General features: G+C 30.7%; 2 protein-coding genes and 1 long non-coding RNA gene across 3 annotated transcripts; 2 read left to right on the forward strand and 1 right to left on the reverse strand.

Moving 5' to 3' along the window:
• Positions 1-1025: 1025 nt before the first annotated feature.
• Positions 1026-87307, forward strand: LOC123657622 (cuticlin-1). The gene is made up of 12 exons (XM_045593143.1): positions 1026-1030; positions 2251-2415; positions 22387-22462; positions 55466-55613; positions 58738-58836; positions 74135-74311; positions 74871-74993; positions 84196-84304; positions 84581-84805; positions 85294-85483; positions 85961-86254; positions 87074-87307. The coding sequence occupies exons 1-12, from the start codon at positions 1026-1028 to the stop codon at positions 87305-87307; spliced, it is 1845 nt and encodes a 614-aa protein (XP_045449099.1).
• Positions 87308-96037: 8730 nt separating this feature from the next.
• On the reverse strand, positions 96038-104862 carry LOC123657824. The gene is made up of 3 exons (XM_045593334.1): positions 104812-104862; positions 98256-98478; positions 96038-98140 (listed from the first exon to the last, which is right to left on the reverse strand). The coding sequence occupies exons 1-3, from the start codon at positions 104860-104862 to the stop codon at positions 96708-96710; spliced, it is 1707 nt and encodes a 568-aa protein (XP_045449290.1). The 3' UTR covers positions 96038-96707.
• Positions 104863-122015: 17153 nt separating this feature from the next.
• LOC123657552 lies at positions 122016-129256 on the forward strand. Its single transcript, XR_006743725.1, has 2 exons — positions 122016-122080; positions 128876-129256. It is a non-coding gene; the product is annotated as an uncharacterized LOC123657552 (long non-coding RNA).
• Positions 129257-144179: the final 14923 nt, after the last annotated feature.

A 144179-nucleotide genomic window follows, 5' to 3' on the forward strand; every position in this document is an offset into this window, starting at 1 on the left:
TTCGAGACATACTATAAACAATAATGAAAAATGCGTTATGCCTACCTCAAGCTGATTAAAGATTTAGAATTATTACTTAGTCATAATTATTTCGTTTAAATTGTTGTCTGTATACTTGAATGCAATAAAATTATAAATGTGAATAACCCTAGTATTGTTTTGATGATACAAAAACGTAGTAGGTACCTAAACGGTTTATAAAGCTATTTATTCAAATTAGTTAGTTAAAAGTTAAGAAAATTACAACATTTTGCAAGTAAAGTTCAGATAAAATGTTTTTATTATTATTCTTTTTACACAAAATAGAATACTATTTTATATATTTATGCTTATTAAAATTCTGTAACGTTCTGTCAGACTTATATATCGTAGCATATAACCATCGATTATTAATATGTTTACGATCAATAACATCTTTAATGATATAACAGTAAAAGTTGCGGTAAAGATTCATTGCATTATGGTGGAAATGGAAACCTTATCATTCCAATAAATATACTATTTTCTTCGAGAGTATAATATAGTATAAGATTGCAACGTAATCGATTTTGTTATTGGGCTATTTACTTATTCTAAATTCTCATTACTACTTCATAGAGCTGTTATTTTGTCTGGCAATTACAAATTCTATATTTTATGTGAAATATAAAATAATTGGTTTTAATTGCTTGTCTGTCTTAATGTTTATAGGTGGCCTAAGCTCGTTTTTCAGTTTCACCACGACATCGTTATAACTGTGTTAAGCCGACTTCTGATTTGCCATTTATTAGCTGCTCTATAAATTACTTGCTAAATTGTTTTGATGAATTAATATCAAAACTATTTATTTTCGAATATATTCTGCGTTTTTTGTTCGTCGAAGTTTGGGAACACAATGTTCTAATTGATTAAAAACAAATTGACTTTTTAACCAATGTACATAATTATATTTATTGTAATTTCTTTAACTTAACACTAAATAATATAGTTTTTACTGATACAGCTTGAATGAAGTTAGTGTCAACGAACAATTTTTTGGTTTAAATATGAAGTAAGTAGGTACGTACACAGTAATATAAGATAATTAAATTTGTTGGACTTTATTTCATAAATTATTGTATTTTTGCCATTTATCCTACGGCAATATTTTTTATAAGTTTCGTAAAATTGTAAATTATTAAGTAAAGGTTAAATTACTTACCAATTATATTAACTGGACTATATATATATTGTATCAGAATAAGAATGTCTAAGTATAGGACAAACACCTATTCTAGTTATTTATTATGAAAAAAGTTTTGAGTTTAATATGCCACTCTAATTCACTAAAGATTAATGGATACACTGTTTTTAGGTATTTTTCTAAGGTATACAGGTATTAAGTATAAATTTTTAAGTCTCCACTTGAGTATGAGACAAGTTTTTAAACAAAAACAAATGAAAATTAGGTGATGCTGTCTCGAATTTCAATCCGTGTACTTTCGTTTTTTTTTTTTTTTTTTTTTTTATTTCAACCACTGAGACATCTAAAGTACAAATACACAAATGTATATGTGTGTTGTACGTATTGAAAACCTAACAGTAATTTGACCACCTTAACTTCACATCATATATTTTCGTGGTTTAAGTATTACAAGCCGCTCTAAATTTCACACTTAACAGGGATTCAATTACGTATCTTTATAGTATGTGACATAAATTTTCTTTTTGTGGGCAACTTAGTAAAATACTTACGAAAGCTTTGAGTTTATTTTTATATAAAACTTATTTAAAAATATGTTCTATAATTTTTGAAATATAGAGCTGTATATTATTTTGTCAGATTAGTTAGTAAAGTCTCTTTAAAAATAATAAAGAATCTTGAAAAAATGTTTCTAGGTTAACGATAACGAAAATGACAAGATGCTACGACTGATCATATTCTTAAGTAGCTAGACAATTTTTTTACGTTCCGTTAACACTATATAGGTAGCGAAACAAGAAATGGCGTAATGGTAGGAAATTCTTAATACAGTTTCCTTGGCCAATAAAGATATCGATTGTTAAAGAATAATTTACAACAAACTTTTTTAATAAGGAACTACAAAGAAAGGAATCCGTTTATTAATATATAGTTGAAAAGTTTTACCAAATAGGAAATTCTCTCTCTAGCAATGGTAAAGATTAAAATCAGTTGAACTCAATTGATTCTGAAATTAGAAGAATTGGCTTTAGAATTCATGTAAAAATTTAGATTTTGCGTTAAAATTGAATATGAATTTTTTATACAAGAGGCGAGCTAAGTCGACACTCTAGTAGTAAAGAAGAGCTGGCCAACGGACCGCTACTTTTAAAATTAAAATATAACGGCTGCGCTTCTAAGCTATTGTTCCGATTTTCATCTGAATTAATACAACAGCGTTCTCATTATCAAGTGGATGAGTGCTTCGAGTGCTCGTAAGTGCGTTTACACTTGCGTGGTTTCAATACAACGATCACTACGATGATGATCATATTTATGACTTTATGAAATAGTCCGACAACCCGCATTGGACCAGCGTGGATCCTTCTCGTATATGGGGAGACGCCTATGCCAGCAGTGAGATGTTAGAGGCTGAAGCGCGCTAATCGCGAAATAGTAAAATAAACGAACATAACTTTTTAGATCCAAAAGTAGTATGAGAAGGAGTTCTTTTTTACTTATGCTATTTTTCTTTTTTAATTGTATACGTTTTGTATACAATATATATTTTGTGTACAATAAATAATATTTTCGTTATAATGAACATATCACTACTGTTTCATTTATTTTGTAAATTTAAATAAAAATTAATTTTAATAATGTAGCACTTTCTCCAAATACATCGTCAAATCAAACTAAAGAGAAATAATTTTCTTAATTGTTAATTTATCATCGCTATGCAATAAATTATATAATTCAGGTCGTATATTAATTCATAATGTTTAGTTCAAACGTGAGCCGTATCTCAGAACTTGACGCTACGTTAAAATATATTGACGTTTTGAAATATATGATGATCTTGATAATTACAGAAATCGATACCGCTAAGAATACGATTAAAGATAAAGTTTGTAAGATAAAATTAAAGCTAGTATTAATTTAATATTTTTAACCACAGTTTTGTCTTTGGTACGGTAAATGGACGTCGACGGAATGTCAGATACAATTCCAAGTAATGTTATTATTTTCCTTAGAATTGGTAAGTTCTATTTTTGAAATTTAATTTTTTTACTATATTTAAATTTTAAAGTTACTTGATACCGAAAAATATTAAAAAGTATGTATATTAAATAAGATAAAAAAAATCATCAGTACAATTCCTTTAATTTTAAAAACTATATGAAACAGCCTGTCATCCAAGAAATGTGATTGATTATGTGTGTAATAACGTCAGTAATACCAATATATTATGGACGTTATATTGTAATTAATACGGTTTATATTTCGTTAAAAATAATTAGTTTTACGGAACAGGAAAATTCCTTTGGAAAATCATCGGGTTGCATTTGATGTTTCAATTTTAGATTGTTGGAAGTGAAAACATTATGACATGATTCAAAAGAATCCAATAAACGTTTTTGACATATGTTGTGACATACATGTCAATACACGAGTAGATGAGCAATACGAGTAACTCGATGATAGTATGGTATATCTAGTCGGTCCTTAGATTGTAGTGTTAAGATTGCATTCTGTTTTAGTTTACTATTTGGGTATCTTCATACTCTACATGTACAGAATATGTCCTTCCTGTATTGTTACTCCCAATACTGGAATGACATATTATTCTATGTTACCAAACTCGATCAAATGTTTGGCTTCGCAATGAGTTGATAAATTCTTATTTTCTTAAGCGTTGGTCTTGCCGACAATTGAAAAAAATTAACTTTTATCCAGTTGGCGGTTGGAAAGAAATCTACAACACTATAAATTAACATTGTAATTAACCGGTGCGTAGAATTTTTAAAGCATTGCGTAGCGTATTACCTTGCCTAACATGTAGGTAACTACTTGGCGAATGTCAGTTGTGTGAAAAGTTAGAAATCTCTCGGATGTGAAGATACTATCAAATTTGCAGGTTCAACTCGACAGATACCGTGTCCAATTATACGTTAGAAATAGGCGAAAATAAGGAATTAATGTTGAAATTCCAACTAGATGAATGAAGATATTCTCAATCAATATAGATTTATGATACCGTACACTTGAAACGATTCGCTGATAGCTTCGAAAGTATCCTGGCTATTCAAAATTGTTTACACGTACAGATGCTTGGAAAACCAAATAAATCTCATACTAAATATTATAAATCCGAAAACAGCTTTTCTGCTTGGAAGTTTATTATTATTTCAAAATGAAACCGCTAATCATAAAGTTAGCGATCTAGGGAAGGACACCATACTGCCATATAAAAGCAATCTAAGTTATATGACTTTGTCTTTCTTGTTTAAATGATTGTTTTATTCTTGTATTTTGCATTATATAAGAATCACCTTTAATCATGATCAAAATTTGATATGTTAATGAGTTGACAAAGTTTTTTAAAATGTTGTCCAAATTCTTTCAAATATTTTGAATGTAATAATTTACCTATTGTGTATAAGATTTCCTCCGTAACCTTTCTCTCCATATTATAGTGTGGAAAACCAGACACAGTAAATCTATCAACATTGTGTCATTCTTTCTATTTTTTGCAGTACACAAAAGTTCTCGCAAATACGCCAAACAAGCGAGCTATACATCAATGTATTCGATTAATTTAAAAATTATGTATCACACGTTTTTGTTGCCTTTTTTATTCAGTACAAAAAGTATGTTATTTGATAGACACGAGAGTCTCGTCGACGGAAAGCATCGATTTAAAATAGCGCGTTGTTCAATGTTATATTTACGATTGTTATAGATTTTATACAATAGAAATTATGTTACAATAATTTATTATTTTATTTATGTCATTTCCGATTACTACTGCTTATAAAAATTGATTTGATAACATTTTACAACCAATAAATACTAATAGTATTTTGATTATATGATCATAATTTAAAGATATTATTGTACCATAATTTATTTATGTCATACAGATAAACTTTACATTTTTAATTTTTATTTACGTACGTGCTACGTACCTTTGTAATGTTGGTACGTAATATTTACACTTACATACGTATATACCAATGTTATTAATGTTATAGGATTGCCTATAAAATAAATAAATACATAAATAGTGAAGTCATTTCAAAATAGTTTATTTATATTAATTAGCTACTTAGTGCTTATATTTATGTTATGTATGTATGTGTATTTATGTTAATATTTTTCGCTAAGTAAAAATTTAAAATAAGCTTTCTAAAAACAACTAATTAATCTAATCATATATAAAAGATTTCGATCAAGATCATCGCGTAAGTTAATATGAAACGATTAAGAAATGCCATTTAAAATGTGCGATAAAGAAATCCGTGTTTTCTGTGTCGCATAGCGAGCAATGTCCACGTGTTTACCGTTAACGTTAGCGACACATCCTACAGTCGCCGGTCGCTGGGCGTTCGCTACGTAGAGTCTTATACACACGTTTATACAAATCGCCTACACGATTTATAAAGGGGGCCATTGACGGTCAGTTCAACTGATCAGTTTAACTGATAAGTTTTGCGCGCTCTCCGAAATTTGATCGTGAGTGTAGAACCATCGCTCCAGAGTTTTAACTGACGACGCGCCACGTAAATCCATCCCGGCGCGTCGCGCCGAACTAGGATTGTTGATAAAATATCGATATATCGAAATATCGATATTTATTACTAATATTAATTTGATATTGAAATTTTAATATCGACACTCGATATTTTGAAGTAAAACTTCTTTACGCACACTTGACTTGGGAAGTAAGCTGGTAAATACGTACTGAGATTGTTACGAAAAGTGTGATCAGGCGAGGCAAACGGAAGTTGAGAGGGACACATTAGTTAGTGAAAGTAGAAAGAGAGACAGACTTATGTTTCGTAACGCTTTGTTTTTTTTTAAGTAAATTTTTATTATTTTATTTTTTCTCGTCAATTATTTAAACTAGAACATCCCGAGTAGAAATTTTTTCGTCTTCCTTAGAAGGACCGGACCAGGCATGCCTGATCAGGACTAGATAAGGCATGTAACGCAGATGATTGGTCTGGACCTGATCAGGATGAGACGAGATTTCCTGATCTGGACCTGATCAGGAAATCTCATCTTATCCTGATCAGCGGGTTCGGTTCGGTCCTTTTAAAAAACACGAATGTATATTATTGAAAAAATTGTTTAACAAAAAAAAAAGCGAATTGATATAAATATGTATTAACATAATTATTATAATATTTATTTCCGTTTATTTTTTCCAATGTATTTTTTATTTATGTTTTTACTTTAAATCTTAATTATTTTTATTTATTTTTATGTTATTAATTAATTATTATTATTAATTAAATTTTATTTATTAACTTCTAATGATTAACTACTAACTACTATTTCCTATTACTTACGACTGCTCCACTGTGTAGAAATGGACTCCCTGCTAGATTGTCCTGATAACTGTATATATATAACTGTATATATAACTGTATATATATAAGTGCGCTTAAAAACATTAATAGCGCAATTCAGGCTCAGTTCGCGTCATTTCTTTCAGGCCATCCTGATCTGGACCGGACCAGGTCCTGATCCAGTATGCCTTACCATACTTGGTAAGATTTTACATCAGGCTAGCCTTGTCTGGACCGGACCTGGTCCTGATCCAGTATGCCTTACCATACTTGATTATATTTTACATCAGGCTATCCTTGTCTGGACCGGACCTGGTCCTGATCCACTATGCCTTACCATACTTGATTATATTTTATATCAGGCTATCCTTGTCTGGACCGGACCTGGTCCTGATAGAGCTTGCCGGATTAGGCATGCCTTATTCTATCCTGATCCGGTCCAGATACATGATCTGGTTGAGCCTGACCTTTTTTCTACTCGGGATAATGATAAGTTTATTATGTTCTAATTTAATCCACTAACTTCTTCTAATCTACTGAACTTTATTTACACTACATTATTTTTTTAACCGACTTCCAAAAAAGAGGACGTTTGCATTCGACTGTATTTTTTTAAATATGTATGTTACTTTAGAACTTTTGACTGGGTGGACCGATTTCGACAATTTTTTTTTTAATCGAAAGATGTTGCGTGTCATTTGGTCCCACTAAAATTTTTGAGATCTAACAACTGCTTTTGGAGTTATATCTAATAATGCGTTTTTACTTGACTACTTTTTCGTCGACCTACGTTGTATTATACCGCATAACTTTTACTGCGTGTACCAATTTTGATGATTTTTAATTTAATCGAAAGCTGGTGTTTATTATGCGGTTATATTTAAATTTCGTCGAGATCTGATTACAACTTTTGGAGTTATCTTTGATCACGCGTATTTACTTGACTATTTTTTTGTCTACCTACGTTGTATTACTTGTCGATGTAGTTGAAGTCGGTTTTTTTTTCGTTTGCGAGCAAATACTATTATTTTTTTTTAGTTTAGTTATTTATATACTAGCTTTTACCTGCGGTTTCGCTCGCTTTGAACCCATTAAATAAGTAGAGAGATCTTATTTTTCGTAAAATATATATATTTTTATAAAAAGTATTCTATGTTGCTCTGATACCTCCAAGAATATATATACAAAGTTTCATGATGATCAGTTAAGTAGTTTTTGCGTGAAAGAGTAACAAACAAACACATTCACATTTATAATATTAGAAGTAATTGTCCTTAAACGAAATGTAATTTTCGTAGGTGATTCTCCACGCAGAGAAAAAGAAACAACTTCATCCTCATGGGATAGACATGAAAATATGATATTACTCTTGAAAAATTTGTCCAATGACTTTTTGTCACAATTTTTGTTACCTACATACCTGCTGAATTAAAGCAGTATTTAGATCAACCAAATATTTCAAAGTCATTAAATGCACTAAAAATTTGGATTGATAGTAAATATTTTACTCTGGTGCTATCGGAAATAGCTGTTGAATACTATTTAATCAAAAAACAAAAAATAAAGCTGTTAAATATTCGATTTCTTTTGCTACATCTATAGCATTTGAACGAATTACTTCTTTAATCAATCTTTTAGTGCCTAATAATCGTAATAGTCAAACAACTGCGCATATAAAACAACGAGTATTTTTAAAAACTCTTGCTGAATATTAGTACACATTATTGTTTTATTAAAATTGAACAATAATTACTTAGAATCTTACATTTTAATACACTTATAATTTAATTTGTTTTACAAATATACTGAATTATAAACTGTGTAAATTATTTTTGAGCCGACTTATGTTTATTTATTTTTTTAAACAAAGGCGATTAAATCAAATCGAAAATATATCGATATATCGATATTTTAAAAAATATCAACAACCCGACGCCCAACTGCCGGTGTGTGTGTGTAATCGTCATTCCAACCAATCGCGTCATTTTGCTCGCAGCGTCCGCGGTGATTGAGAGTGTACTAGTGTAGTTTTTGTATTTAAAACGTCGGTGACAGTGTCCCCTAGACGAGTCATAACGACAGAATTTATTGAAAAATATGAAAATTCAGAATGTTTGTGAAAAACGGACGAAAATTATAACATTTAAAAAAAAAGTTTTATTTTACACCTACTATTTTTTTTAATACATATTTATAACATATACACACGGTCGTTTCTTCCTACAGTAATCAATGTAATGCTTGTGGTATAGGTAACTGCCGGCTGATGTAGATACTTTTTTTATAAATACATATAATTAACACTTAGAAATAAATAAATACATTTATAATTAATGGCATTGACGACACCGTGCATGATCGATTGCCCATTGACATACTTATTACAAATGAGGTACAACTAATAATAAAAACTTTTCATATAAAATTATAAATCATTGTAGACCAGTATATGGCAACAAACAGTAGCCGTTTAAGAATTAATGTTTCTTCTTCTTAATCAGAATCCATTTTTTTTTCTCGACAAAAATAGGTAATACCGACACGTCCTTTAAACAGCCCGGTCGGACGAAAACTGAAGGGCTGGAGTGACGCCAGTCAATGGGCAAATATTTCAACTGACGCGAAAAACTGATCAGTTGGACTGATCAGTCCAACTGATCAGTTCAACTGACCGTCAATGGCCCCCTTAAGTTTGGTTTTTTTTTTGAAATTTGTATATCGAACGTAAATAGAATAGTTTGTTTATGTGAGTAAAGAACATTGATTCTGTTTGTCGAATATGTGTATGACAATCTGATTTACAGAGTTAGGTAAGTAAGTGTCAGGTAACTTCGGTAAAGTGTAATAAAGACGTACCAACCTTGTTAAAGCAATTTTTATTAGGGAGTGTAGTTTTTAGTTAAATGCCAAGTATAGATTTTAAAGTAGTTATTCTAGCTAAAACAATTATTATATATTGTTCTGTTCTTGTCGTTGGTCAGCTGTAAGCATGGAGTTTTCAAAATTTCGGTACTGTTGCAAGCCTTACAAGTACACTGGAGTTGTTTGACAAATATATGTAGATAACCATAACATATTCAGTTTTAAGGCTCAATCATATTCTTTGCGTTTGTCCGCGAACTTATTTTATTGTGTTCGTGAAACTTTTACAAATGTGCGTAAGCTTACACAAACCTAGGTTCGGTCGTGCGTACCCGCTTTTAGATGCGTATGTTTCGTACGCTTCCAGTAATACAACGGAACGCGTACGGTAAACATTTTTTCGTTTTTATCTTAGTTACATAATTAAGTGTTATTAGTGTCGGTATAAATGAATCTACGTATGTTATAAAAGTTTTTCCTTTTTATAAAAAAAATATTAGAATTTTTTATAATAAAAAATTGGGATAAATATTGAAAAATTAAGAAGTATTTTAAGGCTTAATATTATGATTCGAAATTTTGTGTCTTTTAGCTCAATTATAAATAAAAGTTCTTAAAATGTCTATGTTTATATCTAAATATTTATAAATAATACAGTTGAACAATTGAAACATATAGTATATATTTACTAAAAATAAAAAAGTGTGAAAAGAAAATGAAACAATGCATGTAATACTTATATTTTAATTTGATAAAAAAAAAGAAATGAAGAATTCGGCAAAAAAAAGTCGTACAACAAACTTGTATACATAAAATGAAATCAAAACTAGACTCCGAAGTCGCTCAACTCTCTTAAAACAAGATATTTCATTATTAATAGAACATCTACCATAAAAATGATATAACTTATTATTAATAAGTAAAAACTCTTTGCAAGTAAGTGTAGACGTATAGTTTACGTTTTAAATTATTACCAATAAATAGACGCGAATATTCGCTTGCAAATGGCGTTTAGAATAATAATTAATTAGGAGTTTCTTAAGTCTTCTTCATCTTCACTTTCTATCGATAGTTATTTGGGTCGAGCGTGACTATTTGATTTCGCTTACACATTGATGACATTTACGTATTCCACGAGAAAGATGTTTATCGAGAATTTTATCAAGAAGCTATATCGGGTATGACGTTAAAATTAAATTCACTACAAACGGTGACGTAGGTTCTGATAAAGTGACGCCTTTCTAAGATTCTAAATCGGTTTGTAACAAGGCAAAATTTAGTGGTCAAATTAAAAAAAAATGGTACTAAATTTATTTCATATGTTATAAAGAAGATTGGTTATTTCATAACATAATACTTATGTAAATTGTTGGTCATTTTGAGTTATTGACATTTCGCATAAATCATACCTAATGCTAGTCAGTGACCGTGAAAGTTTAAAAAGTTATGTGACAATGTTATTATCAATTTATTTATTTATATATTAATACTTTATTGCACAATACAATATAGAATTGTACAAAAGACGCGCTTAATGCTAAAAGCATTCTCTACCAGCCAACCTTAGGACGTACAAGAGCAGACGTTTGTAGGTGTACAAAATCGATTACCAGTAAAATTCAGATAAAGAAGAAAAAAAGGGAGGAAATATAGAGTAACGTTAGTGGCTTAGTATATACATGAGCAAATAATTTTCAATCAATATAGCAATACAATGCTTATAACTAATAATTTTAGTTACAGAGTTAAAAATCAATTCATTCATTAATTCACGGACGAATAGGCGTGTAAATTAAAAAAGAAAAATTACTTTTCGCCATGATATAAACATTTCGTCATCGAAAATTATTATTTTGTAGGTTCTCATGTAATTTTTAACGTACCGCCACAAAAATTTTCGAATGGTTCATTGTTTAAAACATTAATATCTCGCAGTGGACTCGCAGCGTGTTTCTTCGAAATCTTGTAAACGAATTTAAGAATTATTTCTTCAATACAAAAGACAATTTTCGTATAATGGAGCCATATACTTCCCTTAACATGTTTATTTATGTTTAAAAAACATCGCCGTCGTTTCGGGTCCATTGTTTATTGAATGGGCGTCCAACTGATTCGATTTACAAATGCTTCTCGGGATTCGAGCAGTTAACATAATTATAAAAAATTAAAAATACGTTTTATACTTGATCATATAATCTAGCTGTTATGTTTTTGTCTTATTATTTGTAAAAATATTATCTCTTACAAATATTAATTTGATATGATATTTTGTTGAGAATATCTACTTTTATCGATTAATGACTTAAACAGCTTTTGCAATGAAATTGTTTCCTATTTTTGTAATTATTAATTGATTTTGAAAAATCGTTTTAAATTAAGTACGTACTAACTAGCGAGAACAATATAAGGAAGCAGAAATGTTGCTCAATAATTTGTAATTGTTTGATTTTCAACTTCATGATAGTAAAAATATAATTGTTTCCAGGTAATTCGAATAGTATCCGGACGTGTAGTGCGAGTGTGACATGTTCAGTGTCGACGTGACATCGCGCAGGTGACAATAGTGGTTACATGCCAGTAAGCGGATGATGCCCGCTTGGAAGAACACGAGCCGGCGGAAAATTGACTGGTTGGTTATTTACTTTCTATACAAGCACACTAATAATGAAAAATTAAGCCTTAATCTTGGGAATCACAGATTATAAAACTTGACACTCTATAGCTAGCTATTCTTTATCTAATGATAGCTTATTTATTATGAAACTTTAAGGCCTATAAAATGTTAAATTAAACAATATTTCAACATAACCATTAAATGTACCAATTAAACAATATTTTATAAGTATTAAAATAATACAGTGAAAATGTGTGTGAATTAAACGTGTAAGGTTTTCCATAATGCAAAATGGATTTTACTTGCATTTATACGCAAAAATTGCGTAATCATCCGGCGATCGAGTGCTCAGTATATTGATTGCCAGCTAATCGCTTGTTGTTTATAACATGCACATTTAAAATTAAAACTATTGGGAAAACTAATAACAATAAAGTAGACAAATGAGATTTAATTTCACAAATACGTGTTTTAAGTAGGGTTTTTACTAATTTTATGTGTGTAAGGTAGGTTTATTATGTTTAGTATGTATCCCATGTACATGTGCACAAAGAATGACGAAAAGTATCGATACATCTTACTCCCATGTACGGGACCAGTGTTTTATGAATATACACACTTTTATATAGCTTTTGTCGTATCTGTTACTTCGTATATAAATTCAAATAATAGGTACCAAAGACCAAAGGAATCCTTTCATGATCAGTATATATTAACTATTTGATTGTTTGTACGGAATTAATTATATTATATGAAATATTATAAATAGGTTCTAATAATTTTTAATAGGCGTGACGGGTAAAACGTCACGAAATAGCGTTTTTATTAAATGTCTCTATTGCACACACTCATGTGTGACTTATTAATAAAGTCTTAAAGGTCAGCAAAACCATATAACTTGTTGAACTACAATAGTTATTCTATGAGCGAGTGTTCGATCACAACACAATGCAATATAACTGCTTCTCACTATAATCTCGATGCTGTTTATAATAATTTCAAATGACAAAGCACATCTAGTGATGAAATTCGAATCGATTTTTATTCGATTCTGATGTATTCGATTATGTATTCAACACAATTTAAATGCAAATAATAAAATATTAAATTGATATTGAAGGAAGATAAATTCAAGTATATTTACTTATTTTACAGACACAACATTGGTAAATCGTAATAACATTACGGGTATAAGAAGTTACACAGCTGTACATATAATTCAGTATGATTTGTTCTTATATGTGTGTACAACATTTATTATAATATATAACTGAGGTAGGGCACAGCAGGAAATTTCCTGTCCAAAATATGAATATCACAGTAAAATAATACTGCTTTTAAGCAGTGTTGTGTTCCTGTGGTGAGTAAGTTGACCAGAGGTCATGAGGGACTGGGGGTAGAGTCAGCAACGCACTTGCGATGTTTCTAATATGTTGCAGGTGTCTGTCTATAAGCTACGTTAATCGCTTAACATCAGCGACCAGCTAACCGCTTGTTTGCCGACCTAGTTGTATAAAAAAAAAACTATACAATAGATTATGTGCAAATGCAAGTATAGGTGCAAATTATTTTAAAACGTGGTGAATAGCTGAGCGTTAATTAGAAACTAAAAATAAATTAATTAAACAGACAAAAGACACGATGTCAAAACAACAAGTTTGCAGTTTAAGTTTATTATGTATTGCTTATATATTAACTAGCAGACCTCGCAAACGTTGTTCTTCCATATGTTATTAGCCCTCTTAATCGCTCCCCTCTTATAACTAAGGAAAAATAGATGTCGGCCGATTCTCAGACGTAGTAGAGACTAGTATTGTAACTAATATTGTGACACGAGAATTTTATATATAATATATTATATATAGTTATTATTATAAGAATTATATGCCGATGTCAACAAATCAACTATAAGTGCGCTTAGTGTAATTAAATCTCAAACAATTCGAGTGAGTCCTAAAAATCGATTCGATGAACTCGTAACGAAATCGTATTCGATTTATCAGGCGCAGCTAGCGAGATCATTATGCGATGAACACCTGTTATTACGAGGGCATCATTTTAAATAATAACCACAGTATCACGCAGCACGTTACGGCGATTTTTGTACTAACCACCCCAGGTAACACTGTAATTGATTTAAAGTGATAGGTAAATAATATGTCGAAATATTAAGACTTTAAAATATTAGTAAATGTCTGTTTTTATGTACAGCTTTCAGTGAACTATAGGTAGGACTTTAATTTTGACACGTTACCAGCTTAAAAGCTTATTAAAAGCAGTTTCTTAACCGACTTCAAAAAAGGAGGAGGTTACTTAATTCGACCGTATTTATAATTATATATTTATTATGTGTGTTCGGGCTAATTTATGAATCGATTTTGATAATTCTTTTTTTGTTGGAAAGGAGATATAAGGAATCCAGGATCTGATAATGGACTCCCAGAGAATTTGAGGGAAACCTTCGAAAATCGTAGTGACGACTAGTGCGTTTGATTTTTCGTCTACTTACGTTGTATTTCTTGTCGATGTAATTAAAGTCAGTTATTTTCGTTTGCGAGCAAACACAACTATTTAGCCATATAGGTACTGCTTTTGTTCTTCGATGCTATGTGCGCTATTATCGCTTATTTATTAATTTTACCTAAAAAAATGTTTGAATCAAGTGGAAAGTAGACAGTATTATATAATTATACTTAATTTTTCAATTTTTTCGAAAAGAAATATATTTTTTCTTGTATTTCTAATAAATTATCAATATATCTAGAATTCATACGCATAACTAGAACAGGTAAAATGTTTTTAATATCTTTTATCTTATCCGAAATAATTTTATTGGAAGTCAGATAAGGATAAAAAATCACATAACATTAATCTTGAAAAGGTCAAATAAAAAAGGTACGTGTTAATATAAGCAATATAATGAACTGAAAAATCGAAATGCGTTTAAAAATTCGACGAGCAGGCCGCCATAAATTTGTGAATTCACCACAGATTATTAAATTCATTTTCGCATGCATTCAGCCTAAGGCTACTTTCACGTGGTGCTCATAATAGCCGGCGAATATTTGCAGTTCGCTGCGTTCCCAGACTATATATTTCCTAATTTAAAGATAACCTTTCATTGACCGCATGCCGCGGCTCTGTGCATAATCGCCTAACAGAAAGCCAGTTACCATGTAAATTTGATTGATGAAAACGACTTGCATTCTTGTCCGCTCTTTCATTACTGACGGTGTATGCAAAAACGAATGTGAAATTGTCTTTATGAATTAACTGCAATATTTTTTTGTAATTATTTTAATAACTATTGATGGTGTATTAATGTACTGTGGTTTTATGGTGAGACGAAATCGATACAATTATCAGTGTTTAATTATTATAGTGGGTTCGTAGCGGTCGTTGTTGGTCCACAGGAGACCGAAGATCTCAAATCTGCCCACGTTGCACATTTCTGAGAAGATGAACTCTTTTTCGCTTAACATACATTTAATTATACCATCACTAATTTATCTATATACTTTATTGCACTCAAAAAATAGATATAAAACATACAATAATAGAAAAGTTTATGGCAAAGGTGGACTTATCTCTTAAAGAGATTTCTTCCAGTCAACCCATGGTCATGAGTAAGTGTTTCATATAGCGAGGCAAACAGTGCGAGAAGTATTCATTCAGAAGAAAATAAAAAATAAATAATAAATATTAAAAAAAACAAAGAAAAAATAAATAAAATAAAAGAATTAAATTTATATATATATATACAAAAATGCAACATACTACATATTAACAAATACATATAAAGATACATACCAAAATACAAATATACTTATTTATATTAATTACGTAGCATTTTATATCTTGATTTTTCAAATTTAAAACGTAGACACGTTTTCAAATTTAAAAATAGCTCAATAATATTGCTTTCAAAGGTTATGTTTTATTCACTTTTGGCCCTAAATGGTTAAACTAGGAATACTTATTACAAACGTAATAACGCGATAAATAAATATATTAATGGATTGATGTCTCTTAGATGAAATATAAAAGAATATATAGAAGTGAAAACTAGCTTTTAGCATTACTCAATATTGTACTGCAAAATGATTCTATAATTAATAATCAAACAAAAACACTATTTCAACAATGCACAGTATATACAAATTGAAATTTATTTTCACTAAATCCATTAAATTTCAATAAGATATACACAGCACTAATGTTGCACAATACATTAGCTGTATAGCTACAGATATACTGCTATAAGCATGTCGTTGATGCGAACGCACAAAATTTCACCCATCCAAAAATCTTCTGACGCGCACAGCACACGGTCACTGCACGTGCGTCAGTCATGACCATGTGGGTGACTCGAATTCATAAAATTTTCTCCTACCAAAAAGTGCCCAACGAAAGAAGTTTTCACATCAAAAATACATTCTAATTGAGAACCTCCTCCTTTTCTGGAATTCGGTTAAAAAATGTTCTAAAACGAATTGTTCAATAATTAACCCAATACTAAGTGTCCAAAAAAAGCATAAGCCTAAAAATTTAAAATATTGATAACGGCTTATTTGTTGAAAAGTCCTTTTTTGAGTGTTCTGATAAAAATACAGTCAAGTACACATAAATACCCAGTTCTGTAGCAGTTTTTTTTCTACCTTCGGTTCAAATTAGATATTGGCATGACTAATCGGGAAGTTCCGGCGTCCGACGGCTGTCATCAAGCTTCGATAAATTTAAACGGGACCACCCTTGAGTTATAGCCTAATTAAGAGAAATCGTTAAAATTGTACGTATGCACGCAAAAAATCGACTGAATTAAATACCGTGCCCCTTTAAGAAGTCCATTAATAAAATGTATAGGGCTAAAATAGTGAATATTAAAAGATAAATTTTAATTGAATAATAATGTGTGTTTGTAATTTAAAGGTTTCCATTATTTTGATTATGTGAAACGAACAAGAGGTAAAAACAATAGTTGTACGTTTGGTATAATGTAATTTTTTATGAAATTATTAAATTTAAGCGGTTCTTAGTAGATTATAAAGGGAGCGACAGTTATAAAAAGGTCCTATTTAAGTCCATAATCAATAATAATTATTACTTTTTTTTTCTATTTATCTGAATGTTTCATTGCTAGTATCCCTGCTGTTTCCAACTAGTTTGTTTGTTTGATTCATGCCCCGTGTCTGGGTGTAATCTTTGTACGTCAACTATGTAAATATATTAACATTATCTACTTTAAAGAAAAAATAAAATAAAATCATGTTTTTGTATTGAGAAAAACTAACACTATGTGTAGGTTAAACATATTTATTTATTGTTAATTAATCTTACACAAATTATTTTAAAAAAATACGAATTTGAGTTTAAACAGCATTAAAAAACGCATTTAAGTATAAAGTGTGTTGTGTTGAATAATTTCTACATCAAAGGATCAGGCGAACTAATCAAGCGATTCTTTCCACGCATTCCTCTGAATAATAATGTAGTTTCGTTTCGAGCAAAAAGCGTTTGCGTTTTTATCGCACGATCGCATGTGGACTCTTTTGGTACGTTAGTGAAAAATATCGAAATTTACTTAAGATGGAAAATCGAATGACAATTATTTTTAAGTTTTATCAATAAATTAAAAAAGACATTGCATATATTAATAAATTACTTCTTACTATATTCTCATTACGTTTGATATTGTAGCCACATTGTCATTCCAATATAGGAAAATCTTGAAAATAAAGATATAATAATGAAATTATTATTTTAATAACAATTTAAATAACAGAAGTTTGTGTAGTTAGCATGAAATTCAGAGCTTCTGATACATTATTTGCACATGAGAATTATGGCATAAGTTATCAGATAACTTAATAAACAGATTCTGTTTATTTATTTTAACTATTATTTATTACAATATTAATTTTATTAGTTAAACAAATGATAAATCGGATAACTAGTCCAGTCAAAGTGGGCATTTCCAATAACAAAAACTCCGACAGAGCTGAGTTTTGAGATATCTTGGCAATATGGAGTAGAAAATGGAATAGGGAGTAGAAATAAAATGCAAAAAGTACTCATATCGATGCCATGCCATGTGTGCTTAAAAAAATATATAGGTCAAAGGTCAAAATTTTCGTTTTTTTTTTAGTTTTATCGAAAACTGTAATTTTTATTAAAAATATAGTCTCAACAAAAATTGTAGATCATAAAATTTGCTACAAAAATGGTCTTAGTACTTTTTTCCTAACAATCACCATTTTTTAGATAACGAAAGTTTAAAAATTTAAGGTATATGTGATTCGAACTCGAAAAGTACTTGTCAGATCTCAATTAAATTTAAATGTCACCACATGACACGCACCTTTCGATTAAAAATAAAAAACATCGAATTCGGTCCACCCAGTCAAAAGTTTCTTTTTCCATGTGTTTTCAAATATTAAATATATATACTTATTTAGAAGCTCCATATCCAGCAAGAATGCGAATTCCATATTAACCGACTACCAAAAAAGGAGGAGGTTCTCAATTCGATTTTATTTATTTTTTTCATTTTTATTATTTTTTATATGTACCTACTGTACCTTAGAACTTTTGACTGGGTGTACCGATTCTAATAATTTTTTTAATTGATTTGATCCCATTTAAATTTAATTGAGATCGAACAAGTACTTTTCGAGTTATATTTAACAATGCGTTTTTACTTGAATATTATTTCGTCGACCTACGTTGTATTGATGTAATTGAAGTCATTTTTTTTTCGTTTGCGAGCAAACACAATTATAAGAAATCGTAACATTTCTTTTAAAAAGCAAAAAAATTAATTCTACCGTTAAGATATCCATGTTTACCGAACCGAGTTAATACCGATAGTTACTCTACGCTGAGAAAGCAATACATTATATCAGAGGCCTCGTAGCACACTGACAGACACCGTGCAATTTAAACATCTATAACATTTTCCTCCTATGCTATGGTTAAGTGATTTACTCATCACGCATACCGTAACATATTGGATGATTGACGCATCGGTCTAAGTAGCTGTGTTATTATATACGAACTTAATATCACTGTTTAAAATATCTCTATGTTATATTAATATATAGTTTTAAATGTTATTGTTCTCTTTTTTATATAAATCTTACTACTATTAGAAATGTGAAAATTGGACTGGATCGCGATGAATTGTAACGCATAGATAAATGATACTTATGTATATATTATTATGTATATTTTCAACGTAACAACGTCTAATAAATCGATGAACACCGGCTGCATGCACGAAAAAGGATGACTCATTGTAGCATTACGCTCATTGTATCGTTGCGATCACTGTTCCCTTACACTCATTGAACGCTTGCGCCGTATCTATCTCTCTTGAACTCGATTGGTCCGTCCGCGGAGATGATTTGTTTTGACGTTGTCACGCTAAACTATCGTCCGTAAACCAACTTTACAGACAACCAATTTTTTAGTAAAAATTTATTTACTATAAGTCTTTTTACAACGATATTTATACTCTAACAAATTTAAGCGACTTATAAATAAAAAAGAAGTAAAAAGACAAGCTCATAGTTATTATTATGTGTGTTATATAGAGAATTAAAAGTATTACGTTTTAAATTAAAAGTATAACGTATAGTTTCAGATCTTTGTGTTTAACGAATAAAGTCGCTGGCTACAGATATTCAGGATTTTTTTTAATCGAAATTAGTAAAATAACTAGTACAATTACTTGAAGAAGTACTGAAGCACTTTATGCTTTAACAGAATACCAATAACGTATTCCCAATAAAGCATCTTGAAATCAATTCTAAACCGACAACTTGTCTTCGTGAGCCAATGTCAGTACAAAAGAAATAGTTAAAAATAGAACTTTTGATTTAAATCATATATAACCTAACAGCTATCACAAGTCGCCTTTTAATCGATTTTGAAAAAGGTGGAGGATCTTATTTCGACTGTATTTATAAAACAAACAGATACGTTGTACATCAAAATAATAAACCGTCAAATACTGCGTAAGTGCGAACAGTTTGAACATGCTTTAATTTATCCTTATTTTAATAAATTGAATCAAAACAATAAACACTAATTTATTTCAATTGATATTTACACTTGTTTGTATTTATCACAAGCTCGTTAGATATCTACTTGTAAATTATTATAATTGGCATTTTCCAGAAATATCACTTGAATTATATTTACGTTCCCTGATAGCTAATGAATTCTCGCTGGTTTTCCATTCGTTTGTAATTGGGTAAAGTTTATGATACATGTTGATAAAAAGTATATAGTTATTAATTTTATGAATACTTTTAACTTATAATTATTTTTCACCGACTTGAAAAAAATAATAAGGTTCTCCATTCGACGGTATTTTTTGTGTTACCTCATAACTTTTTTTTTCATTTAAATTTGAGATTTGGCGAGTGCTATTTGAGTTATGCTTAATAATGCGTATTCAATTGATGATTTTTTTGACTATGTAAGTTGCATTATTTGTCGATTTGTTAATGTATATTGAAGTCGGTTTCTTTTCGTTTGCGAGCACAAACACAATTACATCATAAGAATTTTAACAATTTTCTTTGTCTGTGAATCCAAAATAACTGGTTTTTTTTTTCAACTACATATAATTATTTACGCGTTACTAAAATACAAACCAAAGATTTTAAAATTTTTGTCTGTCTTTTCGTTTGTCCAGACTAATCTTTGGGGTGGTTAAACCGATTTTTATGCGACTATCACTAGAAAACTTTAACTGGGGTTGTGAAGCAACATATAGGTTGCTTTTCGCGAACTGCATTTACCGCGCCCGAGTTCCTACCGCCCAAATAACCAAACATTTTCTATTAAAAATGACAATTTTTACGAACAAAACTATACATCTATACTACCTACTCGTAATATTATAAATTTATAATCTACTAATATTATAAATTTATAATATTAGTATAGACGATAATCTCAGGAACTACTGGTTCGAATTGAAAAATTCTTTTTGTGTTGAATATCCCATTTACTGAGTTTTTGGTTATAGGCTATTTTTTCCTCAAATTAACGCGGGTGAAGCCACGAAGCACAACTAGTAGTGAAATAAAATAATACGATAAGATGAAATGAGTTGACATATATTTTATTTTTATTATCACGCAAGCTTAGTTTTTCTTGAGTTAGTAATATTGTTTGACCTTAAGTTTACACTAGAAAATACGAAACTAATCTAAGCATCAACATTGTAGGATGTGGCGTAAGTCGTAGTTATCATGTCCAATTAGGCTCTACTAACTGCAAATTATGTCTAATATGTGCGAGCTTTGTAGCATTTAGCGTGTCTATGTTTTTGTCTGACTTGTTATAAAAATTAAATTATATAAATTCATGAGTCAGACGTAACATAACGTTTTTTTATTTCATAAATATCAAAATTGATACTTAAATTGAGTAAAGAATGTAGTTAAAACATATTATAATTCACATAATTACATTAATGGGATAGCAACCCTGAATAAAAATTCAAGGGTACATTTGAATAGTAAATAAACGTAGATGATATATTGATCTCACACTGGATGTATCTTAAGGACTTTAGAAACTTTTAACACAATACAGTCGTTTAAGCATATTCATAAGCAAAAATAATCTAAATACAAATAAATTCTGGAAACAACTTGCATTTTTGGGAATGGAGGTAAAAATCAGTCGCGAAGCGATCACGAACGTGATCGTTTTCGCTGAGAAAGCCGTCGTAAAACTAGTTTAGCAGTTATACGGATATTTTCACTTATGTAAATACTGTCACGGCTCCAGCATACCTGTGAGCTATGTTTATAATTCTTTTCAAACTTTCATGGTCACTACCCCAACTGTCAAGATGTAACATAAGATGTTTATTTATTAATTAAATATTTTATTGTAAACTCTTAATAATATATTTTTTGTGAGTACGGTGACCAGAGCGCTCCTGGCAGGAATTAGGGATGGGATCGGCAACGCGCTTGCGATGCTTTTGGTGTTACAGTCTATAAGCTACGGTAATCGTTTACCATCAGGTGAGCCGTACGCTTGTTTGCCGATCAAGTACATATACTACGTACTTGAAAAGAGTATGAAATAAAATTACAATATAAACAACCTCAAGATCAGATGCAAAGCTGGTCATATAATTGATAACAATTTCTTACAGACAGCCCCTGTCCATGAAATATATTGGTAACAACATAACATGATAAGAACTTATTTTAATTAGGATATAGAGATCTTTACCAGAGAGATATTTCGCCAATATTGCAGGCGTTGGTGTCTGTGACCACGGGGTTTACATTTTAGCTATGTACCAATTTGTCTATATTCCATATTCAAATGTTTTACATAAGCAATTTGTATTTCTTTGTTTAAATATTTTATTTTGTTTTCAGGTCCAAAATGGCGACGAATGTCGCTTCACATATATCGCGGACGTCGTTCATCTGTTTATTTATGGCTTTAATAAGTGTGAGTTTTTTAGTATTTTTTATTAATTATAATTTAAAATTTCTTGTTTTATCACTTTCAAATTATTTATTATTGTTTTTTCTATATTTTTTTTGTATCAACGTATAAATATATAATGTATATTAGGGTCAACGCATCTATTAAATACCGTACGACAGTAACATATCAAAATTGAAATATGCAATAAATATCCATATTTATAATTCTTAAAAATGTCAATGGAGTGAGACATAATCTTGTGCTCATCGTCGGACAAAAACTAGTAAAACAGGCCTAAGATTATCAATGAGCAAAGTTTATAACTCAAGTGATAATAGAGACGAACGAAGAAATAGTCGCGGTATTGATAACAAAAGCCGACCGTAAGCGTACACTCACACGGAAAAGTTAATAGTATCATATTTACGAAGGCCGCGAGTGTAAAGTATTTGAGTGATTTCCTTTTGTAGTGTAAGTATATGTGTTATTTGTATATCATTACTATTATTTAGTAAGTCCCTACAATATTCTAAAAAATAAAAATGGCTTTATTATAGTATTGCGAACTATACTATAGCGTGTAAGATTTTTAGACGTTTATACTTAACTAGCTATACCTGTGCGAATAATTTGCACTTAATAAGTATAATAATTATCACTTTACAAAATTACAAAAAAATAGTATTTATACGTGAGTTGATTTGCAATTGAACAAAAAAAAATTACCGACCGTCAATAATGTTGACGTTGTTTAAAAATTAAAGCCGACATATATATAATTTTAATAATCAATTAATGTACAAAAATAAAAGCAATAATATTTTTTTGTCGTGGAGGCCGGTAGAGCATGCCATTATCTATAAAATGATATATAATTTATGTGGAGTAATTGTGAGGTTTCTTCTAAAAAGGGAGGCAAACATCGTACTTAACCTTAGCGTATTTTTGATATATTTGATTTTTACAATGTTAATATTTTTTTATATCTGTATTTTTTTTTAATTAAAAATTTATAAAAATTTTCAAATTATTAATTATTATTTAAGCGAAGATCATCACATCAGCCTATCGCAGTCCACTACTGGACATAGGCCTCCACAAGTTCGAGCCAAAAATGGCGTAAGCTCATGAGTTTTGCCCATAGCCACCGCGCTGGGCAGGCGGGCTGGTGACCCGCCTGCCTAGCGTGTGTGGTGGGTTAAGTGAAGATATATTTTATTTTGTGTCAAAGATTTCTGTGATATATTGTACATATCAATACATATAACAACGAAAATTAGCACCATATACATTTTTAATATTACGTTATAAAAATATTTTAACGCTTTTCTATACAAACATACGAATAAAAGTGGAAAAACCTGTGTTGAAACTTTATTTAAAACGTATTCAGGTGCTGCGTGTGGTTTTTATTATCTTCTCCGTTATTCTGTCTACGAGGCTAGATTCGAGAATTGAATTTAACTTGATTACAACTGACTGACAATTAATTATTTATTCCTTTATTAAAATCATAATTAGACAAAGATACATAATCGTAATTAATCGAAATTAATATTCTAAAAAATTCAAAACATTAAAATAATATTAATTTGAAAAGTATAAATTTTTTCATTAAATTTATCACAAATATATTTACGTTGAAATTTAATCTTATATTTCTGAGCTTCGTTTTTAGGACAATCTAAAGAGAGTAACAAGTTTTCATCAAGTAAAAATATTGGAAAATGATGGTTCAAAAATGCTCCTTATTAAAATGAAACAAAAATGAATTAAATACATATAAATTACGGAAACAATTAAAATTTTTAGGAACCGAGGTACGAATTACGTCCGAAACGATTATAAAACGTGGAAGTAACGTGGTGGTTTATTATTAAGGGGTATTTAAGTCAAGTAAAAAACTGAGTAAACTTTATTACTAGCTTACTAGCAACATAAGTGAAATGCCAGTTATCTCCGCTTCTTAAAAAAAGCGACCTAGAAGTGAGTTAGCAGAATTACGCCGTCCTTGAGGTCGGCTGAGTGCTAGTTGAGGCTGACCGATTAAACGTTTACGGCTAACGTATGCTGTAACGGAGTTTGACACAGTTCTTTTTAACACACGCAGAGCTTTCTAAGGTGTAAAGTATATTATGCTAAAGTAAATGCATTTGTTAAATAATAATAATAATAATCTTTATTGGACACAATAATAATTCATACAATAAATAGATTACCTTGACTCATGCACTAGTAGTACTGGTTAAAATATTATTGATAGCGGTAGCCTTTTCAGTAACAAAGAATAATAAATTATAACGCATCCATTCGCTTAGCTCGAAAATGTTATCAGGAATTTGTTATTAGGATATATACAACTTTCTTGTTTATCAGACATACAATTATACACATTTGTATATTATATTGTATATTTTATACACTTTCTTTCATCGTTTTCAAGTAAGTTTAGTAAGCAGAAACAATTGAAACGTTATAGGCCTATAAACGTGTCATAAACAGATATATGAAATTATATCGTTATTTGTAACTTTTCAAAACGCCAAAGCGAAATAAGTTGATTTCGTATGTATACGTCATATATGCGTCATATATAAATAAGATTATTAATAAAAAGTATACGCAAAGTTTTGTGATATAAGAAAATAAATAGTTAAAAAATATATAATATAGGTACGGGAAATACAAATACGAGTATTTGCACACTTGTTTAACACATATGTTTGCATTGTTTATGCATGTTAATGTTAATTTATTTTTCTTGTTTTTTGTGCTATATTTGAGTATATAACTTTGTCGTGCTGTATTTCAGTATACGCTCAACTTTATGATGCGACAGACTGACTTCGAAATTAATATTAAGAAAATATTGTAAGACTGTAATTATGACTTAAAAATATATTTTTTATATATCTAGAGGTATACATAAATCTATATGTATTGTTGTCCGGTTCATTAGTTTCGTGCTTTGATATATTATATTTCCATTGATAGCCATTATTTCTGTTTTTTTTTAGTCATAGTATGTCTTTATAATCCACAAACTTCAGGAACCAACAAGTGTTTTTTTAAGTCGAGCTGGTAGATATCTAAACGTAATTGCAGAGATATCTTAGCTTTATTATATTTATATTTTAAAAACTTAATTTATTATGTTTTTATATATATTTTTTGTATAAATAACGATTTAAAATTTATTTACATAAACATCTGTTGCATCTAATATTTAAAAATAGTACAAGGTATTTTCAGATTTTTATTTCTCGATTTTGGTTTATACTCTTATTTGAATTTTAATTAAAAGTAAAACACTTTCACACGATTTGTAATTTGATTATCGTGGAACTAGTTTTACTAGTAAATATTCGACTTTACAGTAATTCTTACTTTAAGTGACTTTCGTTTATTATTGTTTAAGTTTTGTGAAAAACTTAATATGTTGTATTATAAACTTGAAAAAAAAAACAGGGTATTTTGCAATATTCGATTTATATACTTACCTATTATTTGTTCATCAATTAGGTATATCAGTATTTTTTCGTAGTAGTAGATACCTTATTTTTTAGCACTATCTGGACGTTCCTGTTTGCATCATGAGCTTTTCTAAACTTTATTTTATTCATATATATATATATACATATATATATATATATATATATATATATATATATATATATTAGTGTTAGACATATGTATATCACTTACGCTTCAGCCTGTAATATCCTACTACTGGGAATAGGCCTCTTTCCCCATGTTGGGGAAGGATCAAAGCTTAATCCACGCTGCTCCAGTGCGGGTTGGCGGATATATTCCCTACTATGAGTAACGATCGCTGTCAGGCGTAGATGATAACAACCGGGACCGACGGCTTAACGTGCTCTCCGAGGCACGGTGGGGAGACCCACAAGGACTGCACAAACACCCAGACCACGGCAAACACCTGTATGGCCAATACAAATGTTTGTCATGTGCGGGGATCGAACCCGCAACCGCCAGCCCAACAGACACAATCCATGGCTGTGACCGTTACGCTAACGCGGCGTATATCACGTATATTTCTTCTTATATAGTTCCAAATGTCATACATCTAAGCTATTGCCAGTAAGACAAGTCAAAAGTATTACTTATCTCTTAAATACATAGTTGCGTCTAAGAAGAGCAACAATGTTGCACGTAACCCTACGTCCGCTCTATTTGATCGCGTCCGGCCCACATTGCGGACATATCGCACGCGAACTGGACCGCGCTGCAAAAACTTACGGATGGTAGCCATCGCAGAAACGGGTTGCTTCACAGCGATATACGGGATTTATTATTTATGTACAGTAATGAATTGATTTATATGTCATTATTATTATTTGAAACTATATTAATAAAAATAAATAACAGAAAATTGTGTACCCGCATAACTTCCGATAGACTTCACCATATTGGTTTCTTTTTTGTGTTCGCTATCATCAAGACAATGTTTGTATTGAGAAAATGAAATAATAAAAAAACAAAAACGATGCGGTCTTAAAAATGCCGGAACAGATTATTATTTAATGTTTATTAGTAAGCGATTCACACTCAATGACTTCCAGTAGGATTTTTTCTTGTGTCGGGTAACACACAATACACAATCATAAATACCCAGACCACGACAAACATCTATATGGCCAATACAAATGATTGTAAGAGCAACGTTACTATTGCTACACACTCCTAAAAACTGAACCAAATTTATTTATTTTATACGAAGTTCTCCACATCAACTAACTAGTACATGTACTTACAAACACCGGTCACACACGGTCACACAAGTTCGACACGTCCTGTGTAATGAGATGTGAAAGCCATGTGAACTCCCGTGGGAGCCATTGTTAATGTCACGACTGTCGTGTACGACCAATTATCTATAGCTAATTACTGTACGGAATTCGTGTTGTTTTTTTCCTATTCGCTTTCGTTCACAATTATACTAGGGTAAGGTACGAGTAGCTGTAATTGAACTTGAATTTATTTATATTGTAAACATTTTTATGATACGACTGAAAATTTTTTGGTTATTTGATTGTGTTTCTGTCGGTATTTAGTATCTAGACAAGTTTACGGGAGCGCGAAAGGGCTTTTTTAAAAAAATATTACATTAATTAAACTAAAACTATTTAATTAAAAATTAATTAAAATTACAATGGACACGTCCGAACAGAATTACATGCTCTGGATTAATCGTTGATTTAATTCTAATTAAACTTTCTCAAGACATATGATCCCAAAGCATGAGACAACGTGAGAAATCATTTGTTATTCCTATTCCGCTGATTAAGCATTTACTTGTATTGTTCTCATGCTTTGGTCCAACATAACTCTTCCCCCCTTAAGTTCGAAACCGTCGGAAGAATTTGACTTCTGAAGGTTTCGACCCTTGCTTAAAATTTTATTCTTAACACTTTTTATAACTAAAATTAAACCAATAGTAATTAATATAAGATATAAAATTAGAGTTCCTACACTGACACTGTTAACTTTTATTATTGATTTAATTTCACTTTCACTTTCACTTTCACTTGAACTTTTCATTTTTAAGGCCGCAGATAGATACTTTATGTCATCCAAATTAATTCCCTTAATATCAATCGGATCGACAGGAATAGGGATTTCCTTCTTTGGCTGAGGTAAATTAATAATAGGTGTCACCTTGTATTCAAATTTTTCCAATGTGTGTTAAAGATAATATAAATGAAGATCATTAAGTAGAATCTCGCAGCCAGGATCTATTTGAACGAGATAAGTTCCCATCATAAATGTTTTTGTTATATCGTTTCCACATTTGTAAGACATTACTTCCTTATTTCGTAAATATATTTTCCAACGGGCAGAAGAAAGACGTTGTGCTTTAACTTCTTCGATATGAACTACTCGTCTATGGCATTGAGTTAAGTCATTGTGAAACTGCATCAATTGTTCCATACACGTTATCGTTGAGTAAGGGATAAAATTATGTTCAGTGCATATGTACTGATTATCGCCGAACACATGTTGACACGGAGACGCGACCGGCAAGTACTTCGAACCTTTCACCATAAGGAAGGGATATTCGGGAATAATAATGAAAGTTTTGATCAAAAATAGGCAATGAATAAATTTTATAATAGTTATACGTATTATTATCTGTAAGGGGAACTTCTATTATAAATGTTATCTGGTTTCCTTTTACATACGCCTTAACAGACAATGTTCGCTCTATTTTAATTATATTACTTTCTGTTACAGGATACAATAAACTATGATATTTTTCTATAGAAGAAAATATGTAAAACAATTCAGTAGAATTAATTATTGATTGATGTAGCACAGAAATTTTACTAAAGGCTAAGGCTGTCTCAATTTCACTGAGTGTTATATATATTGAACGGAAATTATTAATAAACGTACTATATATACTCAAAACATAAGTGGAATATATTGAGTTTTCTTCTTTTGTCACTATGTCTTTCGACATACTTTCTACGCGTTTTAAACGTTCATTAATAATTAAAGAATTGTTATATAAAATTTCTGTACTATTAATAGAATAATCCAACATTTTGGAAACCAGGGTAATTTTATTATCGATTAAATTTTGTTTGTTATATAATTTGTTAATAAGATTATCATAGTAAAGCGCGTCTTCGTGATCTAAGTTACCAGTTATCGATTTTATAATAGAACCTACGGGATTAAGCAAACCTCTTCGAAATCTTTGTGTTGCTGCTATCTGTTTTGCCTTTTCTATAGTTATATCTTTTAAATATTCTACCTGCATTTTCATATTACTAAATTCATACATATAAGGTTTATCTGTATTAATTACTCTATTAAAACCACTATACTTATTTATTTTAAACTCTAAATCGACAAAAATAGAACTTAAATCTAATACTTTTATAATTAACCACTTATTTTCTTGTTTATAGGCCTGACCTTGTTTGACAGGTAACAGGCCTGGGTTACCTTCAATCTTTTGAAGTTGAAGGGATTGGGTCTCCTTCATCATCGCCAGGGCGATTAAACACAACCTGTGGAGGTCGTTTTATATTTTTTAATGGAACCTTAGTTCTCCGCTTTCTAATCTTTACAGGCACTAAATTACGATTAATTATACGTTTGATACATTCTTTTATATTAATAGTACCTTTCTTAAATAAGGAAATTATTATATTTGCAAAATCTTTCCTATGTTCCTGGTGTTCAAAATATATAAAATATTTAATTTTGGGCCGGATATACTCTTTAAGGAATTGTTTTATTAATTGTAAATTATTTAAGGGTAAGAAAACTTCAAGGATTTTCTGTTTTGACCTTATTAAATCTTTAACCTGAATTTCGTTTTTAAGCCACGAAAATACTAATATCTGATTAGACTTAGTATTGATAGCTTCATGTAAAATTGGAATACTAAAAGAATCACGTTCTACATTTGAGTGGACTGTCTCAATACTAGTGCTAGAATCAGAATGATCTGGAGGTTCGATTTCAGATAAATCTCTAGGACTTGCTGATATTGTCGCCTCCGAGTCAGTTCCAGTCAAAGTTCTAGAATCGTCTGTATTACATTTTGGGGATAATTCTAACATTGTGTCTGTCTCTGTCACGTCACGTAAGTGTTCTTGGAGTTGAGATTCTCTATCATCAACATTTACTGACAAAGAAGTATTATCATCTGACTCTATTGCATTTAAGTTTATACATATGGAAAAATTTTCTTCCTGTTCATCATTATCAAAGTCACTAGAATTTCCTTCGTCAGTCAGCTCGTCTATTTGTTCTATATTGTATGTTACGTCATACATGTTGTAGTTATAATCATGAATATATGTTTTATTAATCGGGAAACTCGGTTTATTATTAGTTACCGTTCTCCTTGAAACGTCATTTAGTCCTTGTCCGTCTGGTCTAAAATTATGCTTATAACCAAATTGTGTCGGGGGTTTATAATGATTATTATTAAATGAAGGACGATACCCTAATTGTTGTACAGGACGATGTCCGTACTGAGGATTAACTCTTGGTGTTGGTATTTGTGGTTCTTTCGGAATTTCATCTTTAAATTGATAAAAATTTGGACTAAAGCCTGTAAGCATTGGCATATGTGCCTTTTGATTTCCTTGAGGTATTCCAAATTTATATTGAGGTTGTTGATTGTATGAATTAAATGGCATAGGTATATTAGGTTTAGTAGCAAAATTTAATTTTGAATTTAATAAATTTGAAAATTCGTTACGTTGATTATACTGTTCGTAAAAGTTTAATTCTTCTAAAACAATACTTAACGCAGATTCTAACGATGTCGGTGATTTTAATCTAACTATTCTAACCATATTTTCGGGTAAATTATAAAGAAAAACGTTAAGGGATGTATTATTGTAAATGACTATTTTACTTTGCCTAATATCCTCGTTTAATATTTGATTAACCTTAGATAATAAAACAGAACGCACTGATTGAATTCTATTACAAAAATCAAGGTAACTTTCTCCTGATTTTATTTTTAAATTTTCTAATTCTATTGCGATACATTCTTCGCTTCGCGGATCTCCAAAATGTTGTATTAATAAATCTTTAAATTCACTCCATGAAACAATATCCTCACGCTCACTGATAAGCGCGGCAGCGTTATCGACTAAGCGACTCGTGATACTATGCATAATATAGACATTTTGCTCCTCACTGCCTTGAAATTTATTAATTACATATTCACATTTTCTTATAAATAAGTTTAATTGACGTTTATCGCCACCAAAAAGAGGAATTAATTTTAATATTTCGTTTGGAATCAGAGTTATTTGTTCCATTTTTTTTTATTGTTAATGAAAAGTTTTATAACTAATTATTAATTTTACACATAAATTATGTTAATAATATTTCAATGATTTTGAATTGAAATATTAAATTAATAATATATTAAATTATTTCTTCAAATTCTTTTTATCAAAAGTACAATTTTTAATATTTAAATTAATTATTAACAAAAATACATAAGAAACCAGAAAACGTTATAATAGGAGAAGTCTTATCCCAAAATAACAAGAGACAGAAGGAAGGTGAAAAGTTCTACTCACCAACCGGTCACCAGCATCGCCAGCTCCTGGACTCCTCGATCACTGTCTTATTTATTTGGTTCGGGATTGTTTCTTACAGACCTTCGAAAGCCCAATTATTCGCTGATTTTGAAGACGAATTCTTAAGAACGAAGGCTGTAATTATTTTGAAACAATCCTACCGGCTGCGCCAGACAAGTTTACGGGAGCGCGAAAGGGCTTTTTTAAAAAAATATTACATTAATTAAACTAAAACTATTTAATTAAAAATTAATTAAAATTACAATGGACACGTCCGAACAGAATTACATGCTCTGGATTAATCGTTGATTTAATTCTAATTAAACTTTCTCAAGACATATGATCCCAAAGCATGAGACAACGTGAGAAATCATTTGTTATTCCTATTCCGCTGATTAAGCATTTACTTGTATTGTTCTCATGCTTTGGTCCAACATAACTATCTAGTAATTTGGAAATTTATTTATTTAATAATATTTAATATTTACAAAACATGTTTCCAAACTTAACCTATTTTCAATGATATAAAATATAAATAAATTTAATACTAAACAAATTATATTATTTACTAGACAGACTTTGGAAATTCTTTTGGTATAGGATACAGTTTATTGAAGATGGTTATGAAACATCACGATACGACATCGAAGAAGTCGTTCCATATCTATCATAATATAATGTCTCTTTAACTACAAAGTTTAAAAGTTTTAAACTAATTTAAAAAGGCGGTTCGCAATTTGACTCTACCTACTATTTTATGTGTGATGATACCTCAGAACTTTTTTCGTGGTGTACTGATTTTGATGATTCTTTGATGACAAGTATTTGAGTTATCCCTAATAATGTGTATTTTATTTACTAATTTTTTAGAATACCTATTTTGATGACGTTCTCATTTTGTGACTTGTCGATGTAAATTCATGTAATTCGAAAAAAAAATATAGTTATACCAGTCGGCTGTTACCTATAACACAAGCATTATGTTGCTTACTTTAGGAACAGACGAGATAGGTATTTATTTTATTTATTTATAAATTAAAATCACAATTAGAGTACATACAATTATATAATTATCTCTTTAAAAGTGGATTTTAAACGCATCTGTAAAACATCTTGATATTTACAAATTGAATACTAGATTTATAAAGATAATCTCGATACAAAACTATTGTCTATTGTGTACTTAATGGGCTTCGTTCATTGTTAACTAAAAGATCGCCAAGTTTGTCTAATGGTGCCCAAGAAACGTCTTGTACTTATCGTTCTGTACCCTCTTTGTCAACTTAAAGACCCTGTATGTACAATTCCGGTCATCATTTGTAAGGCAAAGCAACTTCTAGTCGTGAACTGCATTTCAATACAAATAGGAATCGTCTGTTTCAATGTTTGTTAGACTATTTGTTTTAACTGTATATATTTACCTTAATAAATTCTGTCAGATTTTAGAAATTAAAATTCAATTTGTTATAAACATCTTAATATGAACTAATTTTTTAAAATATTAGCTCTATATTTTTCGCTGTGTGTTTACGGCATTAAGAATATAGTCTCCTCCTGTGGGTGTCGTAAGAGGCGACTAAGGGATAACACAGTTCCACTACCACCTTGCAACTTAAAAAACCAACCGATAGCGGAATAACCATCCAACTGCTGGCTTTGAAATAAACAGGTCGAAGACGGGCAGCAGCATCTTCGGTGCGATAAAACCAACCCGTCGACCCAGCGTGGTGATTATGAGCAAAACACATGAGCTCACTCCATTTTTGGCGCAAACTTGTGGAGGCCTATGTCCAGCAGTGGACTGTAATAGGCTGAAATGATGATGATGATGCAATTTTTTTTATATGCCTATTTGCATAAAAAGGGTTTTAATGTATTTATTTATTTGGAATGATGGTTTTCGATAGTGTGCTGACATAACATGGATGAATTCGCTAATAGCATGTAGAATAGAGAAGGTGCGGTCGAGATTAAAATTTCAACAGTATTTGAAGACCGTAAAAGTACTTGGTTAGTTTTATATTTTTTGGCAATACGCGAGTGCGTCGTTAATTTTCTTTAAATAAAATCGGAATTATAATAATAAAAAGTCGAAAACAAATAATTGTCGAAAATAAATAATAAATAATTAATAAATTACATAATAATTATACATAATACAATCTTATATGCATTGTAAGAATTTTAGCCGTAATCAGCAATTAAAACTATATGGACACCAAGATGGTCTCGTTGTTAGTTTAAGTGATAGAAATAAGTTATAACATGTTATTTAAAGTCTGTTTACTTCATGATAATGACACATTGTTATGGTCTATTTCGTCGTGTGGAATATAAGATATATTTAGTACGTAATTATTTTCTATATTATAGCTCTGTTAGGTGCTAAAAAGGTGTGAAATGCATTTAAAGTACCGATAAGTACTCATGAATTTTACTTTAAATTATAACTGCCTTTCATTCGACTTACTAATCAGCTAATGAGCCAGCTAAAATAACAAATGAAAAGCAAATAAAGTTGCAAAAGTTGTCCTTTATAAATCGAGGTCACCAGTTTATACGTTGTAATAGAGTACTAGACAAATAAGAACCATTACATGAATTAAACATACAGTAAACAATGTTCACGTGACGCGAATGAAGGAGCCGTAACGGTGAGATTCTATCCAGATTCTGATGAATATGCAGATCTCACGATGACGACCTGTCTCGGAATGCTAACGGTCGAGACACTTCAACAATGCCGCCTCAATATATCGCCTCGGTTTCAGTCAACGAAAGTTATGACGATCTGGTTTTTAGTTATTTTCATTTTGTTATTTAATTAAACGTAAATATAATAAAAGTTTGCGCGTGAAACGCTAAGTGATTCGTTTTAATAAAGTGTTATTTTTGCTGTAGTTTTTTTTATTATGTTGTTGTGGTTTGATTATTTTGAAAATATACGCCTTATTTTACGGAATGTGAAATTTAATCTGCCTATTATAATAACTTAATGTTAAGTAAATTGTCTCAAAATTTACAATACAATAATACTCTTTTTGACTACATTAGGTATATTGATGGTTTGTCATTTAAACCCCCTCCCCCCCGTAAGTCCATACATATTGTAGGCAAATGTTACCCATAGCTATTCCATTATATTGGCTAACCCTTTTATTGAGTAATGCCATTAAACGTCAAAGCAATCTTTCCCAGTAAAACAAATAAAAATAACTATCTAGACATGTCTATCTAGTTTTCTAGTTTTTCTAAATAGATTTTTTTTGACAAAGCAACGGAAGGCTTTTGGATAACTAAACATTAGAAACAGTCTTACATTAATTATGAACTGGTTTTATGTTAGCAAAATAATATTTAATCGTCTTACTTGACTATAATTTTTTTATTTAAAGAGAAGTTAGTGTTATTTTGTAAAATCGAGCGACCAATTTAATTTGTTTTCTTGCAAATTATTTATGGTAAATTCGCATCTATGCTAAAGTAAAAAGTGTACGAAATCAATATCTAGCGAAGCAGTGGTAATAAATTCAATGTTATACTTAAGTTTTTGTTAAATAGTAATGTTTATTACAACGATTTCAAAACACAGTAAATCTCATTATCTCGTATAAAATTTGTACGAGATACAATCTAGCAATCTCGTGTTATGTATGAGATATCGCGAGAACGAGATTTTGCATGATCGAGATTGCATTTTCTAATGTACATACGTATATTGTATATAAAAAACAAAAACTAAAAAATGCGAATATAGTTATGCCTTTTTTAAAAGAGTAAATTTTGAGTGTTGCTTATTCTTCTCTGCAGAATTTATATTTCGAATCCGGTAGCTTCATTTTTAACAATAATTAATTAATTAAAACAAATATAATTTTAATTTGTGAAATGACGATTCAAAAGTGCCCTTTGAAGCCTTTTTCTATAAAATAATTTTTGATTCGATTTGATGACATGTATTTTCAATAATTCCTTTGAAAGTACATATATATTAATTTGAAGTAATTCGTGTTATTTACACTCTAATAAATTTTCGTAACGTGATATTAAAAATGCCCATTCATAAAGAGAGAGTGGTCAAGAACACTAATAGTAAGCTTAATTGTTTATGTGACTTCACAAACTTTCCATTTTCAAGATCTTATCTCAAATTGACTAACTCTGGTCTTGTATACAGAAATACGTGTATACACTTGTTTAGAGATTTTTTAATGTTTTATGGAATCTTTGTATGGACATGTTTGTTAAAAATCTTTTTATTGCGCTTATGGTGTTTTTTATATGGAACGAACTTAACAGAGATAATTCAAGTTTCATATATGATATACACCAATATTTTAGTTTGAGACTCAGAATCTAACGAAACAAACCAATCTACAGTTTTATGCTGATGACGCGTTGGCGCATTGGTCGTGGATTTGATCCAATAAACGATTAAATATTTGTATAAGATATGTAAATATTTGTAGTGGTCTGGGCGTTTTTAACTGTACTGTCTACTCGTATTTCTGAACCCCGTACATTACACGATGTACATAAGTACTAGGGTTCATTAATATTATTTATTTATTATGTAAATTTATAAGTCTTTATAGACACCTTGAAAATAAATAATGTATATATAATATAATTATTTTCAATTTCTGTAAGCAATAAATTATGTAATTACTCAATTATAAAATTTCATTGTAATGGATCATGGCTCTAGAAACATCGAATTCCCACAAGTAAATAACTTCTAATATACATACATCATTGCTACGTTCAGAGCTCTATAGACAACTACTTAAGTGTAATAAAAACTTTAATTTTCCAATTCTTTGTCCCCTCGGAACTGAACTTACGCTGAAGTGGTATAAGCACAATGTACAATGTACGATTATATAGAGAATTCATATATTTATTGTTTAACGTTTTCAAGTCTGTTCGTATCTTGCTTAAATGTTACTATTATTTTTGCTTCAATCGTAATATATAATAATTATTCTTTATCGTACACCTAGCACAAATACTATGCCTTATCGCTAAAAAAAGAGATCTCTACCAGGCAACCGTATTGTGGAGGATATTATGACTAGTGACTACAGACAGGCATAGGTGTACTTGTAATAAATTGGATAGTATTATTGCATAATGATATCAATATATAAATAATAAAAATAGTCATAATTACATATTTCTTATAATACATATGAGTAAATAACAACTATTTATGTCGATACACAGATACACTTAAACTAAAGTAGGCTTTAATATGTGAGACAAAATGATGGGTTGTTAAATTGTGTATATATTAACTAGGATTAAGTAGACCAAGGGTAGATTAATTAGGAAAGGAGTGTGCTTTCACTAGCCTCTTAAATGTTTGTATTGACTGTATAAATTGACAACTTAATTTATACAGCAGTTTTTTTTGTATGTAGAAAATTTCAAAAAACATTTGATAGCTATAGTAAATCAACAAACATATTTTTCAGTAAATAAACTATTTTATATAAATTTCAATTTCAAACAGAACATGTCTACTACATACACAAATAAAATATAAAAATATTTAAGTTAATACCATATGAATCAGAATTGAGACTGTCATAAACTAACCGTTGTAACTATCGTAAAAACTAGTTGTTATTGGCAAAATTATTCATAATTTTAAGCTTTGTCACTAGTATCAACATAACTTTGACTTCGCGACCTAAATACCGGATTTGGAATGTGTTACAAACGCATGCCATTTCCATTAGTCTCAGTTCCGAGTCGCGCCCTAAACACGTAATATACTCAAGTAGTTTCGTGATTACCAATACTATTTCTATTTATAGTCACTTGTATTATACTGCTCGTTGTAAATTACATGTAGTTCGGACAGCAGTTGTCTTAGGGTCATTGTACATCGAGTCAAAAAAAATCTTATTTCAAGAAGCTTCAAAAGCACTTTTAAGTTATGATTTTACAAAATAATTATTAATTATTTAATGATAGGCACTGTGAAAATATTTCTAATTGAGCTGTATAGTGAAGATGAAGATTATAAGAAATGTCAGCAATTTAATTTTATTTCATTCACATCATTCATATTCCTAAAATCATAATTTGTGCGATTCCTCTGCCATCTGAGTCCTTTCCTAAATTTTTTAAATTATTTTATATGAGTATTTTTAACGTAGTTAACGTTGAAAGATTTGTCCATTCATTTCCATAACAATTGAAATAATGACTCTGTGAATTATCCCCATATTGTACTATTTCAAATGTCAGTTTATTTATTAGTAAACAAATAATTAAGTCAAAATATTCGGTGTAAACTAGCTCTTATCGATTTTGTAATCATGATCGAATCGTCGCTACAGCTTCGATACGAGGCTTTCAATACACGTAATGACAAACTATTATGCCGGTCGATACATTATCATTTGAATACATTATCACCTGAATTGGAATGTGAAAGAATGCTATCTGATTTTAAAGTGATACGAACTTAAGTACCTTAAGGAATGATGATATGTAGAATAACAGTTTGTGTTTCTTATTATCGATTGATTGTATGAAATTATTGATGCAGCAGTATTATTATATATATTATTAGCATGTGTATAATTTTTAATTCTCGTTTGGGGATTTGGCCCTGCAGGTATTGTATACTGATTTTTATTGAGCTTTGGACGTTAAAATGTAATTATTTTTGAATATCATATCAAAAATTGTACCATTCCAGCGGGGATCGAACCTGCGTCTCCGACTGATCGTGTCAGCATTCTAGCCAATTAAGTTATGGAACGATGTACCCCTTAGATCGAAATTTTTGATATGATGATTTTTATTTTGGTTTAAGCGAATCATGGCACCGTCTATAGTGAGTTCTTTACAGAAACCCGTAACTATTCAAAGTTTCCTATTATAATGAAAATCTTTGACAGGAGACGACACCATGCTATTATTTTTGATATGATTCAAATTTATTTAGTTTATAACTCGGCGAACTGAACAACAATTTTTTTGTTAAATTCCACGTGAAGGAAGTCGCGGGCACAGCTAGTGTTCAATAAATAATAAATCATCATTCATTCGACAAGTAATTTACGAGATACAGACAGACGTAACCAACGAACGACAGGAAGATCAAAGTATATCAATATTATATTCTCACTAATTAATATAAACTAAACCGACAACATTTTTGTACATAAAAAAGCGATTGCATTCCGTACATCATACGGAAATATTAGAAAATTACTTACGAATATAAACAGTAGTACATATATCAGAATTATATCTTAATATATATAAATCTCGTGTCACAATGTTTGTCCTCAATGGACTCCTAAACTAATTAACCGATTTTAATCAAATTTGCACACCGTATGCAGTTTGATCTAACTTGAAAGATAGGCTATATTTTATTTCGATATATACTCAAGTAAAAAAAAATAAGGCGGTACGAAGTTCGCCAGGTCGGCTTAGGTTTAAAGAATTTATTTCTCATAAAAACATAACGTTCACTTATAATGAGATACAATCAATATAAATAGTAGTATGTAACAATTTTTACCTCTGGAGCGCTTAATCGAAATATTTATAATTACAATGTATAAACGTGTTCTTTTAATTTTGATTTAAAAATATTTATGTTGTCCGAACCTTTAATATGATTTGGTAAATTATTATATAGCTGCACTCCCTCAAACAATATTGTTTTCTGACCATACTTTGTACGTACACTAGGCAGCATTAATTTATCCTTGTTTCTTAAGTTGTGTTTAGTTATTTTTTTATCAATTTTGATGTTTGAGTGTATTGAATTGTTGATAATATTCTTAATTAGTATGCAGGTGTAATAGGTGTATAATTGGTTGATATTTAACAATTTTGTTTCTTGATACAATTTGTTGGTTGATGTAAAATAGGGATAGCGAAATAGCACTTTGATAACTTTATTTTGAATTCTTTGTAATGGCATTAAATTTGTCTTAGCGGCACTTCCCCACACTTCTATTAAATATTCAATGTTAGATTTAACTAAGGTATTATAAATTATCATTCGTACTTTATTAGGAATGCAGTTTGATACATTTCTCAATGCGCCCAGTATAGGTAGCAGTTTGGCTCTAACGTGTTCTATGTGTCCTTTCCAAGTCAACTTATCATCTATCCATAATCCCAGATATTTTTCTTTTGCTGAGGATTGTATGATCTTATTGTTAATTGTAAGGGGTGTGAAATTAGGTATATGTTTATTTTTTGCACAGAAAATCATATAGGACGTTTTATTTATATTTATTGTAAGCAAATTGTACTGTAACCACTCACTTAGCCTGTCAAGATCATTTTGAGCTTTACTTATTAAGTCCTGAATAGAGTCTTGTCAATTATATCGTTGACCCGTGTTCTCTATTTGAATTTAAATTTAATTTACGTTAACATCTGTACAAGGACTAGATTTTATTGCCGTTGCTTCGATCGATATTAATTAGAAGTAAACGCGCCTCTCTAGTAAAGTAATTCATTTTGTAAATATTATTTTAATTGATGTTTTTAGTGGTAGGTGGAGAAAGCATAAAGTAATACTCAGAAAGCGAAACTTTAAATTTAAAATTATAAATATGTTACAAAAAATTCTTTATTTGAAGACACTTCCTGGAACTAGTGATATGTCAATTTATACATAACAGTGCTATGTAAATTTACTGGTTTGATGATAAGTGCACTCTAGAGATAAAACGCTAAGAAATTGAAATTGACTTTAAATTAATTTTAGTATACACCGTCATTGAAGACTATTATACAATCTTTACGATTTGGTTTATAACTGTATAAACGCTATCTTTATAACTTTAATAATTATAATAATAATCGATTATAATAATTGTTAATACCAATAAATTTACACATTCTTAGCTATCATATTTGCTTTCGTCTGTTTTGCTTTGCCATCAGAAGTTTAGGGATGATTTTGCTTATATAACTAACCTGACCAGTAATACAAATGTTTTTTACATATGATTTTTTTACATATGAAGCAGAGTTACTACTATAATTATATAATATATGAAAACAAAAAAACTAATAATAAAATTATTCGCGAGTAATGTCACAAGGCAAATTATACACCTATGGACATTAATGAGATACGCAAAACACATATTTAGTAAATAACTAAAATGTGAGATTAACTGGACACATGTAAACGTCACGCAATATTTGATGGTCAGATTTTTTACTGACACGTACTTATTACGGTTCTATTCAATTATCGCGGTGAGAAAATGACACAGCTATCGGTAGAGCCGGCATGTATCATTATTGAGGGAATAAGGCGACTAGATGTGTCGTGGGCGGAGTGCGTAATCGACCTTGTAATCGGATGAACGTACTACCATTAAATGGCTTTATAGTCCTTTTGTAGACGATTTACACGAAGATAAGTGAGATTACAATTCGAAATGTTGGAGTGAGCGATTGTACTAATTCTCGAATCAGTAAAACCGAATTAAATCTACGTTTATGACTTAATTTTGTATATTAATAATAAAGTAAATTAAGAAGTTCTATCTTTATAAAAAAAACGTTTTAGAAAGTAAAATCTACGACTATATTCCTAGTCAAAATTACATATTATATTTTTATTGTTATTAAAATTTTTATTTAAGTTTATCTATGCTATATCCATTTACTGTACTTCTTATACAAATAACATCTGGCTTAAGGCATTGAACTCGAGGCGTCTTTATGCATAGTACGGAGGACAAACTGCCAAAAAATGTTCGGTAAAAAGTTCTATGTGTTATTTATAGTTATTTTTAAAACAAATGAGTGGAAACATGTGACGAGTTCATTTTTGTACTAAGTAACTTACATATTTAGTTTGTTAGATAGCATATTGTTATATTTATGAACAGTACATTTAAGGGGAACTATTTAATTCCAAATACCCAAAGTTTTCAGAAAGTAAAAGAAATAATACAAAAAAAAAAAAAATTGAAATCCAAAATAACAATAGTATATATTATACCTTTATTAATCAACAAAGCTCAAAACCATACACGGAAATATAAGTGGAAAATTAAACCACCCAAACCAAATCATGTTAACAAAAAATACAATTACAGTAAGTGGCACCTAGTAATGGGCAGGCTTGAAAAAACTTGGCGGTTTTTTTCTGTTATATTATTATTTATAATTGACTAACATTTAAGGAATTTTATGAGTTCACCATTAACTATAATATTCAATCAAGTTTTAAGCACATTGTTCTAGTACTTGCAGATATTGGAATAATAGTTCCCCTTTATTATTTTTCATTTTTCATTCAGAAAGAATTCCTCATAATGCGATCATCTAATCGTCTTAATTTTCTTTTTCTCTCATTACTTTTGTTTTTAGGCTATATTTTTATACAATAGTGGTTTTCTTTGTTTATATTTTTATATTTTATCATTGGCGCCGTGATCCTTTTAAGCAGCTATTAGCAAACGCAATAAATATAAAAGACAATTTATATCTGAATAAAGTTGGTCAATTCGCAGCTTTGATATTAAGTAATTCCCACCAAAAACACCAATCGATTATAGTATTGTGGCATTTCGTGGCACTATCGAACTGTGAAAATTGGTAAATTTTTTGTATCGATACCGTTTTGATCTGTGGGAATGTTGTCAGTTGTTAATTTTTAATCATATTCTTAGGTGTAACATTTAAATTTAAACAAAAATAAAATAAAAAACCAAAAATTTTGTGCAATTTATGCTTTTTGATTTAGGTTGTACGCTATCTCGCACTCAGCTGTTAAAGTTTTTAGTAATATATTTCAATAACGGGTTTCGAATAGACGACTACAAGCTTATGTTATAATGGCTATAGTCTATTCTTAAACTATGTTAGGTATTTACCAATATATGCGTATAAGTAAAGAAGTCATATTGTACAGCTCATTAGTACATTTTATGTACAATGGTACAAAAAAGTAATGTAATGGCTCCTACAATGGTAGGAGCCATTTAATTTAAGGCATTATGAATGTATTTCAAATGAAAATTTTAATTCTTGACATATACTATTAAACGAGCAATTCTTGTATATATAAGAGAGATAAATAAATCTAGCTAGGATTCATTTTTAGAAAATTAACTGAGGTAGGGCAAAGCAGGAATTTCCTGCTCAAAATATGGAGCAGCCCGACTGGGGTAGTACCTCGACATTACAGAAGATCACAGCAAAATAATACTGTTTTCAAGCAGTATTGTGTTCCTGTTGGTGAGTAAGGTGACCAGAGCTCCTGTGGGGATTGGGGATTGGGTCAGCAACGCGCTTGCGATGCTTCTGGTGTCGCAGACGTCTATAAGCTACGGTAATCGCTTACCATCAGGTGAGCCGTACGCTTGTTTGCCGACCTAGTGACATAAAAAAAAAAAAAATGTCGTTTTATCTCAGCTTTTAGACAATGATAATTGTATTTGCTCGCAAATGAAAAAAAAAAAACGACTTCAATTACATCGACAAGTAATACAACGTATATAGACGAAAAAATAGTCAAGTAAATAATATAATAAAGCAATTTATAACATGAATTTAAATAGATGAAAATGATGTAAGTGATGATTAAAAATTAAAACTGAAGTCATTGTGTATTCACACAATTTTTATTAGCTTCACCTGTATGTTTGTCTGTTTGTAACTGACTTCTTTGGACTCATTTTGATCCACTTCAAACGTTCAGATTTCATTTAAACTTAGTAGACTTATCGAGGGCCGATGACAATACACTAGTTTGATAAGATTATTCCTTTTTCGTTTGAGTTATTTACAAAAGCGTTTTATTTAGTTTTTTTTTTTAACTATTATTTAAACATCGTGTTTTGCCATACTACCAACTATTTAGCACTTAGAATTTTGTTTCAGTCAATGAAAGGGTTTGCTGTTCAATTGAATCTGAGTTTAGCTTAAATAGTAAATAAATGCATCGCACTCAACAGCCTTCCAGCAGGATGTTAGTATGTGATGAGGCGTTAAGGACTAAGAGAGTGAAAAGATTATTTGTGTTAGTAAAAGATTTTTTTTAACTTACAAAAGGGTGTAAATGAGTTCCATTTTTAATTAACTTGTTTACCAAATAATGTAATGAATGTAGCCTTCATTTCTGTTATACGTACTCACGCAAAGTTATTTGAACCTCTTAAAGCGATAGTCATAGTGAAGCTCACATTTCTCAAAGTTATCATATAGTAACTTCATGTGCAAAAAGATAAGGCTAGAATTACAAATTTTAGGTATAAAAAATCGGTCTTTAAACTCATCATGTTTCACTTCCGCGCTTGTGTAAAAAATGATTATCGCTTATCTATTAAGCTCAATAAAAAAATTACTTGTCATACCGCGACCTAAAATTGTAATTACCAGCGAATTAGTATTAAATTAACGTTCAGTTTCAATATTCTATTTAGACATAGAATTGTGACCTAAATTTCATGCTAATTGTGTCAAAAATCTATCGTTCGTAGGCGAAATCATAGATAGATGAGATATTGAAAACGGTCCTAAATAATTGATACCTTTTTAACCGACTTCCAAAAAAGGAGGAGGTTCTCAATTCGACTGTATTTTTTTCTTTTTTTTTATGTATGTTACATCAGAACTTTTGACCGGGTGGAACGATTTCGACAAATTTTGTTTTAATCGAAAGGTGGTGTATGTCAATTAGTCCCATTTAAATTTTGTTTGAAATCTAACAACTACTTTTCGAGTTATATCTAATAATGCGTTTTTACTTGACGCTTTTTTCGTCGACCTACGTTGTATTATACCGCATAACTTTCTACTGGATGTACCGATTTTGATAATTCTTTTTTTGTTGGAAAGGAGATATCCCTAGTTTGGTACCATGATAAGGAAACCAGGATCTGATGATAGGATCCCAGAGAAATCGAGGGAAACTCTCGAAAATCCTCAATAACTTTTTACTGGGTGTACCGATTTTGATAATTTTTAATTTAATCGAAAGCTGATGTTTATCATTTGGTCACATATAAATTTTATCGAGATCTGATAACTACTTTTTGAGTAATCTTTGATAACGCGTAGTTACTTGACTATTTTTTCGTCGATCTACGTTGTATTACTCGTCGATGTAATTGAAGTCGGTTTTTTTTTCGTTAGCGAGCAAACACAATTATAATCCATATAATTGCTTTCATCAAATTGATTACCTACTTAATATAATATTAGAACATCAATAGTTGTAACTTCAAAATCGCTTCATTTCAGCTTACCGTAGTCACTAGACATACGCCCGCCAAGTTTGAGTCACATATCCCGGTTGCCCATTGTCCTTATTCAGTCACCCCCAATAGATGGGCTACCGAGCCAGAGGACGGCATATACTATGTTTGTTAAACGTAAAAATACTAGGTGAACATTCATTTTAAAGCGGCTTCAAAGCAATAAAAACAATCATCAAATAGGCTTTTTATCACAAAAAAAAAAACAAAATTTAAAACAAATTGGTTGCTTCTGAGATAAACGCGAAAGACATTCTTTAGGTATAGGCCTTTAGGGCTTGTTTTACCACAGCTAATAAACTACAGCTTTCAATATAACTAAGACATAAAATGTATACCGAAAAAGAAAAATATATTAGTAACTTTTTTTCACTTGTATAACCGATGAAATAGCCCTAATGTTGTATTACGTATTTTGTTTTCATCCGTCACTGTTTGGATGTCATCGAACATCATCACATCACACCTGGGCCTCAGGTGTACAATCCCACCATTAGTTTATTGAGAAAAAAAAATGTAATTATCGAGCACGCCGAGGTGCCCAGACGAACAGACGAGATCACGTGTAAACGTGTTTTATGACTCATCTAATCGACGAAAGTTTTATCGCAATTTCGATACTTTATAACATTTATCTAATTCAAGTAATGTCGTAAATGATGTTATGAAGTGAGATCAAATTTCACTAGACTATAACACAAATATTTAAACTTTTTTGTTTACTGACATTATGATTTATGTGGATGGGTATTTACCAGAAATTTTTCATGTTTGGTTTCGGTCGTTATGAGTTTCCAACATTTCAGAAGTTATCAGAAGTTACCAAAGTAAGTTACGAGTGCATTCCTAAATAGCTCATTTTTAACCGACTTCAAAAAGAAGGAGGTTATCAATTCGGTTTGTATATTTTATGTATGTACATCGATTGCGCGGAGATTTCTGATCAGATTTACATGATTCTTTTTTGTTCGATGCAGAATAGTTTCCATTTTAACTAATCAAAAAAAAAAAAAAAAAACTAAATCTTTTAATGTCCTATAAATTTTTGTTTTAGTTTGATCCAGCGCTTTTAATTTTATGAGCATTTTTGTTCTGTTGTTCGATGTAATTTTCACGATGCTTAGTGTATGGCTTTTTATTAGGAAAAAAACAAAGAAACCTACTACAGTCTACTCGATATTAAGCAAAATTCACTACACTTACAATTAGTATTCTTTGTAAGAACGCTTCATTGTTATAAAAATCGTTATTTCTTAAAACTTTAAAATTTGTGAAAATAAGAATAGCAAATTTTTTTTTTCAATGATAAAGTGCCTATGAAATAAAATTCAAAAGACTGAACGAAATCTTTATAGGAGTCTATAGTTCACGCAAAACGGCATCTATAATTTTTTAAATCTTTTTCACCATTAAAAAAACATTAATCCAAATAACCGTAGGCTATAAAAAGACGTGACTTATGTATGAAAGCAGTGGCTATAAATGTCAACCAATCTATTAAGTATACAATTTTAAGACGAGTAAAACTGTGATGCGAGTTAATTATATACCTTGGAAGGTGTACTTAGAATAACGATTATGATATTCGCAACATAATTATAATTACGATCAGAATCTGTTTATTAATGAATCACAACTTTTGAAGTTATACTTCGTTTGGCTCGTTAGGAAAAAATGATGAGAGTAAACTTGTACAATACGCAAAAAAACGACACGCTGACGCTAGCTAATCAACGAAGAAGTTAGCAAAGTGAAGTTAGCTAGCCAATTAACTATAACTTCTTATACGTGCGTACAATAAGTACACACACACTTTTTTGAGTTTCAAATCTTTTGTAATGAATACAATATATGTTCGTATCGATGTATATGATTGACACACTAAATAATGGTTTAATTGTAGGTGAATTAAAAATCGATGGTAGTCTGTTAATCAAAATATTTTAAGCAAAATAGATATCTATTTTGCTTCATTGTCCTGAGGTATCAAAATTCGTGAAAAACATTTGCATTTCTTGCAAAATACGACAAATTTTCAACAGTGACTCATCTCTTATAACACTTTTACTGGCTTTGTAACTTGTACAGCTATTCTAAAACGAATTTCTGACATGTGAACTCTTAAAGTGAAATGCTACAATCGACGAGTCCATATTCATGTTTTCAGTATTCAATTATCTAAAATATTATGTGCCAGTTCATCAATAATGTCAGATATCAAATGTGTATATATTTTTTTCATTTCTAGTAGTCGTCAATCTAAGTGATATTGGCGAAATCATGTGTACATTCTGATTTTCGAAGCCATTAAACCAAATGAATTAATGAATGGAAATATTTCTCGATTGAATGCATCTTTTCATAAATCATGCAAGCTCTCTTAGAAAAGACTCAGACACCTGACTCTTTTCTTGATCTTCAATATGTTGAAATGTATCGAAATATTTTTTACATAAAAACATAAAACCGAATTTAGAACCTCCTCCTTTTTTGCAAATCGGTTAAAGAGTCGATCTCTAATCAATTGGTTGTCATTGACGGTTCTGTGCGCAGGTTCCGATGTTTTAGAGTTATGTTAATACGAATAGAGTGGTGAAAGTGTGTGTGTTCTTCATTAGAGGTCGTTCACTGAATTTGTGTTTCGTACAAATTGACGATTCTTCGAGTGACACAATTGTTTTCTTACTGACTGCGTAAAGAAATGATACACTCAAAGATCGAAGCTAGACGAAACTTGCAATTTAATATTCACATTTCTATTTACTACGAAATTAAAGAATCATTCACTCATATTTACTTAAAGGGGATAGCGACATTTTGGATATACATTTCATACATGACTTTGGTGTTTATAAGTCCTCATAAATTATGTCTCAAGAGTAGCTGGGTAAGAAAGCTTAAACTAAACATGACAACCTCCACTCTTTTATATTATAGCAAATTAAAATATAGAGCTCCGTTACATATCTAGTGTAGATTCGCTGAACCTTAGTTGATGACGTGTAGTCGCTTATTTACTTATTAATCTCTTGTCTTTTTAAATGACTCAAAATGGAGGTTCTCAATCCAACTGCATGTTATTTTTGGAGTGAAGATTAATGCATGGTCATCAAATGATCGATTGTTCCCCTTTAGTTCCCCCAGCTTGAGACAATAGTATCCTCAATTTAGTACTTAATAATAAAAGAAATGATTCAAGTTATAATGCAAGGTATGTTAAGAATTTAAGTTAAATAAATACATATTTTATAACGTATACACACGGTCGTCTGTATCTATGGTAAGCAACTTAATGCTTGTGCTATAGGTAACAGCAGACTGTTTAAGCTAATTTTTTTTAATACACATATAAATTCTAAGTATATTTAAATAATAAATAAATACGAATATTACACCCAGACTGAGGCGGAAATCGAACCTGGAACCCGCGGAGCAGAAAGCACTGCAAAGTGTGCCAACGGGCTAGTCAAATATATTAATACCTATTTTTTGGATGTGAAAAGTGATTAGAACTATGTTTACAAATATTTTTATAAAAAAAAAGTAACGACCACATTTGTGTGACTAAGCAACCAAGTCAAATGTTATTAGACACAATTCCCGCGCAGGTGTGGCTTAACACTTAACGGTAGTTCTACGGTAAGTTCATTTACTCGCTACGCTTAGTCATACAGGTGTGGTCGATACCTAACTTTTGATTTCAAGTAGATACAATTTTTTTGCTTGTTAACTTAAGTACATTGTTTATTCGATCAAATATTTTAGGTCGATTGAGTATAAGATTATTATCATTGCGAATTAATTGATTGGAAAGTTTAGTTGTATTAAAATGTTTAGTATCGGTAAATCTTTATAGTGTTAGCCTCTTAGGTCTAGAGAAAAAGTTAACATCAGCGGCCTATTGGAATTTCATTTCTCTTATTGTATCCATATTACAACGTATTATACTTGTACATATAATATCATTTAAACCTTTATATAAATATAATTCAAATCAGAACAATCGTTTGGACGGAACACGTACACAGATAAAAAAAATATCTTATCAATTCGGTATAGATTAGTTTTAATATTAAAAATGTATTTTTTTTTCACTTGATATTAAACAATGATCGCTTAAAAGTAGTTAGAAATCTGTCAGATGTAAAATAATTAAACTTAAGATAGCTGCTAATAAGGGAATAAAAGAAGAAGAGTTAGAAAATAGCTACCTACACTTTGTACTACAGTTTGTAAAGTAAGATATTATGTTACTTTTACGAACCTCGTCAACTTCCTTTGTGCCGCTGTATTATAATTTCAACGAATTGGCGTAATTGTTACGCCACAAAAGCTCGATAAGTTCTTATAGAAAAGATAAAAAATAAAAATGCGATTAACTGTCCATGTCTCATTTCATAATAAGATTTCTTCGTAGTTCGCCAAACAAAGGGTCCATTTTTCTTTTTATCAACGTATTTTATAAATGGCTCTAAGACTACATTGAATCATAACTTCCTTTCAAAATAACATGTAACCCGTAATTCGAACGCAGACATAGAACGTAAAAGACATTTACATAGATGATAAACTTACTGTCAATTATCCTACAAATTTACATACGCTTTCATGAAATGCTTTATCGGCTTAGAAATAAAAGTCATCTTAAATTATCAAGTGTATGTTTAATTTTCTAGTATTACAAATTAATGATTTGCAATGCTAGGAACGTGTGATTTAACTAATATATTACACATTTTGATTCTCTGTTTAACTGTTAATAAACTTTAAAGATGTGTTGGATTAACTATGATTAGATTTATTTATTGCTGTGATAGGATTAAATCTCATAATAAATTAACGATTTAAATCTTCTTAAAATTATATATATTTGTGTCTTATGACCTCAAATAAAAAAATACTTGAAATTTAATATGTTTTCTTCTGATGAACAATGCTTTTGCTATGTAAACTAACTGAACTGATTCATTTGCATTTCTATGGATTACTAGCTGTAGCCCGTGGCTTTGTTCGCGATTACACATTACCCCTTTTCCCATTAAGATTATTAATTTCAGGTTCTAAGCAGCGTATTAAGATGAAACAAGCACCCGTTTTTTTAGTTAAACCTCCAGCAATATAAGTGCGAAAGCTGTATAAAATTTAATTCATAAACAGGTAGTTTAGCAAAAATTATAAAAATAATATTCTTGGCTTCTGTTGCCTTATGAAAACTATACTTTTTCCTCTATACAGACTCTCCTATATACAGACAAACCAGTTACAGTTTTGTTATACGTATTGAGATAAAATCGCAGGTAGAATAATAAGCGTAGATGAGAATTGTTCCTTGTAACGAAGTGTTAAGTATTTAATCCATCATCTACATGTTTGCAGCGACGCATAACTTTCTGCATGTGTGAAAACACGGACTTTCCATTCTTTACTGTAATTATTTTTTTATTACTGTATGTAAACTGAGAATCTCAAGTTACTTTTTTTAATACTAAGAAAATCGTCTATTATTATGGAATATTTTTTGCGAGTTGTTTGTTGTAGACGTATATAATTTAATTATTGAGATAAAAACTGCGTTGTCATGGTCGGCTGTTTTTATTAATTTTGTAGCAAAAGATTACAGTCTCGAAATTCAACTAGCTATTTTGTCATTTTATATATTTAGTAAATTAGAGCTGAGGATTAGAACTTTTCAACAATAAACATCAAATTGCGTGCAATTACTTGCGATTTTTACACAATTTTTAGACATAATCGACGCCATGTTGTGGCGATATTATTCAACAGCATCATTACAAACATACGTTACTCAGGATTAATGCAACTTATTTTCTACTTTCTATGCAAGTATTTCACTCTGCCTATTACTGGTCTTGGAACTGACCTCGACCGTAATGTGTATTTACGCTATATATAATAAAAATAATAGCGTCTGTACATACAATATTATTGATAGAAAGGAAGCCGTGGGAATACAGATATTGATACAAAAATATGAAGCTGAAGTTTCTATATAATGTCTATATATTTATCTAAGAAGCTAGTAAGGCTGGGTAATAATTAATATCAACCCGATTTTCCGTTTCCCAGTAAACAATTTAAAAACTGTTTTACTAAGCACTAAATAAATACAGATTGAAATCGTAGTATAACATCGATTAAAAATGTTTACATCAAATTAATAAAAAGTCCCCATCAAAAAATACTTTGCTTTTGTATATTTATCTCACGTAGGTGATGTTTTATTAAAAAAATTCTAACAAAATTCTAAGATTGTCCACAGAATCCGGGTGACATGTGAAAATAGTAGAAATCACATAATAAACTGTTCATCACCCAGTTTCGCGATCTCCAGTAATAACCGCTCATAATAGAAACAGTTGGTGATTACTGTATATTTTCTATAGCGAGTGCGTCATTACGGTAATAGTGTGCAGCACGCGCCGTGCGGAATCATTCGTTAGTGCTGCTAAAATAAATAACTGTGTTACGACTTACTGTTTTACTTTTGATACTTATTTATTATAGCAATTTGTACATTATTTCACCTGTAAATAAATTGGCACAAATCAAATCATCTGGATGTGTTTTGCAAGTGATACCAATAATTGAGCAGACCAGGCCAAACTTTGTTTATAGGACAAAATTATATTTAGTAACTTTTTTCCATTATTGCCATCCATTTTTTTACGCCTAGAAGATAAATAATAAAACCTGATCAAAATGAGTTGTACGTGTAAAGGTTTCTATGCAATCCGAGTGTCAAGTTATTTGGTTTTAATGCTCTGTGTTATTATGTCTAAATCAGTAATATCTAACTATCGAACCGAAGACCTGAAAATTATTTATTGCACAATTATTAAAATATCTCCATTATTTATTTCATTTATATGTATCATTTTAATTGAGGTAGGGCGCAGTAGGATATGTTCTTCTCAAAATCTGGAACAGACCGTCTGCGGAAGTCCCTCAACCTTACAGGAGATCACAGCTAAATAGCACTGCGATAAAGTAGTGTTATGTTCGTCTGGCGAGTAAGGTAGCCAGAGCTGGTAGAGAGGGTTGGGGGTAGAATCGGTAATGCGTTTGCGATGCTTCTGGTGTCGCAAGCGTTTATAGGCTACGGTAACCGCTTACCATCATTTTGCCGTATCCTTTTTTGTCGACCTAATGGTATAAAAACAAAAATTATTAAATTAGCATAGTTAATAAAACTGTTACACGATTTCATTAATTAATACGAATACATACAGATAGGTACATATTGACTATTGCTTCATATCTGAATAAAACTGCTACGTTTCGAAAATGAAACTACTTAGTTACCTTTGAGTACAGTATTGACTATAGAGTTCCCTACATTTTTATATTTTTATTTGGAGTATATAGGTTAAGATAGTGTAGATAGCCATTAATTAATAACACACACACAACTGTAATGGCTTTTCATACAGAAAATTTAGGGTAATCCATAAGTGCATAAATAGTTGTACATGAGCTAAGTATATTTGTATATTTTCTAACAATTGTCTACCTAATCATGTTTTCGTTTTTCCATATTTGTTTTCACTGTGTAAAATTCAAATATTAAAGATTTTTGATCGCGTAGTCCACTGTAATACACGGATAAATCTGTGGTATCATAAAACGTGCCACATACATATTTCTGTTCGTAATTTACATGAATTTGTAAGAGTCGACTGGAAACGAACGCGTTTAATGCTAGTCTAGTTCTTGAACTGAGCAGTAATTTCATATGATCAAGACGACAACTCGGCGTTTAGAAATTTGTTCCAAACTATTTTGTTTGTCGTATAATTGCGTATTTGTATAATTTTAAAATTGTATCGTATTGCTACTGTTAATACACGAATGGTTATTGTACAATCGTGTAACAACTATTGACAGTCGCTGGCATAATTATTTAGCTCCGGTTTGAACCACGGATAAAAATATTTTCACTGTTTCTTTGAACTTCTTTATTATTATTAGCCTCTTATGTAGTTACGATTAGTATAAACAGAATCCCTTAACCATCCCATTCAATATTGCTACAGATAAAATATTTTGATTGAATAATAATCAGGACAATTGTCTTATAAAATATGTTTTAAAATATTATAGCACAATAAAATACAGAATTAGTTATAATTTTAATGCAAACAATAATAAATATTACTATTTGTATAATTAGAAAAAAGTAATAATAATAACAAAAGCTGTTCTTATTATCGTTGCAATCCTGGACGGGTTTTATATTAACACAGCACAAAAGTGTTTTAATCTTCTCGAAACAACGCTCGCGTGCAAACAGAAAACATCGAATCTACGTTCAACATCATCGATTTCTATCAGAATCGATAAACTTTCAAACCGATTACATTGAGAAAATATTCATGATCGTTAAAATGGATTTGAATTTAAATTAGGATTTTTTTTGTTTGCTAATATCGTTTGTGTGTTTGTGTGTGTGTGTGTGTGTTTTTTGATAGAAAGTTGGGAAAAAATATTTTAAATTATGGTTTTTAAGGAAAATATTATATAATAAATATTTTACGTATGTGATATGTGTGTATTGTAGTATGTATTTATAATAGATGTAAAAATTCATTAAATAAATTAAGATTGATTACAAATAATGAGAAATAAAGTTTTAATTGATTGTAATTAAAATAATAAATAATAGAGTAATAGCAAAGTTATAATAGCTTAGATTAATCTACACATAGACGACAATTTTAGTAACAACTTTGCTTAAAATAGATACTTCATACACATTTTTTTAGCAATGAAGTAAGAGAATGAATTTTTTCAACTCTCCTACTCATCGCAAAATGATAAAATATAGTTTACTCTGTATTTATCAATATTTCATTGATTCCTCTTATTTATTACTGACTTTAGGATACAAGGAATTGTTAATAGCGATAATACTGGTGATTGTGTTTGTGTTACTTGTATTCTTAAAATCTTTATTAATTTTCGATGTACAGTCAACTATTTTCATTTAGTACTCCATTCCTTCATTCATACATTCATTCAAAAATATTATGAAATATGAATGATTTTGTGCAGTAATCGATACCCGAAACGCATGTGATACTTGTCAAATCCGGTTAAAAAAACAGCGTAGGCAATGAAAACAAATTCAAAACTCACACGGGTACAAGAATGTCCGCTGACAGCTAGTCCACTCTATCGAATCTCAATTTAGTCACACTCATAGTTTCATGTCACAGAGTAATATCGCTTCCACTTTCACTGCCACCGAGTACAACTATCGACCGTGTAAAATTCTAAAATCCTTATTCAATCAATATACGATATTGAAGTGTTATCGTTTAGTAAATTAAATAAAAATATACTTTATGTTTAAATGATATATGGGTCGAAGTATTGTTAAGATATATTTATATTTAGTGAGGTAGGGCAAAGCAGAAAATATTTCGCTCCAAATCTGGAGCAACCCGACAGGGGAAGTACCTAACTTTGCAGGTGATGAAAGCCAAAAAATACCGCTTAATAGTGTTGTGTTCTTATGAGGAATAAAGCAGCTAGAACTACTGCCTATCCGCATAATTATGCTGTGTTGACGGGTAGGGTAGGGTAGGGTAGGGTTGGCAACGTACTTGCGATGGTTCTGATGTTGCTGGCTACCATAGACGATTGTTTTTTTTTTAATTTAAGACTTGTTTTAAATTCATTTGAGCAGTAAATACTTAAATATAATTAAAATATATAATCACTTTGACTTTGATACTATTAAATAAACACAATTCACTATTAAAGTAGAGAATTCTGATCTTTTAAACAATTCAAAAATGAAGACCGCCTGCCCATTCTGCAAAATATAAATTGCAGCAACGGTGATATATCTTTCTCTGTTTCACTAATGCATTTTGTGTATCCCCATCCTGTTCGCTCAGTGACTGGTAGGCTGGGAACAAAATGCGTTTGAGTCTTTCCTGGAACGTGCGCTTGCGCTTAATCAAATCGCTTTCGTTCAGTCAAAGATCAAGAGATAAGAGATGGACTTCATTTAAATTAATCGAAAACCTTGTGTTAACATTTTCGCTTAATTAGACATAATTATATAATGTGCGATCATTACGATAGTGTTGAAAATTTTATCTTTTTGCTTTTTAGAAACACCAAAATTATCAGAACATCTGTCTCTGAGATAGCCTTTTAATCATTTTTTTTAAATTTTAAAATTAAATTAAAAAGATATTATATTTTTTACTGTGTGCGCTATAGTTAACGGTTTAGTTAATCAACCAAGGCGTTAACTATCTTTTAACAATCCCTAAACGTAGATAAGCGGGCTGGCTAAGCAAAAGCTTAACAAGACACCACGATAATACTTACAACGTGGAATCACAATTTTAAATTGTAAAGATTTTACTTTAATACACATTCATCAATGGGTGAAATGTCTGTACAAAATAATGACTAAACAAAATTTTGTAAATATAAAGTTTATTGTACAAAAACATGTAATAAGATAGTTAATTGTAAAATTTTTAAATCTTACGTCCATGTTTTAGACACATAAATATGTACATATTTTTTAAATGTAATAAATCTTTAAAACATTAGTTAAATTTATTTGCTATTTTAAATTTAAGTAGGTTTTATTCAAAGCTTCTTTTAATATAATATCTCGTTTCCAGACGAGGGTGAAAGCAGGCGAGCTATGGCCCATGGAACGACCAGAAGGAATGCCAGTCATACAGTCTCTAGAAGTCATGTGCGGGAAGGACCACATGGATGTTCATCTCACCTTCTCACACCCTTTCGAGGGCATTGTTTCTTCTAAAGGTATGTTATTAATATAGTAACTAAATATAACTGTCCATATTTATTTAAAATGATGTAGAGTAAAAAAAAAGTTTATGCAATATATTAATGTTAGTTCCTTAAGTTTATTCACCATAAAAAGTTAAAATTTTATGTAGGAAAACGAAGTCACCCAATATCTCTTTGTTTATGATTAAATTTTTTTATAAGAACTACACTGGATAATGTATATTATATTACTCATATTACAAAACATTGCACATCGAAAAATATAAAATTTCATCAGCCTTGTGTTGATCTTATTTGACTTCTAGGCGCTATAAAAATACTGATACTCAGCTGTATCTCTTATATCATTCATCATCATAATCATTACAGCCTAACACAGTCCACTGCTAGACATAGGCCTCCACGAGTTCACGTCAAAATGGCGTGAACTCATGTGTTTTACCCATAGTCACCACGCTGGGCAGGCGGGTTGGTGATCGCAGGGCTGACTTTGTCGCACCGAAGACGCTGCTGCTCGTCTTCGGCCTGTGTATTTCAAAGCCAGCGGTTAAATGGTTATCCCGCCATCATCTTTTGTATAGAAAGCCGTATTTTGACAGTTGTAATAGAAAGACAAATGAAATACAATCCAATATTAAATTGGTTTTTTTTTGTGCTATGTATTGTTGTTATTTATAAATATATATTATTTTAAGCAGTTTTTGTGCTTTGTCATGTCGACTAATGAGATTTACACGCCTACATTATGTTTTACTGTCGAATTTACATACTACATAAATTTTACAATATCGTTCATTAGAAAAATATGTAAATAATCATCTTCAATTAGGCGTAGGCGTTTCGCCTGTTATATTTATACAAATACATGACCAGCAGACTGTATATATGTATGTATATGTATTATATTGTTGTTTACTATAGTAAGGTGTTGTTGCTCCATATTGAAAAAAATTCTCAATTGCGATAAACTTCAAAATAACTTTTGAAACATCATTTTGTAAAGTATGTAAATTTTTTATTAATTATAGTTAATATGACCATTAGTTTATGAACCATTAGAATGTTAATGTAGAATAACAAATAATTAATATTTGGTGTTTCTGGATTAATTTGTCCGCGGCGGTGAAGATACTAAACGTGGTTCTGACGTACAACGTTAATGCTCTGACGTTAACCGTTATTTTTAATTAAAGAAATGTTTCATAATTATTTTTGTATTAAAAATCCAAATATGAAATTGTAATTACAAGTCGTATAAATCAACGAATTTACTAGTTATATCATTATTTCATTCCGTTAGGATAAATTTTCGGAAACATATCTCACGTATTTATTGTTATTTCAATCAAGATTTTTAGATTTAACAGACACAGATTTTCATTCTCCGTTCAATAATGACTTTTGTACCGTATTTACATCTACCCTCTATTGTATTACACACATTGTATTACACAATAGAGGGTAGATGTAAATGCCTTTTGATGTACTTTAAAATATTTTTTTTTTCTAAAAATTGTAGAAGTCGAAGTATTAACATTATATATTTAAATAAAAACAGTTAAACTAAGTCAATAAATCAGTCACTCAGAACATCTTATTTTATAAATTTTTCTAAAATTTGTTTTTATTTAATATTTAGTTCACTTAAATCTCACCTATAATTTTAAGTGTAAAGAAATTCAATACGCTCCACAATCACACCTAAGCCGTCACACAGGTAATCAGAGCGACTCTAATTGTTGCCTCTAATTGCAGTTTCGCTAACAATTATGACGGAAAACAGAATCATTAATATACTGCCCTAGTTGGTTCACTGAAATGGGACGCGTTTTGGTCACAATAACTGTTAAAATGTTTCTTTGAGATCGTGTTATCGCCTATTTAACGGGATAATTTATGTGAAACAACTTTTTTATTATTTTTATGGTGTTTTAAGTGTAAATGAAATAAAAAGATCTGTAATTTAAATGAAAAAATAAAATGTAATGAATTTGCTATACTTAAAATTTGTGTTGATTCTTACAACCGATTTATAAATACTTTTTCAAATGGTCGCTTTTTTCATTCCTTTTTTAAAAGTTGTTTTTTGTTAATTTAATTTGCACGCGACTATAGAGGTTTTATACGAGTGTCCCGAGATGAAATATTTCTTAATACATCTTGTGCGGTCAGTTTTATTGTATCGCAATTAGGTTATAATTAATGAGCAAATTTAACGACCGAAACAGGGCGTTAATAAGCAATTAAAATCATAAGGGACCGGTGAATTAAACTGTACTTTATTTCTAATTAATGAAACTTTTACTATACTTATCTGGTAGTATGATTTTTTTTAAATAATTTATATTTACATTTAAGTGTCAATGGCAATGTAGTTGATTCTAAAAATTTTAAACGTACGTTAGGTACCTACTTGCTATTAATTTGTACTAAAATAGGTATTTAATGTACAAAATGCTTGATGCTAAACATCTAACAGATCTTTTGGTTTTAATGTCACATTGCGTATTAAATATTTATTTTAAAATATTTAACACTAGCTGACCCGGCGAACTTCGTATCGCCTAACACAAACTTTATCGTATGGTATTAAAGTTCAAATTGACTTTTAAGTATTATCACAAATCTTTTGTATGGGAGTATAGAAAAGTGTTGTTTTTAGACTTTTTCAGGAAATTTAAATTTTTTTTTTGAATTTTTCTCTCCGTAAGAACCATCCTCGTACTTCAAGGAACATTTTAAAAAAAGAATTAGCGAAATCGGTCCAACCGTTCTCGAGTTTTGCGCTTAGCAACACATTTTGCGATTCATTTTTATATATAAGATGTAACCTGTTTTCTAATGTTTTCAGTTCTCTAAGTTTTCTGTTTGCTTGCCCATTTTTGTAAAGTAAATAATAATTTAAGACTGCAATTTTGTTTTGTTTAATTTCGTGTATTTCTTAAATTAAAAAAGTAGTACCTTGTAGATAGAATGTAGGCTGAAATCTAAGCAACTACTACGTGCATCGTGTGCATTAAGCTTTAACTGTTCTACTTAGGCGAATTATACTAATCAGTTTAATATTCTAGGCTATTATGAAACATAACAGAACCATGACAACGATTAGTATGATATTAATATATTTTATTTACAGGTCAGCACGGCGATCCCCGCTGCGTGTACGTGCCGCCATCTACCGGACAGACTTATTTTTCTTTTCGGATCGCATACGCTAAATGTGGTACGAAACCTGGTAAGTTGATTTCTTATTAAAATCCAAACAATTTTTATTTATTCGAAAGCTAGTGCTTGTTGTGTAGTTTTATTTAAGTTTAAACGAGATCTGATAAGTAATTTTTGAATTATCTCTAATAGTCCGTTTATTAATCGACTTCGACTTAGATGATTCCATTTTTAAACTTGTCGATGTTAATTAAAATTAGGTTTTTGTTTGTTTGAGAAAAAAATACAATTATTATTCAAACGGTTCGTGCTTTAGTCGACTTGTCAAACTCACAAAATAATCGACCGGTGACAATTATCTATCTCTAATTTTGCTCCAATTGAACTGTGTCAACTTGCATTGGAGCAGTGTGGTGAATTAAGCTCCGATTCTGCTCATACACTGAGAAAGAGGCTTATAACCAGCAGTGGGATGTTGCAATAGCTGAATCGTGATCGAATGGTTTCAAAGTATATCTCCAGTAAAACTCTGAAATAGTTTATCGGACGGTCCGTTTGACATTTCGATGGCTCCTAAGTATACTGAGTCAACTCTAATTTTAATAACTTTATTTTTTTGTTACATAGGTAGATAGGAAATGAAGTAAATATTATTAATATCTTAAAAAATGAAATTATCAAAAGTTGTTAGTTGACTCAGTATACTTAGGAGCCATCGATTTATGAGTTCGTTTGGTAGTAAGCGAAAGTGATTAAAAATTAGTCTCTGAAGTAAAAGTGAGTGAAAAATGAATCCAAAAGTCCAAATTCACATAATTCATTTCGCATTATGTGTTTCACAGTAAATATACTGTGTAAACAATGTAAATTTCAATAAATTAAATGTAATTGGATGAAAATGGAAAGCTTTATTTTTCATGTTTATAATCATTAATTTATTTATAGACGAACGAATTCCTCTATCTTCTAATTTTAACCATCAATCACTGGACTTGTTATAAAGGTTAAAAAGTCTAATTACTACATCAAACTTTTCGTAGCAATCAGGCTGTAGAATAAAATGTTTCGTCATTAATTATAATAGAATTGCAATTACAACAGCCATTATAGACATAAATAATCTTATACTATCTACAAATATATCTCATATGCTGCTCTACTTCACTTTTCCGTTACTCATATTAATTAATGTTTTGGTTAATTTAATAATAAATTTTTAACCGACTTCCAAAAAGGATGGGGTTATCAATTCGACAGTAATTTTTTTGTGTATTTATTTTACCTCAGAACTTTTGATTGGGTGGAACGATTATGATTATTTAATCGAGGTGGTGCTTTTCATGTGGGTCCATTTCAATTCGATTGTGATCTGATGACTGCTCTGAGTAATCTTTGATAATGCTTATTTGACTATTTTTTCGTCTACCTACGTTATATTGCTTGTCGATGTAATTAAGGTTGTTTTTTTTTTCATTTGCGAGCAAACAAAATTATCGTATCTACTAACAACGTATTAAGCTTGTCAGGATGAAAAGTATCAAACCTAAAATTTACAAATCTATAGAGAGCAGTGTCTAGTATTTATGTTGTTCGAATTTAATAATAATCACACATAGTAAATTTTAATGAAAAATGTACCCGTTGTTTTATTTGACTAGCCCGTTGGCGCAGTTTGTAGTGACCCTGCTTTCTGCTCCGAGGGTTGTGGGTTCGATTCCCACCATTCTGGGTCTAATATAAATATTTGTTTGTGTATTTATATAATTATGTATTATTTATAAGTAAGTTTATCCGAAAAAAAAATATATGTGGCTATAACCAGTCGGCTGTCACCACACATTAAGTTGCTTAATTTAGAAACAGACGACCGTGTGCGTATTGTGTAGATATTTATTATTATTATTTATTTATTATCATTTCTTTTTAATGTCTAGATCTTTTTAAAATTGATACGCATTCTGTCATTGTCATTCGCTATTAAAATAAATGAGGGGAAAACACACAGTTCTTTATTTATAATAAATTAATGTATGTATGCAATGGATTTATAATACTACTGTAAAGTTAATAACAAAATGTTAATAAATATATCAGCATAAACGTGAAAGTAATTTACTTTATGTAGTACCGTAATAAATACTACATTTAACCTTCACACAACTATTTCATAATAAACTGCAAAGTTAAAGATATATATAATACATTAACGACAACAATTGCTTACAGATTTTACGCTCATTGAATAGTAAAATAACTTGAGAGTTGAGAAGCTCCTTCTCTACGGTGTCGATAACAGTTTGTTTTCCATTACATAAATCAATATATTTAACCGCTACTTAGCTATGGGCTTAAGGAGCTTTGTAGAACTTGACGACTACTGTAAGTGTTAGTATGTCATATGACATCGTTCTCACTTGTTGTTCTTTGTTAATCGTACTTTTAATAGTTTACGTATGCATTAGAGTTTGCAACTGAGAAATATTGAATACACGTATCATACACACACTAAGAACTTTTTCTCTTTTATACAGTCATTTACACTATATATTTTAGAACAGACATATACACTATATAATATAGGGTACAAGAAAAATGTCTAACTGTTAAAATTTTATTTACAATATTATTGTATTTGTGTGAAGCATAAAACTTAATTAATCTTTTTAAGTTATTCCAATCTTAATATTTTCGCACTAAGATTAGTATTGAGTAAGTGAGTGAGTAGAGATTAGTATTGCAATTTTTATCAGCAGGTATCAAAGAAAGTAAATAAAAATGAAATTTATTTTTGCGACAACCCTACGGCCTTACAAAGCGGCATTGCACGAGACTTCAAAGGCAGTGGACCATTGTAAGTCTTTACTCTGTGAACAAGTGTTCACATACAAAACGCACATGCGGCGGAAGTAGAGGTTAAGTCCGCGGTTTACGCTCGCGGCGTGTTTGCGGAAATTACAAAGGCATGAAGTTGTTTGTGTCGTTTACGTCGAACCAGCATATGCGCGCGATTCAATGTATTCAGCTAGATTCAGATTTTTATATATTATTATAAGGTAAACAAACGTACGAGTAACCTGATGGTATGCTTACGGTAACCTTAGCTTATACCTGCAACACCAGAAGCACCGCAAACGCGTTGCCGACCCTATCTTCGACGTCAGAAGCTCTGGCTAGCTTCCCACCACAGGAACTTCTTACGACTTCACTACTTACGACAACGTATACTATGATTAATTTGTTAAGGAGGGTTATATTTCAAGCAAGCTGTGCTTGCGACTTCGTCCGCGTGGAATAGTGAATTTACATGTTCAACGTGATTCTTTAAAATAACAACTTTTTTAATTATCAACCGATTGACACGAAACAAACACTAAATGTTAAGTGAAGCTTACCACAATATCTTAGTGAAAATCACATCTAAATCGGATAAGCCGTTTCTGAGATTAGCGTGCACAAACGCACAGAAAAACAGACAAACAAACAAAAATTGTAACAACCATAGCTTTGCTGCTGTTTGTGTTGATAAAGGTCCTAATAATATTTTTTTTCGTATACCTTCCATGTACAGACAGCGATCCTTTACATTTGTATCATATCTATTGATTCGATGAGAATTTAGTGAGAAGAGTGGTTTACGTAGAGCGTCCTGAACCTCGATGTAACGTATGTATGAACGGGTAGCGATCAAACTGACGACATAACGCCATGCATTGCGTGAAATTACTTTATGGTTAATTCACATTGCATGAAGTAATTTCGTCGTAACATATCATATCAACTCGTGTCGTTTCGTCGCTTATCTAGGACAAAGGGTTATATGACTCGAGGATTCAATTTAAGTCATTAAAAACACTACCATTCTACTCTATCATATCATATTTGATTTAAAAAATTATACAATATATGATATATTTTTTACTACTACTGACGATATAATTTACTTCTTCTAAGAGAAGAAGGACTGGAGCTTAATCAGTGGATAAACGATTATAATAGTCGTTGAATTACATTAAATAACATCAAAATTTTTCTTGAATTACATTATAAAATGCCTAAAGATTCAGCTGTACCATATTGGATTGAAGAATGTGCTATAGATTTGAGTTATCCAACCACCTCTAAGCCTAATATTATAAACAATAATATTAAGAAATATAACATCTTGTCTCACGCCGAAACGACTTGTTTCTGTATAATGGAGGACGTACTTTAAAACCTCAATATAAATTTATGAGATTATTATAAAGTACATAAATATACCAATTTGTCAGCGCTCCACGGGTATCCGTTGGTTGTAAGGAGATAATTAAATGAATCATGGTGTTATCGCGGAATTTTTGTTTTCATATAAGCTGAAAAAGAAATAAGTGAGAACATTTGAGTTACATTAGATAACTTATTAAATACATAAAAATAAAATAATTATGTTTAACTTCTACACTATATTCTGAAATTCGAAATTAATTACTTAAGTAATTTTAGTAATTATTACATAATTGTGTTTGCTCGCAAACAAAAAAAAAACCGACTTCAATTATATCGAAGATTAATACAACGTAAGTAGCCAAAAAATTATCAAGTAAGTACGCATTATCAAAGATTACTCAAAAATTAGTGATCAGATCTCAAATTTAAATTGAAATACAAGAAGATTTCGACGATTCTTATTTTCGAATAAAATAAGAATCATCAAAATCGGTAAAGTCAGTGAAAAGTTATAAAAAGTTGTCAAGTCAAATTATTATATTATTGTCAAATTTAAATGGGACATGACACGAATCACCTTTCGATCAAAACAAAAATTATCGAAATCGGTTTACTCAGTCAAAAGTTCTGAAGTAAAATATATTTTAAAAAAATCGAATAGAGAACTTCCTCCTTTTTTGGAACTCGGTTAACAAGTAAATACAATCAACAACAATCAGCTATTTTGTATGGAAAATGTTTGTGTATTAAAACTATAACGCTATTGATAAAAGTTTTAACCAAAGGGCTACAAGCAATATTGAAAGCATACATTGTTTAGTCTCACTCGCTCTTATTGAAAAATTGTCAATATTCGAATGATTGAAACATAACACAGGAGAAACGACATCGATTATACTTCAATTGTGATTGTCAATGACGTAACGCAAGTTACAACTGCAATTGATTGTTTCGAACGATACTTAAGGCAATAAACTCAAATTGTCTGACTCCATTTTTAATAGTGATAAGTGCAATAAACGCAGTAAAAAGAAGAAATTTTCCATTAAATAGTAGCAAGAAACGCGAATAGCTACTATGTACTTAATCATATTTAGGGTTCGCTACTTAAAAAAACGTGCCCGCTGTCCTTCCGTTCGTCCATTCGTATCTAAATTATAGTGTATTATGTAACGAAAAATAATAAAAAAATCTTGTAATTCGAAGGAGGTTACTATAGAACAATTTAAATGCCGTGTCTAACAATTAAGTACTTATTTCTAAAATATATAGTTGTAAAAATATCAGAATACACATACTATAGTTGTGCGGAACTTTGGAAAATACGGCTCGCACTTTGCTAGTTTTTTACTATTGGCCCGTTATTCTTTTATGACGTCACACACCCATGATGCTGCCATTCAAGAAAAATTTACCGACGCATTTATGAACTTGTATTTCCCGTTGTAATGTTCGCAGCTTGATTTATATTATTTGTATTTTAACACGTGAGACCTTTTATGTGGATTAATGAGTTTTTCTCGACATTTATTTTAGTAATTAATTTTATACGTTGCCTAATTTTGTTGAAATTTATTAATGTTTTTCGTAAATTTTTAGCGTTTTAAGGTACTAATTTCTGTGAGTAATGTTTCAATTTCTTAAAAAAATAAGCGGTTTGGATTCTAATTTTTTTGATTTAATAATATATTATGACTAGGGCACTAGGCCATAACTTGTTCGCACCTTGCATTTATCTGCCGCCTTTAATCACGTAGTTTTCGTTTCTTACCCATAAATGATGTTTCCGTGCACTCATCACAATAGAAAGATAAAATCTCTGTCCATAAACTTTTAATGAAATATTAAGTCGGAACTACTTTTCGAAAAATTTTTCGTTGTCTCTCTTTCAAGATTTATTTCTGCAATAATTCGTACAAGATGAGTTAAATGAAAACAAAGGTCAACGACTTCATAGCTCTGAAAAAAATAAGCATTAATTTTAAATAAATTAAGTTAAATATTAATAACATTAAAATATAAAAAAAATCCTTACACGTCTTTTGGTGTTCCTCGAATTCTTTTGATTCTTCTGGACTTACAGTGGTTGTTATTTTGAAGCTCCCTATTTTATATAATTTACCGTTGTAGGCACCATGGTCGCGGGTAACTCAGTCTACTGAGTCCCGTAGAATCAAGAAGAGAAGAAAGTGACCGTGACAGCTTAAAACCTTATTTAAACCAAATTATAGTAAGTAAGATGTATAAATACGAAAAAAATATCGTTTTTAAGTTTATCGGTTCAAGAATATCGTATCGTTTACAGTGTGCGTCGAGCACAGCACTCTTCGCTTGTATAATTTATGAGACAAATGAATAGAAGTCGCAGGCACGACCACATTCCCTAACGCCATTTCCGCTGTAGGGTTCAATGTATGTATGATTGTGTTGATTTGAAACTAAGTACGCCGGGTTATTGGGATGATATTTAATTACCGACTTATATTTTATGATTTATTGTAATTGTTTGAATTAATTACTTTATATGAATTATAAAATGACGTAAGCTTTTGATAAATGCTGTAATTGATTTCTAGTTAAATTAAATAATTGAAATGTCAAATTAAGCGTTTTACATTATTTATTTCGACATAATTATGTGTGGTTAAAGCACATTTGGTGGTGTACATTTTTATATGTAGACATTTTTGATGAGATATAAAAAATATCACTACATAGTATAAAACAAATTCGCTTGCCGCTGTCTGTATGCTTAGATCTTTAAAACTACGCAACGGATTTTGATGCGGTTTTCTTCAGTAAATAGAGTGATTCCAGAGGAGGGTTTATACGTATAATACGAGTACATGCATAATATCGACGGGTGCAAAGTAAAAAGAGTTATATACAAAACAGCAACTTTTCAGGAGAGCGCAAAATAGGAAAAAGTGCTCCCATTTTATCAATTTCAAACCAAATTTGTTGAAATTTTCATCACTGCTATATTTTTTAGAAAGACAAACAATTGTATATTTCATTTCTTCTAATTATGTTTAATTTACGAGATATTGCAGTTGTCTGCCTCTACATTGTGCTTAAAAATATGACAACTGAGTTAACTACCACTTGGTCGTTTCTACATAGGAATTAATAAATCTGGCTTTAATAAAGATATTTCATATATTTATAAGTATGACTTTTCCAATTCCAAAAATTTCCAAAAACGTCTTTCCATGTCTATTGTGATGTATTCAAATGGTTTATTATTATGATAACACTTTCAACAAACCATAATATGTAAAAAGCCAAAACAAACTAACATTGTTGCCGGCCGGCGAAGCACATGACATCTGACTGATGACACAATAGGAATGAACGTGCATCCCACGCGCGGACTGCGTAAAAGCGGCCAGGCGGTAGTTGAACGCATGTACGTCGTGTAATTTTACAAAACAGCAGTAGTTGTCTTCTTTTACTTGACAAAAGTACAAGAAATGAGGTGATATTTGTATTTTTTATTTTACCATGTTGTAGAATATGAATTTTTTAGTTAGTTACTGCAATAAAAAAAAAATCTCAAAATTGTAGTTAACTTTTTTTACTTTGCACCCGTCGATATAGTAGATGAACACTCATAGTTTATGCAACCGTGCTAAGTCGGGGCGGGCGGGTCGCTAGTAGCGTATAAACAGACATCTAGTTTCAGTAAGTGCTCTTATTTTTGAATTGGAATCTTTTTTGTCTTAAATTAGATCTAAAATTATGACGGCTGCATAAGCCGTATTAATTTAATAATTATTTTATCATATACTATTATAATTATTAAGTTGTAAGTAAATCAATAATTATTTTATTATATGTTATTATAATTATTATAGTTCTAACTAGACGAACGTCGTTTTTCCGCGTTTATTGATTAGCTTAGCTTTCATATGTTTAAGCTCATAAACTTCTTCATTACTCTACTATCTATGTAAGTATGTAAGTCTATTTATTGAGTTGCTTCCTATTATTTTTTATAAAATTATACTCTACACCTACACCGTCAATGTATCATCTCCTTTGCCCTAAGGTTGCCTGGAAGAGATTGCTCTTAAGCAATAAGGCCGCCTTTGGTACATTTTTTTTTCTACAAATTATTGCTAATGTTGCTTGCTTATTTTATTTGTTTGGTGTACAATAAAGTGTAAAATAAATAAATAAACAAATACACTTTAAAAACTTTAATCTAGAAAAAACTTTCGAATCTTTACGAATCAAGTCTTAGGCTCTGATTCTAACTTAATTTTTTTTTTATTACTACTACCAATTTTTACTTATTACTACCACACTTATAAAATTAAATTACAAAAAAGTTTAAAGTGTATCAATCATAGGTGATTGCAGCATAATTATTTGAAGTATGCATGATTAAAATCTAAGTTAATATTTATTTGTGAGACTTAGTATGGATTCTAGTATTTATGTCTGGTATAATGGTATCATCTTGTATCAGAGTAGCGAACCAATAGATAATAAACATGCCGGCTATATGCCGGGTGTTTCCTATTCATCCGTGATGGATTACATGTTTATTTGAAACCTAACACGCTGTTACTAATAAATAATAAATATTCAATGAGTCCTGTTTTCTAACCGCTCTGGTATTGTGGTGCGAGTAGTGCAAGTAAGCGAGTAACCTAAAACACCGACGGTTTACGGGTTCGATTCCAGCTCGGGATGGATATTGGTATTTGTACTAATATTTCTTTCCGGTTTGGATGTCTGTCCTTCCCGGGTAGCTTCCTTAGAAGGACCGGACCGGGCACGCCCGATCTGGACCGGATAAGGTATGTTGCTACGTGTTAAAAAATTGTTTGTTGGGTTAGAGAGTCACCCACAACTCCTAACACGAGACACAAGAGAGAGAGTAAAAAAAATCCTACAGAATCTTAATCTTCTTTTTCAAAAACTCACAAAATCAACTTACACTAAAGCAAAGCTTATACCAAAAGAAACTACAATGACTCACCCACAACAAATCGCAGCTAGATCCCAAGACGGCGAGAGAATCCAATCCAAAAAAAGAGGCCCCGCAACACTCGCCCTGAGGCTTATATACCCTAGCAAACCCCCCGCGCGTCGCGACACAACTACCCCCTAAGGTGCACCGCGACGCAGTACAATACGAGGGTATTCCAAAATTAAATCAGTCGCCTAGAAAAAGTAAATAGCAACGCTAATGCATAACTGCTATTATACATCAGCAGGAACGAAATCAGGCGCTATTAAAAATATATGCTACAATACCCCCCCCGACAGAGAAGAATTTTGCATCTCTGGCAAAATTCTAAAAAAAAAAACTAATGTAAGGAGAGAATCTGGTAAGCTCATGAAGGGATTATAAAATTTAACTCCAAACTAAGAGAAAAAAAAATTTGATAGATTACTCATAAGAGATAATCGAATTACAAAAACACCACATATAATTTTGAATTCACTGCAACACTGTCTTACGACCCAATCATACGACACTAACATACAACATCCTGAAATTCAACTATCAATGTGCGTTAACCGACCTAGACAATTAACGCCCTGACACACAGAGTGACGGTCTATAAATGAGCACCACTCAGCAGCAACTTAAAATTTTTAATTTAACATTTTTTTTTTTAATCCATATTTAATACCGTATTCCTGATGTAGGCTTTAGAATGTGCATAACACAATTAGAATCGAATATATATTCGATAGAATAAAATAATATGTGGAATCGCCACCCGTTCCAGAGTTAAGTTGTAACACAACAACAACAACTTATGGCGTAGGCTTTAAACAAAAAAAAATTGAGTGAGTAGATACGTTAGAGATGCACCCAACACACACAAATTAAGTTATTGCTCAGTGGAATAACCCAACAAAAATAAACACCAAAAGTACATTAGAGATGTACCCAACACACAACTATCATAAGTCATGTACTTGTATAAGCACAAAATAAAAAAAATGAGATCATCACCAGTCTCAAAAATGGAATACGTAATATAGATTTAAAACAAAAAGAAAATACAATATCAATTACCCTTACTACCAGAACTTCCTGTTAACTTCAAATCTTTAATATGCCAAACCCCAAGATCTTTACCATTCATATCCTGTAATACGTATACAAGAGGAGATCTTTTACCAACAATTCGACATTTGATAAATTTAGGCGCTAATTTCTTAGAAAAGTATTTATCTTTATCACTCAAGAAGTAAGTTTTCTTATAAACAAGATCACCAACATTAAATTCCGCAGTCCTACGACGCAAATTATAACTTGAAGTATTTTTTAAATGAGCGGCATACAACCGAAATTGAACTTTATCGAAAATACTCGCCAACTGACCTAAGTTCTCCGCATAACAGTCACGAGGAGTAAAAATCATATTTTCTATACTATCAGAGTCCAAATAATGCGAACCACACGACACTAACCGAAAACTAAAATTTATTATAACTAAAATATATTAATAATTGATTTCACTTTTATCAAAGTGTCACTAATACCTGCCAAATCGGTTATAATATCCAACGGACTGACCAAAATCTCCTCTGACGGTAACAATTCCGACAATTGTAATATTTGTTTACGTAAAGCTAAAAACGTGGCAGCTGGCTCCTCATTCCGAACAACCACCTCATATTCTAACTCAGCCTTAGGCAGGGATACGAATTTTATTAAGTGAGTCATCGTAGCACAATAATAAAATTTAAACGAAACAAAAAGTACAAATAAAAGTTCGATTTAAATTAATGTTAAAAAGTAACAAAGAAAGTACAAAGTAAGCAAAAATATTCGTTAATAGAGGGTAGTCAAAAAAAATTTAGTTACGGCAAAAATTATTGAGCAAGAAATAATTAATACAAAAAGTAGGTAACTGAAAATTTTTAGCAAGGAACGATTAACAATGCAAAAACTGTGACTACGATCGTACAAATCTTTTAAATTCAAATAAAAACTTTTAAATATTAACTTTAAATTTTAAACATACTAATATAAATACACAACCTAAACGAAACAGTAATCAAATTTAATTAATAAAAATGAAAAGTAATAATTTAACACAATTCACAAAACACAAAACACACAAAGACACAAGGACAAGACCCTTTATATACCCAGAGAAAACCACTTGCCAGGAATAAGAAAAAAAAAAATTTGAGTGCCAATGCGATACCCTACAAAATAAAATAATTAAAATAATTCACCGACAAACAAATAATTTTAAATATTAGAGAATTTACGTTGGGCGCCAGTGCTACGTGTTAAAAAATTGTTTGCTGGGTTAGAGAGTCACCCACAACTCCTAACACGAGACACAAAAGAGAGAGTAAAAAAAAATCCTACAGAATCTTAATTTTTTTTTTTTTCAAAACACACAAAATCACCTTACACTAAAGCAAAGCTTAAACCTATAAGAACTACAATGACTCACCCACAATAAATTGCACTCAGCTCTTAAGACGGCGAGAGAATCTAACCCAAAAAAAGAAAAGAGCAAAAAGGGCCGCAAACACTCGCCCTGAGGCTTATATACCCTAGCAAACCCCGCGCGTCGCGACACAACTACCCCCCAAGGTGAACCGCGACGCAACACAATACGAGGGTATTCCAAAATTAAATCAGTCGCCTAGAAAAAGTAAATAGCAACGCCAATGCATAACTGTGCATCAGCAGGAACGAAATCAGGCGCTATTAAAAATATATGCTACAATGTAACGCAGAAGATTTGTCTGGACCTGATCAGGATGAGATGAGATTTCCTGACCGGGTTCAGATCAATCATCTGCGTTACATACCTTGCCTGGTCCGGGTCAGGTATGCTCGGTCCGGTCCTTTTAAAAAATACGAATGTATATTCTTGAAAAAATTGTTTAATTAAATAAAGTGAATTAATATTATAAATATGTTACTTAACATAATTATTATTATATTTATTTCCGTTTATGTTTTCCAATGTATTATTTATTTTTGTTTTTTATTTTAAATATCAATTATTATTATTTATTTATTTTTATTATTAATTAATTATTATTATTGATTAAATTTTATTTATTAACTTCTATTAATTAACTACTTCCTACTACTTACGATTACTCCACTATGTAGAAATGGACTACCTGCTAGACTGTCCTGATAACTGTAACTAAGTAACCAAGCTCTTAAAAACATCGATAGCGCGATTCAGGCTCAGTTCACGTAATTTCTTTCAGGCTATCCTGATCTGGAAAAATACCTGGTCCTGATGCAGTTATGCCTTACCATACTTGATTATATTTTACATCAGGCTATCCTTCTCAGGACCAGACCGGGTCCTGATCCAGTATGCTTTACTATACTTGATTATATTTTACATCAGGCTATCCTTGTCTGGATCAGACCTGGTCCTGATAGAGCTTGCCGGATCTACATGCCTCATTCTATCCTGGTCCGGTCCAGATACATGATCTGGTTGAGCCTGACTTTTTTTCTAGTCGGGAAATTTACGCCATTTTTCTTTAACTACGGATAATAGAGTAAAGCCCTTGTCAACGAAAAAAACATGCTTGTGCATATCGCTCTTGATTTAAAAAAAAATACTTTCTGGAGGTCTTTCGCGTTTAAAAAGCCACGACCACCTCTTTTTTGTAGGATGTATAATCTCAGCAGAGATGATTAAGGATGATGAATTCGATATACTATTAACAGTTTACGCACTTAGCGATCAAGGGAATCTAAGTCCATTTAGTCCATCTCAAAATGCCAAAGATATATAAGATGTATAGACGATTAAGGGCATAACCCAACTGCTAAAGACACGTACCTTGTAATCGCCCGATATAAGGCTGTTGAGAACTTTCTTCAGCCGGCCGAAGATTCGTTCCTTTACCAGTTGTTTCATGGCTCCGTCATCAGTGCCTAATGCTTCTGAAGTTTCAAGATATTTGTAGGTTTCACCTTCCTTTAGAGATTATTATCTATACAAATAAATAAAATTTTTGTCTGTTTGTAATATTAAAATAACCGCTTTTTACTGAATGCATATGTATACACGGTACATATACCAAAATGATATTTTTTACAATTTTGTCTGTCTGTCTGTCTGTTTGTTCCGGCTAATCTTTGAAACGGCTTGACCGATTTTGGCGCGACTTTCACTGACAGATAGCTGATATAGTAAGGAGTAAATTAGGCTACTTTTATTTTAGAAATTTATTTATTTTATAACTCGGCGACCTGACCAGTAACTTTTTTGTAAAATTCCACGCGGACGAAATCGCGAGCACAGTTAGCTATTATATATTATTACATGTTATTTATGTAATTGTTTTGTACATTAATAATCATTATCATACGTTTATTAACATTTAGCTGTCATTAAAATAAGCAAAGCAGTAAACTTAATGTGAATGTATTTTATACTAACCCAGCATTAAATAAATTATTATCAAACAAAATAGCGCTATAAACAACTTTAGCGAGCTTAAATGCTATGAATTCACCCATAATTACTCATTAATTATTATTTAATCGCTCAAAGTGACGGTAATTATCTTCGATTCGCAAACATTTCGCAATAAATCACCCGATCAAGTTCCAAGTTACGTCGGTCTCATTTTAACAAAGTAATGTAAAGTTTTTCTCGTTTCGATTCCTAGTCGCGTCCTCTATGGCCGGTGTGGACTAACGGACGACATAAGACCCGCTCCTTCTTCGAATGTCGTGTGAGCATTGTTTCTAAGAAACGCCACCCGCCACACCGCATAGCGTGGCATTCAGGGCCCATATTCCCGTAACAGCCCGGCATGGAGACGCCAATTCTGAATACACTAACTTCATGCGTATTTCCTTCCCGACACAACCAACTATTTACGACTCTAAGCACACTGGGCGAATCTTGACGAGTGACGACAATGTAAATTGAATTTTATAGCTTTAAGTATAGAGTTTTGATGCGACGTTAGCGACGCAAGCTGTGACATTTATCTCCTAATGAATCACAAGTCTATAAGTGAGATAGCTTGCAGCTCTTGAGGATCAGAGTCGCTTGCGCGTCGCCAGTGGTGGCATGCCTTCTGGCTCGATCCGCGTTCTTTGGACGACTTCAACTTTTTGCGCGAGTTCATCCGCGTATAGCGCTAGCAATAATAAGGATTTAAAAATTAAACCTTCGTGAAATCACTCACGTTGTGCACTTTATAATTAACTTAAATGACGATGGATAAGTTTTGTTCATTTATATATCCTAGTTCATTACGGTTCGTGAAAGCAGCAATGTTTTTATTTCCACGCCGACGCGTAAAATCAATTTAAAATTTTATGGACAATTAATGTTATGTATTTTGATTAAATTCTTGATAATCGTTTTATAGCTGTAACTATTTACAGAATGTTTCAAGAAATATTGAATTACATTGATATCAAAGCTACGATTTTGTAATTTAATTTCCTATTTATTTATCGCATAAGAAAAAATAAAAATAAAAGAAGTTGGCGCAACGGTCACAGCACTGTTTTGTGGCTGTTGCACTGGTGGTTGTGGGTTCGATCTCTGCACATGACAAACGGCAATATAAATATATTGGCCATAAAGATGTTTGCCGTGGTCTGGGTGTTTGTGCAGTCCTTGTGGGTCTCCCCACCGTGCCTCGGAGAGCACGTTAAGCCATCGGTCCCGGTTGTTATCATGTACACCTGATAGCGATCGTTACCCATAGTAGGGAATATATCCGCCAACCCGCATTGGAGCATCGTGGTGGATTAAGCTTTGATCCTTCCTCTACACGGGAAAAGAGGCCTATGTTCAGCAGTAAGATTATTACGGCCTAAAGCGTATAATAAAAAAATATAGATAAAAAATATTTTATTCGTTTTTCTACTAATTACTAACATCACCAAACTTTTTACCGTTACATGCACATTTTGTATACGTATCGCGAAATTTCACGGTTGTTTATACGTTACCGGTCGATGGGCTTACTTTGGTAATGATTACAATAACTACTAAATTTTGAGTCTATAGAACCGATAAAGGTTATATATAATGATACGCAAAATTGTTTATCCGTCTTAATAGACGTCTAGTACTATCCCGTCATTCCAGGATCAGAATTTTCTAAATAATTATTTTAAAAAAAATTCTAAATAATTTTCTTACCCATTAATTAATTTACAGATCTCCACGGACAGTTCTACGAGAACACGGTGGTAGTGCAGTACGACAAAGATCTACTCGAAGTATGGGATGAAGCGAAAAGGCTCAGATGCGAATGGTTCAACGATTACGAAAAAACAGCTTCCAAGCCACCCATGGTTATCGCAGATTTGGATGTCGTGCAATTAGACTTCAGAGGTAAGTAGATGTTAAGCTGCTTAAAAAATAAAATATGACGGATTTTAAAATTAACGAACACACCTGCGAGGTTGAGAAATCGCGTGTAATCGTTTTGACATTAGTAACATAAAAATGTTACATGTATACGTTTAAATAATAGTAACAAACAAAAATGTTTGAATTTTTTTGAACTTAAAGGTGTGATTTAGTTATTGAAGTCCAGCTCGTTATATGAATATGAAAACTATATTTGATATACTAATATATAAATACCTACGTACAATTAAAATGTCTTCTTACCAAAAATAAATGTTTCTCAATCATCATCATCATCATTTCAGCCTATTGCAGTCCACTGCTGGACATAGGCTTCAACAATTTCACGCCAAAAATGGCGTGAAATTGTGGTATTCCTCAATACTTATTAATTATTGTTAATTACTAAATGTTTTTGTACAATCAAATTACTGTACCTCTGTAATATTTTCTATTCTAGAAATAATTATTAATATTTCTTACATTATTGTAAGTACTAATATATTAGTAAGATGTAAATAAATAAATACTTGTGAAATAGGGGACAACGTTGATTGTTGGATGGAGATTCAAGCCGGCAAGGGTCCGTGGGCGCCGCCGGTGTCTGGCATCGTTCCTCTCGGCTCGACTCTCACGCTTGTGGTTGCTATCAACGACTATCGAGGTATGATCTGAATTATTGACCTTTATTTGTTGATTTGGGCCTTCATTGGCCTTAAGCCGTTTTTACATAGATTAAACAAAGTGTGATAAAAAAAATTGCATGAGGCGTACTTTGCTTTAAGCCTTTATCGGGGTCTTTGACGCCCAGCATCGGTAATCGGATTTGAAAAGTAGATTTTATTCAACACAACCATAAAATAAACTGGAAGGTTAGGATGGTTTGTATCATATTTTATCAAAATCAAAAATATCTTTATTCAAAAAGGGTTCAAAAGTATCTTCGAGTCGTCATTTTACAAATTAAACTTTTAATTATTTTTAAAAGTGAAGCTACCACCGGTTTGAAATGCAGATTTTGCAGAGAAAACCGGAAAGAAACTACGCAGTTAATCTTTAAATATATAAACTGTGTTTTTATACAAATTTGATAATATATTGCGTGAAATACAGCGTTACAAAATCTACACATCTTTATTATCTATGTAACCCTACATCGAATAATAAGCCTTAGCTATTAATTTCTTTTTAATACAAAGTTAAATTTATTCTTAGGCAATTTCAATATCGTTTATGGAATTTTATTATACACGCGAATACCATAACCCAAAAAGAGACGTTTACTTTGCACAGTCGGAAACGTGGAGTTACAATTTTGTTATTCCTTATCTTATTTATATCAAAACAATCGATATTCTTGTAAATATACATAATATTATTATAAATATATTGTGACGCAGTTGTTAATATGTCCATCGTTTAAAAAACATCCCGCACATATGTATTAAACTTAATCTTATAAGATCACCTCATCTCTATTAACAAAATATATTTTTTAATCAAAAATATATTTATAGAAATAAATAATAAAATTTGTTATAAATAAACGAAAAAGTTACTTATTCCACCAGATAATTCATAATATCGAAATGAACAATCCAATAATTTAAATATTTTATATATTTTTTGATTGGTGTGATTGATTTATAGGTAGGTATATGTTTAATGATACTAGAATACTAGATAATTAAATATAACGTCTTTTTTATTTTTTTTCATTTACATAACTAGCTTCGCCAGTGACACGTAAGTGCCTACCTTATATCTCTTTTTATAATATTTCGATTAAATTCTCTTTTATCTAAGTAAAAGGTCACATCAAAATATTTTTGCAAATATAGTAAATTTGCGACCCGCCCCGGCTTCGCAGGGGTGCAATGCTGATGCTAAATATCTATACATATAATAAAATGGTAGGAAAGTCAAAACTGTACATTGAATATTTTTTTAAAAGAATACTTGGGGTGTGATCTACAATCTATATCGAAGCCAAAAATATAGTGTTTTGAATTTTTGTCTGTTTGTCTCTATGTATGTGCGGGATAAACTCAAAAAGTACTGCATGGATTTACTTCAAATTTGGCACGAATATTATTAAGAAGTCGGGTCAACATACAGGCTACAACTAATGATGCTATCACCTACGGGGAACGAGCAGTGAACCTTTATTTCTTCAACGCATTCTGTAACAACGTGTAATCTAAAGACGCATATTTGAATGTTGTTATTATGTTAATAACCATTCTATAAGCTAGCTTCATACTAAAAATAAAGACATTCTGTAGTATATTTAGTATCAGCATTGCACCCGTGCGAAGCCGGAGCGGGTCGCTAGTAAAATATAAAATCAACATTTGTAATGTAAGCGCAAAACAATGTGTTTATTTACGACATCACATTAGTAACCTCTGAAACTATCAGTGTTCCTCTACTATATTATGCACGTATTATACATATAAACTCTATTTAGTTACTCTATTTACTAAAGAAAACCGCATCAAAATCCGTTCCGTAGTTTTAAAGATCTAAGCATACAGACAGCGGGAAGCGACTTTGTTTTATACTATATAATGATGATGAACTATTTTTATAATGATGAAAATTGTATAATTGAAAACAAAAAGAAGTAAAACAAAGTCAATTTCCGATGTTCGTAACATGTGTATTATTACTTATGTCTGTTATTAAAAATTATAGATTTAGTTTCGGTGTCGACTTAAAGACCGTTGCTAGTCGATATTTACAAAAAAATAGAAAAAAAAAACGTAATGTGTGTTCAAGACTAAACCCGTTACGATTTAATGATTTTTATTGAGTTTTAATATATTTACCTCATATCTTTTAAAAGTAAAACGCGTAAAGAAGCACGTCAAAGCAAGTCAAGTATCTAGGCATAAATAAAATTTGTCTAAAGACCTTTGTTGAATGTTTGTTCTAAAATAACATTGTAATTTGAAATTTCTTTTATCGAATTCGAAACATTACTAAATTTTCCAAAATAATAAAAATATATATCAGTTTTATAATATTAATTAAAGCAGTGACTTTTATGTTATATACACAACGATAGTACTAATATAATTATACTAAGAATTTATATGTTTCAATAGATTGGGACTTATTATCAACAAAAACTCTTTTTTCATTACTTAAATATCCTATTTATAAACGAAGGCTATACGCTGTTTAATATTATAATAATCGAATTAAGTTTTCAAACTCGACATAACTAATCTACAATCAATGATTCATAAATGACACCAATCGCTAATAAACGAATTCATAAATCTTTCGTATTAATCTTTATCACTATTTATTGTGTAACATGCATATGTTTATATTATATGCAATATATCACACGTTATACTTATTTTCTTTTTTTATTACGTACTCTCATATGTAACGATTATATAAGTCTGTGTGTGACTGGACGCTTACCTACATCTACAGGTTTAAGAAAGTTCTTTGTGTTAATAATAGATAGTATAGAAATCGAGAAGATACTTTAGCCCGTCTCTAACCTCTCTGATAACCCCAAGCGTTTTCAATACATAACGAAAGTGTACCCATTTAACAACCTAGTACTAAATAAATAATGCCCACAAACGGATATGAGTAATTACGTGCACAAAATATAATTATGCTTTTGTAAGATGGAATTGTTTTCAAATACAAAAAAATAAAATAATGATCTAATTGACTTCAATTATAGTTGAGTTTTGCAGTTTTTTCGTATCATGACTTTTAATACTGACGAATTTACGGTAATTTCTTACCTCGATGTCTATATGTTATGTTGAATCTATAGCTCTACATACGAAGTTAAGTTGTAAATATTTCAATCGAAAGAAGAAGTTTAATGTGAGAGAGTAATAAATATTACTCTTATTTGCTTCTATGCACGCTAGTTTTTTTTTTCTCTCATAAAAACCATAGTTTTCTAAACGGAACCGTAGTTTTCAATTCGGAACCTTAAATTGAAAAAGCGTTGAATTTTTTTTAGACATTTAAACGTATATTGATGAAAATTTATAGATATAAAGTATAATAATAAACTTAATGACGTTTAATTTTGTTGTTATTTTAGTTTATATATAATTTAATTTTGTTTCTTGGACAGTACAAAGTACCATTTTAGCATAATATTTTTAATTTTTATAAACCGATACTTCAATATGGATTTTTTTTCTTAATGGTTGTATTTTATATACAGGTTTAAAATAAAATAAAAAACCATAACTCTTTTAGACTTTTTATTATTCTTTAACGATTGTTTACTTTGACCACTGCGCTAATCCGTCTTCAGAATATAATTATTTAGATTTTTATGAAAAATTCAATTTATATTTGATTAATTTATGAACTTAACACATTCCTTTGGACATAATTTTATAGTCATAAAATTTCGATGAAATAATGAGCGTAAAATATTATAATAGTTGTAGAAAACAATAAATTTCCAAAAATTTAATATGTATCTTTGATACTGATTGTTGTTATTTTATCGTTCTTACAACAGTAGTCAGACACCGTTTTCTATTATTAAGACCCATATCACAATGGGAGATCAGTTTATCAAAAACTTTGTGATAATTGTTTTTGACAGGGTTTATAATGTACTACATTTTTCAATTTATACAACTAAATGCCGTTTCTCCGGTTAAAAACTGGCAAAAATAAAAAGTTTATGATACGCAAGCATAATAAATGTCATCGTTATTGATTTAACTTGAAATATGTAGTACTAGCGACCCGCCCTGGCTTTACACGGTTGTAAAAACTATTATTGTTTCTCTACTTCTGTATTTACATATAAACATGTATATATTAATGTATTAAACACGTAAACTTTCCTCTAAATCACTCTATTTACTAAAGAAAACCGCATCAAAATCCCTTGCTTAGTTTTAAAGTGCAGACAGCGGGAAGCGACTTTGTTTTATGTTCCTATCTCGTCTCGGGAAGGTACAATAAAGTCCTAACATTTTTATTTAACGGTGGCATAAATTTAATTTACTGTAGTTAAAGTTAACATTTTGCCTAGACTAACTAATTTACTCATATGCAAATATATTTGAACTGCAACGAAACATAAAATACGTTCAAAGTATTACGTTTTCTCGAATCCCGCAAAGGCAATTATGCGGAATTTAGCATTTATGACAAAGTCATAAATATTCGTATTTACACATACTTTAATGAGTGGTGATAAGTACAGTAATGTATATTAACGTGTTAATTATAGTTATTATTTATTTTAATTTTACTTCATGTTTATATAGTACGGATATTTCTGTATCTATGTATTAGAGGCTGTTTCACGCAGTGACCTTTGTACTCTGTTTGTATACTGTTTGTATTTTATTAAATTATGTCATAGTTATATTAATATACCATGAAGATTTTACTATAAAAAAAAATCTTCATCAAGTACTATGAATCATCATTTTACAAATAATAATTATATTAGTCCTTGCAAAATTTAAACATGATAAATATTATGCTATCACAGATTCGGAATGTAGATTTTGTAGAGAGAATTAGCAAGAATCTCCGTAGATACTCTTGTGAAAACATTTATTGAGTTACTTAATCATACCTATTTGGTTCGTCATATTTCAGAATCTTTTTATATTAAACAAATGAACAGCCCGGTTCCATATACGCTGATAACCACCTCTAGAAGATGTAGCATAATTTACCGTAACCATCAAAATAAATTGACTTACAAGTTACAAAGACGATATTAATACGTTCAAAGAAAGCAATAGAAACAACTGCCTTAAAATGTTGGTATAATGAAAATATGTGTAGCAATTTTGACGTGTTTGTATGTAAATGATTTACAACAATTACCAAATTTAAAATAAGAAAAAGAAGAGAAGATACTCATTATAAAATCGTACTTTTTATTTCAATAACTACTAACTTTTTATGTACTATAATTTGCTTAATATGATAATTATAATTGATAAACATTAAAAAATCACTACAAAAGTAAAACATAAAATAAACTAATTAACTTTTATTGCAAAAAAAAAGGTTTTCACAAAGATATTTAAATGTAAAAAAGACTTTAAAGTTATCACGAAACAATGACTGATGGATATAAAAAATATTTTAAAACTTAATTCCGTACATTTTATTATTTTATAAGATTTGTATTCAAATTCTGTTCTTACCACCAAGTACATAAAGTTTAGAGTATGGTTTAAGAATCAAAGTGTCTTAAGTTCGTGTATTAAATTTTGGTAAAAAATTTAGTTATAACTGTTAAATTATATTGTGGGTAGATATGATAAATTTCTGTGAATAATTTTTAAGCAAGTAGGTTTGCGTTATTTCTATGACAGCTGTTCGCAACTATGTAAAAATATATACAATTTATTTCTTCTACTTTTTCGTTTGAATTTGACGTTAAATATTATTTTAAAGATTTAATTTTGTATATAAGTAATTTATGAGTTTAAAACGGAAAATCTTTACATAGTTAACGTATATAGACTAAATGTACCTATTCTTCAGAGCATCATGATAATGCCGGGATGGTTCAGATTTGTAAAAAAATAGATTCATTATAATTTTTAAAACTTATAAAGTTGTAAGAAAATGAAACCCCTTTTTAACATACACGCGTGATTTTTTGATCGTATATATTATCTAATCCAGCTAATTCAATACCTAAAACGCTTGATCGTCCGTAGAATTATCAGTGACACCTCGTAAAACCGTCTCTAACAGGGTAATAATAGTTTGCAAACACACGTTAACGGTACAAATAATAGTAAAAAGTAAACTGGACAAATACGTACGAATGAGTTTGCTTAACGGGTCGAGACGGCTAGGGTTGACGGGTTCATGGAAAATAATTAAAGTTGCATTCGTTACCTTCAAGATGAAATGAAAAAAAAAAATATTAAAAATTAGTTTAAAAAAATATTAAAATTAGTGTCTGACAATGTGTATTCATAATTTTGAAGCAGGTGTAATTATATTAATTTTTCTTTTCGTGTTTTATTTCGTTGATTTAGATTTGTACATATATCTTTATAATTAAACGTTTTTATGAAATATTTCAGCAGTTTACAATTAGAAGTGGAAATGAATTCGTGAGAGATTAATATTTCAAGGTACTTGATATAACCTCTGTATTGTATTATAATAAAATACTTAGATAATGTTAATAGTATTATCAAAAGCGGCCATTATAATATAATACACGTCATTTTCGTATTAATTGATATTATTGATTATGCATTGACAGCCCTGTACACAGTACAGGGTTTGTGGAAGAACTGGAAACGGGGATCGCGTCTAGCTAGAACTGAGTTTTAATCCAATATTTACAAGAAAGAAGTTTTATGAAGAACTTGACATAATCAATTGGGCGTTGGCAATTGTTTTATTAACATTGTACAGACTCAATATGTAGAATTGTCTATGTTAATTGTTGACTAGGCAAATTAAATTCTTTTTTAAACCGAAATTATTTCTCTTTTCGAGTTATAGTAATATGTTTTACCGGCCATTAAGTTATAGCTTGACTTATTTAAATATATTTGTAACTAATTTACCTACGTGTGTTTTAAATTTGTGTCACATCTAAAATCAAGAAAGACCTAAAGAGCTATTTAAATACGGTTCGTGTCGTATCAGTATTTCCCAACGACCTCTCAGCTACTTTACGTTTTACGTGTCTGCTTAAAGTATATAGAAATTGTGTCAAACTAGTCTAAGTGTTTTGTAGAGGAACATCACATAAATCTTATATTTAAATTACATAAGTTTGACATAAAAGTCTATAAATGACATGATTAAAACTTAACGGATAATTTAGTAATGTGTTTAAATATTTACCCTTAGGTTCAAGTTTGATAAACACGGTCGTTACTCGTTTTTACCAAACTACAACGTTGCTGTAATAAACATATAATTTAGTTAAAAATTTAATGACCTTATTGGACCTTTTATAACCTTCCTTAGGTAGGAAACAATAATATAATAATAATTAGGTACCTTAATAGTAACTAAAATAAAAAAAAATTATAAATGTCGCTGTAACTGCTCTTTGTATTTCCTACTCTCCAACTAAATACACATTTATTAAACTAAACTGAAAATTAAGATGTAATATTTACACAAACGAAAATTAATAATACCGCTAATCACTTAGGCATCAATTAGTTTTATTAAAATAATTTTTCTATTCAATCAGACGTATGCTGACAGCGCTTAATGAACTCAATTTCGTTACAAAGATATCGGTATGGTACTGTGAAGATTTTATTTCCCACACTACAATTAAAATGATTAAACGATCATTTCGACTGAACGAAAGCAAATCGAACGTGAGAAATATGAAACAAGCAAATTACGATTAATTATTGTTGTCTAAATACATATATTTTTTTATAACTCTTTGATTAATATTGTTCTTAGTTTTCATGGTAATTTAAAAAAATAATAATACGATCTTTAAAATATATCTATGCCGTTAAAATCCATTCCTAAAAATAAAATGTAATACCATATTAAAATCTGCGCTATGTATCTACAGTATCGTCTAGTTTTACTAAGCTGTAATCTTATTACAGTAAATTTTATACGTTACAAAAGTAAAATATACAAACGTAGAAACACGAAGTATGAAGCCTTATTGCTACGGACAATCTCTTGCTGATAACCTTAGGTTATGCAATTTATTCAGTACAGGACAGTGCACGAATAAAACTAAAAAAGGAAACATGCATGTATTAAATACATAAATAAATTAATATAAATATTAGATACCGATATACGTCAATAATTAAAATACTTTATTTAATTTTTGTTTGACTTTGGAATTCAAACCCTGTTTCCTTCTGTGTCCACAACGACTTATAAAAATAATAATAATTTGTTAATTTTAGATTTAAATCCATACAAATGTTAGTAACATTTAATAACTTAATAACTAATGTTAGTACGATACAATTATTATACATTAAAAAGTGTATAAAATTGATTTTATTAAATAGGTAATTTACTACACATAGGTAGTCTATATATTTTAATGTAGAATCAACTGTAAAATTATTTTATGAATATAAAAGAAATATTAATTGAAATGTGCGATTATATTATTTTTAAACATTTTTGAATATCGAATTTTTTAATCGAATTTTTGAATAATGAACATGTATATTATTTTTGTTTAATACTACATACATTTTTTCCAAAATAACAATTCGAGTAGTACCTATACTTTAAGCCTTGTTATAAAATTCGATAAGATATATCCTTTTTGTCAATACAAAAATTGCAATTTTTTCATGAGTAAACGTACAAATAATTTCATCTTGCTTTTAATAGATTTTTATTTGTTTATGCATTTCCGTGTTCACGGTACGATGCGGTTTGCACATTTCATTTTAATTACTTTTCACTTAACGCTCAACTGGGTAGGCTGTGTTTTAGTTAGCGTCTTGGGTTGTTTCCATTAAGATGGCCACCGTTGTGGTTACTCGGTACGTGACTCAAATCTAAACAATGTTTTTACCGCAATTCGCAATTTTAAGAGAAATATGTTTGGCTATGTACTGGAATTTAAAGTTGTTTTATCTTTCACTTCTAAAAAGTTCTAGTTTGCATGTTTAAGAACATATATGTAGGAACTACTTGTAGGAACATTTATTCTTTTAATTATTTATTTCAAAGAATTAAGACTTTAATATCGTATTCATTACAGTTTTATTATTACTCAACGATTTAAGCCTAGAAGATAAGTTAGAAATGTCAAGGTGCAATAAATGTTAAACGAAATTATAGAAAAAAAAAAAAAATTTAGCTTAAATTAGTTTTCTCAAAGTAGCTTTTCTTTCTTTCAGGTGAATTTGACATGCGAGTGAAGTCATGCGCAGCATCCGATGGCTCCGGTCATATAATACAACTGTCAGATGAATATGGCTGCGTTTTACGACCTAAAATGATATCTAGGTATGACCGTCTTATCTAAATTACTGGACATATGAAATCTTTAAAATTATCTCATGAAAATTTAAAAAAGAAAGTAAAAACTCTCAACAAAATTAAAACTCAAAATTAAATCTTATTGACAACGATTTCCCCAGAAAAATCCAGTTCCATGCCTAAATACACTTTAAATATGTAAAGTATATAATATTTTATTTTTCATTCTTCAACAAAATCATAGACACAATGCGATGAAGTAACGTTGGTAGTTTATATTAACACATCACATTACAATTCCAGATTCCTCAAAGCGAAAGCGGCAGACGAGCGTGCAACGGTAATAACTTACGCGTTCTTCCACGCGTTCAAATTCCCTGACGCTCTGAGCGTGCACATCAGATGTAAAGTGGAAATTTGTAGACACGGATGTTTGGATCACTGCCAGTTGGCTGGCATCGCTCCTCAAGGACATGGTGCTTTAGACAGAAAGGATGATAGAACACATCAAGATCATAACGATATTGGGTAAAGATAATTTTAGTAATAATGTTTCATAATGTAACTCTAATAATTATATTTCCGTATTTTGGATTTAAGAATTTGGGTTTTAAAAATAACATACCAACAATATCTTTGTCATCTACGGAAAAACATGTTTCTAAGAATCTACGTATGTCCATCTCATATTCTAAAAATTATAAACTTTCAAAGTATTAACTTGCAGAATTTCTATTTTATTCAAAAGACGTAAAATGAAAAGCTAATAAAATAAAATTAATCGTAAAAAACTCACACAATCAGGCCGATATTTACAATCTTAAATTTTCAACCATTACTTGTAAGATATATTTCTACGTGATAGACATACACATGATTGTATATCTATACATTTATCTCCTGTATAATATACCTGCTTGATTATCCGCCAGAATCATTTGAAAAACAGAACCAGACATTGTCTTGCTTTGATTCACAACAAAAGCAATATATGTTAAGTATGACCTTATTCACAGTGATTCATCACTCGAGGAATCCGACCTAAGTCTAGCTGAGGATCACCACCTACCCCTGGAGGCGTTCGGAGACGAGGTGTCAGGTGACGCGGTACCAGCGCCAGCTCCTCATCCAACGCAACCGGCGCCGCACGCCGACCGCATGTCCGCTGTGGAGGAGCTCATGGAAGCACTGGCGAGACCGTTCACGGTAATGATCTTTAAGTCACTTTGTAGTATTTTTCCATTTTTTTAGTCTTAGTCCATTTGTTGCCTAAAATTTAAATTTAAATCCATTTTTTTTCTCAGGTCGTTGGAAAATTTGTGTAGTATGTTCTTAAAATTCCAACTATCTTTTATTTTGATATTATCCCATTGTTACTGAACAATTTGAATACGTCAAGTGGAGAATTCTTCTTTTTTTTTGTTTGTGTTGTTTAATTTTGTTGCATAAATTATATTATGAAGATTAGTTATAAGGTATTAGAAATCGTCTTTTTTAGCAGGAAGAGGACGATGAATTTTTCAAAACGTAATATTATTAGCCTTATTGGCGAAAAAATGTCGCATTATATGTGTGTGTTGTCTCATGTTCACTTGTGATAATTTTTATTGACTATATACAATATATTATAGTAACTACACTTAAGTGGATTCAATTTTATACAACGTTTTTATCCAATTTCAGGATCGACCATCTGACCTAAGCGACGAGCGTTTCCCTCACGGTCCACGCAACTTCGGTCCCAATAAACCAATTACTGCAGAAAATGAACCATCAGGGGACGGTGTAGTACCAGCTAAACCAATTGGACCAGCGGTTGCTGGACCCAGGTCCTTACGCAAACGCCGCACGGTTAGAGACGCCAGATCTGCAGATGTAGGCGTATCTGGCATTTACGATGTCATCTCAGAAGCCGACCTTGCATTTGGACCTACAAGGGAACCCGTTACCGTTTTTAGTGGAAGGATAAGAGAAGAGGTACGTATAATCTTTATATATTAGTACTTAATTAGTAGGTTTCAGCAGTTGCAAAGAAAGTTCATTTTACATATCTTATATATTTTACATATAACCTATGAATAGACCATTAGAGTCTGTTTCATCTTAACTACTAAATGATAATTTTTAGATTTATATGTTGCAAATAGGAATATTTTACAGACAAAATAGTTTTTGATGGTGAAGTACAAGCAAATATCGTAAACTTTTACCGATTAGATTCCGTTACATGCTAGATAGAAATATACTTTATCAGCAATCGACAAATCAGGCCCTATCTCATAAACGTACACGTAAAATCACTTTAATAAATTAGCCACTGTTTTAACTACCAGCAGTAATACTTACTTTGTTGTTAATGTTGCTTTTATAGTCATCCTCTTTTATTACTTGTGATATATGTTTATATCCTTGACAATTAGCTTTATAGCTGATATCCGCTCTTGTGTAGTAGTTATGAAAGACATCAAAGTTGACTGTCTATGGTTTAATGTCCTGTTGAAACAGATTTTGGTATTGTATGAATGTTTGTATTGTATGAATGTTTGTATCTCTTCTTTATTCTTCTCTCTACTGTTCTTCAATGAATAAATTTTCGTACAAAAAATAAACCACCAATTAATAAAGCCCATTTATTTGTAAAGATTAGGCCGTAAAAAGATACGTAATGAGGTATAAGGATAAACGGAAGTAAAAGCAATGTTATATAAGCATAATGTTATATATGTATACAAGCTGTATTTTATAATAATCTGTCTATAAAAACTACAATGTCTATGATAACCTGTCTGGTTCCAGGTTGTATATGGCATATGTATGGGAGCGGTAAGTTTCGGAGCGTTATTCGCATCGGCCGCGGGCGCGGCGGCTGGTGCTGCTTTAGCGGCCGCGGTATTGCTCCAGAAACTTCGGTCACGAATGACGTCACAACCGCCCGCTATGACTGCCGCTCCCGCTTCGCACTCACTCGCCGCCTGGATGGCGCTGAGACTTCTAGGTACCCCCCATCCACACCATTCTAGAGAAGGCTGACGCGGTGTGAGGACTTTTCTTTTGTATTAGTCGGCCGAACAGTCTAGTGAAAAAAAATAACTGATCAATAATTTCTTAAGAGGTTTTTTGTGTTTGGGTACATTTGTCGGCCAAAGTAATTAAAACAAATAGGGTTGCGAGGTCGTTAAATCTAGTAACAGACTAGCCAGTTCGACCGGACATTTGATAAAAAAGACCAGAGACCCTAAATTCATAAGGATTTTGTGTCTTATTGTTTAGTATTAATACGACATACGACAAGAAAAACTGCATTGTTAATACAAGCTTTTTTAAATATTTACTTTTTTCATTATTATTATAACAAATCTTAAAATTTAATTGCGAGTTGACTGATTAAAATTAAAAAGCCTGGCAAAAGCCAGACACCATTTAATTTGGCCAGACACGCATTCAAAAAGCCTAACTGCAAGCCAAGTTGCAAGGAATTTTCATTTGTGTTAGTTGGCCGAACCGTATTATCATTTCTAACTGATCAATAGTTTCTTAAAACTATTTTTGTTTTTGGGCACTCAGCCAAACAGTTAATTAAAAAATGGTTTTGTTTTTTTTTAAAAATTTTTTTCTCGATAGTTTCTTTTATTATTTTTATAAAATTGTATTGTCATTCAAAAGTTCATTTATTTTTAATTTGTCACTGAGTTAGTTGTTACTATCTAAATCATGTATATTTCTTTGAATTGGTCAGTTGAAACAATTTTAACATTGTACCGAAATCGGTAACTCCATCTTGTCAAGAATATATTAGTTGTACGAAAACAATGGTTCTATATCAAAAACGCCTCGAAAACAACGATGGTGCTAAAGAGTGCTACGTATTTTATATAGCTCTATAATATTCACTTTGATGTTGTGAAAACTATACATAATTATATACGTTAAGTTTTGTACAGATTTCTTTTTTATAATGTATTTTTATATTACATCTTGTGTTCTTTCATACTTAGTGGTTAAGAATAAACGTCGAGTCATGCCATTAGGATAAGCTTAGATAAAATATGTTTTTTTTTTTTCGATATCTTTCAAATTGCAATGATTTCCTTTTTATCATTTGGACACCTTCAAGTAATACTTACACCAACATTATCGTAGTAGTTAGTGGGGACATAATGTAGATACATTTATGAGTAGTTATGCCTTAAAAACAGAAAACACATGCAATTGGCAAAGAATTTCTTGGAAGTGCTGATTTATACCGATTATTTTTTATAAATGAACAGTTAATATTTTAGCAAATGCTTAAAAACAATACGTCCTACGTATTCTAACATCAAGTTTGTTTAAATTGCAAAGATGGTAATGCAACTATATATTCGATAACCCTTTCTGAATTTGTGTGTAATTCAAATATTGATATTTTAATATATTTTTAACTATTAATTTTAATATATATAATATAATTTAAACGAATGAAAAGTGGGGTTGTTAGGAACAAGTGAATCTAAGGTACTTTCAATTTTATGAAGATCTTTAAATTGTTACTATCTAAAAAATATTTTTGTATATTTTTGATACAAATTTTTTTGTTTGTTTATATAGTAACTTGTTTTTTATTATCATTCCCTTCAATTCCCTTATACATATATGATGTTTGTACATTACTAGAATAATTTAGTTAAGTTAAAGATGCTAATATTTTTATAAAATATGATCAAACACCAATGAATACATTAATGATGTAATTTTAATAAACGCATTGTTTTAAAATAATATGCATTTATTCAGCATTTACGGTTCATATTATTTTTCTTTATCATTGTATCCTTATTTTGCTCAAATATAACTTTAAAATTAATAATCTATATTTTTAGATTTTAAGTTCAGAATTAGTTATTTAAAATATTTAAGTTTTAAATGATTGATTGAAAGACCGATATCAATTTGATGTTTAATTTAAAAAGTCTCTTATTTATTCTGTTAAATTAAATAATAAATTACATAATATTATCTAATTTGAAATTTATTGCAAATATAAATATATTTTATGATATAGAGGTGGAAGGTCTTTCAATCGTTATGTATTTAAGATAATTATTATAATACGATTGCCACCCAAAAATCTTGCATTTATTTTAACTATTATTTCATAAGCAATATGAAATTTCGTGAGAAATTTAATAAAAGTTTTAAGTGCAATTTTTACACGTATTTAAGTTACTTTAATGACTTTTTTACTCGTATCTACAAAGTGGTTTTGGTATTTATCTATACTCTACATATAATGTGTTTCATTTATCCTTTTGTATTGGGAAGTTAAGACAGTATATATTATAAACATTTTGTTTATATTTATATGTATGAATGTGACGAGAGGTGTCTAAACGAACGCACTTGTTAATATTTAATGAAATAAAAGTTATGTTGATAATATAATCATTTTTTTATTATTATTTCTACACGATGGACAAAAAGGAAAACACTTTGTTATTAAATAACCCAATTAAAAATAATTCCGGAAGTGATGTGATGTTGCAAAATGTTAATAGCACAATATATCTAGAGTTAAAATATGCAATTTTTTTTGCGTTTTAAAGGACACTGTATAATGAGAACAAAGTAAATATGTACATTTTGTTGTAATGTGCCCAGTGCATTCTTACTAAGAGTATCTATTTACACTTAACTATTCAATTAATATTAAATTAATTTCAGTAAATTAATAAATATACAGGAAAAAGGAATATTATTTAGAATGTTTCAAATTTTATTTCTTTGATGATTACGTACTGTTTATTTTAACCAACTTCAAAAAAAAAAAAATTGGTTTACCATTCGACTATATTTTTAAATGTGCATCTTCATAGCTTTGGTTTATTCTTTTTAACAGACTTCCAAAAAAGGAGGAGGATTTCGACAAATTTTGTTTTAATCGAAAGGTGGTGTGTGCCAATTGGTCCCATTTAAATTTATTTGAGATCTAACAACTACTTTTCGAGCTATATCTAATAATGCGTTTTTACTTGACGCTTTTTTCGTCGACCTACGTTGTATTATACCGCATAACTTTCTACTGGATGTACCGATTTTGATAATTCTTTTTTTTGTTGGAAAGGAGATATCCCAAGTTTAGTACCATGATAAGGAAACCAGGATCTGATGATGAGATCCTAGAGAAATCGAGGGAAACTCTCGAAAATCCGTAATAACTTTTTACTGGGTGTACCGATTTTGATAATTCTTAATTTAATCGAAAGCTGATGTTTATCATGTGGTCAAATATAAATTTTATCGAGATCTGATAACTACTTTTTGAGTAATCTTTGATAACGCGTAGTTGCTTGACTATTTTTTCGTCGATCTACGTTGTATTACTTGTCGATGTAATTGAAGTCGTTTTTTTTTTCGTTTGCGAGCAAACACAATTATGTTATTATCAATCGAATGCGGGTGCTTGTCCTGAGCTTTGATTTAAAATTGATCGAGATTTGACTACTGATCTGATCTGATTACTTGTCGATGTCGGTTTTTTTTCGTTTGCTAGCAAACACAAATATCACATTGGTTCGTGAACCAATGTTCTATTTAGTACTGCCATCTCAATTTTCAGAATGGAATCAAGAATTTCTTCTAAATTCTTTCACCAATGAGATACTTTGCTCGTGTTGATTGTCGTAGTAATTTATTTATTTATTTAACAATTTTTTATACGTACAAAATTCTATACATAATATATTTGCATATGGAGACTTACGTATAATGGGTGTGCTTATGCCTGTAAGAGATTTCTTCCAGCACACCCAAAAAGGGGCGGTTACAGACAGAAATTAAAGTAGGTAGACGTACAATAAGAAAACATTAAATCATTGAAATATATATACGCTAGCTGACTCGGCAAACGTTGTCTTACCGTTAAACGCTATTTAAAAATAAGGGTTAATTTTAGAGGGTTGAAAATTTAGGGTTGTATGTATTTTTTAATGTTGTATCATAAAAAAATAATAAATAAATAATTTGTCTAAAAATTAAAAAAAAATTGGGGTGGACTACCCTTAGCATTTAGGGGGATGAAAAATAGATTTTGTATATACATATATACGCATACACACACACAACATATACATATATATTAAGGAATATGATAAGGAAATATAATGCTCTTTTAATTTTTTTTTTTAAAGTATATATAGTCGTACAAGTGCGAATTGATGACGGCAATGAATTTCACAGCCTAACTGCGTGGACGGTATAGGAATTAGTATAGAAACTAGAATAGTGTGAAGGAATACGCAACAGTAGTTGTACGTTGGATCGGCACGAGGAACCAGGAGAATGTAACAACACAAAACGCTCGCGAAGGTTATATAATTAGGTGACAAGGGAATAAATAAAATGTTATAAAGTAGACAAAGAATATGAGTATTCCTGCGAATTAGGCTTCGCATTAGGAAGCCATTTGAGCTCAGTTCAAAACATAGAGACGTGGTCAGAGAGAGACGTGCCTTACGAAGTCCAAAAATAAAACGGATGTATGAGTTCTGTTGTCTCTCCAGTTTATTGACTTATTCTTCAGTAGCATCTAGATAACAAGCATCAGCATAGTCAAGGAGAAGAAGTAAGAGTTCAATAACGCAGCAGTTACTTTTATATAACTTATTTTATTAATTTTTTACACATAACTCTGTATGAAGTAAAAATCTGATATTTTGTGCTTTATCGATGATTTCATCCAGCCTCTAATATTCCAATTATAGTATAGGCCTCTTTCTTAATGTAGGAGTCAGAGCTTCGTCTACCAAGCTGCTCCACTGCGGGTTGGCGTATTCCTTTCTATAAGTAACGATTATTAACTTTCATAAAAACTGAATTGAGGAATTTCCTGCTCAAAATATGGAGCATCCCGACTGGGGTAGTACCTCGACCTTACAGAAGATCACAGCTAAATAATACTGCTTTCAAGCAGTATTGTGTTCCTGTTGGTGAGTAAGGTGACCAGAGCTTCTGGGGGGGGGGGATTGGGGATTGGGGATTGGGTCGGCAACGCGCTTGCGATGCTTCTGGTGTGGCAGGCATCTATAGGCTACGGTAATCTCTTACCATCAGGTGAGCCGTACGCTTGTTTGCCGACCTAGTGATATAAAAAAAAACTCCGACCTACAACTTTAATTGCTCTCCGAGTCACGGTAGGACAATGACATACATCAAGGTAGGAAACAAATACAAATATCCGCCCCGCTACCAATCAGCGACCGTTGATGCTTAAGAGCTGTCCCGCACCACTGCATCACAGCGCTTGTTTTATGAAGAACTATAGCTGCATGCATGTGACAAATGTGGTATATGATATGGTAGGGTCGTTATTATGATAGGAGTGTAAGTGTTTAGGGTAGACGTCATTCGTTTATAGTTTTCACTCTAAAGTAAGCATAAAATTAAGGTCGAATATTAAGCAATTTAGGCGCTCATCCTTGTGACTTTCTTAGGACTTTTGATGGCTCAGTGTCACATAAATAAATATAAAAACAATATTTACTAACATCTTGTTGTCAGGTTATTACAAATTGAAACGTATTATAAATTGAATATTCAAGTTACAATATTAAATTCGTGTGCGTTGTTGAAGGTATACAGTATTTTTTTTATATAAATAAATAAATATCTTATAACTTACACACGGTCGTCTGTTCCTAAGGTAAGCAACTTAATGCTTGTCTTACAGATAACATCCGATTGTTACAACTATATATATATTTTTTGATAAATATAAATATTTTTATTCAACTAGGTCGACAACAAGCATGCGGCTTACCTAAAGGTAAGCGATTAAAGACTACCTTATAGACGCCTGTAATGCCAGACCCTACCCCCCAATCCCCTCTTGAGCTCTGGTAACTTTACTCACCACAGGAACATAATACTGCTTGAAAGCAGTATTATTTCGCTGTGTCCTCGGTCGGGCGGCTCCAGATTTTGAGCTGGATAATTCCTGCTGTGCCCTACCTTAGTTTGCTGTACATAAGAACACTTCAAAAAAAAAAAAACATGAAAAGAATAACATCTTATAATAATTCGTTTTGTGTAATTTAGGATAAGTGTCGAAATGTATTCGTATTAAAATTTTAAGTAATCTGACAATAATATTAGCTTAACTCTGCACTTAAATGACAGAATAAATAAAGATTTGTGTGCGAAACATACAAATGCCATTGATTTTTTTTATAAATGTTGTAATATGCAATACTTTATGATACAAAGAGATTATATCTAAAGTATTACCTTTCATATCATGTGAGTAGAAATATTATGATTGATATAATATGACCACTTGTTTTGATTGCTATAAAAATATTTAAAAAAAATATTAATAGATCTTAGTTTAGCATACATTTTTTAAATTTTGTCTTTGTATTTAGATGTAATGATGTTTTGTAGACAGCAAAGTCTGGCTTTAATTATTAGATAAAACAGACGTTACTACGAGAACATCTCTTTAGCTCATACTAGCGACCCACCTCAGCTTCGGAAGAGGAATGCATAATTGGCAGGAACCCTCATAGGTGTCCCCAGAACATTTTTTATTAAATCTGATCAATGGTTTCAGAACGCTTTAAGAACAAACATACATTGTTTTTATTTATATAGATAAGTGTGTCATAAGTTTTTGAGATTGTCGTATCAACTACTCACCAAGAGACTGTCTGGATTTCAGTTATTGAAACCCTTATTTGGAAAAATATATTTGCATTTAGGTTGCATAGTTTGATTACAAGTTCATGAAGCTTGAAATACTATGATGTATTCAGATAGTGAATATTTTTATTTGAAAAAAAAAAACAAGTTGTTGAGGGATTAAGATTTTTAATTCTTATTGTTTAAAATCTCTGAAAAATGTAATCGGTGTTCTAATAAATCTTTTATATTCTTCTTCATTGATTAACATTAGCGAAATAATGTCATAATGGCGCAACTAAAGGTTTGGAGGTGCGTAAGGAACATCGGTGTAAAGGTCCTTAGGTATTAAACGAAAATAAACCTATGCATTTTTTACCTTTAAGTGACATTAACATTTTAGTTTAATAACTACAGATTCGTTAGGCTCCGGAATATTTAACTCCTTCTACGTAGAGAAAAAAGCCTATATCCAGTAGTGGGATGTTATAGGCTGAATAAAATAAACACATTACTGATTTTCGTTGTTATTGTGCTACTGATACTAATTTATAATTTTTACTATGAATGGAACCTAATTTGTTGTTGTTGTTGGAATAACTAAAATATAGGTTCACCAAAGTAATATAATTAAATTTAGTTTATCGATTCTAGCTATGAAGACACTGGGTTGCATCTCGAAACTCATTCTTATTATCTTCGAAGAGAGGATAAAAGTAAAAGTACAGAATCGACAACGACGTCACTAATTTGAGTTGTTTATTCAATTATTTTATGTAGGAGAAAATTTATATATTTTTTGGTATTATATCATTTAACCCTGACAATCCTAATTAGGATAATTATTTCGTTATCCTAATTAGGATTTTCAGGGTTAAGATTTTTCTTTTTAGGTTGGTTTAATTATAAAAGCGCGTTTTTTTAGTTTTTTTTTTATGCTATGATTAGATTATTGTACGTAGTAATAACTTTCATTACTAAACAAAAAAAAAACTGTGACTTTTCTTTGCACCCATCTTAATACCACAAGAAATATAAATCACACTTTGTCAACATTACATAAATCTTGAAGAATTAATATTATAGTGGCAATTTCACTTTAAAAATATGACAGAATTCAGTCGTGTATATTAATAGTTAGCGACCATGTTACGTCTGAATGAATTAATAGGTTTATAAACATTGTTATAATTTTAAGTGCATAAAATATTATTTGATAATTTACTCATGTATAATATACATATATATTATTCTATTCACATTCAGTTTTTTCTTATGAAATCATTACTTGGAGCAACTTTCTCAAAATAGCATGTTTATGAACAAAATTATGAATAAAATAACAGAATATTTGCATTTAGAATGGAACTGTCATTTGACAAATTTCTGCATACTTTATTTTTTTATGAAATAATTCAATTTAGGATATATTGTTTTAATACATACATACATATAATCATGCCTTTTTCCGTAGGGGTAGGCAGAGATCACTTCTTTCCACTTGCTACAATCCTTACATACTACTTTGGCTTCGTCCACTTTCATTATTCCCTTCATACATGCTCTTCGGTTTAGGGTACTCTTGACCTGGACTTTTTTCAAAACGTCCCTTATTTGGTCTCGGAACCCCTTCCTACCGCCTAGGTCTACCTCTTCCAACCCTTCCATTCTTAATTTTGGTCGGTGGACACACGTCTGCATTAGGGATACTAAGATAGAATAATTAGTTTTCTTAATGTAAGCTGCAGTAGTGTACCTACCAAGTAAACGATCACTACCAAAATTAAAATTCGGAATAACAAAAGCACGGGCATTAAAAGCCTGTGGACATAACTTTACATATAAAAAAACCCTTCTATTCACACTTGCATTATACACTTTTGCGTCAATCATTGTTCACTCATTCTCTTGACATGACCAAACCATTTGAGCATACCTTTCTCAATTTTTGTCACTACATCTTCTTTCAGACCACAACGTTTCCTTATCTCCCTATTTCTTATCCTGTCACTCAGTTTAACTCCTATCATACTAAATCATTCTAACTAAAAAAAGGATGGTTTTAAGTTCTTGAAAATTAGGATTTTTAAAATAAAACGTACACAATCTTATATTGTTTAGATATATTCAATACTACATCTGTTCATGTTGTCGTACATCATTGATTAAATTAGTGAAACATATAAAGACACTCGACATCAATTTGGCGATAAACGACATCATTTAAATATAACATTTCATAGTCATTATAAAATAAAACAAGAAAACGTAACTAAACATTAAAAAGAAGGAGAGGTACTCAGGTGGTAAAGTAAATATCATAGCTAGTAAATAGGTAATGACTATAAAAAACTTAATTAAAATAAATAATATTAATACTAATGACAAGTTAATTTAAATTATTATATCTAGCGGTGTACCTAAGTGATGCTAAATCACGTATTCGATTTTCCGTTGCCCCTGTATCAAACACAGTTCAATAAGAGGTAACAGAAGATTGTACTTGAAGTTTTAATACTACATTTGGGCTTATCGAGAAAGTTAGTAATTTATTCGTATATCTTTTATTCGTGACCGAGAATACTCAACTGAAGCCAGGTTGCATGATTTAGTATAATTATGCAATTCATTGTTTTGTTCAATTGATTAAGGATAAAACTAAATGATTTCCAATAGCATCTAAATTATTTGAGCATATTTAACGATGTATTGGTATGATGATACTTCAGTCTCATTACACTACTATTTACAAATTAAATTAAAAGAGCTCTACATGTTACGAGTAAAATCGACTTTTCGAGATAATATGAGGTCCAGTCGTCGGATGCGGCCGTGGTATCGTGCTGATTGCGGCAGTTTTCTTCTTCAATTTTGAAATAGGTCGTAGTTTAAAGAACAGAACGGCTGACATTGCACTAGAACATATTAATGTGGCAAGAAGGGCACCGAGTGTTGCGGCAAAGCCTGGAGTTGTCATACAAACTAAACCTGGAGTTGGTACGATTTTCGGTGGTGTATTCTCTTCTGAGGTATCTAAATTTAGGTCACCGGCCGACACAACGCGGATTACTCTATTTACACCAACTTCTTTCTCAGGCGTTGTGGCTCTGCGTTGTCTTCGAACTCGTCGTTCATCCCTTCTTATTTCCACATTAACAGGGTATGAGTCAATCTGTGGTGGTCCATATTCAGCATGGGGTGCAATAACGTTCGGGCCAACGTCGGAACATTGATCGGGACAGTGATATCTACAAATCTGTATCGTACATTGGAAGTGGACTTCCATTGAATCGGGGAATTTGAATGCTTGGAAGTGAGCGTATGAAAGAACTGACGCACTCGCCCCAAAGTTCTTTATTTTTGTAAATCTTGACATAAGCTTTGGTCTGGTTACACAGCCTCGCCTATCGACTAATTGTATAGGTGCGCGTTGACCATCATGAGCTACGCAATCACGAACTAACATATCAAACTTTGCATCGTCATCTTTAATCGCCAATACCATTGTCATTGTTTGTCCAATCTTGACAAGTCCTGATACTTCTGAAGCCCAAGGTCCCTTTCCGACTTGTATTTGCATCCAGCAGCCCACATTATCACCGGCAAAGTCAGCACGAACTACATCTAACATGTCTACTGGGAATGGACGGAACGTAACAGCTTTCTCGTATTGATCATGCCAAGTGCAACGTAATTTACGTGCTTGATCCCATACTTCTTGTACTTGTGGATCATATTGTATCACAATTACATTTTCGAAATATGTTCCGGCCGCCGCGACATCGCCACGGTATCTAGGATCTCCACTGCCAGCCGTACCACAAGCGTGCGCACCAATTTCGAATGACGCCGATGTTCTTCCTAGATTAGGTGGAAGATGTACGCATTGATGATTTGAGTAATGTCCTTTAGAAAATACTATACCAAAGAATGGCTTGTCAAAACTTAAAAACACTCTCATAGCATTTTTCTCACACTTGACATCAAGTGATAAAATCTTAGGCATATCAGGAGCAGGTGCTGGCCAAACATCTCCTGTGGTACTAAAAACTTTGTCACTGGCAGAAGTTTGAGCATCAGCGGGCGGTGCAGGTGGAGGTGGAGGACCACGGAAACCTGACCCAATATCATTTTTGTGATGATTAACTGGAGGACCGAGCCCAAAAGGTTTTGAATGAATTTGATGATGATTAGGAATCCTTGGCATACCTGAAAAAAGAAATTAAAACTTTCAATTGCTGATTCTTACAAAAAGTTCTACACATTAATATGTATAAAACATTTATATATACATATGTTGGTTTTTGTACAAAACATTTTTTACCTATTGAGTGGTGTGGCTGATGGTGTGGAGGATTCTGTCTTCTGTTATGTGGCGGTGGTACGGGTGGAGGTGGACCATTATACGCATGGCTAGGCGTTTCTCGCTCTGCTGATTCCATAGCCAACTGATCGCTTGATGGTTCTGCTGCATTGTTTGAGTCTGCGCTAGGACTGCCTCCACCACCTCCACTTTCATTTGATGTTTGGTCGCTGAGAGTTCCACTCTGAAAAATAAAAAATAATATCCTTAAAAATGTGTCCCGAATACTCATTCAACTATTTTTCTTCGATTTTCTTAACTTTTGATAGCGACCACGTATGACTGAAATTTTTAAATAAGTGAATAATTAATTAAATTTAAAGTTTTACAACGGCAGTATGCGCTTGTAACAGACAAACATAAGAATATATATTAATTTTAAGTTTCGATCATAAGAAAACCTAATAATTTTAGATATTGTTTTGCAGTAGTAAAGTGTGAAACAATCATGTTCTTTTGTCTAGAAATTATAAAAAAGGCACCGCAATTTAGGTTACGCTGCCAAAAATACAACTGACAAAATCTGAAATTCTGTGCAGTTTTTACGCGATGCTAATTTACATATTATAACAAACAAACTAATGTTAGGTTGTGAAATATTTTTCTTGAACTGTATTATCACTTTATAAAAAAATACTTTAAAATATATAACATAAGGTAAAGTTAAATTTATCTTTATTTGATTTTGTATAAAAATTTGTTCATGACTACTCACGACAAGTTAAAAGCACGCTCGTCTTAGTAAAAAATAATTAAACAAGTTAACAAGCATCCTTTTAAATCTCATACGTTATTTTGACAAGAAAATTATATGTTTTGTAGCACTTGAAGCTTTCACTAGCGCGTGGGCAATATTTTAAGAGTTATTTAATTCGACACACTAACCGCTTAAAGTTTTCAAACCAGCACCCGTGTCAAGTTATGCGACAACCGCGGAACCTATGTTCTGAGATAAAACAAAACTGACTAGATGGCTGTTGGATTCAAATTTCCTCGACGTGAATAGAATCATCATATTGTGAAAGTTGCCATGGTACTGGTTTTGCATTTGATTTAAATCATCGCTCAATTGACCGTTCTGCTCTCGGAATATACATTAAACTAGTTCTGACAACTTTACACTTCACCATTAATTAAGTATATCTTGTTTTTTAGGCTTCCCGTCGAATTTTGCCGGAATTGTTTTGGTAATCGGAAGGAGGTAACAACGTTTAATAAATACAAAATCTGTCACCAGTTTTTAATCCAAAATAAATCGTCGCCCATCTGTGAACCTAGTGTTATCGTATCGTCTAAATTTTATACATCTCATTCGTTTTGCCTCGGGCTACGAAATTAGAAAGTATCGGTTCCGACCTTAGCAAAGAAATATGAAGGCATCTTTATATCATCAATAAAGATTTATGACTAAATATATAGTTTCATCCTCCGAGCACTTGGTTGTGTCCAGTAATTATTCAAGATAGGAATCTGGATGGACGTGTCTCAATTGTTTCTACGCGTATTAATATTACGTAACCCAATATACAAAAGAGAAAGTTGAAACGAATAAGAAATTACACTATTCAAGGCGATAGTCATTATAAAAAAATGATTCGGAGTGTTCGACGTTGGGTAACTTTGATAAGTCGTTCCGTATCAAATGATTGTAATGATTCAAGAAGGTTTATTGTGTTCGTATTATACTTTTTTCTACAGTTTTTTCCCATACTAACCTTAATTATTTTTCTCAGTAATTAACATTTTAGATGTTAAAGTTAAATAAATAAATAAAAAAGAAACCGTTCCATTTACTAAGTCAAGAATATATGATAGAATGCTTAAGTATGTCAACAAGTTGAAACTCGTTGAGCACATAGTAAGGCCGTTGAATTAAAGCTTGCAAAGTTAATCACGTCGGCACAAAAAGAAAAGAAGTTTATTATACTATATTTCCTATATTTAAATTATAACACATACCCACAATGGTCAATTGAATGAGGATAAAATTGTGTTAATTAGTTAGGACATTTTTTATTACATTCAGTTTGTAATACATTTGGTCGAAAAGTACTTAGGATTAGATCTTGATTCGTTATATGACTCCGAGATCAGTATTTACGAGATATGCGGGTACACGGTCTTTTTAATATACAAACTACACCAGACAAAAGGGATTCCAAATTTGTTGATAAACTATATACTTATAAAAAAATCACACATATAAATGTTGTACATGCTAATTGTGTACCTGTAGTTTTTATTATTTTTTATTACAATTAAATTTTTATCAATTGTAGTGTTTACAGTCTTTGCATTCCTATAGCTATACATCACAATATAACAATTAAAATAATATACATATAATTAACTAAAAATACACTGGTAACTAGTAGGTATATCAAGTAATGACACCAAATATACAACTAGAAAAACTCATAAGTACGTAACTAAGTACGTAAACTAAATGTAAACTAGACGTACTAAACGTCATACGAAAAACGATATTGCCAATGATGCAAGATGCAAGTCTTTAATACCAAATATCCAGTCACCATCTTAAAACTGTTACATTATCGCGTTCACGTTACCTAAAATATTTATATATTTATATTATATCGCATCAGATAGCATCGAAACGTATCACACTATATTGCTACGCTAGTCCAGTCAGACTTAAATCTTAAAGTTGATGTCAACTCAATCGAGGTATTAGTGGAGCGAGATCCGCTTGCCCGCGCTCGTATCCGCCGAGGCGCGCCCGCCAAGTGCACTGTGTCACAGCGCGGTCGTTGCCTCGATGGACTAATTTTACTTTCATTAAATAGGTACTTGTCGTATCGCTAATTCGTAACTTTCGGTTTGTTTAGTTTATATATCACCGTGTAAACTGTAATGTTTTTAATTTATTGATATATATAATAAATATTTGAGTGTTCGCCTGTATATGTGTAATTTTTGAGATTAGTGAACACAAATTTACTTAAAACAATTATCACATGTACACATGTACTACCAACAGTCTACGGTAAACAAAACGATGATGAATAGTGTACATACTTAAATATTAAAAAAAAAAAACTTATTAGTCTCATTCCTAAGATAATAGCCAAATATTTTTTTTTAATGTAGACTATTATTTTATCTAAGTAAAATTATAAATTACACGCGTACATACGTTGTAAATAAAAGCTGGTATTTTAATGAAGCCTAAGATTTCTTATTTAATATCTATTTTGAACGAAAGCCTTGATATGTATACTTTTCCAGGTCAACAAAGGGCAGACACATTATTATAAGTAAAGTCTGTCAAGTCAATACGTTGTACTTTCGACGCAAATGCAAATATATGAATATTTAATAATAATATTTTTAACTTTTTAACCTTTTATACAAAATTGTTTACAATCACTGTCAATCTTTTCTTTATCACTTTATATAAAATACACGTATTCAAGAATGTTACTTATCGACACAAAATTATTATAAGTAGGTAAATGTAGAAATAAAATCGTTTTACAAACATTCTTGTTTGTAAGACGATTCAGTACAAGAGACGAGTAAGTGTGATCTTGATATAAATACAAAAACATCGTAAAAAAGTTGTAGGACAATACCTAGAATGACGAGCAGGATTTCAAGTTCAATGTGTGTCGTGGCTGTAGGTCGCGTGACCGGCGGGAAAGCTGACTTTTACTCTTACGACACCCGTCTATTGTCGTCAACCGCTATTACCTTAGCACGTCGTATCGTTAACAGCCAATAACTTCTCTTAAAACTGAATTGTTAAAGTAAACGCTTTAGTTACCGCTAAAAAGACATACTTAGCAATATAAGCTACAGCTAAGTTTTATCGGCAGAAGTTAAAACAGTGATATTTTTTAGAAAATAACTATAAAATTTTATATGTAGGATATCGTTATAATTATGTCGAATAGCTATATAAGCAACGTCAAAGAGTCTCAAAAAATTCTATAAAAATTGTTTGCTTGACGCGCGATGCCATTTATAACCTTTGAATTTTTCGGTTTCGAATTCAAATTTTCGAATATAATGTGATCGAGTCGGTCTCGGGCAGTCGCTTTGACATTTTTAATTTAAATAAATTTCTCAAAAGATATTTTTTAAACGTCATCCATGTAAAACGACGTCGATTTTATATAAGTTAACATGTGAATTTTTAAATGTTATTCATTGGAAAGTTCGCGAGCAGTTATGCACGTGTCTAGATAATTACTGAAATTAGTTCAACAGTTTTTTTTTTTACGTTTCTCGGTAACACAGTACTGGGAGTTGTTTACAAAGTTAAACCACATTGATACCATTTAAGTTAGTTGTTTCTACTGGAGTCGACAAAACAGGTAAATAGTGTACATAGACGGAACAAGACATGTCCGTCAGTGTAGTGGGTCAATAACCATATTCGGGCGTTTTACCCGTTGACCGTATTTGATTTTATCTGGTACTATTTCCTCGTGGAAGAGATGCCTTACCCTTTTTACTGCTTAGATGTTTTACCCCAACTCATTGTTATTGATACATCGTTAAACGAGGTGTCTACTGGGTAAATACTAGAATGTGTCTTGTAATACTGATCGTTATTTTGAGTATTGAACGGATTTTGTTAGAACCAATTAATAAAATTCTGTTTAAATACATTATATTTATATATCTAAATGTATTATATTTATATAAAATAAAAAAAAAATCGTAACATATCACGGTAAAATGATTGAATTCAGTATGTTTTATTATTATGCAAATTTTGTATAATAATGGTTCGAATTTTTTAAATCAAAAATATTCGATTAAAAACTGTGTTACTTATTTTGGTTTCTCGAAAAAGATTTTTGTATTATATGTCATAATTTACGTTTATTATTTAATACTATTGTGATAAGCATTTCCTACAGTTCAACAGTATCAAAAAATTTAACTTACATTTAATTGCATTTTTTAAATATAGTAACAGATGTAAAAAATGAAACGATTAAATAAAATATATCACTCAGATCCTAATAACAGATAATGTTGTGAAAACATCGACATCGAGACAAATGTGCGCGGCGATCTAGTGATGCGCCATATAAGGAGCAGTGTGTCGATTAAAAACCATTAACTTTCAAGCGCCGGTCCATTTTATTTAATACTAAATTATAAGCTTACGTATTCATTTAATTACTTTGTTATTATTGAAGTTAAAAATATAAAAATAGATTAGTGGGGCATATAAATTTATTATATTTTTTTAAATGTATAAAAAAATTGTTCTATAAAAGTGGTTTTTGATTAGTTTAATTTTGAAGTTCAGTAAGATCTGAATTTTACGTTCCCATCGCAAGCATTTTATAAGCATATTTTACTTAAGAATCGATCAGAAAACTTATCGATTCCATAGGAAAATATGTTTAAAATAAGTATTTTCAAAACTTGAGTGCCTAATATATAAATTTGTCCAGTCATGAAATCGCCAACAATGTTATATTACCTATATTCGTGAATAGCACAAGCACGTAACCCAACAGACATTTAAACCGAACGAGAGAAAGTTTTCTAGGAAAACTCGACATCTTCATTATAAATATTAATATCTACAATACAAATGTTTTGTATAGTAAATATGATATGTGTAAAAATAACTTACTGAAGTCAATTAACATTGATTTTATTAAGAGTGTATTAGATATTGGTAAAAGTTCTCAAGGTATGAAAATATATGACCCAGTACACAATAGAGTCCTCAATTTTACAGGAGAAATCACTAATATTTTAATAATAATAATAATAATAAATACTCTTTATTGTACACCACAAAGAAACATTACAAAAAAGTGATACATGAAAAGAAAGATGTACAAAGGCGGTCTTATCGCTAAGAGCGATTTCTTCCAGACAACCTTTGGGCATAGGACATAGCGAAAAAAAAGAGAAGCGGTAGGGAAGTGTACAAACAGTTGATAAAGAATTGGCGTATAGTTAACAAGCAGTATGATATTAACAGAAGTAAATATACATATACACATACATATACACATATAATACATACACATACATATATACAAATAAATATATACATATATACTACATAAACAAATACTACATAATATTTATGGAGCTGATAATGATATTTATGAGGTATTTAGTGACAAAAAATGCGCCTTTAGATATTTTTTAAAACAAGCATGAGATTGAGCTTTTCTTATAGAGAGAGGAAGAGAGTTAAACTATACTTGACCTTAAATTTCGGCAAATATTGTTAATCCTATATAATAAACTGACAAGTTTAGGTCAGTGTAAATACTAAGATTAAATTAATTTGAATAAATATTCAATCAGGAAGGAAATGGTGATAGCAAAAAATTGTATACCATCTATATCTAATACTATTAGTTATTAACATAAACGTTTAATTATAAATTAAGTAATAATTCATGAAGTATCATATATATTTATCCTATTTCATAATTAAAATCTTGTATTGATACTAATATTTAATTAATTTTATTAATAATAATAAATACGTAGTTCATTGTCTCACCATGTGTAACACGAGAAGGATGCCTATAGCAAGCCCGCGTCTGTGTCGCATCGTGGATCTGTGGACAAAAAACGTAAATACAGCTTCTATATCTACTATTGGTTAAGCGAAAGTTCAAATATTTGTCGAGTACCTACTCTTAGTTTAAAAGGAAAGTTTCAACATTGGACTCCTAATGAATTTAGGTATTGTATTTGACGTCAACGTACTAATTTACACAATTTAATAATTTTCCAGTATAAATACTGTGGAATATAATGGTTTTGTATTTGTAAAGTTTTTAATTAAATATTGATGTATTGATGTTAAGCTATAACGTTTTGTTGTAATCAATGCCATTTTTGATATGAGTGTAGATTTTAAGATTTATTTATTAATACGAAAAAACTTTGACTACATGAAATATGTGAAGTACTTTTTCATAATAAATCTTGTAAACTCATTGACTGGCCATTAAAGAAGCATATTCGGAAAACAAAAAATAATATTCATTTTAAGTATTACGACGCCAAATTATACGCCTATAAAATCCATCAATATTTAGTACGTCTGCGTATAAAAATAATTATCTAAAGCATCTAGTATTCAGATGAATAATTGATAAACAAAACCAATTTTAATTTAAATCCGTGTTTTATTATATTTTATAAGAGCAGTTATCTGTCTACCGAAGTTTTTTAATCACCGTTCCAGTCTCTCATAATAAACCTAGTTTCTGACAAACGTAACTATGTAAGTAGTTTTATTTCTCATCGAGCGGTCCCGCCCATTGTAGTTCTATACCCACGAGACAAATACTTATTTAATTGTAAGTGGGCTGATTATTTCTGTCTACTATTGGTGTGATAGCATCAAGAAAATGAATATTTTTCGCGTATCGGTTAACCTATAAACGGAATCAAAAACTGGTCAATGAAAGAGAATCATGTTAAAAGAGAAGGAGGATTGTAACTTGCTACTGAAATCATTTAAGACCAATAGGATAGTGAACAAGTGTAAGGTTGCTTCATGGTAAGCGGTTATAACAGCATAAAGACAGACGCTCTTTCTCTCTTCTACTTAATAGAAAAACAACATTAATTGAGATTAGCATTATTTGGTTGTGATATTAGCAAAGCTAGGTGCTACCCCCACCACACCTCATAATGTGAAACAGATCATGACAACGTAACAATTTTAAAAGATTTAAAATTGTATAAAGTCCTTTGCAATAATGTTAGAACCAAGAGGTTAAATTATTATTACAACGATTTTGATTAAATAATATTAATTGACAAACGAAAGAAGGATTTTGAAAAATATGCACGAAAAAGAAGATTTTTTTTGTTTATAAATAGCATGCGTGCTTTCTTTGGAACATCTAAATGAAGTTAGGTAAATTGTAAAGAGACGCTAGATACACTTTTCCCATATGTCATCTTGTCAAAAACTTATCTGATAGTTGTACTTGGGTAATGAAAGATGGGAAAATAGGGGTCAGAGTCGAGTCGCCGTTTTCTGATTATGATCAATATGCGTTCGTCAAGGAATATTGTAATATAATTATTTATGTTGATAATTTATGGAACTTGTTTATAGTATGAATGGGAATATCTTTACTTCGTTTGTTATTTGAAATTTCTTTGAATAAATTAATATTAAATAGATTAATTTTTCTTAGAATATTTATTGGAATATAGTGGTATACAATTTATTCAAATTTAAAAGATATTTATTAATTTTTTCTATTGATAATAATGATCGAGGTATATTTGTATGTAATAAAACTTAAAGAAAATTATGAGCAAACAGAGCAGTATACATAAAGGTAGATTAATCGCTGAAGATAATATTCAAGGGTAACAGTCTCATTTAATAAATATTTGAACGTTAATTAACGTTAATTACCCGCCAATAAATGAAATGCATGAAGACTAACCAAAAATAATTATGTCTGATTTTTATTTTTAAAAACATTAACAAAAATTAAAACCCGAATATACTTAATTAATTATTTAGTAAAAGTGTTGCGGCGTAGCCCTTCGAACGAGAATAATTTTCAGTCACGAGCACTCGATATCGAATTAATTAAAATGAATCGATTACACTCTCTTTTTCATAATTAATCAAAAAGTTCCCGATGAACATGTGTAAAACACGATTATAAAAACCACAAATACAAAACGGTCGGCTGCCAAACTTAATTGGAAGGAACAAGTTGAAAGTAAGGGCATGGTCAGACCAATCGATTCAACCACGAATGCTTTGGGCGTTCCAGAATATCGGGCTGGTTATGATGCAAGTGGGTCGTGGGACTACGAGAAAGTATCTTCGTGAACGCCGGATTGCCGGAACTCTTTGAGAGGAACTTAATGGTTTTTTTTTCTCGGTAAGCAATGGAATGCTACACGGTTGGTATTGTAATGATTGTGTAATTGTGATAGTACTTTATTTAAGGTGAGTTATTTTTGTGAACATGTTACGGTATGTTTTGATGAATGTGTTCTCTTACTTTCTTTTTTAAAAACATATTTTCTTATTGGAGAAAAATTACCATTTAAATCGACCATTCCAATTCAATACATATTCTTATAAGAAGAACAGTTTTCTGTCTACAACTGCACATAATATTAAATATTTATTATATTAAGAGAGTTAATTAAAACGATATGATGATGATGTAACTTGCTTTCTCTTATAGTTTATAATATATTAATATTGGTTATAATGTTTATAGACATGCTATAAAAAGCTATAAATGTTAAATATATAATAAGTTTCTGCTGAAATTAAAAATATATTTAGGTATTATATTAAGTATGTCATTTCTTTAATAACGTCATTACTGTCGTATTATGATAGAAATACCTAGTATTACGATTACACGAGTTTTGGTTTTTTCTTATAAAAAAAGAAAAGAAACCCGTTCAGAATTCAGTCTTTAATGAACTCCTCATTTTCTAAAATAATCTAGACGTGTCATCAAATATTTTATAATAAATGGAAATAAAATAGTTGAATTCGTGAAAAGTTATAGGCATTATAGTAACATTCTTATAGTATTTGAAAATTCACAGATATCTCGTGGAAAAGGATCTATCTGAACAAATACTCAACACGGATAAGACTGGACACATAAATAAATGCGGACATATAAAAAGATAAAAAAGTTTTCATAAACCAAATTATTTCATGTCGATAAGTTTATACATATAATGTTACTGTTAAAATTAAAACACTTTTCAAAGATTTTAAGGAGGTAATTACAGAAATATCAATCTTGTTAAGTAAGCAACGCATACATAGTTTTGATAGTCATATATTTTAAGTGTATGACTTTCGATGTCCTAAGTGAAATTTGAAAATTAAAAAGAAAATTAAAGCGCACTGGTTAGTGTGCAAAATAAAACAAAAAAAAATGTAATCTTGATAATATTAATATAGAGTTCGAACTTCAAGGATTGCTGTTACAAGGCAAAGGTATCCATTGCCTTAATCATGAATAAATCAGTAAGTAATTCACAATATGAAGTAAACGTTTGTATAATTAATTCAGAGAGTTGTCTTAAGCTGGGATCGTAGTAGCAACTTTTATGACCGCTACGCTAAACTGTTGTCTAAAGTTTCTTAGTAATATTACTTAGAATTTTATGCTTACATCATAAAAACGTTTCTACATTATTAAATACTTGAATTAATCATTTCTATGTCATATTTTCCGCAAAATTTTGATTCATAAATAAAGAAAATATGTTTACAATATATACTTTGTAGATAAATATTCTATTTAAGAAAATTATTGTAATTGTAGCAGAAGAATATGGAATCTGACTTATTAGGATAAGATTATTATGTTGGTACTTTAAGCTTACCTTTTTACCTGCTTTAATCTGCATTAAAAAGTACCATTAACGAAATTTACAGTCAAATGAAAGAATGAAAATATAATATTATAGAACAACATTTTCTACTTATTATATACTTACATACTTTTAAATTGAAAATAAATGATGACCCAGAAAAACGCATGTAATAAATTAAAGGGTACGTACAGGTGTAATCGATTGTAGGTGAACAAAAAAACAGGTGTGTGCTAAAAAGTCTATTAATTGCTGGCCGACTATAATTTTGATAATATAATGTTATGACTGTTTTAAGAAGAAACTTCAAAGCTAGAGTCATTAGTAATTTTAAAGATATATTTTGATAGTAAATAAACCAGTGATGGATATTCAAAATTAAGAAAAACGAATCATGTATGTGTTTTGTAGTTCAATTTAAAAAAAAGCCTTAAAGCTAGACAGGACGCAGACATATCAACGTCTCAGAATCTCGGCGTATCTCAGCCTCTATCGTCCCAGTGCGTTGAACCGTAACGAAAGTAAGAGTCGATTGCGACAATGAACGTCTGAAATGCGTTGTATTCAAATTGATGAATGAAGAATCGTAATTCAAGTATTAAATTTAAATATCTATCCGATTTTTTGACTTTTGAATTTTAATATAATATATAAATATAATAAAAGAAAAAATGTTTTAATTATATATTTTTTTAAATAAAATTTAGAAACACACATGTTATGTTATTTGAGCGTAAATAGAAATAAACTTATTTGCCATTTCAAATGCAGTGAAACTTGCGAATTTCACGTGTTTTATTTTTATTTGTACATTACCAATAATGCTAAGCTTGAATGAGTACCATTTAAAAATGCCAATTAAATATATGATAATAATCTGACATATTGTAAGAGCAAACAAAATACTCTCAAATGAAAGCGCTCTCCGTGTTTACACTTTCACCGTCCAAAAACGTTAAGAGGACCCGTAGGTATTACATCTCACGTAAGATTCATTGAAAGAATGGGACGGGTAATCAGCTACCTCATGATAACGGTCATTGAACCTTGGTTATTTTGTACACGCCCCTGAAAAGTTTGTAGTGCTCTTCCGTATCAAACAAAACATGTTTTAGAAAAAAGTAAAAGAAACAATCAAAAAAAAAAATTTTAAACATTAAAAAAACGTTGATTAATTAATAAAGTTAAACAGGAATTATAAGTCGAGATTACTAGAGACTAACTTTTAGATGTAATTTAAATATTTGGTTATGTAATTATGTTTGCAATTGAATTAAGTTTATATTTTCTATTATATATGTATTTTAATTTCTTATTTGTTAATTTATAACTCAATTATATATAATCCCTCAAATAATATATTTAGCATTTAAATATAGAGTCACTCAAATAATATAGTTAACATTTTAATATAGAGTCACTACGAACTAGAGTATTCTAAAGAACTAATATGTTCTCTTAAATTAGAACAATTAGCTAGGCAAAACACTTAATAATATTATATTATACGGTAATTTTAATTTACACAACTAAGACACTCCAAATTTTTTTATTTTTACCTCTTAGATGAATCGATAGAATTTTGTAGATATTGTTATACATATCAAACAGGTAGAGATATTTTTAAAACCTTTTCAATAATGATTCATAAATCTCATCTGACCTAATAAATCCCGACTATATGGGATAGCGATATCGTTCACATACAATCCTAGGAAGGTAACAGTCATAACATTAATTACAGCAGACAATGCCTTGGGAACCCGTTGCGTTTTAAACCCAAAGACCCCATGGCACACATAGCTGGGTCATCTCCGGCGCTTAGAAAACCACTTGAATAATATTAAGTTCTGATATCTTAGTCGTAAATTTTACGATTTCGAGAAGCATACGCAAAATGTTAATACTGCTTATATTAAGATGTCACTATTCTATTGGAATATTTAGGAAGTTCATACCTGTATTTATGGTCATAGCTGAAAAATACCGAGTGATAATGGACTCTTATGTTTCATGTTTTTACAGTCGGATATTTGGAATTATACTTAAAAAAATATAGCTTCCTCAGTTTTAATACACAAACAACACTCGGAGAATATTTTTACAAGAACATTAATTACACATTATACGAACGGAATAAATCAGTGTTTCAATCAACTTAGTGAACGGTAAGAGTAGTCGAAAAACGAAAGTAGAATCGATCTAAAATCGCCGAAACATCGAGTTTGGATCGGATTGTGGTCAGTCGGTCGGTTACTTTCACCGACTAATTAGTGATACGAGTATCGATGTTTTACGCCAAGTCAATGTCGATATCGATATTTATAAGCGTCTATTAACTGAGCTGGTATTTGAGGCCCGACCACCCCTAGTGGGTGTGTCGTAGAACAATATATTTGAGGCGATTGGTAGTTCAGAATGATTGTACTATAGTTACGAAACTACTGACAAAACAGTTGAGTAATATATACCTTTCGTAATATTTACCTATATAATTTGAGCTATTTAAAAAGAAATATAACAAGGTAAATAACAGAATTTATTTCTTGGAAATCGATATAATGAGTAATTAAGAATAGTAACTATTCTTGCAAACTTGTAATGTCGACTAAATTATAAGACTGAAGATTTGTATTGAAAGTAATGCTAAAATAATTTTATTATTTTTTTTTACCACTATCGACAAATCAAATGTTACATCACTGTCAAAGGCTCGCCGCGGCAATGCGCGGGCGCCTTGATATTCGATTGGGCAGTCGAAAATGCGCATGTCAAAAGTGACATGTACATAACTGAATGTTAATTAGTAGTATCGGAGACTTCAATCATATTTGTTATAAGAAGTGCTTATCCTGCGAGCTAGAGACTGCTCTATATGGTTAAATTATTTATTAAAAGTATAAAAGTGTTTAATTTCTTTATTATGCAATGATGATGATAGTATTTAATTTATTTTATTAAATTGAAATCTTACGTAACACCTTTGGAGGATCCAAATGCACTTTGAAAGTTACTTGAAACACAAAATGGAACACAAAATGGAGCCAAAACAAAATCAAAATCTCATAGATAGCATAGCATTATTGGTAAATATCATCATCATCATCATCATCACAGCAGCCTTTCGCAGTCTACTACTGGACATAGGCCTCCACAAGCTTACGCCAAAAATGGCGTGAACTCATGTGTTTTGCCCATTGTCACCACGCTGCGCAGGCGGGTTGGTGACCGCAGGGCTGGCTTTGTCGCACCAAAGAAGCTGCTGCCTGTCTTCGGCCTGTGTATTTCAAAGCCAGTAGGTTATCCCGCCATCGGTCGGCTTTATAAGATTCAAGGTGGTAGTGGAACTGTGATATCCCTTAGTCGCCTCTTAACGACACCCACGGGAAGAGATGGGTGGCTATATTCTTTAATGTCGTAGCCACACAGCGCATAAAATGGGCAATACTGGTTTATATATTATAAATTATTCAAACAAGTGTGATCTACTGTTCAAAGGTTGCCTGTAAGAAATCATAGTATTAGCGATAGACACCTTTTGCAGTTGATCGTCTTTTTCACAAATGGAATGATTTAGAGTGTATTTATTTTTGTACACTATTTTGTTTTGGTGATACAGAATATCAAGTCGCATATTCAGCTAAAAACTACTATACTCAAAGTAACGAATAACTAATTAACATCCATTACTAAACTCACAATAAACTCGTGCGAACGTCTCATTCAAATTTCACTTTATGTTTCAATTGTGATAAAAAAGTTTGTGTTCTGTGTGAAATATGTACACTTCATTGAATAACAAAAGATCGTTTGTATATGCCAATTAGAAGCTTGAATGCTTTCCCTTATCTCACGAAAAGAAACATATTAACAATTGAATTTGAATCTTAATGCGTTTAATTTCAGTACCGTTTTCTTTGCAACAGTTTTCGACTTATGCTTTTTTGTATTAAGTCGAGATTACGAGAACATCTTTATTGTGAATCAGACGTGCAATTAGCCTTCAATATATGTAATTAATAGCTAACACTTTGGTGTTTTAATCAAAACTGACCTACATATAGGTAAAAAATAGTGTACTTCCTCTCAATAGGAATTAACGGGAGATTTAATTAACATTTTAAATAAATATTTAGCCATCAAAAACATTTTATTTTTATTTTTTATGAACGTTTTATACAAAATATGTTTATAATATTTGCACCATAAACTGCAGTATCATCACTTTACGATATGTATATGTAAATTTACAAATTATGTAAGTATTTAACTTTTATTGGTTTCTGTTGTTTAGTTCTTTGTATTGTTTATTATAACTCCTATAAAGGTCGTGAATATCTTAAGGGTTCTTTTAGGAACTAAACGTCCGCTGTGACATCATACAAATTATGTTTTGACACTTATAAAAGAGTTTGTTAAGAAATCTTCTAACAGCTGAGTTGCGTAATTAGTGAAAGCAAATAAATGTCTATAAGTTTAAATTAACAACTGATAAATAACCCATATGATAATTGTATGACAAATGTAATAATTGTAATATATTTTTTACAATTTGTATTAATATCCCTCTTACCATGTGAAAAGGCTCTCGATGTAGAGTCGAAGAAAGCTGTCGTGCAACCAGCTCTGTCAGTGACAAAGTCTAAGGGCTCATATAGAGATTACTAGTGCCGTCTTAATACCGATTATTCTTCACAGATTGTACGTTAGTAACATCAAGCTTCAGTAATAGTTTATTTTTGGACGTAATTAAAACAGCTGTTATTATAAACTTTATATTTATATTATTGTTTATACACATACATCATGATATGTATACATTTTTGACGTCGTTTCTTGCCAAACTAGTTTTTTCTTAATGAGAACATAAGCTCAATTAGAAGGAGAAATTTAAAAATACGGTTTTATTGTACTACACGGTCCGCGCGATTTTATCTATGTTAATAATTACTGCTCTACTTCTAAACCTAAATTAAAATATTTCGTACCCTTTAGCCATAGGTTCCAAAAAAAGAAGATATATTAAAAATATGGCACTTAAAATGAAAAGTTCCGACCTGGTAGCAATATCGATTATAAAAGAACGGGACAAGGTCGGTAGGGGCGATAGTTATATGGGTCACCACAGGCTGACCTGCTCCGCTAAATATATTCCAGGTAAACCCATTCTTGATAAATGTCAAGGTAAAGTTGTGCCTATTCTGTATTATTAAATAAGTAATAAAATTCTAAGGAATTTTAAGAAATGAAAATAACTCTAATTAAGTAAACAAAAGCGGAAAATGCTCAAAACAACTTGTTGATGCCTAAAAATGTACTTAGCAATCACCCGTTTAGCAAACACCTGAAATAGAGATTCTTGAAAATGATTTCTTTTCTGTACGAAAATTAATAACCGATTACCTTTTGAGTATTGTTTGCGTAATTAGCGCACGTACGAAGGCTTAATTACATCACTACCATTTTTATACTAATATATTCAAAGTTCCCATTCAGCCTTCAGCATCCCACTGCTGGTCTTAGACCTCTTTTTTAACGAAGGAGAAGGATTAGAGCGTAATGCACCATGCTACTTCACTGCGGGGTTGGAGGATATGTTTCCTACTATGATTAAAGATCACTCTCAGGTATTTATGATAACAATTGGGATCGACGGCTTAACTTGCTCTTCGAGGCATGGTGGGGACCCACAAGGATAGACATCCTAACCGGAAAGAAACATTTATACAAATACAAATATCCACCCCGAGTGGGAATCGAACCCGTAAAAGCGGTTGTTATATATTTAAGGTTAATAAGTACACAATAAAAACATTAATTTAACTCACACCATGTTTGCCTATGAATTGAAAAGAAAGATGAATCAATTTTGATAAATGCGTGAGTTACAATACTCGTACTTTCCTAAACATACACAACGCACACATTGACATGAAGGTGCTAATTAAAAAAACATAAAACGACGTACTTGACATGATTGTTGATTCGATTGGAAATTCCACTCCATTTGTCATGACTGACAACAGAAACTATTGCGATGGAACGTTCTAAGAAACCCTGTCATCTGGCCTTTTAATTTATATACCATTCATTGGACTCATCGCCGCAAGAAACAACTGTATTCATTTTTAGCTATTATTGATTTTTTTTTTTTGTTAACGTTATGTATTAATTTGAATATCTCAAATTGTCTCTGGGTTTTAAAACATTTGTCTAGTTATTTTAATGTTAAGAAAGAAAAATATTAAAAGCTACCGTTTGGTACGATTAATGAGCTCTATTGGGTCATTTCGGTTCGTAAAAATATTACATTTAAATGAATAGAAACATCGCATTTTTTATTAAGTATAATCGTTCTACTTAAGACTTGTTCGCTAAGTGCCTATATCCTATATTCGTATACCGTTGATTTTAAGTATACATAAACAACTATTTTTTATGACCTTAAATTTTTTATCCGAAATTTTAATTAATTTTAAATTTATTAAATACTGTTAATCACTAATCAGTCTTGATAAGCATTTATATATAACTGTATTTTGTAAGTAAAGAAAATAAATCTCTTAAGAAAAAAAAAAGAATTTCTGTAGTTTTTGTTGTTTCCAATGTATATGAATATTCTATTAACATATTCTATTGACACCAATATAATGTTAAGTTGCGTCTCCTGCGATGTCTTGACTTTCTCTACCGGCTGGCTACTTCGCGTACGGTTTTTATGATAGATTAATGGGTAAGCTATGGGTTACGACGTTCTTAACAATAAACTATTTTGCCTTATTTCGAGTTTTCGGTGTCAAAATTACGAGTACATTCCGACAGTAGTTTTATAGACTTAAATCATTGATTTTATAAACTAATGTTTCGAATAATGTTTCTCAAAACGAAAAGTAAGTAAGTAGTATGTTAATTTTATTAATTTTACTCAAAATTCGAAATTTTTAAAGGAAAATAAAGTCAGTTTTAGTATACGATGATTTGAAACTTAACTAAAACATTAGAAAAATTAGAAATATTATAAATCAATGACCTCAAGTTTCCAATGAAGTAAATAGATACAGAGTTTGTCGAGAAACAAATTGAGTTCAGATAAAATTAAGAACGATTTCGAGAACGAGACTTGCAAAATTGCTGTGATAATTGTTACAGCAGTATGATGATATATATACAACGTATAAATGACCTAGCATGTGTGCATACCATGATGTGCAGTCCTATGGGGTCTCCCCACTTTACCTCGGAGAGCACTGATACAACTGATAGCGATCGTTACTCATAGTAGGGAATATGTCCGCCAACCCGCATTGGAGCAGCGTGGTGGATTAAGCTCTCATCCTTCTCCTACAAGGGGAAAGAGGCCTATGCCAAGTAGTGGTATATTACAGGCTGAAGCGAAGCGTCAAATGACCTGATTTTTTAAATTCAACTTAGGATTAATAAACATAGATATTGGATTCAATGTTCAGGATCAACAAAAAGTAACGGTAAAAAATTTGATTCATGTATTGCATGACTTTGAAAAGACATTTTAATTATGTTTTTTATAGGTTGACGATCCTTAAAGGACTTAATTTTTTTTTTTGTGGTATATGAAAATCAGGGGCTTGATCAGCCTACATATACAGATACGCAGACTTAATATGTAGAAACGGATTTAAATATAAGTATATAATCTCCTGCTCAAAAATGTAGACGTTTTATCATTTTGTTAAAAGAGAAAAGTTTAGAACTAATTGAAAATGAAAACAAATTTTTCCTTGAAAAAGGAACATCGAATGAAAAATCTCGATACATATAATTAGTTGTATTTATAACCTTAAACGGAGAAAGCCCTACAAAAAAAAAACCGTCCGGGACGCTCGCTATCGGCCCGGCCGGAGATGAGTTTCTCTTATTAACGTAACGATTAAACAGCTATTAACCGAATGCCGGCACATGGCCGCCATGCGAGTTTCCTGTTTACTTGACTGATGGCGTGTTCGTTGATGATTTTACCCAATTACACTTAATTCAATTTGCCACGGCCTGTTTTTATTGCTGTGACAGATGGACACTCTAGCAGGCTTTATTACGTTTAATTTCTAACATTTATTTTGTGTGTGGGTTGTATATAAATAATAGGCATTGACTGTTGTTTATACAAAGGCATCAAAAATCTATTAAGTCACACTTTTTATTAGAGTATTCAATAAAAAAAAAATGTAAAATAAGTTAAGAAAACAATCGACGAAAGTTGTTTTATAAAACAAAATATTTCTGAAAGAAATCCAAACAAAAAGGAGACAAAATAACTGTAAATGTAATACGACCTATGACATCGCGAGCAAAAATAAAACACTAATGACATGTTACGTTATCTTTATAACACGCTGTATTGAGGTCATTATTGTTATTCCATGAAAAAAATCGGCAAATAACGCTGTCGAAGTATTATTGCCCCGACAAATTGTTAATTCAATTTTAATTGGTCAATATTTATTCGATACGAGCTTGATAAGCGAAAAATTGCGGTCTCTTCAAAAAAAAATATTACGAACCGTCAAGCCTGGGAGCTTCTAATTAACCATGAAATTCAAATTGTTAAAGAGTTGTAAAGAGGAGACTTAGTTCGTTACAAAACTGCACTTGTATTGTATTTTAATGCAGTTTTATGTTTTCGTACGATTGTCAAGCCTTTAAGACTATCAAAATCTTTTTTTACCAATTACAATAGCGTTGTTACTAGAAATGAACTATATAGGAAAATTAAATATACAAAACCCTACTAATTTTTTATATTCAGTTCTATTTATTCCTTTAAATTTTGGGTAATTTATGTTAATGCGTAAGTTTACTGTCATATGAGTAATGGTGTAATACCTCGTGGAATACAATAGCTCTACTAAGATTCTGTCAATAACACTTCTATACAAAGATGGTACCTTCTCGTGTTATGTTTTTCATGTTAATTAATTTGATTATTCGTGGTTAATACAGAGGTACAAGGTAGCTCAATGTAACAAAAATTTGCTAATAGACGAGTATGAGCATTGCGGAAAACTGGGATGCTCCGCGTGAACTTCGGGGAGGCCTATGTCCAGCAGTGGACTGCAATAAGCTGGATAGAGAGAGAGAGAGAGAGAGAGAGAGAGAATATTCTTTGCAGGAGTAGTGGACGTATTAGTCTATAGTTTGTGAAATTAGGAAACCCAGTAAAAAGCGTAGCAGACTTCGAACCAGTAGAATGACTCAATAAGAGTCGCTGGGAGCCGCTGTATTTTAACGCTATGATACCGCGAGTGTTGGAGACTTATGAAATTTTCTAGAAAGACACGACGTGAGCGAGGGAAAGAGTGAAAAACTTTTTAATGTTTAGACCGTGGCCTTAAGATTCGTTTTATGTATTCCGAATTTCAATCAAGGAGTTATCTGGGTCAATGTGCCTCAACTACGATTTTATAGTTATAAAACTAACGTCTAAATCGTAATTACTGTTACCGCTTTTAATATTTTTAATGAATCATAATAATTATAAAAATACTAAGAATTTATGAAAATGTAATTTACTGAATTTATATTTAAAAAAAAAAAGAAGGCACAAGAGGCTTTCGTGGGAAATGGAAATGTTTTACTTACTATTTTAAAAGACATAATATGAGCTTAAAATTTAAATATATTTTTAAATAGCGTCAGTAATTTAAAAGATAGTTTATATATATGTAGAAGCAGCTCTAAAACTTTACTCTATTACTTTACAACTGCAGATTATATTTCGCAAATCAAAATGTAACAATTATTTATAAATACAAAAAATGATAATTTATTTTTTAATGGTATATCTTAACTTAAAATTTAATTTTAATATAGTATACTTATATCAGTTATGATTTCTATAATATGAGTGAATATATAAATGTATATATATATACGCACACAAACGAACATAGTTGCGGGCGTTGAGTTGTGAAAGTGGAACAAACAAACAAATAAATACTTTTAACATTTTAATATTTGTAGGATATTGTAAAAAAAAGTGTCGCATTTACGACAACATATTACATATTTGAAAGTTTCTTGGCTGTATTTATCAGATTTTATTTTTAAATTAAAAAAGCTTTTGAAAATGTTATATTTTTGTATAAACTACTTGTATTCTAATAAATAACATAATGTTATTATTTTTATTATAATTTGTAACTAACTAATGATAGAAATTGAAACAAATGTTAAACTATTTTATAAAAGGAACCAAACCATAATCATTAACAAATACATAATAATAACCGGCACGTATTACTACTCGTATTGCATTGAATGTTAAGTTTTATAATTATATAATTATTCATGTCACATTATATTATAATATAACTAACATAACAGGGTAAGTTATATAATAAAACAATGTTTTCGGTACTTTTCAACCGACATCAAAAAAGGAGGAGGTTCTCAATTCGACTGTATTTTTAATGTATGTTACCTCAGAACTTTTTACTGGGTGAACTGATTTCGATGTTTCTTTTTTTAATCTAAAGGTGGTGCATGTCGTGTGGTCTAAATTAAATTTAAGTGAGCTCTAACAATTACTGTTTGAGTTATCTCTAATGACACGTATTTACTTGACTATTGAATTCGTTTTTATTTCGTTTGCGAGCAAAGACTCTAGAAATAGACAATAGATTAGAAATTATATGAAATTATATGAAATAATAGATCGATAACCATTGTTTACACATTTGATGAACACGTATACAGAAATCGATGGCATTATAATTAATAATCATATCGTTTAGATATGTATAAATTTATTTACTAGCAATAAATATGTTTAAAACACATTTATCTGTTCCCGATGTAGGCATCTTTAAAACTGTAACTTCTGTTTTAGGTAACAGCCAACTGATATACACATTAATGATATACATACTCATAAATATTATACCCAAGCTCAAGGCTGGAGCGAAAATTACGACCTAGGATCAGAAATTATTACGTATCATATTTGCAGGCACTAAAAGAAATTCTTAGACGTAGTAGATACTAGTGGACTTACACACCTTTGAACCTCCTACATTGCTACATCGTTTTATTTTCAAATAGTAAAATTTTCTGCAATAAATGTTATATTTAGAAAAGCACAAATTAAATGAAGTTATTGATATTTTTTTGTTATTATTTATTTCATTAAACACTTACATTTAAGTCCTTTTTTTGTAGAAGTCAATGAACTGTTGACGACTTTGAGTTATAGTTTTTTTTTTTTATATTGAAGTTCTTGGCTATATTTTTTATTTTGATATATATTTTTTTATATTGTAGTTCTTGGGTATATATATATATTTTTTTATTTTGATGTAAAAGAAAACAAATTCGATAAAGTAACAACTTTGAGTCGACTGGATTTTGGATACTGCTTATTAATGTTTGGATACCATTACGTATTACTATTTTAAGTTACTAAGTAATTAGATTTCATAAATTTCAATTTACTTGAGCTAGAAAATAGTAGATTTTAGTCGAGATAGTTACATACAAAGATTGGTTATCTTAATCTATTATAAGTTAATATAGAGACTATAGCAATTATAGAGCATTTAATTAGAATACATTTTAATTATTGGATATATATTACTTTATCATTAACTGTGTATAATCGTTAAGTAATAGGACGGCAGAACCAACGATGCAGAACGTCGAATGTCAAGGCTGGTTGAGCTCACAATGTCAATGAGCGGTTTGTTTACGCAATGCGCGTGCGGCGACCGTTGCGTAGCTTGCTACGATCCAGAGACCTAGTTCTGTAGCATGCTCTTAAAGGATTCTATAACAACAATAATTACAGCTACAAATGTAAATGGAGTAACATTCATATTGCATTTACATCGTTATTAATTTTAACCATGAAAATTATTTACTTTCTTAAAAATTACTTTATAAACATTAGAATAAAAAATGTAGATCACATTATGAACAGTTAAACATAGTCGTACATTTAATTATTCATATAATTATGAACTTAAAAATATTATTATTAAGACAGTTTCATTAGAATGGTTCGGCTAAGTCAGCTCATTATGTAAAAGTATTCAATAGAGTTAATTTCATTTATAATGCAAGAGTGAGCATGCGTCTCTTTGACCTACAAATCTGACGTTTTGCTCTGAATATTGCTAATATTAGACACATTTCCCGCCACTGTAATATACTGAAAACGATCAATTTACTATTCACTATAGAAAGAAAGTACCCACACTCACAAGATTAATAAAAGAAGACACTTTTACCATTTCACTCAAGCACCAATCTCTGCTGCTAGAAGAAACCTTATTCAGAATATAAGAAGTAAGATTAAAGAAAACGTACCGTATGATCTTCCTAATTGAAACGAACACCACACACAAGGTCACAGTTCTCACAGTTATCGGTCCCACAGAATTGAAAATAAAATTGAAATTAGCTGGCACGTGCGTTTACGATTGGTTTTCGTACGCGGCGGTGCGCGCGCGCCGGACTGAGAGTGACAAGTGGTTACAGCGCAGGTGTCAGCCTCCCTCTAACAAGGTCGGGCCCCCTCTCTACACACCCATTTCACCCGGAGAAAGTCTGCCTACATACATACCAAATTTTCGAACTGATTGAGTCGGAATTAAAGGCCGTGTGATGAATGAAGCGAGAGGTCAGCGTTGAAGGTTCAACTTGTACGTCTGTTCCTAGACATCCGATGATATCGTTCCGTGCTGATTGGAAATTATTACATAAATTAGCAAAGTAAAATTTCAAGCAAATTACATGTATATACATTATTATTTTCATCTGAATCCCGTAAGTATTTTTTATTGCAGCGTTGACGCATTTTTAGTTTGTTAAAATATAAAGACTTCCTCCAAATTAAATAGAATCAAATTAGGATAACATACTGGTAATACCTTAAAATTAAGTTAATTCTCAAAAATTTTCTACGTGTAATTTTATTTTATAAATAAATAAATAAATATCTTATAACATACACACACGATCGTCTGTTCCTATGGTAAGTAACTATGCTTGTGTTACAGGTAACAGGCGACTGTTATAACTATTTTTTTTTGATAAATATACAATGAAATAATACATAATAAATATATAAATACAAATATTACACCCAGACTCAGGCGAGAATCGAACTCGCTACCCGCGGAATAGAAATCAGGGCCACTACAAACTGCGCCAACGGGCTAGTCATAATCACGGGTCAGTCACGGGTCTATTTATAGCTCAATAATTGCATTATATTAATATTTGACAAATACTAAAATTAAATAAAACAAAAAATAAAAGTGTCAACATAAGAGTAATTAATTTCCTAGAAATTAAAAACATACTAAAGTGTACTTGTAGTGCAAAGTACAGTTAGACATTAGCATCGAAACAATAGTTTGTTTGGTGCTACTGAAGACTGGGAACATCCACAAAAGGTAACACTCAATGTAACGTGCAGTTCCACTGCTTACCTACTGTTCGTAATGGAAAAGTTATATCAGTAAAGTTAGAAAACAGAAAAATAAAGAGTGGTATTGTATATTGTAAAATATACTGAAACTTTTACAATTAAGCATTGATATGAAATAAATAATAGGATCACTATTACGTGTTTCAAAATAAAACCATTCAACGACGTAACATCGTATGAACGATATCGTAATAAATTTTAAGAGTAAGTAAAAATAATAATTAAATTAGCACGTTGACATTAGTAGCACTTAAGAACTTTTAGTTTTTATTTTAATCATTGCATAATAGTTATGTGTTTTTAGTAGTAAAATATTGCTGATACTAATACATAAATATACACTTCTCACAAAGCGGCCAACTACAGAATGTAAATCCTGAGTAAAATATTTAAAAATATAGTCGATGTCTATATATATAAAATATATGTAATATAATTTTGTTGATTTGTTTTTTTTTTAAACGCCCAGACAATGACAAAAATCTGCATGCTCTTTACAAATATTTGTCATGTACTGGGATCTGCTGCTATAAGTGCACCATTCAATTGTTATGAACACTGCACCACTATATTGTTAAACTAGTAGATTGATTTCAATTAAATTAAAGGAACTATAATTATGAATATTGTTTCAATAACGAAATAAAATTCACAAAAATCTCGCGGAGAACAAGTAGTACGTACTCTTTAATCATTCCACCACAGAAATATTACAATTATGTGTACTTTCACGTTATTGTTTTAAACGAAATAAGGTATAATAAAAGTTTATTAACGTAATACGAACATATAATTTGCACTTCGAAAACAATTGTCCCACAAAACTGTAAAATGAAAATAACATGCAATCGTAACTTCATCAATTATGACGCGGTGACTTCGAGATACAATTGCGTTCCGATTATAAAAGGTCATAACTGACCATGAAATGGTCAATTATAACATTCGTATAAGTCATTTAAATGTTCAGAAAATAAATATTATACGATTTCTGACCTAAGGGCGATTTTAATTTTCGGGTCAATATTTTTGTTTATTGTGACATTTTGAATGTTATTAGGTGAAGGCGGTTGACTTTTATCTTTAAAAAGATTAAAATATTTATAATTTTTTACATTTATTATTTTTAGTTTAGGTACTATATAAGCCTATAACATAGTTATGTATCATACTTTTGAGTATAAGCCTTATTAAGGAGAACAATTGGAACACCCACCACGCTTGGTCTAATATGATTAGCTATGATTTATTTATTTTAAAATAGTGAATTATTAAGAACTTTAAAGACATATCTATAATTTTCTTTCATGTAAATTTAACTGATTTCCCAGTTCCCCTTTCACCAAAATGTTATACACACTATCAATACATAATCTAATCTCCACCTAACTGAATAGTGTCTTCAAATAATACGATGTGTTAGTAATCAGTGAATATGACGGATTGTTCGCCATTCATTCTATCAGTAGCGTATCATGAGCTCGATTTTATCTCTGACGTTATCGATAATCTCGGAGTAGATGTTGAGCGGTAACGAATTTTGTACGTCTCATTAGCTGCACGTATGAAATTTTTAAGTTCGTTCATTGTTAATTAGATCCATTCGTGTTCTTATAAACTAACGCATTAATAATCATTTTACTGATGGCATTTATTCAGATAGATAAAGTGTATATACCTTAAAGTTTTTTGAAAAAACTTGAGCCGAAAATTTGATTTTACGCTGACTTTTACGAGACTCTTAAACGTTCGTTCGTTAATTAGAATGCGTAATAAAAAATACTTGTAATCTTAATGTACCTACTGTGACAATTCAAATTAATCTTCATTTAATTGAAATAATATTTTATATATTATCGTTTATAATAATAATAATTATGTTTGCTGGAAAACGAAAAAAAAACCGACTTCAATTACATCGACAAGTAATGCGATGTAGGTAGACGAAAAAATAGTCAATTAAATACGCATTATCAAAGATTACTCATAAAGTTGTAATCAGATCTCAATGAAATTTAAATGTGACCACATGATAAATATCGCCTTTGGATTAAGTTAAAAATCATCAAAATTGGTACACCCAGTAAAAATTTATTGTGGATTTTCCAGAGTTCCCCTCGATTTCTCTGGGATCCCATCATCAAATCCTGGTTTTCTTCATCATGGTACCAAACTACGAATATCCCCTTTCCAACAAAAAAAGAATTATCAAAATCGGTACATCCAGTAAAAAGTTATGCGGTATACATATATATACAACAATCAACCGTATAATACAACGTAGGTCGACGAAAAAAGCGTCAAGTAAAAACGCATTATTAGATATAACTCGAAAAGTAGTTGTTAGATCTCAAATAAATTTAAATGGGACCAATTGACACACACCACCTTTCAATTAAAAAAAATGTCTAAATCGGTCCACCCGGTCAAAAGTTCTGACGTAACATACATAAAAAAATACAGTCGAATTGAGAACCTCCTCCTTTTTGGGAAGTCGGTTAATAAATTAAAAATCAGATTATTAATAATTAATGTTATGCTATATTAATGCTTCATACTTGTATATTAAGGAATTTTCTACTGCAGTGATCCTATCAAGCTTTCAACTAGATCCGTTCAATTCTTCACGATGCTATGGTCATGCTGGTTTTATTTTATAACTATGTTGACATTATTAATTCCATTCTCGGACAAAAATATTATTAAAAAAAAAAAAAAAACAATCATGCGCCGGATTTTTATTTACATTTAAAAAAAACATAGAATGTCGCATTCGATTTTGAGTGGTTATTTTTGCGTATAATCAAAGATTCAGACAGTTAGAAATAAAATTTAAAACTTTTTTTACATCATTCACTTTTCGTTCCTACATACTATATTTTATGACTGAAAAAACAACATATCCATTAATTTTCATATCTGTCTGTAACGAGTTACAGTACGAAATTGACAGTAACTTCTTATTCTACGGGACGGTTGCGAGTAATCGATATATATTTTGTTTTTTAATTGTGTATATAAAAGACAGAATTGTGATCGAAGCTCTATACAAATCGAATTAAAAAACTGTTAGTAAACAAAACCAAACATACAGATAGTTTATTTAATCGTTCATAAATGAGAATTATAGTATATATTCTTAAATATCAATTATGTTCAGAAATATTTGTATTGATTATATTACATATTACATATGATATTAAATTTTCGTACGTAAATTCTTAAAAATATGTAAATTTTTTGGAAGTTAGTCACTTATTAATAGCTACATTTTTTTATGTTTCATTCTACGAATAAAAATGATCTAAGAGATCTATTCAAATTAGAAAACTTTAAAGATCTACACTAATATGACTGCAGTAGGATAAATAGTCATCTCCTAGAAATGTATGGGTCGTATCCGGGCGCGGCAGCACGCGACATACGCACGTACTCTAACTACATACGCTTAGAGAAAGTGCGATATATTTCTGTGACTCAAGATGTGTAGTTTCACAAAACAACGACCAACTTTGTTATACTAAATATGTTTATGCTAGCGATCCTTTTTCTAACTAGCCCGTTAACACAATGATCCTGCTGTTTGATCCGGGGGTTGTGGTTTCGATTCCTATCTACAGTGGTTAAATATATATCTTTATATTATGTATATGTATATTTATTACAAAAAATAATTATTGTATCTGTATCACCCGACTGTTACATAAAAGACAGGCATCAATTGCCTTTCTACCTTTTTTTATCTTGTTACTTACCTTAGGAACAGACGTCCCTATTTTTATCTTAAACATACGTAATACAGAAATATAAGTAAATAGGTAAGAAAACTTTTCGTGTATACAATAAATAGCAAAAAATTATATTTTACTATTAAAATTTGGACAAGCGTTTTCCATTATATACTTAAGTAAATTAGGCTTACAATTACAAAAGTAAGAGGATGTTTAGCAAAATTTCTGAAACAATATAAAATATCATCAGTAAATTGCACCTGTTTTTAGCGCATGAACCAACAAGCTCGTACGCAAGCCAGTGACAGCCCACTTGCGCGCATCCTACTAGCGACCTTGCGGCCGACATGCGCCCCGAGGTTTCACTTCCTCTGCGCATTACTGAAAAAAGTCTTGATTTATCAGTGTATATGTTTTACACCTGTATTTTGTCCCACTTAACGCACACATATAAAACTGTACTTATTAATGTATGTTAATTGACGATTAAAAAAATAGAACAACGATTAAGTTATTAATTAGAATAAAAAGTAATTGATATTATTTATAAGTTTTGTCAGTTTGTCTGTACATCATAGCAGGTATGTAATAATGAGAATAATCGTATTAAAATAAAGACAACTTCATTCGATGCCCTACAGTGGTGTATTTAACTTAATTTGTTTGCCAAATTATTTTCCTATGTTTTTCTCTATAATAGCTTGAATTTTTCTTATCGTCGAACAAAATCCGTCGGCTTTTTTCTTATGAGGACTATATAATGATTAGAGCTTCATAATTTTTTTACGATACCCTTTTTCGCCGCCGATATAAAACATTCTGATTTACAATGTGGATTATTTAAGTAAAATAAATATGCTTTTAAATATATAATGTTATTAATGAACCAATTTTTTTTTTGTCGTAGACAAAACAGTTTGCCATCACTAGTATGTAGTGAGTTAGTCTTAGACATGATTTAATTTGATCGACATTATTTAGGAGACAATTTTCGATATGTCGGATGTACATAATTTTTTTTGCAAGCGTTTTTGTCTTGCGTCGAAGAACGCTTGGACAAGGTCGATATTTTTTTATCTAATGTACGTTTTCTCACGAGTGCCAAATTAGATTTCACCTTCACCGGATGCATTGTGTTTGACAATTTGCTTAAAATACTAATAAGAAAACATTGGCCTAACTTGTTTTAGAAAATAGTATCTAATGACCAATAAAGGCCTAACGTTTGTCATTAATTAGAAACGGGTTTCCGAAAACAGAAGAATATGATTTTGTCCTTCGAAAGAATTTGATGAAAAGTTTATTAGCATATATTCGTGATTAAAGTAACTAATTTAGAGCATCTTTCTAGATTTTTTAATTGGACGAGATAATATGTTGAAAGCTTTAAAAATCTGATGATTAAAATGAGGGTATAACCAAAAAAATATGTCAAAAAAAGTTAAATTTAGATAATATTTTCGTTTATGCCCACGTTAATATCATCAAAATAATATTGAATGAGAAAAGTAGATCTGACTGTTTGATTTATTTGCTCCTGAATTCACTCTAAAAATCTGAAAGTAGGTATTAGACATTGGGTAGGTTCAATGTTTACATAGCACAAATCTTCACGATGTTGCGTAATCATTTGTTTAACTTAACGAGTAGTTTAACACTTTCTTTTTAAGTATATCGAAGCCCACGCAGGCATGGCCGCGGGCAAAAGGTCGTACTACATAAGTCGATACAGGACATACACGTTCATAGTAACATTAATGTAATTAAATTTTGCGAAAAAATGTGCTCTAAATCGACTTTTTTATAAGTAATTATTTGCACATTTAATTATCGTTTATACGGTCATTGACCTGAACTAGATTTTTTAACACATGCACACATACAAATTAACGTAATAAGAATTATAAATAATAAATGCTATAAACTTATTTGCAATAAAATTTAAAATGCACGTTTTTTTTTAATTCATTACTAAATAATACTGTTTTCAAGCAGTATTGTGTTCCTGTTGGTGAGTAAGGTGACCAGAGCTCCTGGGGGGATTGGGGATTGGGTCGGCAACGCGCTTGCGATGCTTCTGGTGTTGCAGGTGTCTATAAGCTACGGTAATCGCTTACCATCAGATGAGCCGTACGCTTGTTTGCCGACCTAGTGACATTAAAAAAAAATACTAATATAATAAAAACTTCGCTTTTGAGTATTTTTGAACATATTTTTAGTAGTTTGTTTATTAAGAAGAGTTATACCACTTATAAAAATTGTTATCTTACATGTAATAATATCTTTAATATTAACTCTTAAATGGTTCAAAATTTAATAAGATTGAAACTGCAGGAATTGTCTTGTACATAATGACGATTTTGTACTTCCTAGAGTATTGTGAAATTTTAATAGTTGGGAATATAATATGTTTCTTTAAAAAAAAATATTTTCTTAATCACATATTTTTAACCGACTTCAAAACAGGAGGAGGTTACTCAATTCGACCGTATATATATATATATATATATATATATATATATATATAAATTTATGTCCGGGGATAACTTCGTCGTTTATGATATTACTTGACTTATATATGATATTCGTAGTTTGGTACCATGATGAAGAAAACCAGGATTTGATGATGGGATCCTAGAGAAATCGAGGGAAACTCTGGAAAATCCACAATAACTTTTTACTGGGTGTACCGATTTTGATAATTTTTGATTTAATCAAAAGCCGATGTTTATCATGTGGTCACATTTAAATTTTATCGAGATCTGATAACTACTTTTTGAGTAATCTTTGATAACGCATAGTTACTTGACTATTTTTTCGTCGATCTACGTTGTATTACTTGTCGATGTAATTGAAGTCGGTTTTTTTATCGTTTGTCTGCAAACACTCAATTATTTTATTTACTTAGTCATACACTTTGTATTTAATGCATTGATAGTCAGGCCAATTATAGGTATACGTGTTTTATTTTCTTTTCTTATTTTAGTTTTGTATAAACATTTTTTTTTTCATTTCTCTCTCTTTTTCAGATGTCTTTTTCTGCATTATACATGATTCCATGAGTGTGATGAGTTCAAAGAACAACTGCCCTGCGTGGTGTGTACTCCTTGTTGGCGTCTACATACCAGCGCGGCGGTTTGCGGGTTCGATTCTTGCTCGGGATAGAAATTTGTATTTACAAGTATTCCTATCCGGTTTCGATATCTATGCTTGTCGGTCTCCCTACCGTACCTCGGAGGCCTATGACCAGCAGTAGGATGCTACAGGCCGAATTGTGATCCTTTAGCCTGTAACTGCACTGTATAATGATAAGAATTTATTAATCTGTTATTTTTTTTAATTTATACGATATCACTGTCTTAGCTACAATAGGTAATTAAAATAATGGGTGGTAAAAGAAGAAATGTCGAGTAAATTTGTGTAGTTTATTTATCACCTGTCATTCTTGTTTTACACTGAAGCATCAACAATGTTTTCTTCGCTCTTTCTAAATGTAAGTAATTACAAACTCGACGACGGTAATTCATATAGTTAATAGCGTTTCGTCCATTTGTGCTAATGCAATACTTGCAAATGTACCTCCATGTTTATCAGTAAGTAAAATTCTGTTAGAGTACTCTGGTCAGACACGGTGCCTCTTCTTTAAAGAAAGTTGTGTGTGGGTAATGTAGGAGCACGGTAAACAAAATAGGGTAAATATTTCATCTTTTACGATGTATGAAAAAATTAATAGCTTTGATAACGATAGCTTTCATATGTAACACAAGAAAATTCTTTTTGTAATCTTTAAAGTGGTGTATTACCCAATTTTTAGGGTTAATTCTCTTTTGCATGTATTATAAATGTTTATTTGTATTACTTCCGTGAGATAACTGACTTGGTAACATTACAAATTACAATGAATTTTACGATTCAAATCATTTTTAATGCATCAAAAATTATTATACTCGTATGGAAATATATACATTACCTTTATAGTACGTGACATTATAATTAATATATGTATAATAAATTAAATTCTAAAAATATGTACAGAGATAGAAACAAAAGTTCACATTACTATTATAAACTAAAACATATTCCACCGATTTTGAAATTATTTAATTCTCTTAATTATAATTATACAATTTTTTTTTCAAACAAGCTACTACTAGGTTACAACAAAGTGTCCGCATTTCAAACTCAATAAGCCCTTCATGTTTATCGAGCCGTAAAATAATGTTTATTCAAACTACAAACTGCAATTTGCAAATTACACACTACAAATTGGAAATTCCATTACAATTCTATTAATTAAGCTATATCAATAATCTAACAGATTGTTACTCATATAGTATGATATTTAATAGTGCATTTAGGTTAGTAGCAACTGCAATTAAAAATTAATAAATTTTATTACATATTATTACAAGTATATGCGTAAACTCATTTAATGGCATTGCATTATTAAATGCAAACAAAAACATAGTCATTGTGTCATCGTTAAAATCGTTCTCAACGAAGTATTCACACATTCGTTTTGATATAGTTATGTGTAGATAATGATACGTAATAATTTAATGCAATACTTAATACCATCGTCACTCAAAAACAGTCATTTTTTTGCTCAAATAATTAAATGCATATTTAAATATCTTAAACACTATGAGATGCTATATTGCTCAAAATACTAACAATATTCTCGTTACAAATGATCTACTACATCAAATTAATGCCAAGTACTGGCACGACACTGGCCTGATAGATTGTGCCGCAATCTGTCGATAAGGCGTTACAACAGCAATCCGTATAAGACGAAACGCAACATACCATAACAACCAGAAGACTATCCATTTTAATAAGAACCTTGAAACTACCACATCCCCACTCAGCAACTCATTCATTCTCTGCTGCATAAGTTGCCTCTTCGCTTCGCTTCGAGCAAAGCAAAGTGGCAACTTAGAATGGAAGCGATAGTAACATATAAGAACTAAGAGCCGTCAATGAAACTCAGTCGCACAACTGAGATCCGGTTTGTTAATGATGTCGCCGCGACCAACTTTTGTTTCAGTACAAACCTCGTGTACGATAAAGACATCGTTCTTAGCTGACAAAAGCCTTAAGTCACAATAAAATAGAAACAACTTAATACCTTCTTGCGAACAATTTAAGGAACAGTATTGAATAAAAGAAGGTGTATAGCTGAATAGTGATGAAACGGATGAAAATGTGGAAAATGAATACAGAAAAGGAAACCTTATCAAAAGAAAGAAAGACGCATTTTGAATTGACGATTCGGTGGTTATAGTAGCTCAAATGACGATGGTGACAGCTTTTGAAAAGAGTGAACAAACTAGTAAAGCTTATTGTGCTAGTTTACGGATGAACGTCGAGGTTAATATCTACTTTGATTTTACACCAGATTGCTATCGACGGTGGCGACGGAAAATTCCCAAAGAAAAGAAAATGACGAAATTGATAAAACAATAGCTTAGGATATTCCAATACTAGGTAACAGGATTTATATTTTGATTTTTATTTATAACATAAAGACATATTTTTATGTATTTACGAGAATTAAACAAAATGCATGAAAAATTATTCATTATATGTTTTTCTTTCATTCTTTGATTTACATCGTATTTCAGGATGTGAAATAAGAATACCATAATTGTTAAAAGATTAAATATTACATAATATGTTAGTTAAATCATTTTAAATAGTACAAGAAATCACATATTGACCTTCATCTCGTACATTTATTACTTTTAATAATTTTGAACCTTATTTTATAAAAATATAGATGATATTTTTCTATTTTTTTACTGTCCGGTCACTTTCCAATATGTCAATAAGAGCTTTCGTTATCTGTGACCAAACGTTTTGTTTGCTTTATATGTTTGAACGATTTACTTCTAAATTGTGTGGTTTCCAAAACGGAATTGAGACTTGAGTTCTTATGTATATTAATATTATTTTATACAAAATAAGTTATTAGAAATACGTTTAGAGTTTTATCGCATGATTTTTCTCAGAACTTCACAGTGGAATTGCACATTTGTGTCGTAATTTTTAATTCTGATAAGATGTGTGTGCAAAATTAGTTTAATTTCGTAATATTTATTTTTTAAATTTAAATAATTTTAAATCTTTTCAATTATTTAGATAATCGAGCCACCGCACCGTACATCTATGTACCGAATTTAATGTTTCTTTTAGTATTCAAAAGCTTGTACTTGCCATGCCGTAAGGTTTGCAATCCGGAAAACCGGACCCGGTAATCTGGTGGATCCAACATCATATTGCACATAACGGATCCGGTATCAAATGCCGGATCCGGTAACCGTATCCGGTGATGGCAATTTTTTAGAAAATAACATCTTCGTTAAAAGACAAAGCGTGGTTCTTAAGTGTACGAGTTCTTTGATGCTGAGATAAAAGTTTTGATGGTCAGTTTTAGCCATTTAAATTAACTATGGATTGGTTGTGGTGAAGGTAATCAACACTATTTACAGCTGAAATTACAATGAAGTGCTGTGTTGCTTACGTATTGTTTGAAAATTAAAGAACTTCGCATTGTAGTTATTTTCATAATACCAAAAAATATTAAGATTTAAACTAGGGACGTTGAAAAGCCTAGGCGAGTTTGCCTCGCAATCGTAACCCAAACTATTGAACATCCGAAATTAAAATCTATCCATAACCTTTAAAACAGATATAAAAGTTTCGGATAATTTCGCAGGGATCGATCGCAGAGGGAATATAAATAATATATGTTATGCTATGTTTTTATATTTTCCCGGTCAAATAATAAAAGCCGTGTGCGTAAAACGAATCGTTTTTTTTAATTAAAGATCTCGCTTTTATTCGACAAATGTAGAAGTTAAAAAAATTCTTTCCACAGTTACGCTTGCATCAGCTTTTAATTTGAAAAACAATTTGTTTTCAAACTGAGATTTTCATCAGAAAAGAATATCAGAAAAAGACACTTTTTTCTTTTAATTTGTCTTCAATTAGTATAATAACATAATTTAATACTTGTAGTAAATATTTTAATATTTTAGAATAAAACTATTGTTTGACTTCTCAATATTTTTAATGAAGTGACATATAATAACAAAACATAATTCAAAATATAAAAAGAATACAGAACACATTAGGCTTGATAGCCAGTACATATTACAACATACGCCCACTTAATGGCTACTAGCCTAATTTGGGTACTATACAGTTAAACCTATGCCCTTTACACAAATATCATGAGCTACATGCCTTAAAGGCTTAGTTAAAACATCAGCGGGCATATCGGCTGTAGGTAAATATTTTAATTGAATAGTACCATCTGAAACCTTTTCACGAATAAAGTGAAATCGTATATCGATATGTTTTGTACGATTGTGATGAATTGGATTCTTGGCCAACATTTGTGCACTCTGGCTATCATTATAAATTGTTACTTTCGCCTTAGAAATATTACTTATCTCTGACAGGAAACGACGTAAATACACGGCTTCTTTAGCACAGGAACTCAATGCCATGTACTCTGCTTCTGCAGAAGAAAGCGCTACTGTGGGTTGTTTCTTAGACTCCCACGACACAGGGCCTCCTCCAAACTCAGTATAAAAACCGGTATATGAGCGACGATCTAAGCAATCATTTGCAAAATCTGCGTCTGTAAAACAAGCAAGATACTTCCCAGTCTTCTTGTAACAAATACTATAATCGATAGTCCCTTTTAAATACTGTAATACGCGTTTTGCAGCTAACCAGTGCGTCTTATCAAACTTAGTATTAAACTGACTCAGATAACTAACAGCGAATGAAATATCCGGTCGAGAGTTTACTGCTATATACATCAGACTACCCATCAAACTCTGATATGGATATATTGACTCACAATGTTCTGCAGGAACCAACTAATTTGTAGTCAATGGAGTCTGTACAGATTTACAATCAGACATATCGTTCTGCCGTAAGACATCGCGTATATAACTGTGCTGACTCAATTTAACAGTATTTCCACATTTTTGTATATTTAAGCCAAGAAAATATTTAATTTTTCCTAAATCTTTGACAGAGAAAAATTTGTTAAGATCGTTTCTGACACTGTCGAATATTTCGTCACTATTGTGAAAAATTAAAATGTCATCAACGTATACTGCCAATATCACAAAACCTTTAGCAAAAAAGTTTCGTATATACACAAGGTTCTGAAGGAGTTTGTTTAAAACCCAAAGAAGATAAAGTTGTATTTAATTTTAAATTCCAAGCCCGTGGAGCTTGTTTTAATCCATATAAGGATTTCTTTAGCAAACAAACCTTTTCATCTTCAGTGTTAAAACCTTGTGGTTGAAACATGTAAACTTTTTCTTCTAGATCTCCGTTTAAAAATGCAGTATCTACATCTAAGTGATGTATATCTAGATTCATCTCCGCTGCCAATGCTAATAGCATTCGCAGAGACGAATGTCGCACTACAGGAGAGAAAGTTTCGTCATAATCAACCCCTGCTACTTGTTTGAAACCTTTTGCAACCAATCTCGCTTTGTACTTTATCGGATTACCTTGTTCATTTCTTTTGATTTTGTAAACCCACTTACAAGGAATAACTTTTTTGTTTGGTTTATCTACTAGAACCCATGTACCCTTTTTAATTAAACTTTGATATTCATCATTCATAGCTTTTATCCAATTATTGCGTTGATCTGAATTCAGAGCATCAGCGTAACAAATAGGTTCGTCAGTATCAATTAACTTCGTTTTTAGATTACGCAGTCTACTTCGTAGAGGATATCTACAACCAGTATCATCTTGTTCTCTACTAGTACTTTGAAATTGCTGTGTAGAATGATCTTGAAAACCATCATCAACTGCATCAGAAAAACTATCATCAGGGTTAGAATCTTCCACAGACTCAACTCCTACAGAGTCAGGTTCAACCTGTCTTGGCGAAGATTCTTCATGTGATTCAGTCGATACTATTATGGGTAAAGGCAAATACGTTTCTACATTTTCCGACAACGAAGACTTAATATCTGTAAAACATTCTTCAAAAAATGTAACATCTCTGGCCTTTATTAACCTTCTAGGATAAAGAACATTCCTAAACATGTAACTATTTAGATCATTTGTGTACCCAACAAAAATATACTGAGCAGCTTTTAGATCTAACTTCTTCCTATGACAGGAAGGTATCTGAACTAGCGCTCGACAACCAAACACACGTAAATTTGAAATATTTGGCTTATTTCCTGTCCATTTTTCAAAAGGTGTGTGTGTTTTTAACGCTACATGAGGACTTCTATTTTTCAGATATACAGCTGTATCGACAGCATCTTGCCAATAGGCTTTAGATAATGAACTTCCCGCCAACATTAAGCGAGCCTTTTCTATAATAGAACGATTAGTCCTTTCTGCGATACCGTTTTGCTGAGGACTGTAAGGAACAGATGTCTGATGTTCTATCCCTTTTGAAGTCAAATAATTTTCAAACTGTTTATTAACATATTCAGACCCATTGTCGGTCCTTAATATCTTAATCTTAGACCCAGTTTGAGTCTCAACATATGACTGAAACTCGCAAAACTTATTCATCACTTCTGTCTTTGTTGACATAAAATAAGCAAAGACTCTACGTGAATAATCATCTATAAAGAAAATTACATATCTGTTTCCTTGAAAAGAAACTTCAGACATAGGTCCGCAGATATCTGAATGAATAATTTCTAATAAAGAGGTAGATTTCTTGCAAGCAATAGTTTTAAAAGGTTTCCTACTTTGCTTACCTTCAATACAACTTACACAAGGTTCTTTATCGACCTCATCGTATTCCAGTCCTATAGCTTGTCCCTGTTTAAGGTTATTCATACCGTACCGACAAAGATGTCCGAGACGTTTATGCCACAGGCGATATTTTAATGAACCTGAATGCACGGCCAATAGGCCGACAAATCTTCAGACGTATTTATTGAACAATCCAAAGTATATAAACCTCCATGAATAGAACCGTGTAAAACTATATTACCTGTACAAGAAAAATCAGTATAAAAATTACAACCTTCTTTATCAAAAACTACAGTAAAACCCTTATCTACAGCCTTTTTTACAGATATAAGGTTTGAATTCAGTTTAGGAACAATTGATACATTAGAAATTGTACCTACAATGCCATCTTTAGTACTAAACTTAACTTCACCAACTCTTGTACAGTCTACCTTTTCTCCATTTGCAACTGTAACTTTACTAGCCTCTGTATATAACTTTTTGACTGTTTGACTTCTCAATATTTTTAATGAAGTGACATATAATAACAAAACATAATTCAAAATATAAAAAGAATACAGAACACATTAGGCTTGATAGCCAGTACATATTACAACAATACTTTTAACATGTACTGCTGTTTTCACGCTTTATTAGCATTCTACTTATGTTGAAACGAAAAAGAAAAGATAGGTTATTGTGGTACATTGGGTCCAGCTGGATTGACAAAATGCGACCGGATCCGGCCGGATTGAAAAAGACAGTGATTGCAATCCCTAATCATGTGGTCATATTTACATTTAAGTGAGATTGACGAGTGAGTCTTTGAGTTATTCATAATAACGCATATTATAAGTCGTTTTTTATGTTTATTTACTAATTGTTTGTAATGAAGAAACTAAAAACTACTGGATCGATTTAAAAAATCGTATTGTCATAATAAATATTTTAACGGAAGAAAATAGAACAGCAAAAAATGTATAATCTACGCAGGCGAAACCGCAAGCAAAAAGCTAGTAAGTAATAAACCATCATATACTAAAGCTCCTTGAATCGATAGTAGCTATAAATGACAACCCATCTCTCAAACAAAACGAGTGAAGTCGTGAGGTGGCTTAGTAAGATATATTATGTCGGGATCTTGGCGTCCTGCCAATTTACGTGCAACGTGATTCTTTCTTCGCAAACATGCAAGTTATGATGACTATGCATAATTTTCCCGATTACTTTATTACGCGATATAGAATATAGTAGATATCTTAGAGATCGTCTTAATATAATTTGTAATAGGATACACAAGTGGCAGTAGCTTATATTCCTGAGAACCAATGGCATTCCATTGGTTATCAGGATTTTTTATGAGGACGTTTTTCGTAGACAATTGTTTTACACATGCATGACGTCTTATCTGGGTTTGTTTCTAGACCCACTCGGTACCAAAACTATCTCAATAGTGACCCTAAGTACAGTGTATTAATCCCATTTATTGAAGTCAATGCTATACGCTATTTACCGACAAAACCACCGTTGCTTATATCATTTAAAAAAAGTGATACTTTTCTAAACATGTTCTCGTTACATAAAAACCCTAATTAATGTATTTAGGCTATTAATATAGCGTTATTTTACTGTTTGAAGAAACTAGGCTATCTTATAGTTTAAGTTATTGAGCTGAGTTTAAGCAAAAAATCTAGAGTTGATATTTTAATATAGCTTCAAAACAAATTTTAATATTTATGCATTTTCACCGTCTGCTTTTTAGCGGGTTGTTAATCTGTCAAATTTGTCGAAATATCTATGATTTGTGACATAAATAATAGTAAAGAAATAAAAATCTAAAACTCAATAAAATTTTACCCTTTTTTTGGTAAAAAAAAGATTTAATTGGTTAATATTTGTAAAGAGGAAACTATTCAAAATGGAAATAGTAAAGTCTTATCACTGTCGTCATAAAATGTTAAAAGACCCTTTTTTGAATTAATATAATTTTTTTTAAAAATAAAGATAAACGGCGCACACTACACGGGCATAGAAAAATTAACTTGAGGCAAGTTACAAATAGTCACTTTAAATGGATGAAACTACAGCGACAAAAATTAAACAATTTTTGCATAAAAAATAAATTTAAAATTAATTAAATAATTAATAGGAACTATAATAATGTCTATTATTAATTTTATGCTCTAGTATTAATGGCTAAGAATAATTTTTAAATATATTAGACGGTATTTTTGTGATTGGCTAGTATATTTCATTTTTATATTTCTTTAGAATACATTAATAAAGTATTAAGTTACAATTCAAAGCAAAACAACGTAAAATATGGATTTAAATAAGCATTTAAAGTGGAATAATAATTTTGATATATAAAAATATAACGTTACCATATTTTTTAAATTGCTGTGTGGTTACGGCAGCAAAGAATATAGCCACCCCCTCTCTTCCCGTGGGTGTCATAAGAGGCGACTAAGAGATAACACAGTTCCACTACCACCTTTAAACTTAAAAAGCCGACCGATGGCGGGATAACCACCATATTATAATTGAATATAACTTGAAATACACAGGCCTAAAACGGGCAGCAGCGTCTTCGATGCGACCCAGCGTGGTGACTATGGGCAAAACACATGAGTTCACTTGAACTTGTGAAGGCCTATGTCCAGTAGTGGACTGCGAAAGGCTGCTGTGATGATGATGATGATGATGATTTTTTAAAAATACAATAAAATGTTTCAATAATATCGTGAAATTCAAAATTACTGATATGTTTGAGATTGATGGATAGTTAGTAAAAATGATCTCTATTATAAAATTTTTCTTCTGTATTATGTGTTATACATCTAAGACGAAGATCAGAAAAACTTCAACAGTTTTATTCTAACGTATAAGAGCGTATTCAGACAAATCTAAACATTAATATTAAATAAAACAAACACTTTTTAAAAATGAAATACGAAACAATATCTTTTTAAGCATGACCAATAAAACATCTTTAATTTCTTAAATTTTTATTAGTATATAAATTTTCTTATATTGTTAAAATGTATCCTCACTTGACTCTATTATATGATAGGTAATATATGCTTAGATGTTGTTAACACAGATTTTTGACACTTAAATATTTTTTTTTAATTTCTTAATGAAAAGGGTAAGACATATAATTTTAATTTAAATTTAAGTATAATGATCAGAATATGCAGAATTGTATGAAATCTTGTTTTACTGAATAGTTAGTGTTATTGGCGTGCAGCTTTGTAATTTTTTTGCTTTGTTTATTGTTTATTATAAACATAATCAAAAGACATTCTACTTATAAAATTTAAGAATGTATAACTTTTATTTTCAAATAAATAACAACATTTGAAAATGATAATTAACATTATTATAATCACAAAACTATAATTAGGTACGTATAGAAATCAAAGCATAAGATTAAGTAGAGAGAATGCAACGGACGGTCTTATCACAACAAATGTTCTCTTTTTGACTATCCAGTATAAAGGATAAATTAAAAAAGTTGTGAGATTACTTAGACGATAGCAAATGTTTCCGGCGTTACTTGTGAAAAGTCTTTAATCGCACCCAAGTCGGCCGGACGCGCCCAACACACTGACACAAATTTTTCCTCAGCACAATTTTATTTATTTATATATCTGTTTATTTGAGAATTCTCGGCGCGTTCAACGGCGATTAGCATTCCGGATTGTGATGGATTATGTCCGATCGGATGTAGACCGGGCCTCCGAAAATTTCTCGAAAAATTTAGGTTAGGTCTTTTTCGCTTCGTTACTCTGTCTAAGATAAATACGAAAAAGTGATAATAAACGAAAAACTTCGATAAACTTATTCAAACCTTATTAATTAATAAAGTGTTTAACAAAAAAAAAAAACTCGTAAACTTGAATGCGATTTTAAATTTTCTTAATTAATATCATCTTATTAAGTAAAATGAAATAATAATCATAAATATCTATAATCCTGTAAAAAGAAAATAAATTTGAGAGATTTAAGCTCGATGTAAGATAATTAAAGCGTATCAAAATGTGAACTCTTCGTATATAGAAATCAATAAATCGATGGTGTTAATACCATTAACTGCTAACCCATTACTGAGATAGGACCGGTTAGTAATGTGTATTCGCAATAAATGATTTACTTTCTCTTCAAAAATCTCGCCCGAACATTTTGACTGACTGAAATATAGTTTATAATAATTATATTGATTTACAATCGATTATAGTATCAGTGGTAATTTCGTTAAACGAAAGTCTGTGAACGCAGATAACTAAATTGTTTGGAAACGCTTAGAATTTATATTCTTATGTCTATGTATGGAATTAGTATTATAAATGTAATGATAGGTGTAAATTTTACACGCATAGACACATAATCACGCCAATAAACAATATAATCTGTATTAATCATAATTAAGCTAAAGAGATCGTATTCTATAAAGCTATAAGCATTCTTTAATATTCAATATGTTTCTCAATAATTTTTTTTTATTGCAATTTCAGATTGATTTTCAGATTTGCAGATTTAAAATTAAATTTTATCGCGTTGAGGTCAACGGTAACGGTAAGGTCAACGGTTAACATTAAATTGGCATAAATTTTGAATTAAAGTTCTTGATATTATACGAATCCTGTGATAAAATTGATAGGTAACAAATTATATTCGTTTATCGTTACAAGACTGTATTCTTAAACTTAATATTGTAAGAACCATATTATTGCATTACTTTTGACTGATTTCGCTAGTCAATAGTACTTTTGACTGGTTAAGAGTTCTGACTGCAACATATATATATATATATATATATATATATATATATATATATATATATATATATATATATATATATATATAGAATCTGAATCTCGGAAACGGCTCCAACGATTTTCATAAAATTTAGTATATAGGAGTTTTCGGGGGAGATAAATCCATCTAGCTAGGATTCATTTTTAGAAAATGTCATTTTATCCCTGTTTTTAGGGAGTGAAAAAATATCGTTAGAATACGAAGGTAAATTTCGCATCTGTCAATTTAGTTGCAATAGCTCGGTGGGAAATCGGCCGGACGGGATCAACCGAGAAGATCATGGTTCAAATCCCCATGTCCCTGATCAATTATTTTTTCTTTTTTTTCTAATTGCACTCGTTATTTTTTATTTAAATAGGCAGTTCTCATTTTTTATTATTATTATGTCGGTAAAATCGAAAAATATTATTCATAGTTTATCATTAATATTTTTTAATTATTTTTTATTTTTGATTTTTTATATTTATTTATATTTTTTATTATTGTCGGTAAAAAAAAGAATATTCATATTTTATAAAAATGTAATTAAATTCGTATTAAAATATGATTTTCAAAAAAAAAAAAAAAAACACGATTTGTTGGAGCGCCTATCAGTTTTTGTGAAACAATTAGTCTCAATCTTGTAATTGTGTATTTTGTATCAATTATTAATTTATCGTTATTTTTTAGTTTTATTTTGCGTTAATTCATTATTAATAGTTGTGTTTGCAGGCAAACGAAAAAAAATTGACTTCAATTACATCGACAAGTAATACGATGTAGGTACACGAAAAAATAGTCAAGAAATACGCATTATCAAAGATTACTCCAAAATTTGTAATCAGATCTCGATGAAATATGACCACATGATAAAAATCGGCTTTCGATTAAGTTAATTATTGTATTCGCTCGCAAACGAAAAAAACCAACTTCAATTACATCGACAAGTAATATAACGTAGGAAGATGAAAATATAGTCAAGTAAATACGCGTTATCAAAGATTACTCAAAACGTTGTTATCAGATTTCGATAAAATGTATATGTGATCACGTGATAAACATCAGTTTTTGATTAAATTAAAAATTATCAAAATTGGTACACCCAGTAAAAAGTTGTTGCGGATTTTCGAGAGTTTCCCTCAATTTCTCTGAGATCATGTAATCCCAAAGAGGGGGTATCAGATCCTGGTTTCCTTATCATGGTACTAAACTAAGGATATCTTTTTTCCAACAAAAAAAAGAATTATCAAAATCGGTACATTCAGTAGAAAGTTATGCGGTATAATACAACGTAAGTCGACGAAAAAAGCGTCAAGTAAAACGCATTATTAGATATAACTCGAAAAGTAGTTGTTAGATCTCAAATAAATTTAAATGGGACCAAATAACACACCACCTTTCGATTAAAAAAAATTGTTGAAATCGGTCTACCCAGTCAAAAGTTCTGAAGTAACATACATAAAAAAAATACAATCGAATTGAGAACCTCTTCCTTTGGAAGTCGGTAAAAAATCATCAAAATCGGTACACCCAGTAAAAAGTTATGCGAGTTTTCGAGAGTTTCCCTCGATTTATCTAGGATTCCATCATCAGATCCTGGTTCCCTTATCATGGTACCACACCAGGGATATCTCTTTTCCAACAAAAAAAGAATTATCAAAATCTTTTCATAAGCGACGAAGTTATCCCCGAACATACATTAAAATATATATATATATTGAGGTTCCTCCGGCTGAATTGAGTAACCTCCTCCTTTTTTGAAGTCGGTTAAAAAAGACTTCATCCAAACCGGCAGCGAACCATTTTAACTCTCTTTTCTACTACTAATCCTTCACGATTTACTAAAAATAACGAGCTGAGCTCGGTCACCCAGGTACTGAGAATAATACTGGCATTATAATATATATAATACCTACTCGATTAAAGTCTGAATGCAATATCATAGCCGTGAAGTGGATAGATCTTCACAGTGTCTTTTATGTGGACAAATATTATTCCATTTCTATAACCCACATAATGATATTTCATAGCCTACAGTAGGTATTCATGCAAGGTAAGGTTTTGGGAAATGAAGATTTTTTTATTTTTTCGTATAGGGCTCAGCAAGAAATATTTTGTTTAAAATCTAGAGCACTCTGACTGGGAAAGTACCAATTTTTTTTCCACAATTTCACAGAAGCTCACTTATAAATAATACTGTTTTTGTTCTGCGTTTTGTTTTCTAAGATTTACGCGAATTTCACTGATTATAATGAAACAAATTTTTCAGATTTTATCGCGATTTATTAAATTTTTTAAATGTCCAATGTTTCGATAACTTTACAGCGACCATGCTCACGGAAGGAAGAGGCAGGTCTATCCGACGTGGGAAACCTAATAAACCCCGATAAAGTCCAAAAAGTTGATTAATTATAATGAATTAGTTTTGCGTTCCTATGATGAGTAATCTAGTCAAAGCTGTGGCTAACAACACTCCTAATATTGCAAATGTACATAAGCTTCAGATTACTGAAGCTTATTATCTTCGAGGTACGTCAGCATAGCAATGTAGAGTTGTAAAAAGTAAGAAAACATGGTAAAATGTGTTCATCAGATTCGCAATAGTAATCATGAATATTGTAATTATTTATTGTTGTATTATTATAAGATATTCTTACTACAGAAAAAAACCCAGACCCAGAAGAACCCGAAGACCCGAACTTATCGCTAAAAGTAACCATGGCATACCGCCAAATAAATGATATTTCTATATGATAAAAGGATGTGAGTTTCTGCTAAACTTAACATTTTTGAAATATAAATTAAATATCAAATACAGATATCAAACAAAATGATTCAAAAATAAAATTTTCAATACAACACAATTCAACAATGATGACCATGTATTGATGAACGGTCGATTTTTGATATGATATTAAAAAATGTTTAGAATTTCCTAATGTGTGGGTAACACAAAAATAAAATCGTACAAATTAATTTTGATTTATTATATATTACTGAAGTAAAAATTAATATATTAATTCTAATAGAGGTAGGCCACAGCAGGAAATTTCCTGCTCAAAATATGGAGCAGTCCGACTGGGGTAGTACCTCGATCTTACAGAAGATCACAGCAAAATAATACTGTTCCCAAGCAGTGTTGTGTTCCTGTTGGTGAGTAAGGTGATCAGAGCTCGTGGGAGGAATTGGGGATAGGGTCGGCAACGCGCTTGCGATGTTTCTGGTGTTACAGACGTCTGTAAGCTACGGTAATCGCTTACCATGATGAGTACGGCTCACCTATTCACCGCTTATTAGCAGACCTATTAATATAAAAAATACAAACATATTAACTTAACGAAAGTACACACTCCTAAAAATATATTTAAGTTACTCTTCATCGTACAATGCTACAAAATGTATTATTTGTACGATTACGAATATTATGGTAATTGCATTTCTCTAATAATACTTAACAGTGCACTCGACTGGCGTGAATAGAACAAAGCTTAAATATCATTTATATACAAATCTGAACACATACTACCGTTACTGACCAATTAATACTCTCAGCACATTTACACTTTCTACGAGTTTACCAGTCGCTTGTCTTAATTTCTAACAACAAATGAGTGGTAATCGAGTAGGCGATAAGCGTACCTTAGTGACACATTTGCTTGATTGCTTGATGTTTTATGTATTGAATAACTTGTAGAAATTAGGAAACTGTATAATTAACACTTGCAGATTCTATTTGTGAAAGAGTCAGTCATTGTTTTTAACTATCAAAAGATATTGAAAGTTTTTTTTTTT

This window comes from Melitaea cinxia, chromosome 11, assembly GCF_905220565.1.
Source record: "Melitaea cinxia chromosome 11, ilMelCinx1.1, whole genome shotgun sequence".
In the NCBI taxonomy this organism is placed as follows: domain Eukaryota; kingdom Metazoa; phylum Arthropoda; class Insecta; order Lepidoptera; family Nymphalidae; genus Melitaea; species Melitaea cinxia.

Excerpts from the sequence above, each read along its gene's own strand:
- LOC123657622 (XM_045593143.1), top strand. Across the intron at positions 2,416-22,386 it reads GATGAGTGCTTCGAGTGCTC|GTCCAAAATGGCGACGAATG; the intron begins GTAAGTGCGTTT and ends TTTTGTTTTCAG. Across the intron at positions 74,994-84,195 it reads TGCTATCAACGACTATCGAG|GTGAATTTGACATGCGAGTG; the intron begins GTATGATCTGAA and ends TCTTTCTTTCAG.
- LOC123657824 (XM_045593334.1), bottom strand. The coding sequence starts at position 104,862 with ATGCGACACAGACGCGGGCTTGCTATAGGCATCCTTCTCGTGTTACAC. Across the intron at positions 98,479-104,811 it reads TCCTTCTCGTGTTACACATG|AGTGGAACTCTCAGCGACCA; the intron begins GTGAGACAATGA and ends TTTATTTTTCAG. Across the intron at positions 98,141-98,255 it reads TCAGCCACACCACTCAATAG|GTATGCCAAGGATTCCTAAT; the intron begins GTAAAAAATGTT and ends TTCTTTTTTCAG.